The 131,493-nt window shown below is 54.3% G+C and overlaps 38 protein-coding genes across 38 annotated transcripts in view; 19 read left to right on the plus strand and 19 right to left on the minus strand.

The window, feature by feature from the left end:
* Positions 1 to 438: 438 nt before the first annotated feature.
* On the minus strand, positions 439 to 1,721 carry TRIREDRAFT_103801 (uncharacterized protein; the record flags this gene model as incomplete). The annotated part of the gene is made up of 5 exons (XM_006962331.1): positions 439 to 602; positions 648 to 677; positions 1,159 to 1,309; positions 1,342 to 1,531; positions 1,606 to 1,721. 5 exons carry the CDS (start codon positions 1,719 to 1,721, stop codon positions 439 to 441), a joined length of 651 nt encoding a protein of 216 aa, XP_006962393.1.
* Positions 1,722 to 3,389: 1,668 nt separating this feature from the next.
* On the plus strand, positions 3,390 to 4,229 carry TRIREDRAFT_21498 (uncharacterized protein; the record flags this gene model as incomplete). Its single annotated transcript, XM_006961922.1, has 4 exons — positions 3,390 to 3,491; positions 3,605 to 3,635; positions 3,840 to 3,855; positions 3,933 to 4,229. Exons 1-4 carry the CDS (start codon positions 3,464 to 3,466, stop codon positions 4,227 to 4,229), a joined length of 372 nt encoding a protein of 123 aa, XP_006961984.1. The 5' UTR covers positions 3,390 to 3,463.
* A 378-nt stretch (positions 4,230 to 4,607) lies between these two features.
* On the minus strand, positions 4,608 to 5,774 carry TRIREDRAFT_74902 (uncharacterized protein). Its single transcript, XM_006962332.1, has 5 exons — positions 5,605 to 5,774; positions 5,486 to 5,501; positions 5,315 to 5,399; positions 5,075 to 5,221; positions 4,608 to 4,981 (listed from the first exon to the last, which is right to left on the minus strand). The coding sequence occupies exons 1-5, from the start codon at positions 5,615 to 5,617 to the stop codon at positions 4,847 to 4,849; spliced, it is 396 nt and encodes a 131-aa protein (XP_006962394.1). The 5' UTR covers positions 5,618 to 5,774; the 3' UTR covers positions 4,608 to 4,846.
* Positions 5,775 to 10,993: 5,219 nt separating this feature from the next.
* Positions 10,994 to 12,166, plus strand: TRIREDRAFT_103804 (uncharacterized protein; the record flags this gene model as incomplete). Its single annotated transcript, XM_006962109.1, has 1 exon — positions 10,994 to 12,166. The coding sequence occupies one exon, from the start codon at positions 10,994 to 10,996 to the stop codon at positions 12,164 to 12,166; it is 1,173 nt and encodes a 390-aa protein (XP_006962171.1).
* Positions 12,167 to 12,674: 508 nt separating this feature from the next.
* On the minus strand, positions 12,675 to 13,970 carry TRIREDRAFT_120184 (v-snare-like protein). The gene is made up of 5 exons (XM_006962333.1): positions 13,855 to 13,970; positions 13,663 to 13,745; positions 13,458 to 13,540; positions 12,990 to 13,355; positions 12,675 to 12,857 (listed from the first exon to the last, which is right to left on the minus strand). The coding sequence occupies exons 1-5, from the start codon at positions 13,873 to 13,875 to the stop codon at positions 12,817 to 12,819; spliced, it is 594 nt and encodes a 197-aa protein (XP_006962395.1). The 5' UTR covers positions 13,876 to 13,970; the 3' UTR covers positions 12,675 to 12,816.
* A 613-nt stretch (positions 13,971 to 14,583) lies between these two features.
* On the plus strand, positions 14,584 to 20,794 carry TRIREDRAFT_74907 (uncharacterized protein; the record flags this gene model as incomplete). The annotated part of the gene is made up of 3 exons (XM_006962110.1): positions 14,584 to 15,474; positions 15,526 to 18,457; positions 18,511 to 20,794. 3 exons carry the CDS (start codon positions 14,584 to 14,586, stop codon positions 20,649 to 20,651), a joined length of 5,964 nt encoding a protein of 1,987 aa, XP_006962172.1. The 3' UTR covers positions 20,652 to 20,794.
* Positions 20,795 to 21,383: 589 nt separating this feature from the next.
* Positions 21,384 to 22,537, minus strand: TRIREDRAFT_55774 (rab type ras GTPase; the record flags this gene model as incomplete). Its single annotated transcript, XM_006962334.1, has 2 exons — positions 21,384 to 22,114; positions 22,342 to 22,537. 2 exons carry the CDS (start codon positions 22,535 to 22,537, stop codon positions 21,384 to 21,386), a joined length of 927 nt encoding a protein of 308 aa, XP_006962396.1.
* A 1,942-nt stretch (positions 22,538 to 24,479) lies between these two features.
* On the minus strand, positions 24,480 to 26,279 carry TRIREDRAFT_103812 (uncharacterized protein; the record flags this gene model as incomplete). Its single annotated transcript, XM_006962335.1, has 1 exon — positions 24,480 to 26,279. One exon carries the CDS (start codon positions 26,277 to 26,279, stop codon positions 24,480 to 24,482), a length of 1,800 nt encoding a protein of 599 aa, XP_006962397.1.
* Positions 26,280 to 27,585: 1,306 nt separating this feature from the next.
* Positions 27,586 to 30,200, plus strand: TRIREDRAFT_103813 (uncharacterized protein; the record flags this gene model as incomplete). The annotated part of the gene is made up of 4 exons (XM_006962111.1): positions 27,586 to 29,439; positions 29,554 to 29,610; positions 29,709 to 30,005; positions 30,156 to 30,200. The coding sequence occupies 4 exons, from the start codon at positions 27,586 to 27,588 to the stop codon at positions 30,198 to 30,200; spliced, it is 2,253 nt and encodes a 750-aa protein (XP_006962173.1).
* Positions 30,201 to 32,151: 1,951 nt separating this feature from the next.
* TRIREDRAFT_40374 (uncharacterized protein) lies at positions 32,152 to 33,223 on the plus strand (the record flags this gene model as incomplete). Its single annotated transcript, XM_006961954.1, has 3 exons — positions 32,152 to 32,271; positions 32,344 to 32,662; positions 32,742 to 33,223. Coding segments are annotated over 3 exons (921 nt in total), but the record flags the coding sequence as incomplete, so codon positions are not given.
* Positions 33,224 to 34,009: 786 nt separating this feature from the next.
* TRIREDRAFT_55240 (uncharacterized protein) lies at positions 34,010 to 34,957 on the plus strand (the record flags this gene model as incomplete). The annotated part of the gene is made up of 3 exons (XM_006962112.1): positions 34,010 to 34,155; positions 34,398 to 34,752; positions 34,859 to 34,957. The coding sequence occupies 3 exons, from the start codon at positions 34,010 to 34,012 to the stop codon at positions 34,955 to 34,957; spliced, it is 600 nt and encodes a 199-aa protein (XP_006962174.1).
* A 760-nt stretch (positions 34,958 to 35,717) lies between these two features.
* TRIREDRAFT_120189 (uncharacterized protein) lies at positions 35,718 to 36,880 on the minus strand. The gene is made up of 2 exons (XM_006962336.1): positions 36,450 to 36,880; positions 35,718 to 36,341 (listed from the first exon to the last, which is right to left on the minus strand). Exons 1-2 carry the CDS (start codon positions 36,713 to 36,715, stop codon positions 35,882 to 35,884), a joined length of 726 nt encoding a protein of 241 aa, XP_006962398.1. The 5' UTR covers positions 36,716 to 36,880; the 3' UTR covers positions 35,718 to 35,881.
* Positions 36,881 to 39,540: 2,660 nt separating this feature from the next.
* TRIREDRAFT_42418 (uncharacterized protein) lies at positions 39,541 to 40,221 on the plus strand (the record flags this gene model as incomplete). The annotated part of the gene is made up of 3 exons (XM_006961957.1): positions 39,541 to 39,624; positions 39,720 to 39,862; positions 39,942 to 40,221. Coding segments are annotated over 3 exons (507 nt in total), but the record flags the coding sequence as incomplete, so codon positions are not given.
* Positions 40,222 to 42,223: 2,002 nt separating this feature from the next.
* On the plus strand, positions 42,224 to 43,715 carry TRIREDRAFT_55802 (glycoside hydrolase family 76; the record flags this gene model as incomplete). Its single annotated transcript, XM_006962113.1, has 2 exons — positions 42,224 to 42,308; positions 42,370 to 43,715. 2 exons carry the CDS (start codon positions 42,224 to 42,226, stop codon positions 43,713 to 43,715), a joined length of 1,431 nt encoding a protein of 476 aa, XP_006962175.1.
* A 376-nt stretch (positions 43,716 to 44,091) lies between these two features.
* On the minus strand, positions 44,092 to 45,411 carry TRIREDRAFT_74913 (histidinol-phosphate aminotransferase; the record flags this gene model as incomplete). The annotated part of the gene is made up of 2 exons (XM_006962337.1): positions 44,092 to 45,262; positions 45,338 to 45,411. 2 exons carry the CDS (start codon positions 45,409 to 45,411, stop codon positions 44,092 to 44,094), a joined length of 1,245 nt encoding a protein of 414 aa, XP_006962399.1.
* Positions 45,412 to 46,037: 626 nt separating this feature from the next.
* Positions 46,038 to 47,019, minus strand: TRIREDRAFT_120193 (uncharacterized protein; the record flags this gene model as incomplete). The annotated part of the gene is made up of 1 exon (XM_006962338.1): positions 46,038 to 47,019. The coding sequence occupies exon 1, from the start codon at positions 46,866 to 46,868 to the stop codon at positions 46,038 to 46,040; it is 831 nt and encodes a 276-aa protein (XP_006962400.1). The 5' UTR covers positions 46,869 to 47,019.
* Positions 47,020 to 48,242: 1,223 nt separating this feature from the next.
* TRIREDRAFT_103822 (uncharacterized protein) lies at positions 48,243 to 49,227 on the plus strand (the record flags this gene model as incomplete). The annotated part of the gene is made up of 2 exons (XM_006962114.1): positions 48,243 to 48,762; positions 48,848 to 49,227. 2 exons carry the CDS (start codon positions 48,243 to 48,245, stop codon positions 49,225 to 49,227), a joined length of 900 nt encoding a protein of 299 aa, XP_006962176.1.
* A 575-nt stretch (positions 49,228 to 49,802) lies between these two features.
* Positions 49,803 to 50,453, minus strand: TRIREDRAFT_31447 (uncharacterized protein; the record flags this gene model as incomplete). Its single annotated transcript, XM_006961937.1, has 1 exon — positions 49,803 to 50,453. A coding segment is annotated over one exon (651 nt), but the record flags the coding sequence as incomplete, so codon positions are not given.
* A 3,641-nt stretch (positions 50,454 to 54,094) lies between these two features.
* On the plus strand, positions 54,095 to 54,900 carry TRIREDRAFT_33169 (uncharacterized protein; the record flags this gene model as incomplete). Its single annotated transcript, XM_006961941.1, has 3 exons — positions 54,095 to 54,332; positions 54,459 to 54,474; positions 54,621 to 54,900. Coding segments are annotated over 3 exons (534 nt in total), but the record flags the coding sequence as incomplete, so codon positions are not given.
* Positions 54,901 to 55,949: 1,049 nt separating this feature from the next.
* On the plus strand, positions 55,950 to 57,071 carry TRIREDRAFT_103825 (uncharacterized protein; the record flags this gene model as incomplete). Its single annotated transcript, XM_006962115.1, has 2 exons — positions 55,950 to 56,875; positions 56,969 to 57,071. The coding sequence occupies 2 exons, from the start codon at positions 55,950 to 55,952 to the stop codon at positions 57,069 to 57,071; spliced, it is 1,029 nt and encodes a 342-aa protein (XP_006962177.1).
* Positions 57,072 to 58,020: 949 nt separating this feature from the next.
* On the plus strand, positions 58,021 to 59,693 carry TRIREDRAFT_2384 (uncharacterized protein; the record flags this gene model as incomplete). The annotated part of the gene is made up of 3 exons (XM_006961893.1): positions 58,021 to 58,252; positions 58,356 to 59,115; positions 59,192 to 59,693. 3 exons carry the CDS (start codon positions 58,021 to 58,023, stop codon positions 59,691 to 59,693), a joined length of 1,494 nt encoding a protein of 497 aa, XP_006961955.1.
* A 1,809-nt stretch (positions 59,694 to 61,502) lies between these two features.
* Positions 61,503 to 62,078, plus strand: TRIREDRAFT_103827 (uncharacterized protein; the record flags this gene model as incomplete). Its single annotated transcript, XM_006962116.1, has 2 exons — positions 61,503 to 61,958; positions 62,055 to 62,078. 2 exons carry the CDS (start codon positions 61,503 to 61,505, stop codon positions 62,076 to 62,078), a joined length of 480 nt encoding a protein of 159 aa, XP_006962178.1.
* A 2,016-nt stretch (positions 62,079 to 64,094) lies between these two features.
* TRIREDRAFT_55928 (bifunctional carbamoylphosphate synthase/aspartate carbamoyltransferase) lies at positions 64,095 to 70,915 on the plus strand (the record flags this gene model as incomplete). Its single annotated transcript, XM_006962117.1, has 3 exons — positions 64,095 to 64,656; positions 64,755 to 70,798; positions 70,856 to 70,915. The coding sequence occupies 3 exons, from the start codon at positions 64,095 to 64,097 to the stop codon at positions 70,913 to 70,915; spliced, it is 6,666 nt and encodes a 2,221-aa protein (XP_006962179.1).
* A 1,016-nt stretch (positions 70,916 to 71,931) lies between these two features.
* TRIREDRAFT_120195 (uncharacterized protein) lies at positions 71,932 to 73,124 on the plus strand (the record flags this gene model as incomplete). The annotated part of the gene is made up of 2 exons (XM_006962118.1): positions 71,932 to 72,140; positions 72,331 to 73,124. Exons 1-2 carry the CDS (start codon positions 72,011 to 72,013, stop codon positions 73,122 to 73,124), a joined length of 924 nt encoding a protein of 307 aa, XP_006962180.1. The 5' UTR covers positions 71,932 to 72,010.
* An 871-nt stretch (positions 73,125 to 73,995) lies between these two features.
* TRIREDRAFT_32069 (uncharacterized protein) lies at positions 73,996 to 74,911 on the minus strand (the record flags this gene model as incomplete). Its single annotated transcript, XM_006961939.1, has 2 exons — positions 73,996 to 74,546; positions 74,749 to 74,911. Coding segments are annotated over 2 exons (714 nt in total), but the record flags the coding sequence as incomplete, so codon positions are not given.
* A 5,096-nt stretch (positions 74,912 to 80,007) lies between these two features.
* Positions 80,008 to 81,204, minus strand: TRIREDRAFT_55629 (uncharacterized protein; the record flags this gene model as incomplete). The annotated part of the gene is made up of 3 exons (XM_006962339.1): positions 80,008 to 80,419; positions 80,501 to 80,957; positions 81,042 to 81,204. Coding segments are annotated over 3 exons (1,032 nt in total), but the record flags the coding sequence as incomplete, so codon positions are not given.
* Positions 81,205 to 82,804: 1,600 nt separating this feature from the next.
* Positions 82,805 to 85,046, minus strand: tmk3 (mitogen activated protein kinase). The gene is made up of 9 exons (XM_006961979.1): positions 84,766 to 85,046; positions 84,614 to 84,661; positions 84,363 to 84,492; positions 84,173 to 84,216; positions 84,014 to 84,113; positions 83,567 to 83,923; positions 83,432 to 83,510; positions 83,190 to 83,373; positions 82,805 to 83,133 (listed from the first exon to the last, which is right to left on the minus strand). Exons 1-9 carry the CDS (start codon positions 84,819 to 84,821, stop codon positions 83,058 to 83,060), a joined length of 1,074 nt encoding a protein of 357 aa, XP_006962041.1. The 5' UTR covers positions 84,822 to 85,046; the 3' UTR covers positions 82,805 to 83,057.
* A 3,490-nt stretch (positions 85,047 to 88,536) lies between these two features.
* On the minus strand, positions 88,537 to 92,311 carry gph1 (glycosyl transferase). The gene is made up of 8 exons (XM_006962340.1): positions 92,128 to 92,311; positions 91,722 to 91,882; positions 91,139 to 91,459; positions 90,788 to 91,053; positions 90,227 to 90,736; positions 89,254 to 90,170; positions 89,130 to 89,202; positions 88,537 to 89,076 (listed from the first exon to the last, which is right to left on the minus strand). Exons 2-8 carry the CDS (start codon positions 91,879 to 91,881, stop codon positions 88,666 to 88,668), a joined length of 2,658 nt encoding a protein of 885 aa, XP_006962402.1. The 5' UTR covers position 91,882; positions 92,128 to 92,311; the 3' UTR covers positions 88,537 to 88,665.
* Positions 92,312 to 94,645: 2,334 nt separating this feature from the next.
* Positions 94,646 to 96,068, minus strand: gna3 (G protein alpha subunit; the record flags this gene model as incomplete). Its single annotated transcript, XM_006961923.1, has 6 exons — positions 94,646 to 94,745; positions 94,814 to 95,052; positions 95,112 to 95,241; positions 95,343 to 95,471; positions 95,538 to 95,883; positions 95,945 to 96,068. 6 exons carry the CDS (start codon positions 96,066 to 96,068, stop codon positions 94,646 to 94,648), a joined length of 1,068 nt encoding a protein of 355 aa, XP_006961985.1.
* A 9,416-nt stretch (positions 96,069 to 105,484) lies between these two features.
* On the plus strand, positions 105,485 to 107,406 carry TRIREDRAFT_26151 (uncharacterized protein; the record flags this gene model as incomplete). Its single annotated transcript, XM_006961932.1, has 4 exons — positions 105,485 to 105,660; positions 105,705 to 106,134; positions 106,225 to 106,437; positions 106,504 to 107,406. Coding segments are annotated over 4 exons (1,722 nt in total), but the record flags the coding sequence as incomplete, so codon positions are not given.
* A 1,516-nt stretch (positions 107,407 to 108,922) lies between these two features.
* TRIREDRAFT_55706 (uncharacterized protein) lies at positions 108,923 to 111,570 on the minus strand (the record flags this gene model as incomplete). The annotated part of the gene is made up of 5 exons (XM_006962341.1): positions 108,923 to 109,111; positions 109,183 to 111,068; positions 111,191 to 111,192; positions 111,382 to 111,450; positions 111,533 to 111,570. The coding sequence occupies 5 exons, from the start codon at positions 111,568 to 111,570 to the stop codon at positions 108,923 to 108,925; spliced, it is 2,184 nt and encodes a 727-aa protein (XP_006962403.1).
* A 1,144-nt stretch (positions 111,571 to 112,714) lies between these two features.
* TRIREDRAFT_74932 (uncharacterized protein) lies at positions 112,715 to 114,133 on the minus strand (the record flags this gene model as incomplete). The annotated part of the gene is made up of 2 exons (XM_006962342.1): positions 112,715 to 113,894; positions 113,977 to 114,133. 2 exons carry the CDS (start codon positions 114,131 to 114,133, stop codon positions 112,918 to 112,920), a joined length of 1,134 nt encoding a protein of 377 aa, XP_006962404.1. The 3' UTR covers positions 112,715 to 112,917.
* A 2,030-nt stretch (positions 114,134 to 116,163) lies between these two features.
* On the plus strand, positions 116,164 to 117,705 carry TRIREDRAFT_74933 (uncharacterized protein; the record flags this gene model as incomplete). The annotated part of the gene is made up of 1 exon (XM_006962119.1): positions 116,164 to 117,705. One exon carries the CDS (start codon positions 116,164 to 116,166, stop codon positions 117,703 to 117,705), a length of 1,542 nt encoding a protein of 513 aa, XP_006962181.1.
* Positions 117,706 to 118,070: 365 nt separating this feature from the next.
* On the minus strand, positions 118,071 to 119,216 carry TRIREDRAFT_56117 (uncharacterized protein; the record flags this gene model as incomplete). The annotated part of the gene is made up of 2 exons (XM_006962343.1): positions 118,071 to 118,705; positions 118,868 to 119,216. The coding sequence occupies 2 exons, from the start codon at positions 119,214 to 119,216 to the stop codon at positions 118,071 to 118,073; spliced, it is 984 nt and encodes a 327-aa protein (XP_006962405.1).
* An 895-nt stretch (positions 119,217 to 120,111) lies between these two features.
* On the plus strand, positions 120,112 to 123,526 carry TRIREDRAFT_2392 (uncharacterized protein; the record flags this gene model as incomplete). Its single annotated transcript, XM_006961894.1, has 6 exons — positions 120,112 to 120,270; positions 120,370 to 120,796; positions 120,868 to 121,664; positions 121,745 to 122,155; positions 122,500 to 122,627; positions 122,800 to 123,526. 6 exons carry the CDS (start codon positions 120,112 to 120,114, stop codon positions 123,524 to 123,526), a joined length of 2,649 nt encoding a protein of 882 aa, XP_006961956.1.
* A 579-nt stretch (positions 123,527 to 124,105) lies between these two features.
* Positions 124,106 to 126,250, minus strand: TRIREDRAFT_120206 (uncharacterized protein; the record flags this gene model as incomplete). Its single annotated transcript, XM_006962344.1, has 2 exons — positions 125,739 to 126,250; positions 124,106 to 125,687 (listed from the first exon to the last, which is right to left on the minus strand). The coding sequence occupies exons 1-2, from the start codon at positions 126,134 to 126,136 to the stop codon at positions 124,106 to 124,108; spliced, it is 1,980 nt and encodes a 659-aa protein (XP_006962406.1). The 5' UTR covers positions 126,137 to 126,250.
* Positions 126,251 to 127,242: 992 nt separating this feature from the next.
* Positions 127,243 to 128,723, minus strand: TRIREDRAFT_103844 (uncharacterized protein; the record flags this gene model as incomplete). The annotated part of the gene is made up of 2 exons (XM_006962345.1): positions 127,243 to 128,655; positions 128,712 to 128,723. 2 exons carry the CDS (start codon positions 128,721 to 128,723, stop codon positions 127,243 to 127,245), a joined length of 1,425 nt encoding a protein of 474 aa, XP_006962407.1.
* Positions 128,724 to 130,867: 2,144 nt separating this feature from the next.
* The window catches only part of TRIREDRAFT_21509 (blue light inducible protein), a gene marked incomplete at its 3' end in the record, with an annotated part of 796 nt that continues 170 nt past the window's right edge, over positions 130,868 to 131,493 (plus strand). Inside the window, exons 1-2 of the mRNA XM_006961924.1 lie at positions 130,868 to 131,166; positions 131,223 to 131,493. The exon at positions 131,223 to 131,493 is cut by the window's right edge and continues 170 nt beyond it. Coding sequence (XP_006961986.1) covers positions 130,981 to 131,166; positions 131,223 to 131,493 — 457 coding nt within the window. The 5' untranslated portion in view covers positions 130,868 to 130,980. The remainder of the gene's footprint in view (positions 131,167 to 131,222) is intronic.

Here is a 131,493-nt window from a genome sequence, read left to right on the forward strand (position 1 = left end):
TTGGGCTGCTTGCGCAGTTTCGGGACGCTCTTGATAGCGAACGCCAGCTCGGGGCTGGCTGCCACTGTATTTGTTGCTGTTTATATGACGATCAAGGTGTTGCTTTATTCCCTCCGCATGACTGTCCAACTTCAAATGTCAGATCTTGAGCACGCGTTGTCATGACTGCATCCCTCCTTTCATCAATCGCAAAGGCAGGGGTCCAGCCCCCAATCTGGCCAAGTCATGGATAGCGACCTCATCCTGGTGACTGGGAGAGGCGACATAGGCTCGAATATCGACGTTCTTCTGCCGTTGTTATCCGAAAACTTTCAATTTCGAAAATCAAACGTGGTCCTCGGTAAACTGCTGTAAACAGCGTCTTTGTAGGAAGTAGGACGAGAATATGCGCCAGTGTCGGAAACAGTTTTTGCATGGAATCTCGATAGATTGCTCACATCAGGATCGCCGTCCATCCAGAAGAGGCCAGAGGCCATGGTTGTGAGCGCTTCCCTTTGCCTGCCACTCCAGCCGATACCAAGACTCGTTGACGTGGAGTTTTGGCATCAACGCGAGGCGGAGCAAGGAGGTCAAACAGATAGGGAAATCCCTGTTGGCATACACTATCAGTATACTGTCATCTGTTCAGTATCATGAATACCACTTACGGCCGACCGATGGGGCCGATATCTGTCTATCTGTGAATTCTGCAGCATTTGAGTTATAGAACCTGATGATCTTTCTTGAATGCTGTATAGGTTTTTGACCTGGTACCTGGAAGAGATACATCTTGAATTTGTTGGTCTTGTATGTGTCGTCAAGGAGAGCCGGTAAGCACCCGCCACGGAGGCTCTCCCAATGGAGGCTGGGACTCTAGGTGCCTTCGATAACAAGGTAGAGCTCAGGGTAGTCTCCGGATGAATGATGTGACAAGCTTCTGTACATGACCTGCCAAAATGTTCGGTGGTGGATGTTCCCAGCGTGAAACTACTGTGTGGTTGTGGGTGCAAGCAGGCAATAGCTTGGTGTTGAGCCGTGATATCGATATTGGACTGTGATATCGATCTTGAACTGTCATATTGATAATGAACTCCGTGGACTCATATGGTTTCTGTAGTGGGATGCCTTTCCCAGCAGGGGAGTTTGCTCCTCGATGGCAGTGGTATCGCATCCACCTACAGGTGGACTGCCAACAGCGAGTGATGAGAAGGGTTGTGTCGAGTCCATTGGAACTTCTTCTGTGCGGCGTCAAGATGATGGCTGCTTCCTGTAAAGGCGTATCCCCGAGAAGTACACATGGAAAACAGTGCTTGATGATATCAGCGAATGTCTGCCCAACTGTTAGTACAGGGAGATGCTCACCTGAGGCAGTCTTTCCTGGGCCGGATGTTGATCTTGATCAAGTGCCGTAAGGCTGCTCTTCCTCGAGAGATGCCCATCATACAGCCTCCAACGTTGTTCTGTGCCGCGGCAGATCAAGCAAATTCCGGGCGGGACATTCAGGGTCAGGCGGTAATGACAGTTCTCTCCGGGCTCGGATTCAGCGCCAGATCTGCATCAGGGTCCCAAGAATTTCAGAAGTCAGCAGTCAGAAACATGGCGAATTTGACTTGGACTGCAACCTACCTTGAATCAACAATGTGTTCCCCCGATGGTACAATGATCCTTGGGTGTCCTCGTTTATGAGTAAGTGTAGCATCAACCGTCTCCGTGTATTCGCCTCTGTGTCGGGTAGGCAGCATTTTCTAGTGAGGCCGCGTCTGTGGAGGGTTCTGGTGCGTTTGGCTGTAGGTTCCGTTTCCTCTTTCGTGAAACTCCAAACGGCTGCAGTTTCGGTTCGAGCCATTGCATCTGACGCGAAAGTGTCCGGTCAGTATGAATAATGATATTTCTAGATATATAAATAGATGGAGATAGAGAGATGGGATAGAAGGGCTGCGCGAGGGTAAACAGAGTGAATAGGAAGAACCAACTTACTACATGTACTCGGCCTCATCATCATCAGAGTGTATCAGTATCATAGTTCCCTTGCATCATTGGGTCTTCCTCGGTGATGCATATCAGTGCATGGCTGTAAGATGGAAGATGTCAAAGTGCGTATGTCTTTTGGGAACAAATCTGAATAAAAGAACAACAGGGGACTCGGGGGGATGATATAAGTTGTCATAGACAGAGTTTCCGAGCCCAGGGCCAAGTGATTCGACGATACCTCCCTCGTTTGGAGGCCGCCAGTGTCTGGCCAGCTGCGTCTGCGTTGTTGAGACTCATGCGTAGTCCCGGCTCAGTCCACCAGGACACGTATACCTGCGACGTAGTCTTCCACTATCAAACGGCTTCTATCGTTGACATCTGACGGGGAGAGGCATTGAGTCCTCGCCAGTCCGGTTAGTCGTCGGCCCTCTGCAGGTATTTCGTTGAGCATGGCTGCGGTTTTAGCATCTTGAAGCGGCGACTGGCCGATGCTTACACGTAGCACTGTTGCCTACATGCTATTGTCCGCTTCAAGCTCAACATGATTACAGCGATCTTTCACTTCTGGGTTTCCCTGAAACGTTAAGACCACTCCATCCTGGGTGTAGGAGGCGTCATCAGAGGCACAGTTGACGGCATGGTGCACTCTTGGTCCATCAGGCATCATTCGTGACGACGGTACCCGGCAGATGAGGCGTTGCTTGATGTGCCAGGGTGCGGTTGATTGCGTCTGTTGGGCTTGGAGCCGGCCTTTGATTGTGCACAAGCTGTCATTCAAACGGCGACGGAACTTTGTCTTGCCTTTTGGTGTGTAGAGTTCTTGCCTTGGCATGCCCTCATACGAACACAGGGCTGACTTTTCAAAAGACGACTGTGAGAAAGACTAAACTTTCAAGAGAGAAAATTGAGTCTCAGAGAAGCTCCATGGACCCTTTGTTTCGATTGAGCCTTTACCTCGTAGCTCACCAGGATCGTTTCTTGACGTTGACACACCCTGTATAACCCATCTGGGCCGCAAAGCAGTGGAATAAATGAAAGCAGATAAATCGCCGTAATGATAAGTTTAGATGTGCTTCACGATAATACATTCGTCTCACAAATAAATCATCACCACTAGAACAGAATACAACTTCAACTGCCTCGCGACGACAGAGAACCGTCCCTCTTCCTCACAAAAGCTGGGTGACGTCGAAAGTGAGGTACCTCCCCAAGATACTACTAGGTACTACTAGTAGACCCTTGCACTAAGCCTAATCCGCGATAAGGTGAAGCGCCGCTCCCAATCGCGTTCCGCCATGGTGTCCTGAGACAGTGAGAGACAACGAAGCTGCGAATCGCCTAATACTAGGCAGTATCAGCATTATCTCGACATTTTCCTCATCCCTTCACCGAGACCAAACCTCGCGCCACCTCTCCTGCCTCTTCAACGCCCAAAGAGCCTTGTCGCATCATCTCCAGGGATTGTATAACCCGTAACAAATCAAAGAGGAGAGAACACCACAAACCCGCCAAAATGTCAATGTGGCTATCAGATAACCAGAGTATGCAAACACCCCACGAAGACCTCACGCGACCATGCCCGACTCCCACTACCTACTTACCTACCTGAGGTAGTCGATGCGATACAACCAAGGTACTGACTCGTCGCGTGTAGAGATTGGGGTCGTCTTCTGCTCAGGCGGTAGGTACGCGACCCGTCCGCGAGCTTCGAGCTGCGACGAACACAAGCGCCTCGGTCTAACGCACGTCGCTCCGAATCAGGTGGACTCTTCCTCGTTGGGGGAGTGATGCTCTTCTTTGATCGTGCCATGTGAGGTTTCCCATATTGTCCCCAGGCTTGCCTCAAGCAAAGGTGGTTTTACCTGGCTAACACTAGTTGTGCTTCGCAGGCTTGCGATGGGAAACGTACAGTCCTTCCACCCCCTCGATCGCGACACACCATCACCCTCTTCCAACACGGAACTGACCCGACGACTTCTTAGATCCTCTTCCTCATCGGCCTAACCATCATCATCGGCCCGCAAAAGACATTCTTCTTCTTCGCCAGGAAACAAAAAGCAAAAGGCACCGCCGCCTTCTTCGCCGGCCTGACGCTGATACTGATAAAATGGACCTTTATCGGCTTCCTAGTAGAAGCCTACGGCATCGTCGTACTCTTCGGCGACTTCCTAGGTACCATTGCAGGCTTTGCTCGAGGGTTGCCTGTGGTCGGGCCTTATATCGGGATGCTGGCGGATCGAATAGGGCTTGGTCGACGCAATGCCGAGTTGCCCGTCTAGGACCTTGATGCGGATTTTCGTAAATTGGCAGCTTCAGCGGCCCAAGATGTTGGTGTACGCTTGATTCACTGATCTGTCCGAGAAGGACGATCCGCGATGATGAAGAGCTCGGGGGTTGGTACAGAATCTGGGGCAGGTGGGCAGCGAACACCTGTATTTTGGCGTTAACTGAACAGCGGCGTTGAGGGACGGTGTAACGATAAACTGCTGGATTGTAGAATGTATCTAGGTATCAGCCCGAGGCTGGGCGTGACAGTCATGATACAAGCGATGGTAGCTAATAGCAAGCCGTGAAGACACTCATGGAACCACCCTGAGATGGCAAACAGCAGCGATAACGAAAGTTCAGTCACCAGAGTCATGAGTAACAAGGATTTTGAAAATGTTGGCTTTTTTTGTCGTTTTTTTCTTCTTCTTGGAATCTGCCGAGAAAAGATGACTTTGGTCCTCCCAACACATGGCAGTTAAGTTGCAAAGATTTCCCACGCAAACTCCTCCTTGACGTCCTTCCCCTTTATATCATCCAACGCTGTCACGGCACAACTGCTCGACACCTTGAATTTTGCACTCCGTCTTCAGCTTCCCCCCCCATTCCACCAGCGATGTAATTATACTTCTTAGTATCCGGTGTTCTTGAGGTGGTCGGCGAGAGCGCTGACGACCAAGGTGGCGTTTCCGGCCTGCTGGGTCTCGTTGTGGATGCCGATAACGATGGCCTGCTTGGAGGCGGTGATGGCAACACCCTCCCGACCCTAAGAATCTCCTATTAGCACAAAACTTCGAGCTATGACGTGGATAGACGGCGACGAATTTCGGAAGAAGCGGATCGGGGAGGATCAACGTACAGCTCGGGCGTAGATGTTTCCCTCATCGACTCGGGTCACGACGTAGCGCTGTCCGGCAATGTACAGGCCCTCGGCGCGCGCCTTGTCGGAGGCGGCCTCGTTGCCGCTGACGATGTCGGCAATGACCTTCATCTCGGCGGGTTGGATCTGCATTCATTCCCCCCTTTCCATCAGTATAAACCGTTCTGAATCCGCGAAAAAGCTCCCGTGCTGGCAGTTGAGGTGGGGGGAACACAATACCGTCAGAGAAGGAGAGGTGGCCCAGGCGCTGTCGCCAGCAATGCTGATGATGGCGCCCTTGGCGACGTGGCCGGTGGCGACCAAGCTACATTTCCCGCAGTCAGTATTTCGACGTGTTCGGATCGTTCAGGCGCAGCGGCGGGAGAGAGAGGGAGAGATGGAAGTAAGCACCTAGTATCGACGAAAGCTGTGGTTGACGAAATGTTAGTAGCTATATCACTTTCTCCCTTCTGCTCGTCCGTTTCGAGGTCGAGGTGGGGTTATTCTCGGATCAGGGGGGAGCTGCTGACCTTGCCAGGACATGATGACGGCTGTGTGTGAAGCTGTGAGTCGTGGAGACGGGAGAGACTGAAGAGACAAGAGAGAGCAACGAGAAGAAGAAGAAGAAGAAGAAGAAGAAGGAAGGAAGAGAAGAAGCCGGCAGAGATGAAAAGAGGCAAAAGGGTTCTCGCGAGCTGGGAAGCAGGTCCAAAGGGTAAAATGGCGGAGTGGGTTGTTTATCTGGTGAGGTGGATATTCGTCGAAGCAAGCAGACAAGAGACAGACAAAGCCTCTCAGTTGCCCCTCGTTTTCCGTCCCATTAATAACCTCTGACCCAGAAACCTTGCCTTTTTTTTCCTTATGACAAGTAGCGGGTACCTGTCCGCACCGGTGATTTGGCGCTGAGCACCACGTCACTGGGACCAGAATCCGAGCCCAATGTTCCCCGCCGCGGGTCCTTTTTTTTTCCCATTCCCTCTGGAGCGGGAAGAGAGGAGAGAGAGAGGAGCCAAGCTGGCCCAAGGAACCCCACCAAAAGAAAACAGTGAGCAAGCAGCTCAGCACAGCTCAGCTTCTGGCCATCGAACGTCTACTACTAGTAGTACTTAGGTACCTACTGCTAATGTCCTCTACAGGGTGTCTACAGGGTGTTTTACAGGGTGTCTACCGCCACTTTGGTGCCGCTGCGGGTACATGTGCAGTCGAGGTCCCATACGAGTCCCCCGTCCCGTCCCGTTATAGGAGGCTGCGAGAATGGCCGGATTCCAAGGGGGATGAGCTGTGCCTGATGCTAATTCGGGTGCCTGCTTATTGACCTCGAGTGCAGTAGACGCAGCGCTAGCTTGGGTTTTGACGTCAAGTTCCGGAAGATGATGCTGGCTGGTCACGCGTGATCGTTGTGTCGACAAGTATCAACAACCTGTATAAGGGGGAGAGACACGGAGAGAGGTTGTAGTGGCGATATCATCATCAAAAAAACGCACTTGGCAGAAACTGATACTACATACCCTCTAGGCAGCCAGTCTCGGGCTGTTGTAGAACTCGGGTGCCTTGGTTGAAAGTGGCAGCCTGACCGACTGTGCTTGACAGCCTTCGGTCAGGGCCGCGATATCAACAGCTTGACTCTGTTAGCTTCTTCGACCCAGACTATTCCTACCAGGTCCCTTTAAGGGGGTCCCTTTCTCCAGCACAACAGTTGCAGCCTCGGCACTGCTGCAGGCCGGACAGTCCACTCCCCCGCTGGCGGCTCTTTGCCCATCTTCATCTTCATCTTCTTACTCAGAGACTCATCACAAAATGTGATAGATGCCAAGCCTCGTCTCCCGGCTTTGACACCTACGTCATCTCCCGAAAAGCTGGGAGACTCTGAGACACGCCATAGGAGCTCGAGAGCACGGGTATCAACGTTAACCGAGCTTCTCCCAGCAGTCCCATTGCTTTTGCTGTTGTCGGTGAGAAGAAGTGCCATCAATCTACACTGTATTACATCCTGTTGTGCACCCATGCTCTCACCTGCGAATGACATTCTGGCGGATTACCTGGCTCATCTGCTGCAAGGCCATTGAGAGTGACAGGCTGATCCGAGATTGATCACATGGAACGCAACCTGTCGTGAGCGGGGCCCCATTTCCACGTTGTCTGTTGAGACTGGAACAGCGAAGGCATGTGGAGATGACGATATTTGACGGCAATTTCCTCTTTCGTCTAGACAAAGAAGAATTATATTGGCTTCTATTACGAAATGGCCTCCGCTGTCGTGAACAGATCTAAAAGGAGCAATTTTGGAAAGCGTACCTAATGAGGAGATAGGCCACTCGGTAAGACGCAGTAAAGCTGCAACATGTTCTCTCTGCTTGCCGTCTCTAAGTAGGTATATAATGCTGCCTCGCCTTTCTTCTTTCTTCTGCAACACACTAGAGCTGAGATTCAATAACCGGCTGGTAAGCGCCTTCTCTACAACTCACCATAGGACCCAGTAGTTCCGCCTAAATTACGCCGCTTCACGACGAATCAGCCTTTACGAATGACCAAGTCATGACTCTGACGAAACATCCAGCATCACCAGATATCGTGCCGCTGTGGATGAGGCCGATTGTTTAATGCAGCAGCATACAGAGCCGTCGAGGGTCGATACGAGCCGGATGCCATTCCGAGATTCCAATACTAGGCCTGACATGCATTCGGCTTCAATATAGATGGAATCGCGCTACTCCCGAAGCTGCCACTAGCTGCTTGCAATCTTCGCCATCCACGCCCACTCTGCCCTTTATCTGATACAATGACAGCGAAGCAAATGTCGAAATTACCGCTGGAAGCATATGTACAGTTGAGATGCTTGTTGTCGTACATGTGATTCGTCATCAACGGCTCCCTGGTGTTTCCGACGGCAAGCCCAGGTGGAAAGAAGTGAAGCCACTCAATGTCCGGCTGCCTACATGTACCTCAATGACCTTGGCCCTGCTACCAACAACTTCAGCTGTTCCAGGTTACCTTACGATTCCACGTCAGGATATCTCATGTCCTCTGACCGTACAAACACACTGGCGCGACTTCATAGATTACCTGACATGGGGTGCTAGATTTACATTGTGCGAATCTAATCTATAGAGCAATCAGCCTTGGCCAATGACAACGTGAAAGAGCATGAAGCCTTTAGCATCCTCGTTTCAAAAAGATCCGGCAAATACCAGCTGCAGATTACACGGAGGGAAATGGAACACTGAACATTTCCCATGTTCACCTACACGGTATTACAAGGACACTATCCATCAAGTTGAATCCTCGGCTTCGCTTCAGATGGAAAAGCCGACGCCTTTGCCGTTGGTGGCCTGGGTAATACTGGCTGCGATAGACGAGAGCCCCTACTCGCCTACTTGTAAGGCAGTTGTTTGTCCAGTCCCCCTTTTGGGCGTGTTTGCATCTGTATACTTCATTCCTTCAGTGATCGGCCTTATCCTGATACCCATAGAAACACACACAGAGTCCAGCATACAGAATGCATCAGTCAACGAGGAGCGTATTCTGGCGCAGCGCTTAATAGCATGGGAGCTCGCGTCTGTCTTCAGGAGTCGGTCTTAGTGTCGCACCCCGCCACGGTGAAATTATCAGGGGCCGGAGGAGCCACCGCGTCTGAATCTCAGATCGGCCTCTCCAGTACATACAGTAGGTACGTGGGACCGACCGCATCTGGTTCCTCCTGGCTCTTCTTCCTCTGCAACGCGCGTGTGAGCAGAGGCTCCGGCTGCTGGTGTTGCTGTTGGCGCGTGGAATGGGGACGTTTCCCCGCGGCTGGCCGGTGTGTTTTGGATGTCGTGATATCAATAGGTGTCTGTGCTCGGAGCCAGATACTCCAAGGGTCAATCGTACATGCGAAGCCAGGGTTGAAATATCCACGCAAATGTTTGATGCCAGTTGGACAGGCATGGAAAGGCGGTGCCTGAGATTGATTGAGGCTTCAAGTTTCAACGGCAATATTCCCAGCTCGCCAAGGCGGTGACGGGGGGGCCACCTCCGATCGATAAGGTAACGTTTGATTTGATTTGGTCCAGTGCTGCCCTCACCACCAAACTGCGTCTCCCCAGCCACAATACAACATCCCGTCTCCACGAACTGCGTCTACGACTACTAGTATATCCCCAAATTATCCCGAAGCTGCAATATCGTGCAGCACTCATCGTCAAGCCAATTTCTCCAGCTTGCCCAATCAGGCAACCCTTGCTAGTCCCGTCGTTTGGGTCCATCCTGGTGCGGATCAGGCCGCCTAAACATCCGGACATCGCGACCCCTCTCATCAACCTCAAACATGGCTTCGCAGCTAGAAGTGCCGCGCGATATGCGACTGGCCACACGATCCTGTCCCCGGGCACCGCACTTTGCTGGCAAAGGCTTCCGCGTTAGGGGCAGCGAGGCCCTTTGTCCCGCCGCCTTGGTGCTTCCAAACCACACGGCCGCAGAGCATTATGCTGGCTGTTACGGCCGGAGCCAAGGGTCGTCCTAGGGTCCTTGGGGGGTCTTTGGGCTGACGACAAGCGTCGACGCAAACATGGGGTCCCCAACGAGCCAAAGGTGAAGACGCCCTCCCCCAGTACAGGCTGCCCGGTGAGCAGATTGTGTAGCATCTGCTTGTTATGCCCCAGACGAGGAGCGCCGCTAATAATTCCGACGCGGCAAGTCCTTTAAAGGCGGACGAGGGTACAAGTTTGTTGGAGGACCGGCTGTTTGCGTTTCGAAATCCAAAACGCCTCTGCCTTCACGTCGACTCGGCGCTAGGTGCTGGATGTGGTGCTAACAGCTCGCTACACTAATAATAACATCTCAGTCCCTTCTCAAACGTCTCCTGCCCGTCTGACCCTGAGCCCAGAGGGGAAAATCATCGCATGATCGCTTCGGCTCCAGGCGTGTCTCTCACCGGTTTCTCGCTTCCATCGCACGGCGACGCGGCCTTGGCGCTGAACCATGGGCCTCTTCAAGGCGCGGACAGGGGACACCACAACCTTGCCGAAGCCAAATTTCTCTCACCAACAAGAGCCTGTCCACAGCGGCTCGCCGATTCATGCGGCATCTGAAGAGGGCCCGCAAAAATGGCCAGATGAGAATAGGAGCGGCAAGTCGTCTCATAAACCGGCCTCGCCCGCACGGTCACCCAGACCTGCCACGACGGAGAGCGCTCTCAGCCCTCACCAACAACACGGTCCTTACCTTTCTCCAGGCCTGGATGCCACTTCTGCCGCCGGACGGCTTAGACAACTTGATCAGTCGGGATATAGCAGGTCTACCGAACACATCAGCTTAGAACCTAAGTCTGCGACTACGAAGCCTCTCGAAGGGCGAAACTACAAGCAATATCACATACCGATCCCACGCCAAGTACCATCGCCAGCATCGCCTCCCAAGGAAATGCCGACCTCAGTCTCACTCGCACCGCCCTTTTCCGGCGCCAACGACACAACCGCCGTCATCGGCATGGCACTCGGGAGCCCGAACCACCCCCCCGTGTCTGCTAATGCACCATGGCATACTCAGACGCTCACGACTGTAACTTCAGGTGGGGATGCCACGGAACCCGCTGCTAACACCAACGGCCTCTCAAGGTCAATGTCCAAGAGGTGGAATCCGTTTAGCAGGACGAAGTCAAAGCGATCCAAGCCGGCGGACGGCTCGCTTTCAAGAGCGCAGGACACGGATTCAAAGAAGAGTCTTGATCTTGGAAGCCGAGTCCATTTGGTCAAGCATAGTGATGCTTTGGGAAGCCAAAAGGGCAGCTCAGTCAGCCTATTAAAGGAACCAGTCCCAACCGTCCATGTATTGCCAGAACCCCGAGATGCAGTGGTACCGGCACGAGAACCCCCTGCGCCGCCACAGCTTCAGTCACTCATGAGTATCGAGATTCCGACTGTGGAAATGGAGCGATACAGCATCATGTTTGGAAGCATTCTTCAAAAGCAGCAGCCGCAGTTCCCCCAAGTCCTACAACAACCCTCGCTGCCTCGCCCGCCGCAGGAGTCGCAAAAGCCGCAGTTGGCACCCGAGGCGCAGCATCCTGAACCCCCTCAGAGGCCGGCGCCAGTACCGAAGCCGCAGCAGTCAAGGCCCAAGGAATCCGAGAGTCCCCGGGAGCGGAGAGAACCTCAGGGATCACCACAGAAATTGCAGCTTTTCCCGCAGTTACGACAATCACAAGAATCACAGCGGCCAAGCTTGCCAGACCGGCGGCAAGTCAAGGTGGACAAGCTCAACCTGCCCGCAGCCAAGGAGTACCGGGATGGCTCCGTGCCTTACGAGATAGTGGTGCCGCAGAGATCGACGTCCCCTTCTCCGACAGGCTCATCATCGGTTGCCGTCTCTGCCCATGATCAGGCTCCTCCTGCAAACAACAACCTTCCTCCTCGCGTGTCCTCGCGGGCCCGATCCAACACCACCACAGCAGTGGCCAACTTCCCCAATCCCGCCATGAACAAACCGCAATCGCAGATGAGGAAAAGAACATCGTCTGTTTCTACCCCCTCCCGCGCCCCCCAAACCCTGCCCGCAGACGCCGAACCGATGCCGGAGCGACGTGACCGCCTCATCTCCAAGTTCCACCGAAAAGAATCACTATCAGACGACACTGACGACAAAGTCACTCACTCGACCGAATCTCTTGTTTCTGCTCCGACACACGCACCGCCACAACCTCGATCTATCCTCAAGAAGCCAACGGCACCCCCGCCGCCTCCCCCTTCCAACCGCTCAGCCGAGCACATTGCGCCTCCAAAGCAGCACCAGTCCAAACCCTCCGAGGCATCTACTATCCGGAGTGAAACAGACGAGGAGGGGGTTGAAAAGGCTCTGTACGAGGCCGTGGAGATTTCCATCGCGCGCCAGATTAGTGTGTCAAGGCAGCAGCGGAGATTGCTGGTGCCTCTCGACCGCTCCGCTTCAAGGAGGGGTGCGAACTCGCCAGACGCGGCTGCCAAGATCAACCTGGGCAAGAATAAGAGGCTCGTCGAGACGAAGACCGCGGTGCCGGTCCTGATCCATCAGGCTAACAGGACGAACTTTTCGCACGGGGGATCGCGAAAGAGCTCGCGTGTGGTTCTCGAGGGGGCGTGATGGGACAACCTTTGACGTTTTCCAACTGATCATTCTTGTCCTATTTTTCCTTCTTTTGTCCCCTGAAGTTGATCTTTCTGTTCATACTTTACCTTGATCTTCTTCGGGTTCATCAACGGCTTCTTTTTCATGATTCTACCCATCACCTGGCGTGCAATGCTTTCTATATGCCTACTCTTCACTTCCATTTTCTGTGTCATTTTACTTCTACCTGATAACCGGTCCTTTTTTTTCTTTGTTCTGGACACAAAAATCTATTTCTTTCCATGAGCATCTGTGCATAGCCCCGGGGGCCAAGCCTGGACAGCGGATACCTACATATCAAAACAATAGCGAAGCGCGGATTTCGCGAGACCTCCTTCAAACCCATCTATATGAGAACGGCTATTTAGAATATCCTTTGGTTGTTATAGATAGATTGTGATATAAAGAGCCGTCTTGAAGTGTTTCCGTCTTTTCACCCCTTGCATCTCATGCGACATTTCATGTGGGATTGAGAAATACAGGATATATGTATTAGAGATGGGAAAGATAAGGTAAGGTAGGTATGTTTGCGATTCTGTCTTTGATAACCAATCTTTCGATAAAACAAACAGCCCATTCATTGCTGAAGAAAACATGACCGTATGCAACGCCATATAAAAGAACCTCTACATCAATACGCAGCAGGAATTCTGCTTCTTTGCTTGCTCTATATTCGAAACACGTTAGCCACAAGCCTGACCACAATTATCCCAGGCATCAAATCACATCGGGGAAAGGGGGCGCGCGGAAAAAGAGACAAAAGGAAAAAGAAGAAGAAAAAAGGGGGGGTATCTCATACGATAAAACATCTTGCTCTGCGCACTCAGCCCATCACTCTTAGCCACCAAATCGTCAATCTTCTCCCCCCTCTGCAGGACGCTCTCAATCGTCTTGTGCAGCACAATCTTGGTCTCGTCGAGCTCCTTCTGGATCTTCATGATGCTGTCGGCCTGCTGGGGGTCCTGGTACTTGGCGAGGTAGTCCCTGAGCTCGGGGAAGGGCAGGACGGGCTCGCCGGTGGCCCACGAGGAGCGCGGGTGCTTGGCGAGGAACTCGTCGACGACCTTGCTGAGGAGCTGGTGCGCGACGAGGGCGGGGTACTGGTGGTCCGAGATGATGATGCCGCAGATGCCCTCGGTGCGGCCGTAGGCGTGGAAGGTGTAGTCTGTTGATGATTTGGTCAAGATGTGTGAGCTCTCGTTCTCTGGGAGATAGAATCGTCTGATTTTCTTTCGGGGCTTCGATAAAGGGAGGATGGGTGTCCAACCTTGTTCTTCGACGTCTTGTCGTTGGGCGGGACGGGTGCGCTCGGCGACGGTCTTTGCGAAGAGGGTCATGAATTCGCCATAGCTGCAAGATGGAGACGGTGATTTTTTTTCGTTCGTTAGCTGCTTGTTTTTGTTTTGACGAAGGGCATGTTGCCTTGCGAAGCGGAGTGCTTGTTCGCTGTTTGAGTGCCTGGGGAGACCAACTTTTGGCGTGTGAAGCGCGAGTATGCGCTCAGCTCCTTCTCGGCGACGAGTTCGTGTGCGGGCTGCGTATCGTTGCGGAGGATCTATATCTCGAGGGGAACAAAGTCGTGTGTTAGCCGAATAGTGGACGATGACGCTCGAAAGATTCGGTGAAGGAGGCGAGGGAAGCAGGGCGACTCGGAGGGGACGTACGCCAATGTAGTGAAGCTTCATGATGGGCGAGTTTTGATCGGGTTTGACGGTTTGTTCGGTGTGAATGTTCGTCGGGGATTCGAAACGTGCGCTGGCGAGTTGTGCGAGTCGAATCACACCTAGACAAGAAAAAAGGAGACTGGAGTGTTGATGGGAGAGGGTGGGAATTGGGGGAGCAGGTCGACGTTGGGAAGAGGCCTGAGGTGGTTTCACAAGTCGGAGTTTCAGATGCGCTAATGGGGGAGCGAGGCCTTGAGTTCAGGTTCAATCAAGCATTCCAGGCGCCGCAGGGATGAGGCTTCAGTTGGCATGAGGCTGGATGGATCACCCGCCCCACGGACCTTTAGGCGCTCGACTCCACTGAGGATGGACGACGAACCCCGCCAAGTCCACTGGGCAGAGGCTGGATTCAGCGCTGCGGGAGCGCTGTAGCGTCTGGGTCTTTAGGCGGACTTTAGTGTGGGGGGGCGGGCGGTGTGTGACTGATGCGAGCTTCTTAGTGTATGTACCTTAGGTATGGATTGATGCGTCATCCGGGCTGCTGGCCATCTTCACCTTTTGTTGCCGTAAAGATTTAAAAAAAGGTCGAGGTGCTTCATGCAGCTGCACCATCAAACATCACTTCACAGTTCGGACTGCAACTTTTCAAATCTCCATACTGCCGTCACCAACGTCATCATACCAAGGAACAAGGAACAAGCCTGGGCGAAGATGGCTTCATCCGATCTGATGAACGCAGAAGCCGAATGGCGGCAGCAGGTCGCTGCCATGAAGGCGGCCATCGCAGACCTGAAGCTCCCCCAAACCAACGCCAAACCGTCCGATGCTGATGACGACCTAGACGAAGATGACTTTGCCAACCACATCATGCCCAGCGGCCAAGACGTTTGGGAATTTATCTCCGATGACGACGAGTACGAGTACTGCAGCAGCGACTTTGCGGACGACGGCGCCGACGCAGCCACCGGTGGGTTTGGGGCCGAGTGGCTTGCTGCCAAATGTGATTCGATTGCGGCCAAGAACGGCATGTCTGCGGATGTCTTTCAGTCTCAGATTGTTAGTGTTCTGTCGTCTGGGCAGCCGGACGATGAGCTGCAGGCGCATCTCACTGATCTGGTTGGGTTTGATGACCTGGACTTTATCATCGAGCTATTGGGCCACAAGGACGACATCCTTGCGTCCGTCTCGACTCAGCATCATGAGCCGGAAACTCAGACGCGGAAACTCCTGACCAAGGCTCAGAGAGAAGAGGCTCTTCGTATGCGCGACTACCAACACAAGAACGCAGCTCTGGCACCCAGCTTCTCCAAGGAGCCGCAGTATCCTCACGTCTACCGGGCCTATAATGCGGGAAACACGCTGAGCGCCTCTGGCAAGAAGTACGGCTTGCCGGCTGGCAGTGAGCGTCTTCAGTTTGAGAAGTATGAAGAGTATTTTGTACCGGCTGGGAAGAAGGGCGTTCTAGGACCCGGAGAGAAGCTCGTCAAGATCTCAGACTTGGATGGACTTTGCCGCAATACATTCAAGGGCTATAAGACGCTCAATCGAATGCAGAGCCTAGTCTACCCGGTGGGATACAAGACGAGCGAAAACATGTTGATTTGTGCACCAACCGGTGCTGTAAGTTTGAGGAGTTCAAAAGCTGTTACAACATGCTCATCATCATCATAGGGTAAAACTGATGCAGCAATGCTCACAATTCTTCACACCATCGGACAACATTGTCAGCCAAACCCCATCGAAAACCCAGAGGCAACCGAGTTCGCCGTCAACACAGATGAATTCAAGATTGTCTACGTGGCACCGATGAAGGCCCTGGCGGCTGAAGTTACCGAAAAGCTAGGCAAGCGCCTTGCCTGGCTCGGCATCAAGTGTCGAGAGTACACGGGCGATATGCAGCTCACCAAAGCCGAGATTGTCCAGACCCAAATTATCGTGACCACCCCTGAGAAGTGGGATGTCGTTACGAGAAAGGGTACTGGAGATACGGAGCTCGTGCAAAAGGTGAGACTGCTCATCATCGACGAAGTCCACATGCTACATGACGAGCGTGGAGCTGTTCTGGAGTCTCTGGTGGCTCGAACCGAGAGACAAGTCGAAAGCACTCAGTCGCTCATTCGGATCATCGGTTTGAGCGCTACACTGCCCAACTACGTCGACGTTGCCGATTTCCTCAAGGTCAACAAGTATGCCGGCCTGTTCTACTTTGACGCCTCGTTCCGTCCTGTCCCACTGGAGCAGCATTTCATCGGCGTCAAGGGAAAGGCGGGTTCCAAGACGTCCAAGGACAACCTGGACAACGTTGCCTTTGACAAGGTCAAAGAAATGCTACAGCGCGATCACCAGGTCATGGTTTTTGTGCACTCTCGCAGGGACACCATGGTGACGGCAAGGATGCTTCACCAGAAAGCCATTGAGCAGTTTTGCGTCGATCTCTTTGACCCGACCGGACATCCTCACTACGGCCAGGCATCACGGGACATGAACCAGTCCAGGTCCAAGGATATCCGAGATCTGCTTCCTAAGGGTATCGGTGTCCACCACGCTGGTATGGCACGAGCCGACAGGAATCTCATGGAGCGGCTCTTTGCGGATGGTGTACTCAAAGTCCTGTGCTGCACAGCTACACTGGCCTGGGGTGTCAACTTGCCAGCTGCGGCGGTCGTCATCAAGGGTACTCAGGTGTACAGCGCCCAGGACGGCAAATTTGTTGACCTCAGCATTCTTGACGTGCTCCAGATCTTTGGGCGTGCTGGTCGTCCCCAGTTTGAGGACACTGGTATCGGTATGATCTGCACCACTCTCGACAAGCTTCCTCATTACCTGTCAGCCATCACGGAACAGCAACCTATCGAATCCAAGTTCTCGACCAAACTGGTGGACAATCTCAATGCCGAAATCGCCTTGGGCACTGTCACTTCCATCCCGGAAGCCGTTCAGTGGATCGGATACTCGTATCTGTTCGTGCGAATGCAGAGAAGCCCCATGAACTACGGCATTGAGTGGGCGGAAATCCGAGACGATCCAAACTTGGTTCAACGGCGTCGCCAGTTGGCGATTCAGGCAGCGCGGACTTTGCAGCAGTGCCAGATGATTATTTTTAACGAGAACACCGAAGAGCTCCGCAGCAAAGACATTGGCCGCATTGCCAGCCAGTACTACATCCTCCACACGAGCATACAAGTCTTCAACACGATGATGCATCCCCAAGCCACCGAGGCTGACGTCTTGAGGATGATTAGCATGAGTGGAGAGTTTGACAATATCCAGTCCAGGGACAGCGAGGCGAAGGAGCTGCTGCAGTTCAAGGACATTGTCCCGTGTGATGTCGACAAAGGCATCGATACGCCTCAGGTCAAGACTAACATTCTACTGCAGTCATACATCTCCAAGATACAGCCGGATGATTTTGCTCTTTCCAACGATATGAACTACGTTGCTCAGCAATCTGGCCGAATCTGCAGGGCCCTGTTCATGCTTGCTCTGAATCGGAGATGGGGCCATCAGTGCCTGGTGCTTCTGACCCTGTCCAAGTCGATTGAGAAGAGGATCTGGCCATTTCAACACCCTCTCCATCAGTTTGACCTCGCAAAGCCAATCCTGAACCAGCTCGACTCCAAGGAGAACTTGACCATTGACGCCATGAAGGAAATGGAGCCGGCGGAACTCGGAAGCCTGGTGCACAATCAGGGCGCTGGAAAGAACATTGCCAAGATACTCAACAATTTCCCAATGGTTCACGTGGAGGCTGAGATTGCGCCTCTGAATCGAGATGTTTTGCGTATCAAGCTATATGTCATTCCAGACTTTGCGTGGAAGGATCATATTCATGGGACGTCAGAATCCTTCTACATCTGGGTCGAGAACTCGGAGACTTCGGAGATTTACCATCACGAATACTTTATTCTCAACAGGCGAAAGCTTCATGATGAGCACGAACTCAACTTCACCATTCCCCTGTCGGACCCGCTGCCGAAGCAGATCTACGTCCGGGCAATCTCTGACCGATGGCTTGGGTCGGAGACGGTGACACCCGTATCCTTCCAACATCTCATCCGCCCAGATACGGAAAGCGTGTACACGGACTTGCTCAACTTGCAGCCGCTGCCCATCACTGCGCTGAAGAACCCAGGTCTGGAGGAACTGTATGCGAAGCGCTTCAGCTTCTTCAACCCGATGCAGACCCAAATCTTCCACACTCTGTATCACACCTCGGCAAACGTTCTCCTGGGATCCCCAACGGGCAGTGGAAAGACGGTTGCCGCCGAGCTTGCCATGTGGTGGGCGTTCCGGGAACGACCAAAGTCCAAGGTGGTGTACATTGCGCCAATGAAGGCTCTGGTTCGCGAGCGTGTGATTGATTGGGGTAATCGCCTCGCTAAGCCGCTGGGACTCAAGTTGGTCGAGTTGACGGGTGACAACACCCCCGACACGAGAACGATCAAGGACGCGGACATCATCATCACAACTCCCGAGAAATGGGATGGTATCTCCCGTTCTTGGCAGACGAGGGGCTATGTTCGGCAGGTCAGCTTGGTGATTATCGACGAGATTCATCTGCTGGCTGGAGACCGTGGTCCGATTCTGGAGATTATTGTTTCTCGTAAGACGCATGAACTCGTGACCATATAAGTTGCAGCAGCTAACTGATGGCAGGAATGAACTATATCTCGTCGTCAACCAAGAACAAAGTCAGGCTGCTGGGTATGTCGACGGCATGCGCGAATGCTACTGACCTGGCCAACTGGCTTGGCGTGAAGGAAGGGCTGTTCAACTTTAGGCATTCAGTCCGCCCCGTGCCACTGGAACTGTACATTGATGGCTTCCCAGAGCTTCGAGGTTTCTGCCCGCTGATGCAATCTATGAACCGGCCCACGTTTTTGGCAATCAAGAATCACAGCCCTGAGAAGCCCGTCATCGTGTTTGTCGCATCCCGACGACAGACTCGCCTGACGGCCAAGGATCTCATCAATTACTGCGGTATGGAGGACAATCCCCGACGCTTTCTTCGGATGGACGAGGATGATTTGCAGCTCAATCTGTCGCGCGTCAAGGACGAGGCTTTGAAAGAAGCCATCAACTTTGGCATTGGACTTCATCATGCCGGTCTCGTTGAGTCTGATCGACAAATCGCCGAAGAGCTGTTCTTGAACAACAAGATTCAGATCTTGGTCGCAACTAGCACCCTTGCCTGGGGTGTCAACCTGCCAGCTCATCTCGTGGTTGTCAAGGGCACCCAGTTCTACGACGCCAAAACCAGCGGCTACAAGGACATGGATCTCACCGATGTCTTGCAGATGCTGGGACGCGCTGGACGACCTCAGTTTGACAACTCTGGCGTGGCTCGCATCTTTACACAGGACGCAAAGAAGGATTTCTACAAGCACTTCTTGCACACTGGCTTTCCCGTGGAATCATCGCTGCACAAAGTTTTGGACAACCACATCTGTGCCGAAATCTCGGCAGAGACAATCATGAATAAACAGGACGCACTCGACTATCTCACCTGGACATTCTTCTTTAGGAGGCTCCACAAGAATCCGTCATACTATGGACTGCAAATCTCGGCGGAAGAGCACAGCACCATCGCCGCGCAGCAGCTGGCCAACGAGTACATGATCGGCATGGTCGACAAGTCCATCGAGGAGCTCGAAGTGTCCAAGTGTGTCGAAGTCTTTCCCAACGGCGACGTCGATCCGACGCCTCTCGGCAAGATTATGAGTTACTACTATCTCTCCCACTTGACCATCCGCCACCTCGTGCGCAACGCAAAGGCAAACGCGAGCTTCCTCGACGTCCTATCGTGGATGTGTCACGCCACCGAATACGACGAGCTCCCTGTCCGCCACAACGAGGACCTGATCAACGACGTACTCTCGCAGAACCTCCCCTTTTCGGGCAACTCCTTCAACCTCCCCATGTGGGATCCGCACGTCAAGTCCTTCCTCTTACTGCAGGCATTCATGTCGCGCATCGACCTGCCCGTGACGGACTACGTCGGAGACCAGACCAGCGTCCTCGACCAGGCGATCCGTATCATCCAGGCCTCCATCGACGTCCTCACCGAGATGGGCTTCCTCTCGAGCTGCCTCCAGATGATGAAGCTCCTCCAAAGCATCAAATGCGCCCGCTGGCCCACCGATCCGCCCGCCTCGATCCTCCCCGGCGTAGAACCCGACGCCTCTTCCCCATCCAAAGAAAAAGACGAGCCCTCCCTCGCGACAATCAGCACCTACTCGCAAGACCAACTCACCTCGTTCGCAAACAAACTCCGCATCCCGTCCGGCATGCAGTCCCGCTTCAAGCGCGCCGCCTCCATGCTCCCCAACGTCGCCGTCTCCGTCAGCGACATCACCACGCTCTCGCTCACGGTAAACATCAAGCGCCTCAACCCACTCCTCGACCGCGAAGCCCGCATCTGGGCGCCCAAGTTCCACAAGCCCCAGACAGAAGGCTGGTTCGTCATCGTCGCGGACGTTGCCAACGACGAAGTCATTGCCGTCAAGCGTCTCGGCTGGGCCGGCCTCTCGTCGTCGTCGTCGTCTACCAGCGGCATGAAGAAGGCCCCGTTAGGTCAGGGCGGCTCGTGTCCTTCTGCTAGGGCGGTGCTGAGGCTGCCTGAACCAAAGGGTGGAGAGGCGCGGAAGCTGGATGTCCTTGTTGTGAGCGATGGGTATGTCGGGCTGGAGCATAGGGTGCTGGGGGTGGATATCCCGGCTCCGCCTGCGGTGGACGACGACTTGAACAAGTCGAAGCAGGGAAAAGTGACGGCAGGAGCATCATCATCATCGTCGTAAAGCAGCAACATGGAGAGTTACTCTGAGAAGCATCTGGAGGGGGACGTTGGAGGATTGATATGAAAGCTGATATTTGTCATACTTTGCTTGAAGATGGACTATATAGACTGTACAAGTAGAAAGTACAAGCATGCTACCTCGCACTACAACGCAGAATCAAGCATGTTAAAACAAGAAGCCAGCTTGTTTCACAGACGGTAGAGAGAAGCAAGAAAGGAATAGCAAAGATAAAAAGTACAAAAACCACAAGATGACTCAAAACACTGTCCCAAATGTCCCTTGAATTCCCGCCACTCCCAAAAAAAGCCAAAAATCAAGAGAGATGAAAGTTACAAAGCCATGTCTCGTGAGAGCTCTCTTTCCCAAATGTTCTACATATAACAAACAAACAAACAAACAAACAAACAAACAAAGAGAGAAAAAGAAACAAGAAAAATGAGGAAAAGAAAGTACCTACGGCCCCTTTCCGTCAGTCCCGCCTTGACCGGTGCCGCATTCCTTTTCCAGCCCTGTGTTGCGTGCGAAGGTAAAATGCGATACCTAGTATCCTGAACGCCATGTACCAGTTTGTCTAGAAAAGAAAAACGAATCGCATATAAACGAAGAAAAAGGCTCTCTCGTCAAGTCTCGCTTGTACAACAAAGACAACACGAAAGGGTGGGGGCGTTGAGGACTGAACCTTGACTCAACCTTTAAAGCAATCATCAGGCTGTAACGACAAAAGCCCTTCATTTAGCAGCAGCTGCTCTGGCGCTGCTTCTGCCGGCTCTCCACCCGCTGGTCCTGCTCTTGCGTAGACCCGGCCCTGTCAATAGTCACGGCAGGCGAGAAGCCCGGTGGGAACAGCCAGCTCCGCCGGTCCCGTCCGAGGCGGAAGCTCCCGCGGCCGTTGACGCCCTCAAAGTACCCTCCGTCCATACCGGACTCGTACCCGGGGGTGTTGGGCGTGGCAGTGGCCTGGAGCAGGGCCTGCTGCATCTTGCGGTTCTGCTCGACGAGCTTCCGGGCCACGACGCGAAAGACCTCCTCGACGCCCTCGCCACTCTCGGCGCTGATCTCGTGGCAGGCGTCCCAGCCGACCTCCTGGCCCCAGAAGCCGGAGCTCCGCTTAGAGCTGGGGCTCCGGGGCTCGAGGCCGCCGCCAATGGAGAGGAACGAGGGGCCGTTGTTGGGCGTGGCGGTCGGAGGCGGCGTGCTGCCGAGGCCTGGTGAGAGGTTCTCGGCAACGTAGGCGATGCAGCGCTCAAAGGGGACCTGGCGCAGCGAAGGGTCGCGGGCAACGATGTCGGCCTTTGTGCCAACGACGTGCAGGACGACGTCTGACGGCAGGTTGCGGCGCAGCTCCGTCAGCCACTCGCCCATGTCGGTAAAGGATTGGGCATCGGTAATGCTGTAGCAGAGGATGCATGCGTTGGCGCCGCGGTAGTATAAGCGGGAGATGGAACGGAAGCGCTCTTGGCCGGCTGCAAAGCGAGTCAGCAGGGAGCATGTTTGTGTGTTGTGCAGCATGACGCCTCGAGGACAAACGGCGGCGGAAAGGATTCATCATCAGGCATGAAGCCCTGTCAAGGCAGCACCGCGCCGAGGCAAGGCAAGGCAAGGCAAGGCAAGGCAAGACAGGGCAGGGATGCATGAGGCATGACAAATGGGCAAATACGCAACACCAAAAAGGCAACAAGATTGCACATACCCGTGTCCCAGATCTGGAGGCGCACAACAGTGTCGGAGTCATTGTCGACCACGCGCTTTGTCAGGAAGCTGGCGCCAACGGTAGACGTTACCTGAGCCGGGTTGAAGGAGCCCTTGCAGTACCGCATGACAAGGGACGTCTTGCCCACGTTTTGGGCACCCAGGACCACGATCTTGGCCTCGAGAGAGGACGACATGGTCTCTGCAGAGGCCCGCACAGGCGCTGTTCTGTGGCGAGGACACTGTCTAGATCCAGAGAAGGAGCAGCAGATGGAGGAGGAGGAGGAGGAGGATTGGTCGGCAGGCGAGGCTGTGGTGAGACACGAAAGACAGACGACGGGACGGAAACGAGAAAGGCGACGTTGGACGAGGCCAGAAGGAATGATGATGGTGAATCACGGAACTGTTGTTGGACGCGCGGGTGGGTCGAAGAAGGCAGCTTATGGCATTGTCGATCGCGTCAGCGTACTCGGAGACGGTGTCGGCCAAGAGTCGAGGGGACGATGCGATGGCATCGTTGGAAGACAAAGTGGCACGGAGAGAGGAAAGGTTGAGGATGACGGGAGAGGAGGAAGAGGAAAGTCATAATACGGGCGCGTTTACTCTGCCATGCGAGGGAGCTAAACAGCTTAGTGGCGTAGGGGGGGGGAGATCGAGTGTGTAAGCCCCTCCAACAGGCGAGCGAGGGGGGTGTGATTTGGTGCTCTGTGTCTGATTCAGGCGGAGGGATGGGAGAAAGAAAGGGCCTGTTCGGATGAGGCTATTCAGGCGTCTGTCTTGAGGGGTGCAGGGATGATGGACCGTGGAGGAGGAGGCACGAAGATGCAGTATCAGGTAGTAAGTAGTAAGTAGGTAAGCGAAGGCGGTGGTGAGAGGAGAAACCAGATAAGAGATAATGGATTCGGCAGCATAAATGTATGGAGACTGGTATAGGTAAGTACGAGATCAATCCAATGCATGACGATGGGCTGCAGCGGGCCATCGCGGAGGTGCTACAAGCGCCATGGAGGGGGGGCGAGATAGCGGGCATTAGGCGATCACGGACCGGTCTTAGCGGGTGCCACGGCGCTCACATGCCCTGTAGGCCGGTAGACTACATGTACCTAGGTAGGTGGTGATGCCTTCACGTGAAGGGCTCCAGTGCTGCATGTGCCTGACATGGTACCGGTTCAAAAGTGACAGCTACAAGTGAGCCCTGCGTGATCACAAAGAAGCTTTCTTAGTGAGAACCCCTAATTCCGCATCAATCAGCTCCCGGTCGAGTATGACTGATGAAAGGATCATCGCTGTTCTTTGTCCCTGACAGGGCCAGTTCTATACACCTTGCTCAAACACCAGCACTCACAACTTTGAGAGGTCCACTCACCTCAAATGGCAATGTATAGGTACTGATACTCACCTTCACAGCAGCAATTTACCTTTACAGGATATTTTCATTGATCCAACCATGTCATCTCATCCTCAACCCCGCCTCCCGAATTCTCTGCCCACAGAAAGAACAAGCAGTCGTCGATGGCGGCGACAAATGATGCTGAGGAACAAGGGTAACACGCTCACAATGTCATTGAACAAAACGCTCCAAAACGCCCGCTAGATCCGGATATGCCCGCTAAAACAAATCATAACGTCGTCTCATCACGTCCTCACTGGGGTATCATAATCAACACATCTCCTCTCACAATCTGCTCCGTCAAAAGTAACATCAACTGCTGGTATCCCCAAGCATCTGTCCCTGAGCCCCCTAGAGACTCCGCCGCTGCACCCAGCCCTGCCAGGATAACGACCATGTCTCCAGGGCCAGCCACGGTATGATCGAGCCATTCTCGAGCTGCGTCGCTGCCTCCGACCCTGTCAGATTAACGACCATGCTACAAGACGCATTCATCATCCGTAGGCTGTTAGCCGAGCCAACAGGCTGCTCGCTGCCCCCAGCCCTGCCAGGTTAACGAGTATGCCTTATGGCCAGCTAGCACTCAGTCCCAGCCGCCACTCGCCTTGGGTCCTGATGATAGAGACGCTGCCCACTGCCCCCAGCCCTGCCAGGTTGATGGGTATGCCCTCCGTCGACCAGCCCATGACGCTGCGGCTTCTGAAGGAGGCCTGTCGCTTGGTTGTCTTGAGCTGTTGGCCTTATGACAGCTAGATATTCCGCTTGCCGCTTGCCACGCAGGCTGTGGCATCGTCAGCGAGGAAGAATAACGTTTGTCCAGCAGTTCGTCTGGACGACCGCCTCGACTGCAGAAGCTGCTCGACTGGAACCAATGTCTCGCGCTCCTGGTGCTTCTTCTTACGCGGTGTCCTCTGCGACGACGACGATTGAGATTCCTCGCTTGAGTGACTTGAGCGTCTGTTATCGACTCGTTGCCGGTGTAACGCTCGAGACCTCTTCTTTTTCTGTTTCCTAGCATCCGCTGCTTCATTAGTCGTGTCGTTGGCCTCATGCCCTTCTGGCTCTTCCTGTGAAGGAATCTGGGTTCCCGCAAGATGTCTCAAGTCCGCCGGCTCCTCCTCTTCCTCCTCTTCTGCTGCTTCTGGGCAAGTGTGGTATGAAGCCACTGACGAAGCCTGGCTCGACATGGGGCCTTGGGGAAACATGGGCCATTGAGTTACCATGGGATCCAGGGTTGACGTGGGATCCAAGGTTGACGTGGGATCCAAGGTTGACGTGGGATCCAAGGTTGACGTGGGATCCAGGGTTGACAGGGAATCGCCTTTTGACGTGGCATCTTCGCTACTGCCTGCTGAGGGTAAATAAAAGGCTTTCTGCGGATCCATGATGGAGTCGTGCGCGTCTTCGTCCTCGTCTTCGCTGCCGTCTTCTGAGGGTAAATAAAAGGCCTTCTGCGGATCGATGGAGATGTGCGCGTGTCCATTCGCTTTCCTTTTACTGGACGGAGGTCTCTGCGGCCGGCTGCTCTGTTGCTCATTTGGGGAGTCACGGTGGTGCAGGGGCTCGTCCTCATCTTCCATAGAATCCAGTGACTGACTCCTCGATCGCTTGTTTCTGTGCTCATCCGGGTCATCGTCCATTCGGTTGCGTTTCGCGGCTTGTCTCGGCGTCGGCAAGGGCGCTTGGGTCTCCCATACGTCATGTACAGCGGCAAGCCATACGGCATCGTCGTCATCCTCATGGCTTTCGCCCGTCGCGCGTCGCTTCTTCCGCTGAGATTGTCTTGCGTCTTGACCGCTCTTCCTCTTTCGTGACGTCGAGCTCGCGGTCGTTGAAGAACGCGGCGCCGTACCATGTCGCCGCTGGGACGACGAGGATCGTAGCTCGTCGCTAGATGCATCTTCTGGGAATGATGCGTCGCTAGGTGCTTCCAGCTGGCTATGCGCTTCGTCGTTGCCGGTTTGAGGTGCTGTCTTTGTCTTATCAAGCTTAGCAATAGCTGCTGCGTGTCTGGCTGCGGCTTCCTGCCTGAATCTCTCCAAGGCCTTGTCTGCTGAGCGCCGACGGTCTTCTACTTTCTTGCGCCGATCTCGAACAAAGCCGTCGAAGAATCGTATCAGAGTGTCAAAGGACAGCGAGCGGCTGAAGTAGTTAAAGAGTGCCCATTTTTGGGGCATGGAGTCGTTCAATGTGCCTGGCGGTGTCTTGACATCACCGGTTTCTGGGTTATAGCATAACGGGCATGCTAGAACCCAAGGACCCGAAGCAATCAAGCGGCAGATTTCGCTGAACGCCTCGTTCATCTCCTTGACTCGCTGTGCTCTGCGCTCCGCCATCTGGGAGTAAAACTCCTCCAATGTTCCAGAGCGATCAATAGCCTCGCACACATCTCCGTGGAATGCCATGGGATCCTGTAGAGGCAGCTGGTGCATGTTGAAGCGATCGTGAAGGGTAGTGAACAGGTCATCGCGCTTGAGGTGAAACTTGAGAAACGGCCAGTCCCACTCCTGCCGATCGTACCCGTTGATGTGAGGCAGCTTATACTCCATCTTGGACAAGACAAGAAGTGGAAGACCTCAAGGGTCGTGGAGATGTTGCGGAGGAAGAAGAAATCGGAGCACAAGGGCATGTATGTAAGGTAACAGCTGGGCTGGGGAAATGCAGTCGCAACGGTGAGTGAATGGGTGACTAAGCCATCCCAAACTGGGTGCGTCATTCTGTGAGAGAGCTTGAGTGGTAAGGTAAGGTACTAGTAGTAGGTACCTTAGTTAAGTACCTTAGGTATGTACGATTGTGGCTGTCTGCTGGCGCCAAACTACTAGGTAGAGTGCCGAGGTCAGCATCTTGCGGGGACCTTTGTTTCCTTTTCTGGCAATTGCTAAAGGACCCTGTTTCTCGTCATCGCCGGAGTGAAACTGCAATTTAGATAGAAAGTTTGCAGTATGCCATCAATCCTTTGTCAATCAGACCAACTCACTGTCTGCATCAATGGTATCTGTGTCACTCACTCAGAGCAATGATTGCACATTAGTACCAGACAACATTTAACAAACACAAGCGCAAGCGAAATACCGTACAACCTGATTCCCCGATCCCTGTCATTCCTCAGACCATTGGACAGCCAAACTCATCCCCCGGACCAACATCACTGTAACTACCCGTCGCCACGTCACGATTGCTGTACTAATCACGAGCTCTCTGCAGCTTCGCTTACACGTATTTGTCCAACTGCATGGACATTTCGCGACATATCCACTCATTCATCTGCTCCGATTGGCGACTCAGCCCTTATTTGCTTATACGAGTACGTACAGACACATATTACTACTGCAGCTCCCCATGACCACTGCGGTTCCCGTACTCCGTGAACAAGAGAGTGCGGCTCTTTCAGACTGATTCACGGTCGATGGTTGTGATGGACAGTTGAGGTCAGGGTAGCGCCTCACATCCACCATCTTGAAGTTTGGGTACCTACAGCAGTATGAACAGGTACTAGCAGTAATGCTGGTCATGGTATACTCAACTCTTCACTCTTCAAGGATAACAAACAGACAAGTAGTGATATAGCTGGAGGTATAGGTATAGCGCCAGTAGAGAGTAGCATGCAGTATAACTGTGTTGAAGAGCAGTACCTAGTAGTACCTTTAGTTCTGCCAGCAGTGACGAGACCCAGATAAGTCTATTACTACTACCTACCTACCTACCTACCTACGTCCCTATATGACTGGCCTTCTGTCGCTTTTTTCAAGCATCCCAAGAGCACTTACATGCCTATACATTATTTCCAGCTTCCGTCATCTATCTGCTTCAAACTTGTTTAATTCAATGGCGCACGTTCTCGGAGAGTTCCTTACCATGTCAACTACCTACAGCGAGGAATTCCAAACAGCTTCAGAAGGCCTAGACCAAGTAACTCCCAGCCAGTGGAAAGCCATCCTCCGACGCAATGGACTACAAACAGCCGCGTCTACGGAAATCACCGATCCGTTCACGGCCAGCCAGCTCAGAGCGAACCTCGAGCACCATAAGCAAACGTATCCTCAGCCGGACGAGGATGCTTGGCCCAGCTGCTCCGGCTCCACGAACCCCTTCACATCGATACAGCTCCAGATAATACACGGGTCGCATGTATACACCGCTCGATCGATGAAGAAGAAGAAGAAGAAGAAGCTTGGAACCAAGCATCCTGCCTTGCAAGGCCCCGTGCTTGAGCCCGGCCGGCCGAGCAACCGGGACCGCTCTGTACATCGTGGTGATCCCAGGAAACGACGCGGCGCTGTCAACGTGAAGCCAATTGGACTGCGTCGCGCCGCTTCCAGTGACAAGCCAACCCAGCTGGCCAACCACACTGATTACCACAAGACAAAGAAACAGGTCCATATTGCTGCTCAAAGCAAGCCGAAGAAAGGGATCCGCATCCACACCCCTGAGCGCGGCGAGTCCAGCAAGCAGGGCTCGCGTGCTGGTGCTCGACTAAGACAAAGCCAACAGGGAAGAAAGGACTCTCCTACGGCCAACCTCCCAGCCGTAATCTGCCGGCAGAGCATCACCAGGGCCACGCTCAAATTGGGCTCGGAACTCCTCAATATCAGCACGCAGAAGATTGGGCTGTCGGAGGAGCACGTCCTCCACACCACGAAGGAGGTGGCTCTCACCCAGTCGCAGCATGACTTCGGCATCAGATTATGCATTGCCAGGCTGCCCTCGGAGGATACATCATGGAAAGCACTGACCTGGCCGCTTGAACTGGATCTCTTCTTCGATCCCAACAGCGATGCCGTGCTGCTGGTCAACAATACAATCTTGGACACTCGGGAGTTGCTTGTCATCATGCCAATGGCACCAGGGGAAAAGCCAACCAGAATTGGCGCTCTTGAAAAGGCAGCTCTCGAGTCCTCGTCTTCATATGCCTTTTTCGTGTCGAATAGGCACATGTTTGACATTTCTGTCCTCCCACGACGCTATGTGGCCTCGACCTCGGCGCCTCTAAGACTGCTGACACAAGGCGGCAAGAGGACGGTCGATGTGCTGTCGCAGCAAGCCATGCCGTCGGCAGCCAAGAGGACCAAGACAGAGGCGACACATGGCCAGTCGAAACCCTACTGGGATGGCGAAATGAAGCAGACAAAGAATTTTGCAAAAGACAAAGGAAAAGAGGTAATTGACTTGGTGAGGGACAAGAGTAAAGGAAAGGGCAAGGCAACCAATGACACGCCCGATACATCGGAGGCAACTGATGTACTAGAGGCAACCAACGGACATGGATCACCAGACGGGGAAGAGAAAGCAGACAGCCAAGAGGCGACCGATCCATCGAACGCGTCCACTGCCGTTCAGACGCAGTCATCTAACGAGCTCGTTCTCGCAAGCGCTTCTCCGTTTCCCAGCGGTTCGGATATCCGAGCCGGATACATTTCCGCTGCCAGCCATCCGTTGAACGATCTTCCCGTGAATTCTTCCATCAAGATTGCCAATGCCACCAGGGAGAGCGACTACACGCTTGTCCGCAGGGACAACATTGCAAGGCAAGCCAGCACCTTGGTTTTCAAGGCTCACCACTCCAAGATCCCAGGCAAGCTGGTGGCAGTCAAGATATGGCACAGTGTATTCGATCTCGACTTCATTCCCGATGCGGGCGTGAAGGTTATATCCCAAGTCAGCGAGTATTTCCTGCGCGAAGTGAAGAATCACATGAAAGTGAGCAATCATGTAAGTGGCAGTCATGAGACCCCGATGCAAGCACAGATTTGATGACAGAAACTATGTAGCCCGTTGTTGCCAGCCTCTATAGCGTTGATGTGAGGTTCTTGGCTCTATATATAGAGCACATCGATGCGTGTGACTTGGCCAATTGTCGCCAACCCGGAAGAAATCCCTACTGTACGTTGGATGACGGCGACGCGGAGCGGGTATTGCACGACATGGCCGGTGCCCTCGAGTTCATACACAGTAGAGACGTCGTCCACAACGACATCAAGCCGTCGAATATCCTCTACAGCAAGGAGAGGGGCCCGGTGCTCATCGACTTCGGATGGTCGACTGACTCGGAGACTGTTCACGTCGCCGGAAGCCCTTGGTATGTCCCGCCCGAATACCCAAAGGAGGGCACGCGCGGCCCGGCGGGCGACATCTTTGCCTTTGGGGTTGTCATGCTTTTCCTGATGCGCAAGATTCCGCTTCCAGAGCTTCTCTCGCCACCACTGAGGTGGCGCATTGGCAATCTTCGATCAAAGGGCCCCGAAGCCCTCGAGGCCTTGGAAACGATGACCAAGTGGGTGCGAATGGTCGAGGGCGTCCTCAATAGGCTTCAGAGCGTCCATGATGGGGGAGGTGGCGGGCTGCTCGAACTCATAGTTCCAAGGATAGCAGACGTCGATTACAGACTAACGGGGCATGAGATAGTTTGTATGATACGTGAAAAGCAGAGTAGATGTGAGGAGATAGCAAGACTGGAGGCATGTGGCTACTAGAAGCATGGAGTAAGAATAGCAGATTCAGAAGTCTGTAGTAAGGTGAGGAGATAGGTTGCGAAGATATCCACATCATTCCTACTAAAGTGTATATTCGTTTCATCTCTCTAATATCTGGCGGGTGGTCTCATAGCCAATTGCTCCATATGGAAATCTGCATGATGAGATTACATGTACGCTGTGAAATGTGAACCTGGCTGGCGCTTAGGATACATGTAGCCGGCAAGTCTAACGCCAGGATATAGACTAGGGGATCGATAGGACGCCGCATCAGCTCACTTTTATCCAGCTGGTTCCGATCTTCCCCAGAATGATCTGAGCCGATACTATCTAGATGCGTTGAGCAATTCTGTAGCGTCGTCCCTTTTTCACATTACTAGCCTACCCTGTCGCAGCTCAATCTGGAGTAGCGATGTTGAGCTCGTTGAAATTGAATGTATGTATTTCAGCCGCATTGGCACCACGCACGATTGTTGCCCTCTGATGAACAGGTTCAGCACATGATACAACAGGGAAATACCTTTTGTCGTAAAGCAACACACGTAGCTAACGAATCAGAAGGCGAATGACAGAATTGCATGTTTTCCAAGCAAACATTGACGCTGCGATGGGTGGTATTGTTCGTTCAAAGTCAATGCTCAGAATAGGTGCGCGCGCAAGCCCTCCTACTTGAGTACATACTACATATTGATGAAGGCGGCCTCTCCAGTTCAATCATAACTTAGACTCAGGATCGCCCATCAGGAAGAAACCAGTCAAATGTACAGTTGCCGTGATCCAGCGAAGCATCTCACAGCCTCATGCTGTCCTACAAATCTCAAGATGTGAGCCCGTCCCGTGTCTCAAACGACAGCCGCTCGCTCGTTTCAGCAGCCGCCAGCGCCAAACGTCGGTGCCAGCGTCTCATCGACTGGCTCTCCGCGCGCCCCGGATTGCCCGTTTTCCAGCCTTGTGAAGTCCGCTCCCCTGTAAAAAGACGGCTGTGTGTGGAACGGAACGCGGCAGTCGTTTGCGAGGCCCACAGCGGCAGCCGGGGTGGATTGATGATGAGATCGATTAACGATGTCTCCAATTGTTAGTGAATGATGCTTCAGGAGTCCCATCTTTGATATCACACAAAAATCGAACAAAGTCTGCCCAGAAACACGATATAATATTCATCTCACTATGAAGGTCATTTCATTGTTGACATTTCTGTTTGACTCATACTCGTAGAAACACATAAAGGCGGCACATATCACCGCCACTTCACTTACCACCATCAAGAGCAGACCCCTGTCCGTTGTTCACGACAATCGCCAGCCAATTGGTTCCATCCCGCGCCACCCTCATGATGCAAAAGCGCCCATCCCCTCCACCAGCCCAAGCGGCGAAGATCATTCATGCCCGCCAACCCCGTTTCAAACCGATTTGCGCCCTTCTGGCCTTGTTTTACTTCTTCTTCTTCCTTCTTGTCTTGCTTGTCGCAACACCCTTTGTCGCTTGATTGTCGCGCGGCTAGCCAATCCAAGCCACCGGCCTGTGGCAATCTGCAGCAGCAGCAGCAGCAGCAGCATGAATTGAGCAAGCTTGGCCAGTTGCCCCTTTGGCTGCCTCTTTGACCCCCAGCATGAACGTTTTGATACGCGTAACCTGTTTTTCTGACCCAAATGTCTTTGATGGGGGGGCTCAAGGAGTGGAAAGATGTGAGGTTGAAGTGAGCAGCCGTGCGTGTGTGTGCGCGCTGTATCAATAGCAGCCGAAGCCTCATTCACACACACAATCATGGCTGTCAGTAGCTCAGCCAAAGGGCTGGAGTACATATATAGAGGCGTTGTGGTCTGCCACATGCGCCCGAAACTAATTCCCTTCTTATGATTCATTTTCTCTGTTTTTGCCTCATAGAATTGCATCCTGGCGATACAATCCTTTATACCTCCTCACTAACAACCCTCAAGTCACCATGTCTGCTCTGCTAAGATTCGCCGTCCTCATCCCCCTGATATTCTCCCTCGTCGCCTTTGTCCTGACGAACTTGGCGTTGTTTGCCGGGCATCAAAAGGGCTTCATGGAGGAATATGCCGTCATAAGGGTATGTAAAAACTCAGTCTCTATACTAGGTATACAAAAACACTCAATCGACGAGTTGCTAACCTCGACACAGCTCAACACATCCATGCTCGGCCAAGACATATTCCAAAGCGACGACAGCTCAGATAGCAGCAGCAGCTCCAGCGATGATGACGACGGCGACAGCCTCTGGGACAAGATCACCGACAAGGTGGACGACATCAAGGACGATGTCAAGGGCAAGATCAGCGACATCGTGGGCGACATTGCCGACGACCTGGCCGACGAGCTGGGCATCAGCGACTGGTACTCGCTCCACATCATGAACGCCTGCATGGGCAGCTTCGGGCCCAACGCGACGACGTCGCACTACAAGCTCAACACCACCAACTGCACCTCGTCGTCTCCAGCCAGTAAGCCTCTTTCTATCTCATCTTAGGTATCTCTGAACAAGAGCCCTCCCCCACCTGCTAACCCACACCGATCGATAAGACCGCTTCAACCTGACCGAAATCCTCGACCACCAGCTCTCCATCGGCCCGCTGGACCTCAACCTCGCCGACATCCACTGGCCCGGCTCGATCCAGAGCAGCATCGACACGCTCAACGGCGCCCTGCTGGCCCTCTTCGTCTTCTACGTCCTGGGCGTCGGCTTCAGCGGCCTCTCCATGCTGGCCTGCGTCCCCGCATTCCTGCTGCAGCAGCAGCAGCCGGGCAAGAGGCTCGTCCTCATGGTCAACGCCGCCCTGGCGTCGCTGGCCGCCGCCACAATTACCCTCGGCAGCATCATCGCCACGGCCGCCTCCGCCGTCGCCGTGAGCGCCATCAACGACAAGGGCGAGCCCGTCACCCTCGTGGCCACTCAGGGGAGCAAGTTCTACGGCCTGACCTGGGCTGCGGCGGCGCTGATGATTGTGTCGGCGCTGTTTTGGGTGGGCAAGTTTGCGTGGTTGTGGAAGAAGGAGAAGAGGGAGCGGGAGAGGTACTCCAAGGAGAGGTTCTAGAGGTGAGCTCGATCTTATTCGGGCGGAGTTCTACCTGGTGCTGGCGCTGGGAAAGAGTAATTTCACCATATAATACTGCAATGCTTTGTTTTCCTTTTCTTTTGTTTTGCTCGTTTATTCTGAGCAGGGGACAAAATAGGGATGGGATGGCTGGATAAAGGGCTTGGAATGGGGACTTATATGCGGCTGAAGAAGAAGCCAAAGGCAAAACGCCACGAGGACAAAAACCTCGCTAATTCGCTCACAGAAGCGATGAGATCTTTAAAAATACCTTTAATAAGCATAACGCTCACATATGCACATCTGATACCTACCTTACCTCCTCTTACACCGCATGAAATGTGAAGACATCGTCAACGCAATCACCGCAGCACATCTCCTGACCGACCCTGTCGTTTTTCTCCTCGCTTACTACCTAGGTATCTGCATCTATTCCACAACCCCACGCAGGACAGCGCATCAAAGCCGCAGCGCCATCTGCGTCATGGCCTGCCCAAACAGGAAATGAGCGAGAAGCTCGTGGACAGCTGCCGATCTTTGGGCATGAATGAATCCCCTCTCTCCCGATTTCGAGTCCAATGGCCCTTGTCTCTCTTTTACCCACCTCGTGAATACACATATATAAATAGTAGAGAAAAAAAAAAACACTCCAGCTGCGATGGATGCATCGTCAACTCACTCCAAAGCATCCCGCACCTTCTCCGGTAAAGCGCAACAACAAAGGCCAGAATGAGCTCCTCCTCCAAACGCCCGGCGATGCCCTCTCGCGATGTCGAGTACGGGGGTACCAGCGAGACGCACTCGCTGCTGGACAAGGGCCGGACAAAGGTGACGCGCTTCTTTCACGGTTTTGTCGATTTTGCGTTTCAGGGCAACATTCTGCAGCTTGCCTTTGGTTTGATGTGAGTTGTATCTGTATCTTTTTCTAGGTACCTTGGTACTCTTCCAATCTCGCACGACAGCAAAGCTGCAAAAACCGCATGTGTGTTGCGAGAAAGCCAAAGCATAACAACAGCTCATACAAACATTCAAACCACCACCACCACCACCATCATCACCATCTCAAACAATAAAAAACATCAAACAGATCATAAAAAACCTCGTTTGAAATTCCACTCGCTCACTCAAAACCAAAAAAACACAGCCTCGCCGCCGCCTTCACCGACCTCGTCAAGTCCTTCGTCAGCGCAATCCTCATGCCCCCCATCTCCGTCATCCTCCCCATCAACAAGAACATTGAGGAGAAGTTTGCCGTCCTGCGCCCCGGCCCGCACTACAACGCGTCCGAGCGCAACGGCGGCTACAACACGCTGCACCAGGCGCAGGCCGACGGCGCCGTCGTCATGGCCTACGGCTCCTTCATCTACCAGATGGTGTCGTTTGTCATGGTCGGCTTCTCGCTGTACGGCCTGGCGCACGTGTATGAGCTCGTGGGCACGGATCCGATCATCAAGTATTCCAAAAAGTGCCCGTATTGTTTGAAGAGGATCAATGAAAAGGTGATTGCATTATTTTTTTCTTCTTTACTTATTCTAGTTTGTTTCTTCATGAGATTGCGCCTGAAAGGACGGGAAAGCTGACAATTGAGATGCTGAATGTGTGCAGTCTCGTCGGTGCGTCAACTGCAGCAGCTGGCTTGACGGCAGAGAAGACGTCGACGCCATAAACCCAACCTCTACATCCTTTTCCAGCCAACGCTCGTAAAATGACCACCAACCAACGCCAATTTACCATCCCTCTATAATACGCATCAAAACAAATCGAACCAAAACCAAGCCCAACCCGAACCGATCCCCCCCCTAAGAAAGACAAAGCGAGCATCAGACATGATCCGAATACAAGCCCAAGCCAACTCCCGAAGAATATCCCATGCTCCCAACCCTCCTCTCGTCGAGATACCTCTCCCTCAGGTACGCATCGCCAACGTCCCACCGGACTGTCTTGTTCTTGTTCTTGTTCCTGTTGGTGCTCGCTTTGCCACGCGCAGATGCCACCAGCCGTGCGGTCGCGCAGATGAGCAGCACCATGCACACGACGATGAGGAGGGCCATGACTGTGGAGGCGGCGGCGGCGGCGTCCAGGGGCGAGGTGCGGGAGAAGCTGTGGTAGCGGCTTTGCGAGGGGAAGTTCATGTTGGCGTGAATATGTGGTGACTTTGATTTGAAAAAGGTTGTATAGAGTACCTGATGTGAGGTTGTTGTAGGTTTCAGAGACTGAGGATTTTGGTAGAGAATGGAAGTCATGATGGACGGTTGACTCGTCCTCGACGAGCTGCAAGGGGGGGATATAAATGCTTGGAATGCATCTAGAAACAAGGCAGAAGGCGGAGTGCTGGCGGCAGAACGGTTCAAGATTCAATGCTGTGTTTCAAGCTGTTCATTAACAAAGGCCGCAGGGCATATAGACATTGCGCCCTTTCAGCCCGTGTCCAAACAAGGCAAAAGTGACCAGAAACGCCGTTCATCATTGTGCTACATCTTGCCTCGGGGTATACATACATTGCAGCGATTCATGTACATCTGATGGCTTTGTTCAAGGCCTATTCAAAATTGATCCACAACGCGTTTGCTCAAAGAAATCTCAACGCTGTTCCTAACCCATCATAGTACATGTCTTTATCCGTTCCATTTACAGCATCATGGCGCTGCCGATAATGGCAGCAACACCGACCAACAGTCCGTTGCGAGCGTTCAGGACTCCGGCAGCGTTGGTCGTCGTGGGCCCGGCAGTCGACGAGGTGGTCTGAGTGCCCGTGTGAGTGCCGGTCTGGGTGCCGGTGGTGGTTGTCTGCCTGGCGAGCGTCGTGGGCGCAGCTCCGGAAGCAGCAGTCGTCTGAGAAGCTGCGGAGGAGCCGGTGCCGGTGCCGGTGCCGGTGGGAGCCGAAGAATCGGTGGCCGTGGCGCCGGGAGCGGCCTGGAGCTTGTCGAGGCCGGCGGTGACGGTGACGGGCAGCTGCAGGTCCAGGAAGGTGACGGTGCCGACGCTGGCGGTGGCCATGGTGTTGCCGTTGCCGTCGTCCTGGGAGACGGAGGCGCTGCAAGAGGCGACGTCGACTGCGCTGGAGAGCTTGCAATGGGCAATCTCGGTGCTGTTTACATTGTAAGCTTGGGTTCATTGGATGGGTCTTGGGGAGTCTCAAGTATAAAGTCGGTTCTTCAAAGACAATGAAGTCAATGACAAGCAGCATATGACTTACTAAGATCCTTCATCTCCAGAGTAAGCCATCGTGAAGGCATAGGTAGATGGGCCCTGAGTGATGGTTTGGCTCTCCGCGAAGCCACACTCATCGGAATCGGTGCCTGGCGGGCATCCTACGGCATAGGTCGTGGCCGAGCTGTCCGCGGCGACGACGGAGGCAACGAGAGGCTGGGGATCGGCAAAGGGCAGCAGAAGCTTGACGGTGGTGGTTTGAGCAGCCAGGACGGCGCTGGAAAAGGCGAGAAGAGCGAGCGAGCGAGCCATGGTTGAGTCGAGAAGCGAACGAGTTATGCTGGCGACTGGTGTTCCGGTTGATAGTTGGGGCAGTTGTATAACTGTGTGTATAGAGTTGGACTTGTATTGGTATGTACTCGGACTTGTAAACGAGTGAACGAGCGACTGTGCTTGGCTGATCGGCGACAGAATGAGTGGATTCGCGATGGCCAGAAGAGAAGAAAAGGAACCACACGACTCGAGTCGCACAGCCTGGAGACGTCAGCTTTTAAAGCTTCTTTCGATCCTGTCAACCCGCGACACTATTGCTCCCCTTTCCCCTTCAAGGTAGCGTTGCCCATATGCTAGTCTCGGCGATTGACTTTATGAGTTAGATCGCGGAACTGGAAATTGCCTTAGTCAGGACTTGGAACCTCACGATCTTTAGCCGAGGAGGCTTTGAGTTGCCTCTGCAGCTGTTCGTACTGCATATGTAAGTAGTAGCCAGGTAAGTAAGTCTGCCGGCAACCGAGGGCTTGTCACTGCTCGATTCCTCTTGAAGCGACACGGAGAACCGACATCGTGGGCGACTCTCTGTTTCTGAGCCGTCGACGTGGTTCACATTGAGTGCGTTGAGCTGCTGGGATCAGCGTCGCCTTGCCGCTGCTGCTGCTGCTGCCGATCGATCTTTGAGTGATAAGGTTCGTTCGAAGCATGATCCGAAATTAGCAAGCTCTTGCATGGATGGCCAATTTTGCCCCTGCCTACCTAAGGTTGGGTCTGGCGGGAGGCGGCATTAGCATGACAGTGATCCAGTTTTCCACGTTTCCATGTTGAGTTTTTTGGTGCCTTTCGCATTGACTGGGCGCAGTTTCGGCGGCGGAGTGAAGCAGTTCTCAGCGCAGCTCCGTGTAGCAGAGTATAAGCATAAAGCAAATGCAACCTCAATGCGCAACTGACTTTGTCGTTTGACTCCTGCCTGTTGAGCGGTTTGATATTACTATTTCCGCCGACTGAGCAAGCATACGCGAGTGTACGAAGTCAAGTCTTGTCCGGATCCCCAGCCAATGTTTGCTGCCTCCGCAAATGGCTGCGGTTGTGGCTCAAACGGGCGATCTGTGCTGCTTGGGCTTGCCGCTACTGCAGCTGCACAGCCGTGTATCGCGGTGCTTCGCTCACTGGACCGGGAGCAAGATGGTCATGTGTGACACTGTTAGAAGGGAGGCCGATGAGGTGGTGATACAACGTGCAGATTGACTTTATGGTTCTCTTGAAAAAGATTCTCTCATGATGTTGCGGACAGCTTGCCAGGGCAGACATTTTGAGATGTCATTGGATGCTCAGTCATCATCGAAACCATAGCCAGCATAGAGAATTTCAAACTTCAACTGTCAATTGCCTGCTGACACGGCATTCAACTCTGCTCGTTTCGCAATTCCGCGCACTTGCCGAGGATGCTCTGCAGCCCCCACCGAGATAACGGCAGATATGCGGTAAGCGGAAATGCCCGCTGCGCAATATGCACCTATCCGTCATCCCTGGCGCATTCTTGGCAGCCACGAGCCGGCATCCAACCTTCTCAGACCTTGTCTTGGCACGGCCTTGGCGTCCCGGCGGTTTGACTCGCAAAGCCCGCAAGGGCGGCGTCAACCCAGGAATGAGGGCAAGAACGAGAGGAAGGATGATGATTGCGTGGCAGACTTTTCCTTTGCCTTTGGGGCAAGAACTAATACCTAGTATGCCAAGACGGCTTCGAATTTCCTTTCCGTGTCTGTTGAGGTGGTGCTGCCCTGCGACTGCCTTTTTGGCTTTGCGGCCTGGGTCTGCCGTAGAGTGGAAGGACTGTTGTGTTCTACCTGCCTGGAGTTTTGGGTGCGGTTGGGAGGTTGCTGGTGACGGCCTTGGCATTCAGAGGGACCTGCTTGGACTTGGCGCTCGGAAGAGTCCATTCTTCCGGCTCTCCTGTCTTCGCTCCTCCCGTAGCCTCTTCACCGTAAGGCACCTAAGCGAAAAATAGGTAGTACGAGTAGTTGGTATCATAAGGTAGGTAGTGTCATATTCTAGAACTAGAATCCGTGAATGGCCTCTTCTTCATCTCATATTCTTAAATCTTTAATAATCAGTTGCCTTTTCATAGGTCAAGAATTGCCATCTAATCCACTCCAGGAAAGAGCAACGAGCAGAAAAAGGAGCCCAGCACATGCCAAGACATGACGGAGAAAACCCCCTTCATAGCGGCACTCGCCCTAACCCCAATTGGCCGCCAGGAGAGCAGAGGTCCAACTCTTGGCATCGTGGAACCAAAATCGCTAGCATTTCACCCTTGATGCTTCCCATGCCATGGACCGCGTCGGCCGTCTGCTGGTCCCCGGCTGTGAAATTCTGCCGTTCTGTCTTTTCTCATCTTCATCGCCGCCTCTCTCTTCCATGCATTCACGGGTCCGTCTTGCGAGCCCAGGCATGTGGTGACGGCGACGACTCCGTCTCGAGCCTTGTCTGTCTGTGCCCGCCTCCCTTATCGCTGCTGTCTGCCGGGCTTTGCGTCGAGAGCCAATCGATCGCGTGGGTGCGCACATTTGAGACTCGATTCTCGACGAACTGTCCTCCCTCGATACCTCATCATCGGCGCTCCAAGTCGTGAATCGCCCGTATCCGACTGCCCAGGCCGCATTCTCTTGGTTTTGTGGCGATCTCCTCTGGCGGTGTTCATTGCGCTACGAAGCTGCACCAGCCCGTAAAGGCGCCACCTCACCATGGCCGGGTTTGCTCCGAACGTCTGGCCGGCAGCGCTGCAGGTTCTGCTCGCCGTGATCGCTCTATGCCCTGCCAACGCGATGGCCCACGACGACGATGATCGCCGAACGACGGCACCGACACCAACTGTGACCGAGGCCCCCATCTATCTGCCGTACTATGACGAGCGCTCGTGGTCGCTGGTTCGAGGGAGCATCATTTCGACAGTATGCGCACCCAATCACTGCAACTTGCTGCGGCGCAAACTTTCCGTCGCCTGCGATTGAGATGCGCGGTCCAGTCGGGTTAACACGGCCTCTAGGATCCCTCTGCGAGCAGAACAACGTTCACCATCTTCTGCCCGACGCAAACACCCCCAGCATGCGACCTGGCCCTCGAGTTCCCCTTTGTCATTGTGGAAGGGCCCGGCACGCTCGAGTTCCACGGAACGGTGACCTCGACATAGTGAGTTGATCTGCCGTGGTGACCTGGTGAAATCCGTGTAGCGGTAGGAAAGGGTTCGTGGGCTAACTTTACGTCAAAGCATTGCTGACGTAGAGTGCGACTTGAACGGCACGACGGCCGCAACGTGCTCGGGTTACTCGAGCTACAAAGCCGGTTACACGAACGGACACCTCACTGGGCCTACGCAGCTTTCGTGGACATCCACCTTTACTGGATCCGAGGTGCAATGGGGAACCCTCACGATGGCTGATGCCCCAGGGGCAACTGACGATTCCTTTGACCCCAACGGAACCATGACGGCGCCCACAGCGCCCTCCGGGATGATGTACGAACCTTCGCCTACGTCGATGGGATCGAGCTTGCGCGTCTCCGGACTGCGATCGCTGTGTGGGATCATGGCTGGCATTATCGCCGTGTGCCTGGTGTCATAACTGCCCATGCACTCGCCCTCGAATCTTGGAGATGAATAGGGTTGGGGATGGTCATGGCTGGTTCGAGGGAACTGTCCGACAGACTCCGGGCCGTGCTCTTCCGGGGCCTCTTCCTCGCTTTGTCCACAATTTTTTTTTTTTTTTCCTGAAAAGCGTTATGAGTGCGTTGTGCCCTCACTGGGCTTTGTCGTTCCAGCAGCATATAAAGGCGTTTGTAATTATGGCTCAAAAGCGCGGAGTTTGGGATCTGGTCAACATGTCTTCTTGTTTTTCTTTTCTTCTCTGCCCATGGAGTATCTGGTACGAAAGGGGGTAGAATCTTCAGTGGATGCCGGGGGTACTTATGCATGGAGGGCTGCGTGTCTTCGGGTTGAGTCGCCGTTATACATGGGGTGTGATGTGGCTCAGTGATAGAGCCGTGCCGGCTTGCTCAGATAAGTATGGCAATGGATGCATGACCTGAATCTTGGAGTTCTTCTCAGCTTCTACAGATCATTCTATCTGATGTGTAGTAATATGGCTCCCGCCACACTGGATGAACCGCGATGGCCAACAGGTTCACACCCTTGTCAGCCCGGTGGATCTGACAGTTTCAGGTCCCTGTCGCGAAGTCGGCTTGAAGCGCTGTCATCCAGTCTTACGCTCTTGAGAGACTCAATGGTTGGCTGAGCACAGCCGTTTCTTTACCGCAGCCAATCCGGCCGACTGTCCTGCAGGCATCTTTTCCATTGAACGATGGCCGATTTATGAGACTATTTGCTGTCTTAGCCGCGCGGACACGCTAAACGATGACCCGAAAGAAGTGGCATTATGCTTGTCATTTACTGCTACACAAGGGACATACGAGATTGAGATACTACGAGCATAAAGAGGCTCTTCTCAGTCGCCCCAGACTGCAAAAAGATCCGCCGAGGCCCCCTCCCTTGCAGCATCGCGCCTAAATTCCGATGCTACCACGATTCGAGGCTACAGCAGCCCAAAGACATGGTTGAGCGTTTCGCCGCGGCCAAATCTGTCAAAAATGATTCGGACCTATGTATAAACCGGACAATTGGACTGGATGGACCCCGGATTGCCCCAAGCAGGTCCCAGGTAGGCGCTTGAACCGACGGCTGAGTGACTTTTCATTGGACTGAGAGGCACGCTGGTGAGCCGAGACAAGGAAAAAGAGGCTCGGGGCCGAGATCTTGGCTTCCTTGTTTGGCCAAGAGGATGCATTGGGCGAAACAAGATGCTCGGGGAAAAAAAAGGCTGAGTGCGACCTGTTGCGACGGTGGGATTGCTCTTGACTATTCCTTGTAACCTGTTCCAGGCTCGTTGGCTGGTGCCCGCTGATTTATTCATCCAGAGCTGCCTCTTCTTTTTTATTCTGCGACCTCCCCGGTGTCCGCGTTCTCCTCTTCCTCTCGTCAAGCCTTTGCTCACTACTCCTCCCTCCTTTTGCCCTTTTCTCTGTGTTTTTTGCCCTTTTTTTGCTTTGGATTTCCTTTCTCAACAACTGTCGCCTTGAGTCTCTCCACTCGCTTGCTCGGCCTAGTCCTTGTTGGTCCGTGTTCCTGGATTCTCTATTGTGAGGTGGCGATCCGGTTCCGGTTGAATATTGATCGCCCTCCTATTGTTGAGCGTCTTACGTTACAACCTGCATTCATCCGACCCTCTTTCGACACTATTGTTTGCCGCACGCTTTGGCCGTGATTTCTTTCCTTCTCTTCTCTTCTCCTCTTTGCTTTATTACTTTCGTCTTCTCCTTTTGCACTGTTTTGTTCAATCTTCCAGGTTGAAGATTGAAGATTGATTCTTCGCTTCTTAATCCTACCTGCATCAGTACATACACTCGGCCCCAGCTTTGAAACGAACGACTACTAGTGCTGGACACAAGATCAATCATTTCATCTAAACTCTTTTGCCGTGCATAAAGAACAGGAGCAGCATGAGATTCGTCAAGAGCCTGAACATCGCTACGGCGGGGAGCTCCGTCATGACGGCTCCCGCCTCCCTAGACGTCAAGAGCCTGTGTGAGTATAGCCTCCCCTCCCGTGTAAGATGGCAAGTCGACTAACACCAGACTCACAACAGCGTCTGTCCGAGATGTCGCAGCTACTCTTGCATTCGACACAATGTCCTACTACAAGGGTAACCTCTCCTCGGCGGACTCCATCAACATGGGCGACCTCCAGGATCCGTACTACTGGTGGACGGCTGGCGCGCTCTGGGGAGCGATGCTGGACTACTATCACCTCACCGGGGACCCGTCGTACAACGACGTGGTGATCCAGGCTCTGCTGGCGCCGACGAACCTGGGAACGGAAAACGCCTACATGCCGGCGGAGCACGCCTTTGAGGAGGGCAACGACGACCTCTTCTTCTGGGGCTCGGCCGCCATCGCCGCGGCGGAGCGCAACTTTCCGCAGCCAGACAGGTCGCTGCCGTCGTGGCTGGAGCTGGGAGCTAACGTCTTCGACCAGCTCATGAGCCGCTGGAACACGCAGCACTGCGGCGGCGGCCTGCTGTGGCAGATATACGAGTCCAACCCCAATGGCCTGACGTACAAGAACAGCGTTAGCAACGGCGGCTTCTTCCAGATTGCGGCGCGCATGGCGCGGGCCACGGGCAACGACACGTACCTCGAGTGGGCGGAGAAGGTCTGGGACTGGTCCATGGACGTGGGCTTCATCGACGCGGACCTGTACCACGTCTACGACGGCTCGGGCATCGACACCAACTGCACCAAGACGAACCCGGCCTCGTTCACGTACACGAGCGGCATCTACCTGCACGGCGCGGCGGTCATGGCCAACTACACGGGCAAGCCCGAGTGGAAGGAGCGCGCCGAGAAGCTGCTGGACGGCGCCGTCTGGTTCTTCCACCCGCCCAACGTGACGGCCACGATCATGTACGAGGGGGCGTGCGAGACGGTCGAGAGGTGCAATGCGGACCAGACGACGTTCAAGGGCTACCTGGCGCGCTACATGTGGCAGGCGACGCAGATGGTGCCCTCTCTGCGCAGCAAGGTCGAGAGCCTGCTCGTGGGCAGCGCCGAGGCCGCCGCGGGCACCTGCACCGGAGGCTCGACCGGCCGCGCCTGTGGCCAGAAGTGGTACGTGGGCCAGTTTGACGGCATCCCCGGCTTCGGACAGCAGATGTGTGCGCTCGAGGCGATTCAGGGGCTGCTGATTAGCGAGGCGGCTCCCCCGCTCGAGGCCAAGGACATCAAGGTCGTGCGGGACGCGAACTGGAGCGCTGCTGGTGCCGGCAAGGATTTGCCTACGAGGGCGGTGCAGACGTCGTCGACGACGAAGAGGGGGAATGCGGGCGAGGCGCAGCCGACGGGGAATGCGGCGGCTGGGAGGGTGATGGATGTGGGATTGGGATCTTTGATGGTGATGGGATTGGGATTGGTGGTGGTGGTGGTGGCTGTTTGAGGGGGACAAGTTTACCTTTTGTGTTACGCCTTTTGAATCGCCTTCATCATCCCTTTGTTTTCCCTCATTGCATCTAGATTTCCCCTTGGCCTCGTTCTCATTCTTTTGTATATTGTGTAGATACAGGTAATAAGTGGCCGTAGCTGGCGATGGTAGATATTGCTGCCGCTCTGGGATAGAATAGATGAGGCTGCTGTTTGTGTGGATAGATGTGTATGCTTTTCTATTCAAGTCTACTTTTTTTTCTTGTTCTTCTTCTATATGTTCCAATATGACTTTTATACCGAACTCGTCGTCAACCACGGTATCCAGATGGACAAGTTTCTGCACATTGCCTTCCATCTCATCTCTCAAACTCGTCTCTCAGTCTCCTCATTTAAGCGCTCCCCCTGACTTCGGCCAGCGTCTTCTTCAACGCCTCCAAAAACCGGGTGACCTCGTCCTCGGTGCCCACCGTGATCCTCAAGCACCCCTCGCACCCGTGCTCCTTGCCTCTGAAGCGCACAACGACGCCCTTTGTCTCCGCGAGCCTCTCGTACACGGCCAGCGCCACGGCGTTATCCGGCCTGCCGTCCTTGTCCAGCATCTCATACAGCAAGAAGTTGCTCTCCGTGCCGCCGCGCAGCCTTCCGACGCCATCAATGGCCGGCAGCTCGCGGATCAAACGATCGCGCTGCGCAAGCAGCTTGTCCCTGTTTGCGCGCATGACGGCGAGGCCCGCGGGGCTCAGGGCGGCGGAGGCGAGGGCGCTGGTGGGGCTGGAGATGTTGTAGGGGGCCTTGAGGCTGTTGAGCAGGGCGGCGATCGGGGCCGGGGCGAAGGCGGCGCCGAGGCGGATGCCGGCCATGCCAAAGGCCTTGGAGAGGGTCTGCATGACGACGAGGTTGGGGTACTCGGTGACGAGCTCGGCGAGGGAGGCATCGTCGTCCGGGGCGAAGTCGATGTAGGCCTCGTCGAGGACGATGACGCCGTTCCAGGACGAGTGGTTGAGCAGGGCGACGACGTCGGACTTGGACAGCAGCGAGCCGGTGGGGTTGCCGGGGGAGCAGAGGTAGACGAGCTTGATGGAGGGGTCGGCGTCGAGGGCGGCGGAGATGGCGGGCACGTCGAGGGCGAAGGTGGGCGCGGGGAGCAGCGGGACCTTGACAATGGCCACGTCGTTGACCTGGGCGGAGACGGCGTACATGCCGTAGGTCGGGGGGCAGGTCAGGATGCGGTCCTTGCCGGGGGCGCAGAAGCAGCGCAGGAGGGCGTCGATGGCCTCGTCGCTGCCGACGCCGACGAAGAGGTTGGCGGGCGTTAGCGTCTTGGGGGTGTGGGCGTGGGTGTTGCGGAGGGAGCAGAGGAGCTGCTTGAGGTCGTGCTGGTGGGGGTCTGGGTATCTGTGCAGGCCGAGGGGGTCGATTCTGAGGGCATCGTCGTCATTGTTGGTGTTCGTGGAGGAGGAGGAGGACTTGATGGCGGCGATGGCGGAGGGGGAGAGGGAGGGGCCGTAGGCGTTTTCGTTTGCGTCGAGGAGGATGTTTGTGCCGTCGTCTTTGTAGTCGCTGTTTTTTTGGAGATTGTCAGTTTGATTTCGAAAAAGGTTAGAGAGAAGGGGAGGATATGGAGAGGAAACCGACTCTCGGGCGCAACGGTAGGGTTGCAGGGCGAGGATGTTGGGGCGAGCGCAGGTTTCGAGGTTGAAGGGAGACATTGTGCGTCTCTGTGGAGGGAAAATGTTCCCCAATTAGACGATTGGTGAGAGTGTGTGGTGTTTTGCGAAGATAAAAGGAGGAGGAGGAGAAGAAGAAGAAGAAGAAGGAAGATAAAGAAGAGAAGACGTAAGGGGGGAAAGGAGAGACGGCGCCGAAAGACTGAATGCGTCCGAGATGGAAAAAAGAGTCAACGGTATGAATCAATCCCGCAGCGATAACGACGATAAGCCCCGAGGCCGGAGGCGGGCTTTTGTGGGGCGTTTAGAAGGGGGGAGCCGGATCGAGGGCCGGAGAGGCGGGAAGATGATACATATATTGAAGGATGATGATGATGATGATGAGAGGTGAGTCATTACGTGAAGGAGTCTATTTTATTCTATATGAAATTGATGATGAAGAAGAAGCAACGAGAGAGAAAGAAGTGAACAAATCAATTGGTATTGCTTTCAAAAACCCATCCATTATATAGATAGAAGAGGCATATCCCGTACAAGTCATCCATACATAACCAAACCACACAATCCCGTATAAGTCAATTTTGAGCAAAACAGAAACAGAACAAGACAAACTGCAACCTGTGAAACCCAATCATAATATACGCCATCCAGAAGTCGACCAATTATCCCTACAAGTGATAACCAAACAGAAACCAGCACCGCGGCCTCAGAAACAGCCGGTGCGCCACAACCCTCCACAGCGTCAGTCCACACGCCAGCCCTCCCGCCAGCAGCGGAATCAGCTGCCCAACGGTCCCAATCTCGTCAATGCCCACCTCCTGAACGTCGTTGACCGAGATGAGATGCTCGACCAGATAAATCGACATGCCAATCAGCGCCATCGACAGCGCCAGCAGCGCCAGCTCCACCCGCGGCCGCACCTTTTCCTTCTTCTTGAAGCCCTCGCGAAAGCCGCGGCTGAACCTCGTCCCCGTCGCCCACACGCTGAAGGCGAGCGAGGCAACGCACAGCACGACGCCAACCGCTGACATGACCTTGCCCAGCGTGCGGAACCAGCCGTGCAGGCTGACGCGCCCGAAAAACGCAATGTCCGGACACGCGGCGGCGGCGACGTGCATGGCGTCGATGCCGCGGAACCAGAACCAGCAGCCGTACGAGGAGACGGCCGTGTAGAAGACGACGCGGAAGATGCCGGAGAAGTGGCTAAAGTGGCTGATGCCGTCGCCCGTGAGGCTGGACAACGACCCGAAGAGCAGGTACTGCGTGATGACGGCGCCGATGAGCGAGTCGCCGGGGCGGGACTGGGTGCAGAGGCCGAGGAAGATGGACCACTGGATGATGAGGTTGGCGATGCGGTAGGTGCTTTCTGTGCGCGGCTCGAAGAGCGTCGCCAGCAGGGTGGCCGTCCACTGGGCGTAGAGGCCGACGCGGACGCCGATGCCGTAGAGGTCCGAGTTGCCGGGGGGGCATTGAGGCGTGGCGATGACGGTTGAGTTCATGTCGATGGGGAGGGTGATGAGGAGTTGTTGTGTCGTGTTGGGTTGGTATCAAGGGGATGAACAGCAGTAAGGAAGAGTGAGAGAGACAGAAAGAGTCGGCGACTGATACTGACGCTCTCACGCTCTCTCTGTCTTTCAGGGGATAATGGACAAAGGCGAAGAGAGACCAAGCATCGTCAAAGTCACGTACGTGATCTGTGGGCAGAGAAAATCGGCCTCGATTAAAGTTGCGGGCCCCTGCCGCTACATATGTAAGTGAGCGATCCCACGACCCCCCCTCCCAGCAGAACGACCATCGGACATCGTCTCCTCGGTATGATGGGTACATGTAGGGTGGTGGCAGTGCTCATGCACCTCCAGCCAAGGCAAGACACGGCAAGCCTCGCCTTGGCAACTGATTCCGCCTCACAAGAGAACCACCACGATATACCGACTAGCTTGTACAGCACTATATGCAAGCTGTAGGTAGCCATCATAAGGTGGTCACAAGGTATGTAGATCGGTGGGCTCATGTTCCCATCTCTCAGCCCCAGCAACTAACGAGCAACTATTCGACAGCCATCGCCTCATCGTATCGCAGTGGTCTTGCTACTGCGTTCTGTGAGACATCGGGCACAGACAGGACCAAGAGAGAGAGACGGACCAACGCCGCAGAAAGTCGGGTTCTGCAAGGCAGGGTCCGAACCGCCCTGGGCCACAAGAGAAGTACTGCTAGTCCTGCAATCACAGCCAATCATGGCGTCGTGCGAGGCAGACCCAGGACGGGATGCTTGTCGACAGGGGTAGCGGAGAGGCGATCCAGAGGGCGCTAATCAGTCGGTTCCCAGAGCTGCTTCTGGGCTTTGTCTGCAACACATTTATACTATGGCACATTCTCAAGCATCTGCTCTGGTCTGGCCTAGTCGTGTCTCGCATGTGATGCCTGCTACTAGTCCCAGCAGCTGAAAGGCAGACAGATGTGGAAGAGGGTGGGGAGGGGGAAGACGACAGGGGGGGGGGGGGGGGGAGGGCGATGAGGGCTGAGAAGGATTGAGGCTGAGAATTTGGGAAAAAAAGAGAGGCAGCCTCTGGGGTTGCCTTGAGGGTTTTGCACTGCAGATCCCATGTCCCATAGGACCTGAAGCTGCGCGCAACCCATCCCATCCCGGTCGAAGGCTGTGTGGCCCGTGGTTGCTGTTGGCCATGTGCTGTATAAGTGTGTTAGAGATTCTCGTCTTATATCCTTGCACGCACAGCTTTGCTTCATGCTTCCTCGCCTGAATTCTCCTCGACTCAAACCTAATATTTCCTCCAACCTCATCTCGTCCCATTTCTACAATCCAATACGGGGACAAGCTCCCCCCCCCCCCCCCTGCCAACCCTCCCCAAGCAACCATGAACTCAACAACCCTCACCTGCCCCGTCACGGGCAACCCCGACCTCTACGGCCTGGGCATCCGCCTCGGCATCTACTTCCAGATGATCTCCGTCCAGATCTCGGGCCTCGCCTCCATCGTAATGCAGTCCGAGGACAGCCTCAGCCAGGGCGTAATCATCTTCGTCCTCGCCACCGGCATCGTCCTCGCCCGCCTGCTGCGCGCCGCCGCCGACATCCAGGCCGTCGAGGTCTTCCCCATCCTCACCCTGCTGCTCGCCCAGGTCGGCGTCTGCCGCGTGGCCGGCCGCAACGGCCAGACCACGGCCCACATCTACGTCTTCGAGGTCGCGGCGCTCATTGCCCTCTTTGCCTGGTTCTGGTGGCATGGCATGGACACGCTGCCGAGGAAGTGCCATGACGACAAGGCCTTCTTCTTTGCAAAGGTGAGCATCTGGCATTGGTTCCGGACTCTGAACAAGGTCGGCTCCGTGTTTGCCATCATCGGCGGCGTCTTCCTCGTTCTCTTTTACCTCGGAGGTGAGTGTTTCCCTCCCTCCCCTCCCTCATACCACACAGCTTCATATAAGGCGCAGTGACTTACTTACTCAATCGAACTTTGTAGCCACCATCTTCTTCAACGTTGTCCGCGTCGCCAACTTCCTCAGCTGGTCCCGCGGCGAATCGGGCGGCCGCGGCTCCAGGGGAGATGGCGACTACATGGGCCTTGGCTCGCTCGACTTCCTCGTCAACGTTGGCGCCATTGTCTACGTCGAGATGGCGCTCAAGTGGAACGACATCTCGGACGTGCACAGCCTCGCCGCGCCGGGGCAGTTTATGCCGTTCTTCATATCGATTGCGCAGCTGCTGAGCGTGTTTTACGGGATTGGCAAGGGAGTGCTCGAGATGGCTGAGGCCGAGGATAGTGATTCCGATACCGAGTCTGGTTGGTTTGCCCCCCTTTTTTTTTTTAATTCCTTTTCTTCTTCCTTTGTTCCAATGTGACAGAGAGGACGTCTTTTTTGCTAACGAAGATTGTTGTAGATGATGGGATGAACTTGCCGTGTCCGCATGAGAAAAAGGGGTGGTCGTATAGGAGCCAGCAGGAGTCGCTTCCCCTTGTTGTTGTTCAAGCAAACGTCAAATGAATGCTGCGACGAGGTCCTACATTATGCTTGCTTTTATGCCTGTTTTTGTTCTTCCTTCACGTCTGTATGAGCTCGCCGGCTTTGTCTTGTCCGCGATTTCTTTGGGTTAGATTCTATAGGTCATGCTGGGTATGTTCTGTTCATGGGTCGATGAGATGTCATGTTGATGGCAGTATAGCGCATCTGAGTCGTAACAATATATACAATTCTATACTCAAACCTGACTTATCTGGACTATAAGGAGACGGCCACGACGACGCAGAAGAATCCGTAGGTGCAAAACTCCTCTCAATCACCACATCACGCTTCCTTCATGTCTCACAAGTCGTCAACCAGCACTCATATCTCCAGACTCCTTTTTTCCCCCAAAAAGCAATTTCACCTCAATCAAGGAACGAGGTATCAAGCCCGGACAGGACGAGTCCGCCTGCTCGAAGCACCGCACTTGCCAACAGGGGCAGCAGTGCGATCAGAATCAAAGTCGGTATCAGGACCAGGACTAGGAAAGAGAACATCGGCGCCCTCGAGAGTAGCGCAGCCATTGTTGACGTTGGCAACAAACTGCGCAGGGCGGTTGTAAATCGAATCAGCAGGGCTGCGAGCAGCACGCCCCGAGGGCCGGATGGTGACGGCTCCGCAGTTCATGTACATCTCCCGGTTGCCGATCCTGTTGAACCAGGTCCAGGCAAAGAGGGCCTCGCCGGGGGGAGTGTCGTTGGGCAGGGTAAAGTCCCAGGTGGGCGTCAGGGGGCATCCGCCGATCCAGGAGTGGACGACGACCCAGGTCCGGCCCCGGTCGTAGGACAGCGAGGCCTGGCAGCTGCCGCCGCTGTGGGTGGCCGAGCCGGCGACGGTGAGGTTGTACGTGCCGCCGGCGCGCCAGGTGACGCCGGGGGCGCCCTCGGGCCTGCCGACGTCGACCTGGTAGCCCTTGCAGGGGTAGTTGGAGCCGTCGGCGTTGAGGGGCGACGTCATGTCGTAGTTGATGAGGTTGCCGGGCACTCGGGGGTTGTACTTTGAGCGGAAGACGGGGGGCCATGAGACTTCCATGTGGGCTTGGGCCGTGGCGACGAGGCTGAGGAGGGAGGCGATGCTTAGGAGCTTCATTTTTTTTTTTTCTTCTTTACTTTTGTAGTAATGACTGGTTTGCGAGTATCGTGATAGGTGAGTTGATGAGGAGCGTCGATAGGGATGGAAGCTGGTAAGGAGTTTTCAATGAGAGCTGGAGTGAGAGGTTGTAAGGGAGTGTCGTGGTGCTGTTATGATGGGAGAAAAGAGGGCGTTGAGCGAGACACTCTTTCCTTAAATACCTTGTCCATTGTCCTTTACCTACCAGACATTCTCCTTTGTAAAGACACCACTGTTCTCCGGTATAAAAGGGGCGCAGGCATGTTGTCGATGTTCTTTCAGACGGTATGATTCCACGAATAGCCAGAGACAACCTTCCATGTTTGGCATGGCACTTCTCATAGTACTCAGAAGGGTTGCGTCGAAATATCACCACACCGTTCTCTCTTGGCGTTTGATGCCACGTTTGATACATGTAGACAATTAACAGCTACAGACTGATTGAGATTTGACTGTGTCGAGAATGTCACCAGAAACATCTCATACTCAACTCTGGAGAAACACGCTTCGAATGTGCAATTACCCGCAGACGGCATCAGCTCCGTGGAGCAACGAGGCGATGCCATGCTGGCTGCAGGCCGGGAACTTGACGCAGATCAATCAGCCATTCATGAACCTGGTCTTGCTGAGACTGTCTGAGCCCAGCCACATAAACAAACGCTGCATCGGTACCTACTAGTACCATCTCGATGAGAGACAATCTCGCGAGTTCCAGTACAGGGGGGAGAAGCCACGTGTGTCTGAGCCAAGAGACGCTCTCCCTTGTTTCCACTCCTGGTCTGGCCTTTGTGCGAACCGGCGACGTGCCGATGCCAAGACACCCAATTCAAATTGCAACAAATAGACGTATAAATATATTAAAAATGGTGAAGAGATTCATGCTAGCACATAGAAGTCCCTTTCGAGTGGGACGTTACAGCTGACTCCTTCGAGGGTCCAGCTGCTGTATCAATGCCCGTTTCTGTACGCATCTTGATACTCTCTAGATGGTATTGCGCCAGCCACGCAATTCAGGCACTCTCGCCAGAGCATCTTCTTCGGACAATGGAATGGTTGATTACTATGTACTACATGTAGTCTTGCCCGGGAGAGACATTACCAAGACGACTCAAGTCAGTGTCTCAGAGCCAGCCTTTCACCAGCCTTCACACAACAGGAACCTTGAAGCATACTACCTAGTACTACTCTCTCTACCAGGAATGCCAGCCTTCGGACCGACGGCCGTTGGGTCTCATCAACCGACACTCCTGGCCTGCCTGCATTACTGACAGCTGCCACCACCTGCCAGCCCAGCCCAGCACAGCACAGCACAGCACAGCACAGCACAGCACAGCATGGCCCAGCACAGGCCAATACATCCCTAAAGTATATATATCAAAGGCCTGGCACTGTCAATTGGAAGGCGGGCAGCAGCTGGGTAGGTTGAGCGGTATATCGCAATCTTGATACCCGAGGCTGGTGGCCAGTGAAGGCGTCGATTCGATAACCGTTCGCTGCCCGTCTTTTTTGTTTTTTTGTTCCATTTTTTGCCCTATTAACTCTTACGCAGAACAATGCGAGTATCTGTTAAACTGAAAGGTGTGCAAAAGGACTCGACTAGCTGTATTCGGGAAACTGAGACAAAGATGCAATGGGAAAAATGAAGCCATCACCACTTTGGCATTATGCATGGACGCGTACTTTTGACGTCTTACCAAGATTTCACTACTACTTTGCATGCACCCGACGTCTAAATGCAGCGTGCCAACCAAGCAGAGAAAAATGATAGCATCTGCTCAACATTCAGGCTAAAGGAAATAAAGACCTCTGGTTGCAAACCCCTGATATACTCATCTGCGATACAACGCTCTATGTACTTACATGCTGCTACGCCATGTTCCGGAGCTGTAAACCCCAATGCATCTGTCCTACGTATCTGATAGCAGGCCTTGTTAGGAGATTGCCCCGAGTTATCAAGTCCCCAAATGCGAAGATCTTTTGTTTCTTTCGTATAGCCTTGATTGGATTGCTCGCTTCTTCCGCCAACAGAGCTCTATTTCGATTCACTCCGAACATCTGCGTAAATTCGCACCGAACTTCACTCACTCATTTCATATCAAACAAGAGCACAGAGCTCTCTATCTTTTCTTCAAGTTGGGGACTTTATTATCCTCAACAACCTTCCTGATTTGCCAGTGATGAAGTAAAGTACCTTATCTATCGTGTGTCGCCTCTCGTGGCCTTCCTATTCTGGACAACGACGCAGCTTGATTCGATGCATCCCAAGTCTTAAAGCTTACATCCTACAATCATGCCAAGAAGCTTAGAGCCCTCCCTCAAAGCCTTTATAATTTTATATTACACCTTAATGATCCAACAACCCTTTATCTGCCATCATCAGAGTAGTGCGGTAACGTTAACTCTGAGATCACTGCTCTACACCATCCTCAGCACATGTAACCGACCATAACCTCATATAGGCGGCACATCGCAAGCAGTTCTTCCCTGATTGGAATCTAACGAGCTCGTCTGTCCAAGGATCTTCTGGAAGAAGCTCAGTTCCTCATGCTACGGGTTGCAGCTTGGCAATAATATAGGTCCATTGGTATATAAGTTATTTGACAATCCGGTTGCATCTCGGTGTCCGGATGTTACACCCATGAGAGCGCTTTCTACTCCTAATGATAGAGAGAAGACCTGATTATCAGATCATGTTTCTGAAGCCACTCTGCAATCTATCAAATGCATATTTGAACAAACGTTACCTGCAGATCGATGGGTAGGTAATAAGAAGACATGGATCGTTACGCTTCTAATTAAGCTTAATTCTGACACGAGCGAACAGCTTGCCTCAAAGAGCCTACTCGCCACAACCGAGTATTAAATCAACTGCATTTGCTGTCGCTTGATCAAGGCACAAACAATTAGCGACCCTAATGAAGACGAAATTGCGAGAGATGTATCCAGTTGAGTATCGCCCGAGTGTCGCTTCAAGAATGCCACTTCTATAATAAGCGTGTTTGTGATTTTCCCACGAAGTCGTCCAAAATGGAACCACTGTCACTCTGGCGGAGGGTCGATATCAACTTAAGGAATCAGACTACCATTTCGCCGACGGTTCTTTATTGGACGCCTTTGTTCATGTACCTACCTATGAGCAAGTTCCACCGGCATTCAACATACGGATTGCGTAGATTTGCCCCCCTTAGATGCGCCCGAGATGCAGGGTAGGTGCTTGTTTGCAGACCAGCGCTGTGTTGGTTCTCGTGCAGTCTGTAAGCTGACTGCCAAGTTCAAGTTGTTACTACTACTAGTGGATATTTGTGCACTTACACACTGTACACACTCATCAACCCATCAAGTAAACGCCCATGTCTAATCATGACCTTGGCTTTGAAGATGCGCCATGAGGATAAACAACTAAAGTCGGTGCAGTCAGTGCCCTTGTGCTCTTCACGTAGACGGACATTGCTCGCCTTAACTCCGTGCGAGCGCCTCCCCCCTCTTCCCGCTTCAGCTTCCCACAAACCATCTGGTTCAGTTCCATCTCCTTCTCTCGCCTCAACGTCATTCACGGAAAGGAAAGCAAGTGAACAATCAAATAATCAGCGAAAAAAATGTCATGCCCAGACTGTTTCCGCGGCTCCGTCCACGAAGGGGACCCGCGCGGCAAAGTCACCCACGCCTACGGTCTAGAAACATACGTCGTCGAGCCGTCCAACGGCCAACCCCCGAAAGGAATCGTCGTCCTGCTACCGGACGGCTTTGGCTGGGAGTTTGTCAATCTGAGGCTGCTTGCTGACCAGTATGCCGATATGGGCGGGTTCAAGGTGTATGCGCCCGAATTCATGAACGGTAAGCGGAGATTATATATGACAATTCGATCTGAAGAGGAGGGGGGAGAGCCATTTATGCGTGTCTCATTCTGTCTCGGTGTATCAGTAATGCTTGCTGTGGGAAATGAAAGGCTGATGAATGCAGGGCGAGCCATGCCATTGTCTACGATGGAGAGTATGAAGATTGTATCATCACCTGTCGGGATCCTTACCAAAATGCAAGTATCACCAACCCCCTGGTATATCGCTGTCCAAACTGAGAACACGGGGTTTAGCTAACACATCAATGGCTGGCATCACATTACAGCCGCCACTTGTTCCGCGTTATATGTGCCATGGTTCCCTTCATCACCTACAACTGGCCCAGCAGGGCATGGCCCCGCGTCAAGGGCTTCTTCGAACAGCTCCGCAAGGAAGAGGGCTCCTCCCTACCAGTCGGCGCCGCGGGCTTCTGTTGGGGCGGCAAGCAAGTCATTCTCCTGGCCCACGGCGACACGATCGACGGAAGACCACTGATTGACGCCGGATTCACGGGTCATCCGAGCCTTTTGAGTATTCCGGGCGATATCGAGAAGCTGAAGGTGCCCGTTTCGTTTGCCATGGGCGACCACGACGCCTACCTTTCGGTGGAACAGGCGGAAAACATCAAGAAGATTGTCGAGGCCAAGGAGGAGTCCGCCCGTGGGGAGGTGGTCGTTTATCCTCAGGCTGGGCACGGATTCTGTGTGCGGGCGGATCACAAGTTTGCAGAGTCGACGAGGCAGGCGGATGAGGCTGCTGAGCAGTGCGTCAAGTGGTTCAACGCTCACTTTGGCAGTGCTTCATGATGTTTGGAGGTAGGCGTGTGATGGGCATTGCTTGCGATTGGTTGATGAGACTTTTGGTTCAAGAACAAAGGAGTGCTTCTCCGTCCAATTCTGTGTTTTTCTGGTTGCAAGCTTGTAGTAGCAAAAGTACATAGTATCTGGGCAGATCTTGAGGCGAGGTTGATCAAGGATGACATCAATCACAGAACACAGCATCAATTCCCCCTTTGCCAGAGATTGCCTTTCATGCATGTGCTTGTCAGCTAGATACCCTTGACTGCATAGGAACTTTTTAACGACGACTTACATACATGTAAGTATGAAATAGCGCACGTCTTAATTCCATAGACAACCAATGAAGTATTTTCGGCATATCATTCGGGCTTCGTAAGGCTGGGCAAGGTCAAGAACCTCCATCAACCCCATCGTCCAAAGAGGCAAGAAGCGAGAAAATCCGGGGTAAACAACCTGACAACAATAGCCGACGGCAATTAACTGGTCCTCTATATGGACATGTGATGCTCGTTCTGCTTGCAGATGTCTCCATCACAATGGCGATAATGTGGGGAAGACCCCCGGAACAGATCTGGAGATGTCGGCATATAGAAACCGGGGGGATGACCAGTTCCCCGCGATCGATGGACCGTATACATATAGTGGCTCATCAATGCCGTCGGGTTCATGGCAACGATTGGTCCCGAGTAATTGTGCTGGTCATTCACGGATCCAGATGGAACAGGCAATGATAAATACCACAGCTTCCGCTGCTATGGGAGTATCTCCGTTGACAATGTGAATCTTGGAGGAGCAGTCAGCTTTTATAAGTCATGATGCTTCTTCTTCTCATATACGCCACCGCCGCGGCTTCCGCAGCCACAGCCAGCACCCCGGGCCTCCGCAAGCTGAGCAACCTCGTCACCTTTGGCGACAGCTACACAGACGAAGGCCGGCTCAACTACATCTTCAGCCACAACGCCCTGCCTCCCCCCGGCGAGCTGCTGCCGGTCAACAACGCAACCTCGGTAGGCGGCTACGCCTGGCCGCGGCTCGTGGCGCAGAAGACGGGGGCCAAGCTCTACGACTACGCCGTGGCCGGCGGCATGTGCTCCGACAGCGTCACGCAGCACTTCCTCAGCAACATCAACGGGCCGTTCCCGTCCATCCTCGACTACGAGGTGCCGGCGTTCAGGACGGACCTCGGGTACAGGGGCCTGTATCCGGACCGGCGGCCGGACAACACGGCGTATGCGCTGTGGATCGGGACCAACGACCTGGGCATCGACGGGTTCCTGGGCGACAAGCAGGTCCGCGGCGCCACGATCCCGGACTTTGTCGAGTGCGTCTGGAAGGCCCTGGACGGCGTGTACAGGCTCGGCGGGAGGCACTTTGTCCTGCTCAACGTGCTCCCGCTGCAGCTCTCGCCCATGTACGCCTCGGTCGACAACGGCGGGACGGGCAACAACGAGTACTGGGGCAACAAGGCGACGTACAACACGACGGAGACGCAGGACCGGATGGAGCAGTACCTGAGCAGCGCCAACAGCATGTTCGCCACGGGGGCGCCGTATAACCTGCTGGTCAAGAGGCGCTGGCCGGGGGCGACGGTGAGTCTGCTGGACGTGCACTCGCTGCTGCTGGATCTGAGGGCAGACCCGACGAGGTATTACACGGAGCCGGTCAACATCACGGGGTCGTGGAGGGGATGCGGCGATGCGGGCTGTTGGCAGTCGACGAATCCGCAGTCGAGCTTTGTGTGGTGAGTTTCTGATTGAATTTCAAGTTGAACTTTGTGATGATTGCGAGGTCTGTTTGACTGACTCTATATTGTCTGTTGTTGTTTTCTTTGTAGGTACGACGAGGTGCATCCGTCGGAGAGGACGTGCGAGCACGTAGCTGATGAGTTTATCAAGCTGCTGGATGGACGGTCGAGATACGGGGTCACGTACCGTTAAGTAGGTACTTACCTTGCATGAACTTGAACTCTCAGTACACAATGACAGCTCGGGGCTTCCTCAGAGTTGCAATCTAAGCCTGTGAGGCTGAAAACAGTACCTAGATGTAACATGGTGATGACGATTACGTTGGTTGGGGTTCGATATGGGGTAAGCCTGACTGTTGACTGAGTGTCTTGCAACTCATGATGCTTCCAGCAGAGTCTGCTATTGTATACTTTTGGGCTTGACAATTGACAAAGAAGATGGGGAATTCAAATTGATCAAGTCAACATAAGAGTTTATAATTGACCTACTCGTCTTGAACGCATGAGAAGGGGTCGAGTCCCTCTGGATGTAGGTTAGGGAGTCGATACATACATGTATACACTGATACCATATAAGTAGGGAGAACCGTCCCTTGACTCCTCCTCCACCTCTCCATGACACACAACCATATAAACAATTCTCAAACAAAAACAAACACGGTCGCACAGGTATTAAACGTAAAAGACCCCGTCATCTTCTCCCCCCTTCTTCTCTCTTCAGTGCCTGTGCCTGGCGCAACCGTCCAACATCTCACGTCATTCCGCAAGCTGGTGAGAGGCGACTAGGCCCCCTTTGGCGCTGCCTCGACCCGCTAAACAGTCACCCCAAAAGCGCTGCCAAACCACAAAGAGTCTCAGCCAGCAGTCGGGTCTTTCTCTCCCATCTCCAAACTTTCCTTTCTTTTCTCAGCCTCCCGTCCACAATCACCACCAAAAAAGCCCGTGTCTCGCCACGTCTGCATTCCTCACTCGCGATCGCAATCGTGCAGCACCGGCCCCCGATCTGAAAGCGACTCAGGTTCTATATACCACACGACAGCAGAGATACAAGACAGCTCGAGAAAGGAAAAAAAAGGCGCCTCCGACAACCCGCAGCATCGCTTCCCTCCCTCCCTCCCTCCCTCCCTCCAGCCTCGCCAGCCATGTACTCTGCCAACTACGGCTTTGGCAATGCCGCGCCCAACTTTGCCAACCCGGCCGGCGCGCCGCAGCCTGGAATGCAGCCGGGGCAGCAGTTCATGGTCAATCGCCAGCAGCAGTTCGCCGGCATGGCTCCCCACGGCGCCTTTCCCGGCGCGAACCCGCACATGATGGCCGATGCCAGCGCCATGATGCAGGCCCAGGGCATGCCCGGCATGGCGCCAAACAACCAGAGTGCGTCTTTGTCCCCTATCCTCGCCCTCGCCCTCCCTTGATCGCCGTGTCGCGACAGAGTCAGAAACGCTCGAGATTGTTTGCTGACATGCACGAACCCCAGTGGCCTACCAGCAGCAGTTCCCCGGCGCGTCATACGGCCAGGTCCTCCCCGGCGGCGTCGGCCCCCAAGGCTTCGTCCCGAACAACTACATGATGAATCCCGCCATGCAAGGCTTCCCCATGGGCCAGCCCGGCATGCCCCAGCAGGCCCAGCAGGCCCAGATGATTCAGCGCATGCAGCAACAACAGCAACAGCAACAGCAACAGCAACAACAACAGCAGCCCCCCCAACCACAGCAGCAGATGCCTCCGCAGCAGCCTCCGCAGCAGCAACAGCAGCAACAACAACAGCAACAACAACAACAGCAGCAGCAGCAGCAGCCGAACCCAATGATGGGCCAGGTGTCGACCCCTCAGAGACCCCCGAGCACAGCGCAAGGAACGCCGACAAATATCATGCCTCCGCAACAGCCTCAGTTCTCGACGCCTCAGCACTTGGCCCAGGGACAGACGCCCACGAACCAGCACCAGCAGCCACCGATGGGCGTGGTCACGCCTCAGACCCCGACGTTTTCCTCCAACATCAGTGGCGGCATGGCTGCCCCGTCGACGGCCGCCGCGCCCATGAGCCCGACAACAGAAGCCCTGGAAAAAGAGAGGTTCGCGCTGCTGCTGGACATCAACCACGAGTTATTATACGAGTCCATCCAGATCCAGACAACGCAGCAGGAGCTGAAAAAGGAACACGCTGCCATGAATGGGAATGTTGCAGATAGGAAACCTACGGAGGAGGAGAATCTGTTCCAACAAGACTATCTCCAGTATGTCCACCCCTGCCGTTCTTGGGCCGCAGAAGAAAGGCATGAAACCCCAGAGTGATGACTAACGTGCCTTTAGTTGCATGCGACGATTACAAGCCAATCTGTCGTACATGGCCGCTCTGGCGGACAGAAAGCCCGACGTCAAGGGACCGCCGTGTCCAGCATATCTCAGCGCACCGCCCCTCAACCTCTCCCTCAGGCTGAGAGCGACACCCATTGGCGCCGAGAACATGACGACACCAATCGATACCGTAGCAGACAGAGAAGAGCGGTACAAGTCGATCCAGGACCTGTACCGACGACTGCAAGCCGTCTTCCCCGGGTTCGACCCCAAGAAGGAACCCGCCTTCCGCATGCCGAGCCAGAAGCCGCCCATGGGCCCCATGGTACCGAGCCAACAAGCCAGCCCGGCTGCCCAGAGGACGCCTCAGCTACCGAATATGCCTGGCCCGCCGATGAATATGCAAAACATGCAAAACATGCAGAATATGCAAAACATGCAAAACATGCAGAATATGCAGAACATGCAGAACATGCAGAACATGCAGAATATACAGCCCGGCATGACCATGCAGTAGGAAACCGAGGTCTCGGGATGCTCAGAGGAGGAGGAATCACATGAGGAGTTGGGTCAGGTAATGAGAGAATTTGCATAGCAGGGTGAGCGTGACCGAGAACGGAAGCTGGCATTGGTGGGTTGGTGAGCGTGAGTGAAAAAGGAAGAGCGGGCGTGCGATTCCTCGTTTCCTTATCGGCGTTTTGTGAGTTGTTTATTCATTAGAGGCGCGGTTTGATGGCTTGGCTATATGATATCACTCGGTATTCTCGTGCCCTCACCTTGGCTTTTTGTTTTGGTTTTTTTTTTTTGCTTGTTCATCAGGGGCAACGGACCTGGGACGGTACTTGGAAACGCACGACACTTATGAGGTATAAGATAAACGAAGAACTTGTAGATTAGCCGCTCCTATATACCTAATAACATCGTGTACCATTGTGGACGTTTTGGGGTAATTTCGATGATGCTTGAACAAGGGGCTGCTAATCAGGACCTGGCTTCAACGGGGGTACTCTGCGTAGCGCTTCCGCAGCTCGTCCGCCTTCTTGCTGGCCAGTTGCTCGCTTTCGTGTCCCGGGTATTCATTCACTCATTCTATGGCTACATTGAAGGAAAGGGTCATTCCAACTAGCCACAAGAGATCTAAGTGAAGCAATCGGATGGATTTCGGGGAAGTGAGCTCCTCCATGAATGACTGTGCCACGCAAGCCGAACCGTTTGCTTTGCAGATGTGCTTCAAAGGACGCAGCCGAAGCGGCAATGTGCGTCCGTCTTTGCCGCTTTGACAGGAGAGCGAAAACTTCCAATGACCGTTTCTCACCATTCAAACATTTGTCCTCCGTTTCTTTGATCGGGGTTTATTCTTTCTTCTTCTTTTGCTACCCTTTCAAGGGTCCAGTTGGGGGTTTCGTTGTCTTTTGTCATGGTTGTAGTAGAACATCATGCTGGGCGAATCACATGCAGAGTGACATTGCAGCAAGCCAAGCCTCTTTTTTTAAAAGTTCCGAAGAGACATTTGTTAGCGTCGCGCTAAGGCGTAGTTTATCTCGATGGCGGGTTCATGTTGCCTGGGGGGGTTGTTTCGGTTGATGGATGAGGCTTGTATGTACATGTATCTGGATGCGAGCAGCATTGGATGGCTTGATGCATGGCGGCCTCGCTCTTTTGTCCGGTTCTGTGCCTGGATATGGCTGTATAATGTTTGGCAACTTGGTTTGGTTATTTCTTGGAGTGTAACGATGAGCTGAGTTGATGTCATGGTGAACTGAGAGTGACTGAGCAATTAAACCGAGTCTTGGGCCACAGACGCAGTGGGCGGCCTCGAGATGGGGAGGATCTGCCCGTCAGTCTGTCCGTCTTGATGCAGGCGGCTTTACAAGTCCAGCGCCGAGCGATAAGCCAGCCTTCAGCAGAGCAGAGGTCAAAAGCCATCGGCAACATGCGTCGCCTTCCTGTCATGAATACACCAGAGAAACCCCGAAGCCACTCCCAGATCAAGAGACATTGCCTTTTGCTGGCCAAACAGGAAGAACAACGAGGCTGAGCTACCTATGACGGAGTATGGGAAGCAGTGGGCTGATGCTGCTGTCTGAAGTCATGCCGCCTCCTCCCGGAAGCAATGCTCTTCTTTGCTTTGACCTTCTCTCAAACATAAACCGGTTACTTGTACCTACTGCTCAACACTTGCGTTGAAAAGTCTCAAGCACCTGCTCACTTTCGCAACTCGACATCATCAACAAAACACGCGACAACCGCCATACAAAAGCAAGACCAACCCACAATCTTAACCAAGTGACATCTTCTTTTGTTCAAGGACTACTCCTCGCCACAAATGTCTCTCGTCAACCGCAGACCATCCGCCACCAAAGACGTCGAAGCCGCCATGCCCGACCACGAGGCTCGAGACCCCGTCTACGACGACGTCTTCCTCGACGTCGGCTCCCGCGGCTACTACCTCCAGTCCCAGATCCTGGGCATCCCCGACCACCTCGGCCTGTTCCAGCGCGGCGCTCCTAGGCGGAACGGCTTCCTGGGCATGCTCATCGTGTCCTTCTTCGGTGCCTTTATGTGGAGCTTCGTCCTCTTCATGTTCTACGTCGTCTGGCTCATGATTGTCTCGGAGCCGATGAAGCCCTCGGATGCCATGGTGTACGGCTTCATGCTTGGCTTCTTGTTTACGCTTTCGCTTGCCGTGACGGGCTTGGATAATCTGGATCGACGGTGGCGCCAGCGACGCGTGCTGCAGAGGGTTGAGAGGGAGATGAGAGAGCGGAATGGGAGCGGGGAGGTGTGATGCCCTGTTTAACATGTATGGTATGTGTGAAGTCCTGCTGTGTCTTGGTGATGTTGTTTCTAACACTCTGGCAGTGATCGACTTTGATAGTTCCTGCTCTTGTCTGGTGGTTGATTGCCTTGAAGTGGTCTTTCTTGTCTGCTGAGATGTCGAAAGAGGATCTCAGGGCTTGAAGGTCATCCATGTTGTACGAGATTCATGGAAAACCTGTTCAAAGGAGACCACAAGCTCATCGAAAGCGGATATATCGGCCAAAAAACTTCAGCATGGAGCGTCTAATCGGGTTTGCTACGTCGAAGGCATCAGTGGGACTCGTGTTCGGGGAAGTGTCTCTCCTTTGCGATATATATTGCTTGATTATGGATTGAAGGGAATTGTTATAACGTTAAATCGATAGATGGAATTGATTGGGAGTCCGGAGAAGAGCGTGTCTTGGTACTGCTACGGTTTGAGGGACTTGGAAAAACGAGCATGTGACAGTCGGCGCAAGTGGTACCTGTTGTCTTCCATTGTTAGTACCAATACCAGCTCTTATACTTTAATTTGGACATGAGAGATTTTGAATGGATCCATTGTATTTCAGAGACCGTCTTTGTCGTATCCGTTGAAGATTACATGTCTGTTAAGTACTAGGTAAATGCATGGTTGTAAGAGGCCGAAGTGGTGAGACAAGGTGAATGTGGGTGGAGTTTGGAGATACTATAGGAAAGGGTCCAGCAGTAGGTAGATCTGATGCTCAACTCCATCCGTACCTGAGCACGTGTGGATTCAGCGTCTCCCCCAAGATGTACTCCGTACTGTAGGAAAACTGTTACAGGCCGAAACTCGTCATGACTTGCCAACGGGCCCCAGAATGACGATAACCTGTACAGCAGACAATGACACATCGCAACGGCTCACCCGCGGGAAATCGTAGATTTGCTCGTCCCCCAACCTGCCTCTCTCCTCCATCCGGCTTGCCGTTGGTCCACATGGTGCGGAAAAAATTATTAGAAAGTTATAAGAAACAAGAAAGATTGGAGAAGGAGAAGAAGAAAAACCAGAGATCTGCGGAGGCGTTTGGATTGTGCTCCACAGGCTGGAGAGAGAGAGGTCCCATGGATGTCTCGTGCACGCGTCTCGCTTGTTTGCAACGGCTTTCTCTGGTGCCAATGAAGGACATGAAGGGGGCCATATATGGCACGAAGACTCTGTGATTACTTGTTATAATACAATTCATACCTAATTTGGCGTGGGACAGACGCAGAGCACCAGCAGAATAGGCCCTACTATTAGACTCGGTATCATCTATAACAGAAGCCATGGGAGAACCTTGGAACACTCAGCTTGGAGGGGTCCATCCATCCCATCTGAAGTTTTTTCTGCTAGTGTCCCCAGGGCCGCTGCGGGGTCCGGTTCAGCGGGTGCCTGCGCTGGAGGAATCCCACGCAAATGCCCTGTAAATGCCTGCGAGTGCCCTGCAAAGCCTCTGCAGCCATCCATCATAGGCAATATAGAGCCCCTACGCCGGTGACGTGATTGGCCCATCTTGTTGGTGGCGGTGGAACGGGCGTTGTGATCTCACTCGCATTGGCCAATCACAAGCCACCCTGCTCCAGACTAAACCGCGATAGTCGTGGCCCCTCGATGATATTGATTGGATTGGCAAGAAGGCAAGAAAAAAAAAAAAAAAAGAGAAAAAGAGAAAGTTGGTGTTTAAAGTCCCTGTGCCGAGATTTTTTCTCTTCCTTCTCTTTCTTTTCTTTCCTCCTCCTCCTCAGCTACGGCGAGGGCAACCTTTCAAATTCCTCTCTTTTTTATTCCCCCTTTCGAACCCCCTGAAGGACGCCTGCTGTTGTTTGTTGAGGCAGCGAAAGGACCGCGAGGTAGCTCTTGACTTGCCCGAGAGAAGCTCTGAGAACGAGTTTTTGTCGTCAGTCGCCAGCAAAACCTTCGCCCCTCATTCTGTGCCATCACCGTCTTTTTGCCCCGCCTTCGATTGCTTTTGTCTGCAAAGTCGAGCAACAAGACAGCTGCAAGGCTACAAGGCTATATACCGACGACATCTCGGAGTCGGTCTTGTGTCTGTTCCTACACTGAACCTCGATTAGAACAGAAGAGGAGATAGAAAAAGACGACACCCAAGACACAATGGCTGTTCAGGTTCTCCAACCCGCCTCGGCCAGCTACGGCACCGACGAGCGTCTCGTCAGCCTCGAGCTCGAGGATGGCTCGATCTACCGGGGCTACAGCTTCGGTGCGGAGAAGAGCATTGCCGGAGAGCTGGTCTTCCAGACCGGCATGGTGGGATACCCCGAGTCCGTCACGGACCCCTCCTACCGCGGCCAGATCCTCGTCATCACCTTTCCCCTGGTTGGAAACTACGGTGTCCCTTCGCGGGAGACGCTGGACGAGCTGCTCGGCGACCTGCCTGCCCACTTTGAGTCTTCCCAGATTCACATTGCCGGTCTGGTGGTCGCCTCCTACTGCGGCGAGGACTACTCCCACTTCCTGGCCACCTCTTCTCTGGGCACATGGCTCAAGGAGCAGGGCGTCCCCGCCATGTACGGCGTCGACACCCGAGCCCTGACCAAGAGGATCCGCGAGAAGGGAAGCATGCTGGGCAAGATGAGACTTGCCAGCCTCTCCTCAGCCGATACCTTTGAGGAAATCGACTGGGTGAACCCCAACACACAGAACTTGGTGGCACAGGGTGAGTTTCCCCCATCTGCCTCCCTTTTTGCTAGATATAAAAGAAGAAAAGAAAGAAACAAAAATCAAGACAGTATGCTCATTCGTGTCTTGGCGTAGTATCCATCAAGGAGCCCAAGCTGTATAAGCCACCCGCGTCTGTTGCTCGCAAGCATCCTTCCGGCCGGACGATCCGTGTTTTGTGTGTCGATGTCGGTATGAAGTACAACCAGCTGCGATGCTTCCTCAAGCGAGGCGTCGAAGTCGTAGTCTGCCCCTGGGACTATGACCTGGCCAAGGCCGCAGGCGAGGAGTACGACGGTCTCTTCGTCTCCAACGGTCCCGGTGACCCGGCCATGCTGGACATCACCTCCAAGAACATTGCTGCCGTCATGGAGACCAACAAGATCCCCATCTTTGGTATCTGCTTGGGACACCAGCTCATGGCCCGCGCTTCCGGCGCAAAGACGACCAAGATGAAGTTTGGTAACCGCGGCCACAACATTCCCTGCACCAGCATGGTCACCGGAAAGTGCCACATCACTTCTCAGAACCACGGTTTCGCCGTGGATGCCGAGAGCCTGCCCGCCGGCTGGAAAGAGCTCTTTGTCAACGCCAACGATGGCAGCAACGAGGGTATCATGCACGTCGAGAAGCCCTACTTCAGCGTCCAGTTCCACCCCGAGAGCACGCCGGGTCCCCGCGACACCGAGTACCTCTTTGACGTCTTCATTGACACCATGGCCAACTGTGCAGAGAACCCTGCTGCGCTGCAGGCTCCCGTCCACTTCCCCGGCGGAACCATTGAGGAGAATGAGAGGCTTCACCCTCGCGTCTCTGTCAAGAAGGTCCTTGTTCTCGGCAGTGGTGGTCTCAGCATCGGTCAGGCTGGCGAGTTCGACTACTCGGGCTCCCAGGCCATCAAGGCGCTGAAGGAGGAGGGCATCTACACCGTCCTCATCAACCCCAACATCGCCACCATCCAGACCTCAAAGGGCTTGGCCGACAAGGTCTACTTCCTCCCCGTCAACGCCGAGTTTGTGCGCAAGGTCATCCAGTATGAGAGGCCCGATGCCATCTACGTTACCTTCGGAGGTCAGACAGCCCTGCAGGTCGGTATCCAGCTCAAGGACGAGTTCGAGAGCCTCGGCGTCAAGGTCCTGGGCACCCCCATCGACACCATCATCACCACCGAGGACCGAGAGCTCTTTGCGCGCAGCATGGACTCCATTGGCGAAAAGTGCGCCAAGTCCGCCTCGGCCAGCAGCGTGGACGAGGCTATGCACGTCGTCAAGGACATTGGCTTCCCCGTCATTGTCCGTGCCGCCTACGCCCTGGGTGGTCTGGGAAGTGGTTTCGCCAACAACGAGCAGGAGCTGCTCGATCTCTGCCACAAGGCTTTCGCTGCCAGCCCCCAGGTCCTGATTGAGCGAAGTATGAAGGGCTGGAAGGAGATTGAGTACGAGGTCGTCCGAGATGCCCAGGACAACTGTATCACAGTCTGCAACATGGAGAACTTTGACCCTCTCGGCATCCACACGGGCGACTCCATCGTCGTTGCCCCCTCTCAGACTCTCTCCGACGAGGACTACAACATGCTGCGAACAACGGCCGTCAACGTCATCCGACACCTCGGCGTTGTCGGTGAGTGCAACATTCAGTATGCCCTGAACCCCTTTTCAAAGGAGTACTGCATCATCGAAGTCAACGCTCGACTGTCCCGATCTTCTGCTCTGGCTTCCAAGGCCACCGGTTACCCCCTGGCCTTTATTGCCGCCAAGCTGGGTCTCGGCATCCCTCTCAAGGAGATCAAGAACTCGGTGACCAAGGTTACCTGCGCGTGCTTCGAGCCCTCGCTCGACTACGTCGTCGTCAAGATGCCCCGATGGGACCTGAAGAAGTTCACCCGCGTTTCCACCCAGCTCGGCTCCTCCATGAAGAGTGTTGGCGAGGTCATGAGCATTGGTCGCTCGTTCGAGGAAGCCATCCAAAAGGCCATCCGCGCCATTGACTTCCACAACCTCGGCTTCGGCGAGACCAAGGCGCTCATGAGCATCGACGACGAGCTGCAGACGCCCTCTGACCAGCGTCTCTTTGCCATTGCCAACGCCATGGCCCAGGGCTACTCGGTCGACAAGATCTGGGAAATGACCCGGATCGACAAGTGGTTCCTCCGCAAGCTCAAGGGGCTCAGCGACTTCTCCAAGCAGATGACCCAGTTCACCACCGCCGACATTGCCCAGAAGCCCAACCTGCTCCTCCAGGCCAAGCGTCTCGGCTTCTGCGACCGCCAGCTGGCCAAGTTCTGGAGCTCCAACGAAATCGCCGTCCGCCGCCTCCGACTCGATGCTGGCATCCAGCCCTTTGTCAAGCAGATCGACACGGTCGCTGCCGAGTTCCCTGCCTTTACCAACTACCTGTACCTCACCTACAACGCCTCCGAGCACGACGTGGACTTTAGCGACCACGGCGTCATGGTCCTCGGCTCCGGTGTGTACCGTATCGGTTCGTCCGTCGAGTTCGACTGGTGCTCCGTCCGGGCCATTCGCACCCTCCGAGCCACCGGCCACAAGACTATCATGGTGAACTACAATCCGGAGACGGTTTCGACCGATTACGACGAGGCCGACAAACTGTACTTTGAGAACATTACGCTGGAGACGGTGCTGGATATCTACCAGCTGGAGAGCGCGAGCGGTGTTTTGGGTGCCATGGGAGGCCAGACGCCCAACAACATTGCCCTTCCCCTGCACCGCGCCGGTGTCAAGGTCCTGGGTACTTCGCCTGAGATGATTGACACCGCCGAGAACCGATACAAGTTCTCTCGCATGCTGGACCGCATTGGCGTTGACCAGCCTACCTGGAAGGAGCTTACCAGCTTTGAGGAGGCCAGGACATTCTGCCAAAACGTGTCTTACCCGGTGCTGGTCCGCCCTTCGTACGTGCTCTCTGGCGCTGCCATGAACACTGTGTACTCTGAGAAGGATCTGGAGAGCTACCTGGCCCAGGCTGCGGAGGTGTCGCGCGAGCACCCCGTTGTGATTACCAAGTACATTGAGAACGCCAAGGAGATTGAGATGGACGCAGTCGCAAAGGATGGTGTTGTTGTCGGCCACTTCATTTCCGAGCACGTCGAGAACGCCGGTGTGCACTCTGGTGATGCCACGCTCATCCTGCCCCCTCAGGATCTCGAGCGCACCACCATTGAGCGCATTGAGGAGGCCACTCGCAAGATTGGTGCCGCCCTGAACGTGACTGGTCCCTTCAACATCCAGTTCATTGCCAAGGACAACGACATCAAGGTCATTGAGTGCAACGTGCGCGCTTCCCGCTCGTTCCCCTTTGTGTCCAAGACCATGGGCGTGGACCTGATCGAGATGGCCACCAAGGCTATCATGGGCCAGCCCTTCCAGGAGTACCCGCCTACGGATATTCCTCCCGACTGCGTTGGTGTCAAGGTGCCCCAGTTCAGTTTCTCTCGCCTGTCGGGCGCCGACCCTGTTCTCGGTGTTGAGATGGCTTCAACTGGTGAAGTTGCTTGCTTTGGTGTCGACAAGAACGAGGCCTACCTCAAGGCTCTGCTGTCCACCGGCTTCAAGATCCCCAAGAAGAACATTCTGCTGTCCATTGGTTCGTACAAAGACAAGAAAGAGATGCTGCCCGCGGTGCAGAAGCTGCAGAAGATTGGCTACAAGCTGTTTGCTACGGCCGGTACCGCCGACTTTTTGCAGGAGCACGGCGTCCCTGTCCAGTACCTTGAGGTTCTCGGCAAGGAGGAGGACAAGGACTCCGAGTTCTCCCTCTCGCAGCACCTGTCCAAGAACACGATTGACCTATACATCAACCTGCCCTCCAACAACAAGTACCGCCGTCCTGCCAACTACATGAGCAAGGGCTACCTGACTCGTCGTATGGCCGTTGATTACCAAATCCCCTTGGTGACCAATGTCAAGAACGCCAAGATTCTCATCGAGGCCATCGCAAGGAGCTTCGATCTTAGCGTTTCCAAGCGCGATTACCAGACCAGCCACAAGACGGTTGTCCTGCCCGGCCTGGTCAACGTCGCGGCCTTTGTTCCCGGCCTGGTCACGCCCGAGAGCAACGATATGGAGACGGTCACCAAAGCCTCGCTCTCTGCCGGCTTCAGCATGATCCGCGTGATGCCCCTCGGACTCGAGGGCGCCATCACCGACGGCATCACGCTGCGGGCCGCCCAGCAGAACAGCAAGCGCGGCGACTTCTGCGACTACAACCTGTCCGTGTCGGCCACGTCTGACAACGACAGCCAGATCAGCGCGCTTGCCGGCGAGGTGGGCTCGCTCTTCATCCCCTTCAACCACCTGTCTGGAAACATCAGCAAGGTGGCTGCCGTCACCGCCCACTTTGATGCCTGGCCGACGCACAAGGTCATTGTCACCGACGCCAAGCTGACCGACCTGGCCTCGATCCTGCTGCTGGCCTCTCTGCACAACCGCCGCATCCACGTCACTTCCGTCACCAACAAGGACGACATCCGGCTGATTGCGCTGAGCAAGGCCAAGGGCCTGCGTGTGTCTTGCGACGTCTCCATCTACTCTCTGTACCTGTCGACCAAGGACTACCCCGAGCTGGACCGACTGCTGCCCACGCCCGAGGACCAGGCCGCTCTGTGGGAGAACATGGCTCACATTGACGTCTTCTCCGTCGGAAGCCTGCCCTACCAGCTCGCCCAGTCCCTGGGACACAAGGCGGACTCGTCTAGCGGCATTGCGGACGCCCTTCCTCTCCTGCTCACTTCGGTTAGCGAGGGCAAGCTGACGGTGGATGACCTCAAGGAGAAGCTGTACCAGAAGCCCATGGAGATTTTTGAGCTCCACGACCAGGTCGGCACCAGCATCGAGGTTGAGATTGACCGCGCCTACCAGGTGCAGCCTAGCAGCGTGTGGTCGCCGTTTGAGGGCCGCGTCATGCGCGGATCCGTCCGCAGGGTCACCTTCCAGGACACCACCGTCTGCCTGGATGGCGAGCTCCTGCCGGTGCCTCCCAAGGGCAAGGACATGTCGTCGCACAGCATCTCCCGCGAGATGCCCGTCTCGCCGGCTCTGAAGCCCAGCATGGGACTCATCTCGCAAGTGACCGAGAGCCCCAAGCCCCGACAGCCGGCGGCGTTCCAGAGCCCCAAGATTGCGGCCCGGTTCCGCAACGTCGATGGCTTGGCCTCCCCTGCCAGGCTCGGTGGCGCCGTGGATGAGCTGGGTCTGTCCCTGCTGCCCCAGCCGACGACTAGCTCCCCTCTGCAGCAGCTGCTGTCGCAGCCCAACTCGTTCAAGAACTCGCACGTGCTGTCCGTCAAGCAGTACACCCGAGCCGACCTGCACCTGCTGTTCACTGTTGCTCAGGAGATGCGCCTGGGCGTTCAGCGCGAGGGCGTCCTGAACGTGCTCCGCGGCCGCGTCCTCTGCACGCTCTTCTACGAGCCGTCGACTCGCACGTCGGCCTCGTTTGACGCCGCCATGCAGAGGCTGGGCGGACGCACCATTGCCATCTCGACGTCGCACTCGTCTGTGCAAAAGGGCGAGACGCTGCAGGATACCCTGCGCACGCTGGCCTGCTACGGAGACGCCGTCGTCCTGCGCCACCCCGACGAGACCTCGGTGGATATTGCGAATAAGTACAGCCCTGTCCCTGTGGTGAACGGCGGAAACGGCAGCAAGGAGCACCCGACGCAGGCATTCCTGGATCTCTTCACCATCCGTGAGGAGCTGGGCACCGTGCAGGGCCTGACCATTACCTTCTTGGGCGACCTGCTGTATGGCCGACCGGTCCACTCGCTGGTGTACCTGCTCCAGCACTACCAGGTCAAGGTCCAGCTGGTGTCTCCCAAGGGGCTGTCTCTCCCCGCCAAGGTGCGGGAGCAGTTGGTGGCTTCCGGACAGCTGCTGGCCGAGTCCGAGACTCTGACGCCTGAGATTCTGGCTCGCAGCGACGTCCTTTACTGCACGCGCGTGCAGAAGGAGCGCTTCGAGAGCGTGGAGGCGTACGAGAAGGTCAAGGACTCATACCGCGTGGACAACGCCACGTTGAAGAACGCCAAGAGCTCCATGGTGGTGCTGCACCCTCTGCCGAGGAACGAGGAGGTTGCCGAGGAGGTGGACTTTGACCAGAGGGCGGCGTACTTTAGACAGGTAAGCAGGTTCCCCCCCAAGCGGAACCGTTGATCACTTTGCTAACATTGGATGCAGATGCGGTATGGTCTTTACTGCAGGATGGCGCTTCTGGCACTGGTTATGGCTAGCTCGTAGAGAAGGCTACATTGTCATGCGCATTTCCAACGGCTGTACAGACTAGATTTTTTTTTTGATTTTTATTCTCGTTTTGGGTCGGAAAAGGATCTATTTTTTTCCAAGGCATACAAAAAGGGGTATGATGTAGAGGGCTATTTCTTTTGGTTGTTCGGACGTTGTTTTCTAGAGTGCGTCCTAGGTATAAAACCCGTATTTCAGCATGGGCATTGTTTGCCTTACTTTGGGGGTTTGGCGTTATTGGTGTCTTTTTGGAGGGCGTTGGGTCTGGCGATGAAGCCGTCCAGCGTGCCTTTTATGATACCCCCGCATGATTATGATACCCAATATAGTTTCTGTATGTTTTGCGTGTATGCGTATATGCGTATGCGTATACGTTTTGCGTATATGCGTACGTATGTGCGTTTCGTGCGTTTCGTGTGTATGTGTGTGTCGTGTGTGTTTTGTCTGGTTTGGTGTGTGGTTTGGTGTCTTGTTTGGCATCCTCTTGAGCAGAGGCATCCAAGCGTCCAGTGTGCTGAGAAGACGACGATGCTGAGTAAAGCAACTCCTTTGGACCTCGAGACTCACCGAGACAACAGTGACAATGTATTAACAGTACCTCTTCCTAAAAAATCAATCCAGCATCGTCTCTACCTAGTTTGTCCAAATTGCCTCATCACTCAGTCTCTCGACTTGAGTCGAGGTACAAGTCAAAGTCCCATTCATTTTGATTTGCAGAGTCACCACGGCTAAAAGCGGGCTTTGTCCTCATCCGATCCTTCTCCCAAAAGTCGAGTGTGTGAGCGTCATGCAATTCTCAACCCCACTTTAATTTTCCCCAACTTGTGGTTTCCTTTTCATTACTCATCATATCGAACGACTTTCATTCTCGAATTCCCTCTCCTTGCGTTGTACGATGATAACATAGCTTCACCCCCTCAAGTCTCAGTCCACACTTGAAACAGATCCTGACTTGTTTGTTTTTGCTGGAATCGAACGGATACTGAATAGAGGGAGGGAAAAAAAAAGATTTAGAGACTTCTCCTTGTTGTGGTTTGATTGTGGAAAGTTTTTTGAGTTGGAAGGGGGGTTTTATCATCATTGAGGGTTTTGATGCGGTTGCGGAGCGGCGTGCGACATTTCAGCTCCTGGACGACGACGACGACGGCAACGACGACAAAGGCTAGGATGGCACTGTATCGACGGCCTTCGACGGTGACTGCTGAGGAGGAGAAGCTCATCTGTATGTCCTCCACCTCTCCCCACTCTCAGTCTTCACTTACTACACTCATTCTCATGAGTCACCTCATCCAATACACCTCACCAACTCAACACCACAACACCAACCCTCCCACCATCACCAACCCTCACAAAAAAACAAACAAACAAACAAACAACCATGACACAGCTAACACACCCTCCCCCCGCCCCAGTCGCCCCAGCAGGCCACCAACCCCACGGCCAAGCCCCCCAATTCACCCTCTCCCGCCTCCGCAGGCGAGACCTCAACCCGGACTCCCCGATCCCGCAGTTCCACGCATGGTTCTCCCTCGCCCAGCGCACGCCCTCCATCTCCCAGCCCGAAGCCTGCACCCTATCCACGGCGGAGCTGCCCTCGGGCCGCGTCTCCTCCCGCGTCGTCTACCTCAAGGAGCTCGACGCCCACGGCTTCGTCATGTACACCAACCTCGGCACCTCGCGCAAGGCCCGCGACCTCGCCACCAACCCGCACGCCAGCCTCGTCTTCTACTGGCCCCCCTTGCAGCGCCAGGTCCGCGTCGAGGGCATCACCGAGACGAATTCCCGCGAGGAGAGCCAGACGTACTTTGATACCCGTGTCAGGGGCAGCAGGATCGGGGCTTGGGCCAGTCGCCAGTCTACCGTCCTGACGCCAAAAAAGCCCAAGAAGTCTGCGCAGCAACTAGCAAACGGCGTCGACAACAAGCCGTCTTCTTCTGACCCTGACCAAGCTGTAGAGGATGATGAAGAAGAAGAAGACGACGGAAGGGCCCAGCTGGAGGAATGGGTCAAGGAGGTCGAGGAGCGCTTCAAGGGCCAGGACAAGATCCCCGTGCCCGACTTCTGGGGCGGCCTCCGCCTCGTACCGCAGCGCGTCGAGTTCTGGCAGGGCAGGGAGAGCAGGCTGCACGATCGCTTCGTGTACGAGTGGGAGGAGGGCCAGGACGGCAAGGAGGGCAAGTGGAGGCTCGAGAGGCTGAGTCCCTGATCTACCGTATGTCCTTGGGGGATCAAGTGTTGAGGCTTGCTTTCGTATCTTGCATGGTAGTCATGTACATGTATAATTAGACGAATGCAACACGTTTAGTGTAGATCGCAAAAAGTACTGGACTTGAAGACATACGAGGGCTGAGTGTAGAAACACAGTCTCAAAACCAGATGCTGCAGGATCAACGACTTCACGGCTGGATACATGTGTACATATCAACACTCCAGGACCAACATGTACCTAGGTAAGGTAGGCATCAAGGAAACTTCTGGTATTGGTCATCAGACGCTGTCTTAGCAGCAAGTGATTACTAGTACTACTACTCGAATATAAACCGAAAAAGGTAGATAAAAGTGGTATAATAGATGGCCATCCCATCCAGAGAAAAAGACAATGGTATGATACCCCAACCCAGGAAATCCCTCTTCCTGAGCGACAAGATCCGATTTGCAACAAGTCCATCACCATGAAGTGCTGATGGTGCCGGTGTCCCAAACAAAAGCAAGATGCACTCAACCCAGAGATTGCTCCACGCTTGCAATTCTCCCAAAAAAACGCCCTTGTAAAAATGCTCATGTGCTGAAACATGCTAGGCAAATTTTCCAATAAGATGAAGAGAAAACAAAAAGAGGCCGGATATTAGAAACAGACAGATAAGACCAAAGATGCCATCGCTATGTCAATGAGTCGTCAAGTTGGACACCCTCCACTTCCAGCTTGAGGGATTTAGTCGTCATGCTGCTTTTGTTCATCATCGAGGCGCAAAGCCAACCGTCGTCTTGGACCGGCTATGGCTCGGCACGAACTCGCAATCGCTGCCAGCCGCACTATCCGGCGGCGTGGGCTGGCGGGCCACGTTCCACCGCGGCCCAGTCTCCAGCTCGGCGGCAAGCTGCATGTCCACCATGGCGTCGGTAAGGCAGTCGTCTTCGCACAGCGGCAGAATGCGGTAGTCCAGGCTCTCCATGATGCACCGCTCCGTGACGTTGAGCTGCTCGTTGGACCACAGGCCGCGACCCCATGCCAGGCGGTAGAATTGCGGCGGCTGCTGCGGGTCCTGGGTGAACTTGGCTGCGATGACGAGGGCCGCCAGGATGATGATTTCGGGACGGACAGAGTCAATGTGAAGCTGCCGCTGGGGAACGTCGCGCGGCCTCGGCGGAAGAGAGTGGCGCTTGCTAAGGGATGGTGATGCCGCAGCCGGGGAGTCAATGTCGTCCGTGCTCAAGGGGCATGACAGCGGGCACGACAGCCGCCATGTGCGCGCAAACTTGGTGTCGAGGCTGTCGAGGATGCAGACGGCCAGGGCCACCATCTCCATGGACAGCTCGGCCCTCGACAGCATGGCCTGGACAAAGGACACGGATGCAGTCGCAAGCGATGCCGATGCGGGAATCAGATTGACGAGGTGGATGGCGGGACCTGCAGAGAACCAAAGACAGTTAGCAAGCTTAGTCCTCTGAAAGCCATGCAAGATACGACCCTAGATTGCAGTCGCATTGTTCCGAATTCCGTGTCCCTGCAGGAGCCGAGACGCAAGAGGCGAAACGACACGAACCGAAAGCAGCGTTTGAAAGGGAAAAAAGAAGACACAAAAAATAAAGATATAATCAACCAAACTGACCTCGGTATCGCGGATTCAGCGTTTCATCGTCCTCGAGCGATTGGTCCACCACCAGCGGCTTGCTCAGCGTGGGAGGCGGTGTGGGCAGCCGAGACAGCGGCCGGTAGGTGAAGCTGGTGCGCTCGTACTCGTAGTCATCGTCATCGTCGGCAAAGCGGACGTCGCGGTTACCTCGTCGCTGCATCGTTGCTGTATGGAGGTGCTACTCTTCGGATATGGTGTGGTTCAGGTCTGGTAGGGCCGCTTCCCATGGTTCGCTGGCCAGCCGAGAAAGCGCTTCTCTTGCTGAGAACCGAGGCAATCTGATAATCTCCTTGCTCTTTCTAATCTTGCTTTCCTCTATTTCCGTCTTGATGTGCTTCTTGTTGGTCGCTTTTGTTGTTTCGTTTCTTAGTTGGCGCTCGTCGGTGGTAATTGAGTTGCCGTGGTCGTGGTGGGGAGGAGACCTGAATAAGTAGGTACAGGATGCAGCCGGGGAGATCGATGGTCGGGAGCGGTAGCTGATCACGCGAGCAAGGGGCCAAGATTCATCAGCGTCCAAACGAACAATGCCAAACAGATGGGCGAGCGGAGAGAGCAGTGAATCGAGAAGCAGGATGGAAGATCGGTGAGCTAGATATAAGAATCAGCGACAGGGGAGGGTCCTCGTATGCGTACTGTATGTATTAATACAGCACTCGCCTGCTAGCGGAAGCAGAGCCAGGAGAGCCCCAATCCGTTCGACTCCTCGGGATAAGGCTGAGTCGCTGCTGACCCTGGCGGAGGGCGATGCCAAGGCCAGGGAGCCCAGCCATGGTGCGGTGGCGCACCCGCTAGAGCCGCTAGAGTGCCAGCAGCGACCGCCTAAAGCATCCACGCTAGGGGACCTTTTCAGGGGGGGTTGGGGGGGCTCCAGCTGTCCAGCGAATGGGCGGCAGCGCTCTCCGCTGCATTGAGCACAGACCGAGCTGTTCCCAGAATCAAGGGATGGATGCTCCAACCTGCGACGAACCTGGGATACATCCATACTCCATACGAGCATGTACTTCGTGAAGTAATCATATCATCAGGAGAAACTCGTGTTGTGTTAGTGGCAGGCGTTTTTTTGATGGCATCGGTTGCTTGGTATAACTGTGTAGTCCAGTTAGCATTCACCACACGCGCCTCATCTCATCATCCCGTTTGGCAGCCGCAAGGCATTTCGTTCCTCAGCCCAAGACCCTTTCTTTTCTCAGCTGCATGTGAGATGTGAGCATGTGGTTTCGTTTCTGATCAATGAGGAGCCGGAACCCCCCAAAGCTTATTTGCTCACCAATCTCCTCCTCCAACAGGTCATCCCCCTCTATTATTAGTCTCGCATGCTTCGAGCAACAGTCTTCGTCGCACAACGTGTCACCCAAAATCGTCACGGGTAGAGACCAAGACGCGGAGAAAAAGGCAACTTCAAGCACGCAGCAAAGTCGTCATGTCGGGGCCAAGCTGTGTTCGGGAGCAGCTGCATGTCTCGATGCCGAAATCCCTGGAGAAAATAGGTAGTCACAAACAGCCTCGTGCCACTCCGTGCAACGCACTCGACGAATAAACACGGATTTGCAACAGAAGTCTGTCTTGTTGACGCCATCAGATCGACCCTTGGTCTGGTTCGAGTTTGTCAAGCATAATGCTCCAGCACGGAGTACGCCGCGCTGTGTCCAGGTACCGAAGAAAGGCTGCAACCGAAGCGTCTGCAGTCTGCAGGTACACAATTGGTGAACCACGGCGGCATGGCATCCCTTGCCTGCCATCACTTGTGATACTATTTCCCCCCGTCTTCTGTATTGTAGCGTCGCAGCGGCAGCAGGCGGTGAATGCCATCCTTTTGTCGTGCTTCCATGGGTCCATTCTCGCTTACAACCCAACCCAGTATTATTGCTTCTCCGTACTCCGTGCATCCTCGAGATCGCAAGACCAGACGTTCGTTCGCTTTCCAACGTGCAGCTTTGCATCTCCTGCCGCCGCTGTCCACTGGAGCTTCCCCGATTCGGCCCGGTGTATCTGGCGGGCCCCCTTTCTGGCGCGGAGTGCTTAAACGTCATGATCCCTGGCGGGTCAACGGTGAATACGAGGCCGTGGGTTTTGCTGCTTCGGCTCGTACGAGAAGCACCGTTATGCCGTCGTGGTTTGGAAACAGTGCGTTCCAGAGCGGCATTTTACCGGCGTGGGCCATATGTAAGCTCAACGGCTGGACCACCACCGTTCACACGCGACTTTTCTCCCACGGTGGAGACGCGGCAAACAAACATCATCGACCCCTTTAATTGTCGTTATCGTCGCATGCCGGAGTTGTGACGATGCCGGAGGCTGTCGAATCGACTCGGAGCATTTCTGCGGTGTCACTTGGTAATACGTCGTGCTTGCATCTTTGCAGCTTGGCCGTGCCGAGTTCATATTTTTGGAATCGATCCTTTCTTAGCTCCTCACCCTGTCTTGGTCCAGCTAGATGGGAAAGCGAGATTGCTTCACTAGCCACTCACGAAGCTCGCAAGCCGGATTACTCTCCTCTCTTGGCAGTTTCAGCGACCCTCGCAGGATGACGAGAGCTGCGATATTTTCATCTGCCAGCAGTGTTAGTGGGACAATTCCCACGTCCAGTAATCGCTGAACAAAGATCGAAGCCCGGTCCACTAGCATCGTGCGACCGACACGGAGCATCTGATGACGGTCTCACAAGGAAACCTTATTACCAACACTTCCGCAGGAACGTACGAAGAAGAAACGCCTGCGTTGTACAGAGGCGTGCAGCACGTTCTAGTTTGTAACGTGCCTGACAAGTGGAAATTCGAAAAGAATGATACGGAGTCCTGGGGGCATCTTCCATGACTGTCAGTACATTAGTGTCCAACGCACGAGCAGTGTTAATGCAGGCCATGGGAGCAGCACGAACCGAAATCGTTGATCAGGAACACACGCAAGCTGATCCAGAAAAAAACCGGTGGAGTATTCCAGCTAGTAGTAGTAGTAGCTCAGGATTGTCGCGATTTCAATCCCGTTTGCCGATGCTGCCGCGGATCATTGGGGCGGGCTGGGGCATCCATATTGGCTGCATACAGATTTCGGCGAGAAAAGAGGGCATAAAAAAAGAAATTGGCTGGAGCAAGCACGAGGAGGAGTGGTTTGGTGGCTCCGGCCCGTCGATTGAGGCTGAGCTGGAATGGCGGGGCCGGCGAAGCGACTGATTTTCGGTTCCTGGATGTCGTTTTGCTTGCGTGCTTTAACGTATGTGGCAATGCTCGGCATCTGCAGTTCCTGGGATGGAGACGCCAAGATCTTCTGGAGATAGGTTCTGCGGATTGATATTCAGGGGATGCGGAATGATGATGGTCGAGGTGACGCGGGGGATGGAAAAGGAAGAGGTTGAGGTAAATTTGGGTCTGAAATATGGATATCTGGATGGGGAGCACCTTGGTTGCTTGGGAAGGTGCCCTCGCTGGTCCTGCCGTTGCATCGCTAACCAGATGCTGCTACTCTCTGGAAGGAGCAGTGCATTGAAATGGAAAGTCTAGGTATATCCTGCCATTCATCTTATGTCATCAATGATCGAGAGGCTCTGCTATATCACCTACCAAGCGCTTTGCAGCAGTATAGAGTGCAAGATAATATAGACACACGTTGGGCTAATACGAGCATCGTTTAGGTAAGAGTACTTGGTGGTGAACGCCGCATTTGTGTGCGTATGGTTGGTTTTTCTATGAGCGCATGTTTGTTTCTCTGTACATTACAAGTCTTTTGCCTTCCAGACTTAGAATGCTCTCGCCAGAACCAACAACAGCTGCGACTAGACATGAAAACAGGTTCAAACAGCCTAAGGTAAAATTCATGAGATGGCACACGATACAATGGGAAAAAATACAGTTGAATATTTTCCACCAGTGTCGCAGCTTCTACCTGTCGTTGACCTCTGGCCATGCCGCTGAACAACAGAGCACAGCAAACCCTCAGATGTTGACCTGACGGACCTCAATCAAGAACCTGCTGTCTCTTCTTTCGATTAATTTCAGTATCCTCACGAAGCAGACGAAAGTGACCGCTAGCTGACAGGTCACTTTACTCTCGGCGTGACAATGGCTGTGACCACATGGAAGCACATTCATTACATGTACATGACCAGTCCAACTCCACCATCTCAGCTACATGTATCTACTTCAACATAATACTGCACCTAGCATCGAAACACCCTTCTGCTCCATCCCCTCCAACAAAGTCACAAATTCCCATCAACGTGGCTTGCCAGTTGCCCGCCTCAAATTCCATAAGGCGGCCATGATTCCCTAGCGTAGACATATTTTCCGCCTTCAGCTCATCGCACTAAGAAGAACAAAGCATCGCCAGCCGGGCTTGTCAGATGCCGGTGGGCAAATAAAACAAGCCGCCTCGAAAATAGCACATGCGTCCGTCAGCCGCAAGAAGACCCCATTCGCATGGCTTGCTGCTTGGACCCCCTTGTTCCTCGCACCAATCGAATGGCGACCCTGATTCTGATGGATGCTCTATGCGGATGACATCCGTTAGGGGGACCGCTTATATGGATACGGCGCTGATGTGTGTAAGGGACTTGCTGTCAGTGTGGCTATTTCAAGCTTACCTGGCGATGTCTGGGTGAGTTGCCGAGGTGGGAGCTATCATTCGGACATGCTTATTTGAACATAAGCTTATTCTTCACAGAGAACTTGAATTCGTCAAGCTATGGTCTCGGTGACACCGGTGCTTGGAGAAAGTACCTAGGTAGGTAATGTCGCTTCATCTGAGCTCACTTGATCTTATGGCAGATGTGTACGTCCTACCGTGCCCGTTTGCAGTGATTACGGAGACTTGTAGACGCCTTCATGTTGGTGAGAGAGGAATGTGATTTCCTCAAGCTGAAGGAATCAATATTGATGCTCTCTATAGAGTATAAAGTAAAGATACTATACATACACACACGTCAATGGGTAAAAGATGAGGCTTGACGAGCACTGACCATAACACTTCAACAACATGCATTAGCCAAAGACGACTCCCATCATCAAAATCCCGTCAAGTTCCCAAGTCGCGAGTCATATCTCGTTTCTCATAGCATGATCCTTCTAGATTCCAACCACCAAATGCACTCATCATGACCGGAACATGTATAACATCCCATCAAAGCCAAGAAAACGCCAACAAAAAGAACATCTCCCACCCAAAAACGTCCTCCACCTCCTCCTCAACACCACAAATCGCAACATCACCAATTCCCCCCCCCCCCCTTTCAATTTCAACTGTTCACTCAACCCACCTCCTCCACCCCGGCCAAACCCGATCCAAGCACCACGTCCCCCAAAACCACGAAACAACCGTCAACGCAGTCAACGGCACCGTAACCGCCCAGTATATCCAAAACTGGCCCGAAAGCCGCCACACCCCCGTCGGGGCATCAAAGTTGAAAAACGACGTGCTGAAAATCGCCGCCACAAACGCCGCCGGCAAGAACACCAGCCCTACCAGCGAAATCGCCCGCATCGCCGACGAGTCCACCCGCGCGGCGTCGTTGTACGTGAGCGCCATTTCGTTTGTGATGCGCGCGCTGTTGGACTCTGCCCGGTGCCGGAGGTTGGTCAGCATGCTGTGGAAGGCGTCCAGCCTGCGCTGGATATTGAGAAACACGAGGTTGGGCAGCGCCGCCGGTCTTCCCGCGCTCTGTATGCCGTCTCCGTCGTCGTCGTCGTCGTCGTCCTTATTTTTCGACACATCCTTGCTGCTGTGATCGAGAATAGACTTGGTGTTGAGAAAGTGATTGTGGCTCTTCTCAATGCTATCAAGCACCGACTCGGTCACATACACCGTCTCGTTGACATGCGTCAGGTGCCGCGGGATCTCATGCAGATAACTGTGCTGGAACCGATAAAACGCCCTCCTCTTCTCGAAATCCCGAATCAGGTTGCGCGACTCCCAGATGGTAACGTCATGCAGCTGCACCATCTCGTCCACCATGCTGGGGAACACCCAGAACGGGTCGCCCAGCTCCCGGGGGTTCACGTCCCGCAGCAGCGAGGCGCCCACGAGCCGCGCAAACTGCGGGTGGTCAAAAAGGACGACTTCGGTCCGGTTGCTGCGAGAAGACGCGTGCCACCGCGTGAAGGCGTTGAGCTTGACCCAGTGGTACTGGATCTCGTCGTGGCCGTGCCTGTCGAGGACTTTGCTTATGCGCTTGACCATGAAGCGCGTCCAGGTGACTGTAAGGGGGCAGTTTTCCATGTCAGGCCGAGCTCAGACATAGGAGGGTGGATTTTAGATGCTCGGGAGATTACGATACTCACTTGTCCCTGTTCTCTGCCCGCTATCGTCAACAACATCCTGATACCCAAAGTACCCGTTCGACCTCCTCGCCAACGTCGTCCACCAGCTCCGCGGCACGAGGAACTTGGTGCTAAACGCAGCCCTGCAACGGGGGCATCTCCGCAGCTTGTCTCCTTCAGCATATCTATCTCTCACCAATCAGACAAGAACATCCAAAAGAGTCATAACTACCACCTCTCCCATAACCGAAGAGAAGCAGAGGGGAGCGGGCCAGACTTACATGACAACAACATCAGCCTCCGCAAACGCCCCCTTCTCTCCCCTCGATATCTCCTCCACAGAGAGATACTCCGTCTTCGTCTGTTGTCTGCCTGATCCTATAAGATATCACACACACACACACACAAAGAGTCAGCGTCTCTCGTCCAACAACCCAGATGTCCAACCCCGAAAGAACTCTATCAAAAACAATCACTACACCTCCAACACCAGCAGTCCCTCTCCCAAACGAAAAACAACAAAAGCGAAAAGCTGCGCTAGGCAAGTGTTTTGAAGAGCAGGGAAGGGGAAAAAAAAATACATACCCAAATCTCGCCAACAAACCGTCTCCAGCTTCGGACAATAGCACGCAGCCCCCGTCGTCGTCTTCTCCTTCTTGACAGCCATCGCAGCTCAGTCAGGCTCGTTCGTAATCCAAGCTTCAAAATCCAACAAGATATCCCAAAACAGCAATCTTCTACTTTGTTTTTCTTTTTTCACACTCTCTAGAAGTCTCAATACGACACAACACAATACACCCCAAAACTCAATCGCAATGATTAGAAGGGGGGGGAATGAGAAGAAAAAAAAGTGGCATTTGCCCCCAAGATATCATCACAAGAAAAGAGAAAATCAGGCGGCCATCTAGCCGGCCAGAAAAAAAAAAAGCACCGCCTTCTCTTCCCCTGTCAACATCCACTCCCAGCTGTCCAGCCCAGCCCACTCGTCTCGTCTCGATCCCCCGAGACCTGCATGCAGTATCACCAGACTCCATTGCAACACGCAAGGTACTTAGGCACTCTCCTCGACTCGACTCGACTCGAATCATCAATCGTTCACACACGCAAATAAGGTAGGTATCGCCCCATCACAACCCCCAAACCCATACACACGCTCCCCCATCTCGCCTCTCTATGGCTCGCCGGGAATAATAATGACAATAAAACCCATATGCCCATAACCTACTACTATTATCTCTATACTGCAAGCAACATGGGGACCGCTGAGAGGGTGTTATCAAACATCAGAAAGGTATCCTGCATCAGCGTGTGTGTGTGTGCGTGTGTTCCCCTAGGATTGGTCCTGTGTTTTCCCCTCACTTCCCGTCTCCTGCTTATGGAAAAGATGCAGTCAAGTGTTCCGCGTCGAAGACCCCCTGTCTTGCTACTCCGCCCTTTGTGTAATAAAAGGTGAGGCTCCCAGTACGACTTACAAGCCAACTCCACCTCGCAGGATCACCGATCACAAGCAACCTCCAGACCTCTATACACGCTTCATCATTGGCCACATGACATGCACTTCGCCATGGAGTCAACCTCACCACCTCACCTCGGTGGCCAAGTCGACAAACCCCCTTGCCATCTCATCCAAAAACAGGCCGAGGCAGTGCTTTGCAACATCAGTCCGTCTCTCAGCTCTGCGCCTCACATGTCGGATCAACTCGAGCCAACAGAGTTTGTAACAATAACAAAGGGAAAAAGCCCGTTTCTTCGTATATTTTATCGTCGCTGCACACACAATCACAAGTCTTTACAACGTATTTAAACCCTTCCTGTTGCCTCTCCCCTTTCCCCCTCCGTTGCCAGTCTTGCCCTCCGAAACGCCGGAAACTGCAAACACATAGGTCGCGGAAACAAGGTGCGCTGGCCATTGCGAGTCGTGTAACGGTCTCGTCTGTCTACTGCCGCGCGTTCCTGTATCCGTCTTCTTCTGTGCAGTGGTTCAAATCCCTGTATGCCACCCTGTAATCCGAGTATGTGGTCCTCCATGTTGTCAATCTACTGCGGCGGGAACTGCTCGTCCATGTTTGGGACACCACCCTCTATGTTGTGGTAGTCCAGAATTTCCGAGTACCTGTGTTCAAGTCAGACCAAAGAGACACGATGGAGCATTGGTGGACGTTGACGTACATCATAATCTTCCAGGTGTCAACAGGAAGGTCGGCGTCGTTGAAGCTCCAGTCAAACTTTTCCTCGGCAACCGGCTCGTCAGTAGGGTCGTGGTATGGCGCGAGGTACTCGTGGGCCAGGGCTTCGGTGGCCGTGATTCGCTTCTTGGGGTCGAAGACGAGCATGCGCTCCAAGAGATCGACAGCTGCCTTGGGTCAGCATCTACACGGCGTATAGGAGTCATGACCCTTGTTGTTTCTTACCCGAATCGTCTGCATTCTTGAACTTGTTTCGCAGAGGCTGCCTCTCACGCTTGGGCAGCGACTTGACGAACCGCAACGTCTACCGACAAAATCAGTTCCCCGCCGGCGCCCCAATCATGTCCCTGGGAAACTCACATTCTCGCTAGCAATAGTGTTGATGACATCGTCCGGTGGCGTGCCCAGCAGCTCGGTGATGATGGAGAACTGGTTCACGTGGTCCTTGCCCGGGAACAGGGGCTTACCCTCGAGCATCTCGGCGAAGATGCACCCGGCGCTCCAGATGTCGACCTCGACGTCGTACTTTTGCCACGTGAGCATGATCTCGGGGGCGCGGTAGTATCGTGTTGAAACATAGCCCGTCATCTGCGGGTCCTGGATTCGGGCAAGACCAAAGTCGCAAATCTTGAGATCGCAGTTTTCGTTGACGAGGATGTTGCTGGGCTTGAGATCGCGGTGGACGACGCCGGCCGAGTGGACATATTTCAGGCCTCGCTATGAGACACGCATCTGTTAGCTGCAGGGCTTTATTTTGGAATCATGCTGGTTGCCGCTGGCCAAGGGGGGGGTTGTGCCATCGCATACCATGATCTGGTAGAGGAAGTATTGGATGAATTGTTTCTCGAGGGGTCGGGAGGTTAATAATCGGTGCAAGTCGGTGCCAAGAAGCTCTGTGACGAAGTAGCTGAAACAATGTTAGAACGGCACAACATCAACCAAGACTATGCATGCAATTATACGTACATGTCCTCGAGGGGAGAGATGAAGATGTCGCTGAGAGAAATGACCTATGCAGCATCGCAGTGTCAGCACCACGCAAGTAGTAGCTTATGGGCAGGCCCAGATCCAGCGGACGTCAATCGTCAGCCGAACCCAGCGATGCAATAAATCGCCCATCAAAAAAAGAAAAAAAAAATCGAGGCACAGCGCATACATTTTCGTGTCGGAGGTGCTTGAGCAGCTTCAGCTCACGGTACGTCCGCTTAGCGAGTACGGGCGTGCTGAAGGGCTTCATGATCTTCTTGACGGCGACATTTTGGTTGGTGAGCTGGTCTCGCGCAGAGCTGTTTGGCGGGGGAGGGGAAGCGCCGCGAATTAGCATGGGTTCGATTCGCCCGGCCGCAGAAAAGGCCATCTTGACAATTGGACGGAGGAGGGGGGGAGAGGGGGGAGGCGAAAACTCACCAGACGAGGCCAAAGGCTCCCATGCCCACGGGCTGGAGGTCCGAGTACCTAGACGAATTGTCAAGTCAGCTTCAAATTGCGTCTCGTCAACGCCGCCTGCGTGATCCGGTCGGGCGCGGACTCCCTGGCTGCTGGCTGCTGGCTGGCCTTACCGTGAGGTGATCTCGAAGGTGGTGCCAAAGATCTGCGCTCGCACAAACTCGGCCATTGTGACGGATGGATTTGGCTCGTGATGGCGGGGAAATGCGGCTTCAGAGGACGATGATGCGAGTGGTGAATGAGGAGGCGTGGGCTCGACGCAGGCGTAATGGCGGGACGGGAGGGCGAGGCTGGCGGAGATGGAAAGTCGAGCGTTGAGGAGAAGAGTAGATAGAGTAGAGTAGAGCTGAGCTGAGCTGAGCTGGACTGAAACCCCTCCCTGGTAAGATGGATGATGTTGCTGCTGATGCTTTTTGTCGGCTCGGTTGCAAGAACAAGAACCAGGCAGGCGGTGGTAACTTGCAAGGCGCAGGATTATAGCAGTTCCACTCGCTGGCTAGCAGGGCGGGGGCTCCTTAAACAGCGGGCTGGGCCTGTTCTGGTTGTGACTGGTTGCAGCTGCAATCTCGATCTCTCGGCGCTTCAAGTTGGTTGAGGGTGGGAGATGCAATGATGGTAGACCTATGCGATGCCAGCAAGCAAGTCGATTGAGATGTTTTGTTCTCCTGTTTCGTCGTTTATTCGGATGATCAAGTTCGCCTTCTTGATTTTTTCTTGTTTTTTTTTTTGTCTCTTGTCGTCGTAATTCTGGTCGAGTCGGTCCTTCGTCGCTCTCTCTGCGATCGGGAAAAGCCGTCGATTCTCCCTGGTCCGTCTCGCACAGCGGATCTTGCAGCCCAGCACCAAAAGGCGGGGCCTAACAATTGAGGCCTGTCTAGGTAGTGTAATAAAACCGCCGACAAAAAAGTCAAGCAGCGCACAGAAAATCAGGGCGAGAGAGAGAGAGAGAGATAGAGAGCTTCTGCGCAGGCGAATAGCGGGCGTCTAATAAGTCCAAAGGCCAAACAAATGATGCGGATATTCGAGAGAGAAGACGGAGAAGACGGAGGATATCAGGCGAGAGAAACCACAGCCCGGACTGACAGAACATAAACACACACCCACCCAATCTGTTAGTGGGCAGCTCCTCTGTAGCTTCGGCAGTTGTGGTGCTTTTTTTCAGCGGGCATGGAAGGGATAAACTTGGAAGAGAGCGCAACTGCGCGGGGTAACAACAGCAGCAGCAGCAGCAGGTGACAAGAGGCGAGCAGGGACTGGGATCAATGGAACTTGGTTTGCAGACCAGGCCAGACCAGCATTGATCTCATGTCTCGGCCCCAACAAGCGCTTGCTTCTCTCCCGTCCTTCTTATATACGTCTTTCCCCTCCGTTTCTTGTGCTCGTTTCGTCCAGGTTCCCAACTTACGTGTTATTCGTACTCTGGAAATACCTTGAGTACCCAAAGAATCTCAGCAAACGCAGAGGCCACTGAATGTCACCCGTGTCCTTTCTTTCGGTCGATGGAAATCTCGCCTCAGTGGGGGACGCGGCGAGATCAAATCCAGATTTCTCGAAAACGAAAAAGTTGAGCAGCAAGTCTAAGCTTCAGGGAGCAAGGAAGAAGAAGAAGAAGGGAAGAGAGAGAACCCAGGAATTCCTCTTCCAAGGCAGACGGCCCCCCCAGTATTTGAATCCGCAAAACCAAGAATGGGCGTGAGAGAGAGCAGCTGCTCAGGCGGGAAAGGCTCGTTCCCCCCCTGGTTTTAGGTACCTTTTCTTATATGCGGCCGTCTCAGGCGATCGATCGGGATTTTGGTCGCGAATCCAGGAAATTTCCTCGTGGTTCAATGCCAGCCAATGCCGTGTCCTCGTCGCTGGCAGGTCCTGGGTGAAGCCACTTCTTGGGGTATCTTTTCGTGTTCGTGCTGCCGTACGTATATGCTCAGTCAGTCAAACAAAAAAGACAAACCAGACCAAACGAACCGCCAGAGCCTCTCCAGAGCCACAACCCCCGTCTTATATCTTGCTCCCTTCGTCACAGTCAGGGTTCAGCATCCCCATCATCATCATCATCATCATCATCACCCCTCCCTCATCCAACCACCGAGACTGCAATCCCACGATGACAACAACCAGCTACCTAGGTATACTGTACCTACTGTACAGCACCAAGCTGCGCCTAAACTTCCCTCAATGACCACCTAGGCAAGGGCCCTTTTCCCGAACCAAGACCATCGTCATAGTAGCCCAAAAAAAAAAATCCCCGTCAGTCGCAGCCCCGCAGGACAACCAGCTTTTTCAGGGACGGACAAGCTCCCGGTGACGCCATCGTGCGCCTCTTGCTGGTCCTTTCCCCCCCCAATCTCGTGGGTATTCAATCTTTCCCCCCTTCCGCTCCAAGTTGCCTAAAGTCATGATTATTGCCCAGACAGACCCTTGTCCCTGGGACTCCAGCTAGGCAAGACCTCTTTGCGTGTACGAATTCTTATGTTGTTACTCGCTATTCCTCTCCCTAACGTCCCATCCTGGTTTTACCTTGATCATATCATTCGGTTAGTGGGCAGACTCACAAGACCTAGCAAACGCCTGTAAAGCCAAGGTCAAGCGTCCAACGTCCGTGCGGGTTCGGCATGTCATCCTCATCCCACCAACCCAGGCCACGCCATGCCATGCCATGCCATTGCCCAAACCCTTTCCCACCAAAAAAAAGGCACATCGCCATCATCATCAATATCTCCAAGCAAGCAGTAGCCTTTCCCACAGTGGCAAACAAGACGATCTGATTTACCTGGTCCACGTCCCCTATCCAGATCAAAAACCAAAAATATCCATCTATGAACAAACCACATCCAGAAATTCAAAATGCCCATCTCAGATCGACGTTTTTCTGAAATCCTCATCTTCTAGTCTATAATTTTTACAAAATACTCGTAGATAACCCCATCCAAGCAGAAGCAGGCCCCAAGCCCAACCCAGCCCAAATCCTCTCCCCTCCCTCTCGCCCTCACCTTGTCCACATAGGAGTTGCATACATACATACATACACACACTTCGCACTCAAGACCATCCCACCCACATATCCCCCGTTCCCCCCTCAAACCCCCATTCACACTCTCCAGGTACTTCACACACCCATGCTACCTACCTACCTACCTACCTACCTACGGGTACCTACCTATCCCTTTCCCTTTCCCTCCCATGGCATCAACCAAGGTCCCAGCAATCAGCAACACTAAACATCCTCAGTCCATCTCCAACTCCATATCCAATGCCAATCCCCCAGTCCCAAGACCAAGCCAAAGAGATCAAAGAGAAACAAGTGATGCCCCAATGACGTCACCCTCAAAACCATCATCTTCCCAGTAAGAAGAAAAAAAAGGACCCCACTCTCCCACGTTCCCACCCTCTCTCTCTTCTCTCAAGTCACTCCCAAACTCGCTCCGACTCCACGCACGCACGCACGCGGCGCCTTCATCAAACCAAGCCAGGCCAACCAACCCCCCAAACCTTCTGACGATTCCGCCTACAGGTACTACCTTAAATCCCCCTCTGATTCAGGAACGGGCCCTCCTCCCGCCCATCGAAAAACCCGCGGCGCATCGGCCCAGGCTAACCCCGGGAGAAATCGCTCCGGCTTTCCCTGCTTGTTTCTTCCCACTCGCAATCGGGGTTTTGAGCCATTCATCGTGACACCGCTCCTCCTCAAATTGTAACTTTCAAGGCAATGGCCCTGCCTGTCAATGCTCTAGCCTGCTGACCTCGACTGCGCAACCGGCACAGCATCCCAAAACTGATGGGCTATCCCAGCCACAGTTCTAAGCGTGAATAGCCGCAACGGATGCAGTCGTATTTGGCCAACATCATGTTACGTACACGCAAGCATAGTCCCATAGCAGTCAAAAGATGTAGGATCACGCAGTTCATCATTGGATTCATTCATCATATAGGAATAGTATCTGTTTGTGCCTCCCTGTCGTTTTTTTTTGGTCCCGACTCTTCAGGTATTTGCCAATCCATTCCCAAAACTACCCCCCTCAGGTGTCGGAGACGTCCAAGGGCTCAATGTTCCAGATCTCTTCGGCATACTCGTTGATGCAGCGGTCGCTGGTGAAGAAGCCCATGCGGGCCACCGACATGATGCACTTGGTCACCCACTCGTCCTGGTTGCGGTACGCCTCGTCGACCAGGGCGTGCGTCTCAATGTAGCTGTGGAAGTCGTCCGACACCAGGTAGTAGTCACCGTGGTCCCGGACGGCAGCAATCAAGGCGCTAAAGTCGTTGGGCATGCCAAATGTGCCCTTTTCGATCTCGACAAAGACCTTCTCCAGGTCGGGGTCAATGGTGTGAGAGCCAAAGTTGTGGGCGTGGCGCAGGTCTTCTACATCCTCGGCGAGGGTTCCGAACAAGAAGATGTTGCTGTCGCCAATCTCGCGAGTGATCTCAATCTATAACAAGAGTCAGCATTCTAAAAGTCCGCATGCGAAGAATTGGGCCTTACGTTGGCACCATCGCAGGTTCCGATGATGAGACCTCCGTTGAGAACAAACTTCATGTTGCTTGTACCAGACGCCCTGTTTCGACTGTCAGCTCAGTTCAGGTCACGTCCCAACTACTCGACTTACTCAGTTCCGGCGGTGGAAATGTGCTCGCTAATGTCAGAGGCGGGGATAATCATCTCGGCCTTGCTGACATTGTAGTCTTCCAGGAAGATGACCTTGAGGAGGTCGCCAATCTCGTCATCCTTATTGACAACCTCGCCGACGGCATTGATCAAGTGAATGATTTGCTTGGCCATCCAGTAGCCAGGGGCAGCCTTGCCGCCAAAGATGGTGACGCGCGGCAGCTGCTTCTTCCTCTCCTCGGGGCTCATGGCCTTGAGTGTCAGGTACCGGTGGATGACGCCAAAGATGTTGAGCTGCTGGCGCTTGTACTCGTGAATTCGCTTGACCTGCACGTCGAACAGGGCCGCTGGGTTGACCGACAGGCCCAGAGTGCTCTGGATGTACTTGGCCAAGCGCACCTTGTTGGCGTACTTGATCTCCGCCCACTCCTTGCGGAAGGCCTTGTCCTTGGCATGAGCTTCGAGCTTGTTGAGAACCGTCAGGTCCTTGAGGAAGGTTTGGCCGCCACACTTGGAGGCGATCAGCTCGGACAGGCGGGGGTTGGCCTGGTGCAGCCAGCGTCTGGGAGTGATGCCGTTGGTCACATTGGTGAACTTGTCCGGGCCGTAAATCTCAACAAAGTCTTTGAAGATGGTCGTCTTGATCAGGTCCGAGTGCAGCTCGGCCACGCCGTTGACCTTGTGAGAACCAACAATGGCCAGGAAGGCCATTCGCACCATCTTGGGCTGGCTCTCCTCGATGATGGAGACTCTGCGCAGCAAATCTCTGTCATTGGGGAATGCCTTTTCGACCTTTTGCAGGAAGAACAGATTGATATCATAGATAATCTGCAGATGTCTGGGGAGCAGATGCTGGACCAGTCCAACGGGCCACTTCTCCAGAGCCTCGGGGAGCACGGTGTGGTTGGTGTAGCCAAACTGATAGACGATTAGCATCCTTACTCTTCGCATAGTTATAGCGTGTATCAACATACCGTAGCAGTGACAATCGCCCATGCCTCGTCCCAGTCCAGGCCTTCAATGTCAATCAGGATGCGCTGCAGTTCGACAATGGCAAGAGTGGGGTGGGTGTCGTTGAGCTGGATGGCAACCTGGTCGGAGAATTCCTTCCAGGGGCGCTTGGTCTTCTTGAAGCGGCGCACAATATCATAGAGCGAGGCTGCCACCCAGAAGTACTGTTGCTTCAGTCGCAGCTCTTTGCCCTGCTCTAGGTTGTCATTGGGGTACAGCACGGCACTGATGGTTTCGGCGCGCTGCTGGTCGGCGACTGCGCCTTCGTAGTCACCATTGTTGAACTTGGGGAAGTCGAACTCGCCTCCAGACGCCTTGCTAGACCACAGTCGCAGGTTGTTTGTGGTGGGGGTATCGTAACCAGGGATGGGGACATCATAGGCAACGGCCTCGACAATATCGCCGCCCTCCCAGAGGAAAGCGGTCTTGCCGTCTTCTCTGCTCACCTTGCGGACTTTGCCGTAGAATTGGATCTAAGCCAGGGTAAGCTTCGCTCGATATTCCAAGGTTCAAGGAATTCTTACGTTAACCGTGATATCGTGACGGGGGAACTCCCAGGGGTTAAAGTCCAACCAGTAGTCGGGAACCTCAACTTGGTAACCGTCAATGATTTCCTGCTTGAAGATTCCATATCTGTAGCGAAGACCGTAGCCCCAGGCGGGATAGTTGAGCGAAGCCAAACTGTCGAGGAAGCAGGCAGCAAGTCGGCCCAAGCCGCCATTGCCCAGACCAGCGTCATGCTCCTGGCTGATGATGTCCTCGATTCTGAAGCCAAGTTCAGAAAGACCGTCTATATCGAAACGTGGTTAGCCAAGCCATCTTCGTGTCATTGCATACTTCATGGGACGGCAACACGAGCGCAGGAAAAATTTCACCTTTGGCAACATGCTTCAGTCCCACGTTGAGCATGGCATTGTCCAGGGTACGGCCCATGAGGAACTCCAGACTGAGGTAGTAGACACGCTTGGTATCGCGGAATGTCTGGCGCTGCTGTGTCTTGTTCCACTCGATGATGAGGCGATCACGGAAGGCCAGACTGGTGGCGGAGTAGGCAGCAGTCTCGTCGCAGTTGAACATGCTGCGAGCCAGGGTAGTCTCAACATGGCGGACGACCTCACGCTCGAAGTCGTCCTTGTCGTGAATGGGCTGGACCTGGTTCCGCCTCCATGCTTCACGTTGGGGCTCAGGGATCGAGGCTGTATAGGGTATTCATCAGCGTTTGAACCAAGACTTGGGGAATACATCTGTCAAGCAGCAGCACCGATCAAGGAAGGGAAAACGTTGGCAAGTGATGGTATAAGGCCACCACCGCAGCTTGCATCACGATGCCCCGCCAAAGCAACACCAAGCTTCCCCTCCCCCGCAGTATTATGGTACGATCGCCCGGCAAGACAGCAATCGACCCACGCATCAAATGAAACACCACAGGAAGAAGCAAGAAGGAAAGGAGTCACCAACCCTCAACAGTCTTGATCTCGCCAGCACCGAAACCCGTAAAGGTTCTCCTGTGCTTGGGCCGCGAAACGCCCGCAGGCCCGACAGCTCCCTGGATGTCGACAAGGGGAGCTCCGGTGGAGGGGCGGCGCTCGCGGGTGGGCAGCGCCTGCTTGGTCGCCATGCTGCAGGGCGGGTAATCAGCGAAGGGAGCAGAAAAAAAAGTCTAGGTGAGGGAGATACAGATGCTGTAAAAGAAGAAGAAGAAGAAGAGAACAGAAGAGGGATATGGAGAAACGATGGGAGAATGAAGATGACAAGTCGGGGCAGACGAGATACGAGGAAACGGCGAGGGGGAAGGCCGGATGGGCTGGTTCATGCCCATGCCCATGGTACCGATAGCATCGAGCCACGCATGGAAGCGACTTACATCAGCTCAGCTTGCAGAAGCTATGGTGGGGCAGCAGCGCAACAGCGGGGTAGTTTATCGATCAGAAGCTCTCTGGAGATGCAGACGAAAGAGAGCGATGATATGGAAACAATCAATTGAGAAACATGGAGAGTCTTCAATTGAGAATGAAGACGTGAAGCACGAAAAGACTTAGAAGAGAGAAAGGACGAAAGGAGATGTGATAGAAAGAAGAGAGAGGGGAGGGAGAGGAAGAAACAGAAGAAGAAGGAAGACGAGCAAGAAAAAAGAGGGGAAAGCTGGAACCACCCGCTTGCTTTAGGTATCAACAAGAGCAGGAAAGAACGTTTGACGACCATCCAACAAAGGAGGGGAAGCAGCAGCAGCACGGCAGGCAGGCGGAGACCATGCCCAATGGATGCTTCATCACGAGATGCTACCCTATTACTACCAGTTCCGTCATATAAGGTACCTTATATATGGGGTAGTATGTCTGCAGTGTCTCTTGCAGCGTCTCTCGGTCAAATCAAGTTTTGATCCCTTCCTCATCGTTGTCGCATTCGTGCTGCATAAGGCATCTGTAGCGCCATCCTGGTGTCATATCGTTGTACCTTAACTCAGTGGCCAGGAGACTGCGTTCTTTTACTTTAACCAGGTACCTACTCATGATATCACACGCAGCATGCATTTCACAATTTCATCGTTGATGATACTCTGTAGATGATGAAGGCAACGTATCAACTGTTCGAGTACGAATCCAGTCCTTGTATCTATATCATTCCGTCCCTCATCCGAACCCCCCTTCCAGACCAAGAACATGTGACAGCCCCGACGAACCTCCGCGATGCTGCCAGGCGGGCACATGCAGAGAGACAAAAAGAACGCGTTATAACAATGCGGCCTTGCCTTCCCCTTCCTCGCCGTTGGGCAACAATAACAATCTAAACATCATCTGCACCCCAGCCTAAACAAGGACCTCAATGCGAGCACATACATGCATACACACATGCCTTCTGACCTACCTACCTAATAGTACAGCCGAAGGAGATGCGGACAAAGACAAAACAGACTTTTATACCGCCTACCTCATTGCAACATACATACAGAGTGACTGCTCCGTCCATGACGGCCGCAGCCATCACACCACTTTCTTCTTTGTGGGGCCCTTTGGGGGAGAAGCATCTCCGTAGCTGTCGGTTGGCTTCCTCTGAGAGGGGGGGGGGGTGACGGCGGGAGCATCGGGTCGATGGAGCCTGACAAGTTTGGGTTGACTTGAAGATATTACTCCTTCGTGAACATAATCTTCCGTCTCTGGCAGCAAGGAAGGAAGAGGCTGATGAAGTAGGGAAACCCCAGACTAAGAGACCTTCGTGAGGCTTAATGATCCCATATTCGGTACATGCAGCCCGAGTACACCTCGGAGGCGGAACTCCATCAATAAATACCTAGTAGGCAACACTCCTGCAACTTTCCCACAACTTTCCACAACCTCCCGACATCAGGCTTCAACCAACTCAAAGACCCGACTCTAGCGAATGAGGCCAGCATGACAAAACAGGCCGCAGCATTAATACCTATTCTGGCGCATTGTACTGTAATAGTAGTAGTAGTAGTAGTAGTAAATAGAAGAGCTTCCTACCCAATAACTCCCCAATCCCACGCGTCCTGCATACCTTACGCGTAACGGCCCAAAGCGATAAATCCCAACTCGCAACGCACAAATGATATAGCTCCACGGCCAATTCTTTGACACAAACAATATAGAAAAAAACAAAACCACGCATCTCATCTTTTGTCCCTTCGGTATCTCCGTAATCAAAGGGCCTCTCATCTTTTCCGGGTCGTCAAGGCATTCCCGCCTGCTGGCTCGCTGAACGCCCGGAAACGGGAACCTCGACGAACCCACATGGCACGGTGCCATGCCTCCGAGAAAGTGCTGATTATTATATGTATGCGCCTCCGGTGCGCCGTACCTCCCTGTAATATCCAATTGCCCGTCGTTCGGCTGTAAATTAAGCCGCTGCTGCTCATCGGAGCGCATTATTCGTGGATACCGTTGCATCATTCAATTCCTACATCCAGACACCACCCAGAGGCGGTTGCTCATGTCGACTTTTGCTGTAGTCGCCGCGCGGAATCTGTACCGTGATCGCCAACCAAACAATCCGGGGTGGCGGAAACAAAGACGAGCAAGGAAATGAAGATATCGTCTGAGCGAATGAGTGACCGCGCCTTGCTGAAACAATAGTAGAAAGAAAAAGTAACAGATCGAGGCGTTGAGTGTTGCAGGTGCCTTGGTCCATGATCGTCGCCCAAAAGGGGGCTCCGTCGCATCGCCGATGGGAAAGAACGTGATGGTTTGAGAGAATGCCAGGAAGGCCCATGCACCGTCGGACCGGGAATCTCGACGGCGTTGGCTAAATCATTATCGGCCAACGGATAGCTGTAGTGGAATCCGCGCGATATCCCTGCGCCCTCTTTGGCGAAGAGGATAGATCGATGGTTGATCTGGACAGTAGAGAAGTCAAACAGAATAGACTTAGAGGATGCCCGAATCCTTGAGCGCGTTGTTGAGGATAGTCTCCTTGACTGCCGCAAAGACGAGCCGGATATTCGATGTGTCGGTGGCTTGTGTGAGGCTATGACGGACAGTCAGGTTAGTCAAGTGCTCAAGGGCAGCTTTGAATGCGTTCATATCGTCACTCACTGTGGGTATAGGTTGAGATGTGCTCGGTTGACCTGGTTGAACCGCCATAGCAGATATTTGGCAGCCTTGTTGACATCGGTGCCGCCGGTGTAGTCGGGAAAGTAGTTGGATAACGGTGAACGACCGAGCTTCTGCTTGAATATGTCCACCTTGTTGAGGAACAGGATGATGCTTGTCCGCATAAACCAGCGTGAGTTGACCACGGAGTCAAAGAGCAATAAGCTCTCCATCATGCGATTCTGCGTTGGTCGAGTCAGCATACAGCGCCGCAAACGCGCGGGACTCGGCCCAGGCTTACCTGACTGCTCTCCTCCAGGAGAACCTGGTCGTACTCGCTGAGGGCAACACAGAAGATGATGGATGTGACGTTTTCAAAGCAGTGTATCCACTTCTTCCGCTCACTCCGTTGCCCGCCGACGTCGAACATGCTAGAGGGGGACAGGTCAGCAGCCGTTGGTCAAAACGTTTCGAAACGGAGGCCGGGGATAAGCTTCAGGGAACTAAAATCCACAGGTGCTCGTGAACGTACTGGATGCTCAGCTGGCCCATCTGGAAACGCGTTTCGTAGATGCCGGTGGTTTTTGTTCGGGCACGCAGCACGTCCATCTCATTGGGCAAGTAGTTGGGCGCGACGATGCGCATTGCTTCCTGGAAAAAGCTACAGAGGCGGGTATGGTCAGAGCTGGAGCATCAACCGGGGGGGCAATGCGTCGTGGCGACTTACTACTCGGCAGAATCCATGAGGTAGAACTCCGTCTGGTGCTCCATCAGCTGGTCCTTGGCCGGGTCGCTCCATATGGCCTGCACGGCAAGGCCCACCTTGGGGTCGATGCGAGCTTGCGGCCCGGATTCCGGCTGGTAGTCTATCAAGAAGTCGGCGTATGCTCTGTTCTCCTCCTTCTCGAGCTCGATGTCAAACTGCTGCATGGCGGTGATGACGGCTTTGGCACACTCGACCAGGTTCTTGAAGACAGTCGGCCGGTAGTTGTACAGCTCCTCTTCTGAGTATCCCTTTAGGTGGATAATCTTCATCTGCTTGACAATCGTCGACTTGCCGCTCTCTCCGGAGCCTAGAAGAAGCAGGACGGTGAGCAATTGGAGTGCATTCACGGGGGAGGGGGGGAAGCGTACCTAGCAATAGAATCTTGCATTCTTTCCGTAGTCGTTTCGAGTCCTCGTCGAGCTCCTTGTCGATGGCCTGACTCCTCTTTTTCTGCTCTACCTCGTCATTGTTGGAGCTCATGCAGCCGCCCATGGTGGGCGAGTCTTCAGCACGCTTCGATTCCTGACGAGAGTGACGACGTTCCTTGAGGACTTGACGAATCGGTAGACGAAGCGATTTGGATCCAAAAGGTGGGTTTGCCATGCAGCCAATTACACACGCATACGCCGCGCACTCGAGGACGATGATGTACGGCGACGCGGGCGGCGATGCTTTAGCGGCTCTTGTCGTCTGTTGTCCGTTTGGGATCTGAGGCTTGCTGCTGGTCGAAAGGGGACGACGAAAAGTCGGGATGGGTATTGATCGAGTCGCCTGAGCTGGGGGTTGCAGCTTAGCGGAGAGTTCGGCAGAAAATGGCGGCGGCGGAGGCGGCAAATGTCGTGGGAAGGGTCAAGTAATAAGAGGTAGGTAAGCGCAGGAACGGGTAGCAGTAGGTCGCAACACGCAGTAGAAGCTGCAGCAAGCAGTCGCAGAACCAGCTGCAGCAGGTCGGCGGGGGGGTTTTTCGAGAGGTGAGCTTAGATGGGGGGGAGGAGAAAGATGAAGAGTAGTATTAGGTGGGAGGACGGGAGAGAATGGAGAGAGAAGAGATGGAGAAGGCAAAAAGAAGGATGGAGACGAAAGATGACGCCGGCGAAAAGGCACAAGTCCGGCGGGCTGGCAATGATGAAAGGCGTCAGATCTCCGGGCCGGGGCGACAGGAAAAGGACGGTGACGGTGACGGTCCCAAGACTCGGCGCGCGGAAGCAGCCTCGCCTGTCGAGGAGGTTTGGACTCGTTGCTGTGCTGTGCTGTGCTGTGCTGTGCTGTGGAGGTGCCGGGGAGGAGCTGTGAGGCTTTGGCCGTGCGCACCAGGCTGGACGAAGTGTCGAGGCGTGCCAAAGTGAGCGCTGCCCCGTGCCGCGAGGCTTTTCTTGTTGCAGGACAGGTACCAACAAGTGCGGCGTGCGCCTGTGCGAGGTGCCTGGAAGCCAGTTGCAGCTGGATGATTACTTGTAGAATCGTAATACTATTACAAGGAGCAGCAGCAGCAGCAGCAAGCAGAGCGAGGGATCCTGGGATCGCTTCAATCCGGGCCAAACCAATCCGTGCTCGGTGGACCCGGGGCTCTAGGGCGTGGCTGTAGAGCCAGACCAGGCCAGGCCAAATGATGACAGGTCGGGCGGAACCAGTGGCTCCAGCTTGGCGTCGAGAGCGGCGGTGATGATGCCGGGGTGGGAGCGCGAGGCGAGCGAGGAGAGTTGAGTGACAGAAAGAGAGAGAGAGAGAGAAGGCTGGAATCCCAGCCCGCTTCGCTTGTGGTCCTTTGGGGGGGACGTCAGCGGGCAACAACTGAAGGCGCCTGTACGGATGTCCCTTATTATTGCTGGTGCCTGCCTGTGATTGATGCTACCTCCTCCACCTGCTGGTGACGGGCAGATGGCACAAGGGTGATTCACGAGGCTTCAAAGGTCGCACGAGCAAGCTCGGCCTTAACAGGGCGGCCACGCAGGATGGCTGTTTATTTTTTTTTCTTCTCCTCTTCTTTCTGCAGTGGCAGGGAGGGGGGGAGGCAGTCGGTCGGTTGATGGCTTTTTTTTTTGTGGTGTTTGCCTAATGAGGATTCGACGCAGGAGCCGGGCCGTTCTGCTAAGGTCTACCGCTGCGAGTCCAAAGGACAGTACGAATCGGATTCGACGTGGATTCGTCGAGGCACGAGGTGATGCTGCTGCGTGCGGCCAGCTCCGAGCTGTCTCTGGATCCGACCGGCCGACCGACTGTGACCAGGATCGCTACAAGGGGCGGCTGGGTTTGCGCCAGCAGAGGAATTGCATACGAGGTATTACGGAGGCAATACCAGTAGTAGTATCATCCCAGCTGAAGATGCAGTAGCAGTAGCAGCAGCAACAGCAGCAATTATCCTGGCCAGAGGATGTGTGATTCTAGGCACCCCAATCAGGTCAAACAAGGGTTTTCCTTCAATCACATTCACCACCAAGCTGGGAGCTCTGCTGCGGCGCCGAGGCTGCTGGTTGGCCCAAGAGCCGTTGGTTGTTCACATCCATCAGACGCTTCCCTTTTTCCAGGGCCATTGATCGTCCCATCTTTCACGGTCCCAGTTGCAGAGCCATCGCTACCATTCATCTGGAGTACCGCTCCGTCACTGTCGCCGCCTGTGCAAAACGTTGGACCCTCATCGGTGCCAATCTTTGAGGGTGCAACTCTCTTGGTCCCTCATGATCCATTGATATCCATCTCCACCCGCCTGCACATGCGCCCTGCCGGCTGTCGCGTCTCGACCGCCCCAAGCTTGAAGCTCAGCACCCACTTCTACCTGTGCTTTAACGTGAGCAGGTAGATATACGTACAGTGGCGAGAGTTGCCTCCATTCCAAGCCTGTTATACGCAGTATGTACATTCAATCCAGCCTCTGATCTTATATCCATTCATTCATTCATTCATCCATCCATCCATCCATCGCTCACCTCTAATGTCCAACTGCAAATCATCGGCCGCGGCTTGCAATACCTACATACCTAGGTACTACTACTACTATCTCCAAGCGACCAACGCTATCTCGACGCTTGCCATGCGACGGCCGAACGCTGCGCGGCTGCGTGCCTGATGCGGTTTCAGCCAGCAACCTCGCAGCTGCATATGCCGCCTCCAGCTGTCTTGTCTGCTCGATAAGATACTTTCGATTTCATCGCATGCCATGTCCATGAGTGGTATACGTTGTGCTGGAACCACCGCCTACAAGTACAGCCTCTGTACCTCAGCAGTACCAGCTCGATCCCCGATTGTCGCCTCAAATGTCTCATCCAGCCGTCTGCAGCATCGCGGCGCTGGGCGTCGAATCGCGCCCACGGCACAGGCCCGCAGCCCACAAGGGGGTGTGTATGTACTTTGTCTCGTAGTCTTGTGCTTGTCTGTCCGGTGGCTGCTGCGTGTGAATGATGGAGGGTGAGTGTGATCAGATGCGAACCGTGGATTAATTCCGCTCAAGCTCATCCTTCCACATCTCGATTATGCCGCCGAGGGCTCTTTCGGTATCAGACACCTGATCTCCTTCTCTCTTGCTCTCTCTCTTGCCTCGTGCCATCCATCCAACCAGCATTAATACCATCACCACCATCAACTTCGCTTCATATCTCTCTCTCCTCTCCTCTCCTCTCCTCCAATCTTTCTCACCCCCCTTCTGCCCACCCAGAGATCCCCACAGCGCCTTGCCCTTGCCGGCTACTCGCCGCTGTCCCGGCCTTGACCCTCAGCGCGCAACGCCTCACCAAGCGATTAAACCTCTCCACAGCAGAAACAAGCCACCACCTCACCTTGTGCACAAACCCCGACTTGGCGACCCTCTCTAGGAATAGCAAAGCATTTTCTCCCCCATATTAAGTTGCCCGTCGAGGCCTGTGCGAAAATTGAATGAAGAGAAAGAAAAGAAAAAAATCCAAGCAAGAAAATCATGCAGGGGGTGGCTCTTTTGCGACTCCAAACACCCCACATGCCGACCCGGTACCCCGGCAGATTCCTTCAAGGCGGGCGACCAACCAGCGTTGAGCTGCGTCCTCTCGATGCAGGAGGAGCAATTGGCCATTGGAGTCTAGAGGGTGTAGCGGTGTTGTGTTGACGATTGCTGCGAGTCCAGGGGAGATGAGTTTTGCTGAGAGCTATCGAAGACCTAGTCCGTATAAAGGTCGTATGATCTTGGTACCTACTTTGAAGCCATATCGGCTCGACGGTTACGTATGTATAAGACACGCATCGAAGCCTTGACTTGCCGGCTGCTCTCCCTGAGACTCTCGAAATAGAAACTGCCACGTGCGATTGAACCTCGGGGGGGCACCATCCAAATCACACCCAACACCAGAAACTCACATGGCAATCTCCAACCCAACCCCAAAAGCCTCAAAAAACACCAGACAACTTGCACACTCACAGTATTCCCAACACGCAGCTTTTGGCTCTTTGACTTTGACGACGCCTGTTTCAGCACACGCGTGCATATATACTACTTTGATATTAACATAACCCGTCCTCTTACAAGAACCACGATACCTCTCTTCATGGTCCCGCTTAGTATTTACAGCTCGTAGCAAATCTTCACCGCATAACCCACTATCTATATATTAGTACCTAGGTACCTACATATGAGAACCAAAAAGTGTGATTAAGCAGCATCTCGGGTCTTCGCTTGATACTCTCTCCGCCAATGGCTGCTCAATATGTCGATATGCATATCCTTGCTTTATTTTCCCCCTCTCAAAATACATCCCAGCCCGCCACCATCAGGGCGCCGCAATCTCTCCATCTTATGTACTTCTTGCTTTTTTTTTTCTTCTTTTTTTCTTTCCTTGCCGGAGTACCGAAGTTTGTTTGCTTGCTTTTCCAAGATTCCATTGTACCACGGCCTTTCCGGTAATCGAAATTACGTACCTGCGCACAGGGCTGAAGGATCCATCCGCACGGACTCGTCGATCTAATACGAGTGCCATCTCTCGATCAAGCTGATTGATCCCATAATAGTACTTGTTATTGCTACTTCATGCAAAAGACTCAAGCGCAGGCCATCATCCGTAGCTGCTGATGATTGATTGATTGATTGATGATGATGATGCTGGCAGTGACCGACGGACCCTGGTTCAGCCTCATCATTTCCGAGCCGTCCCCTGGACCCTTTGGACGTGAGTGAGACTGATGGGTGCTGGCTGCTTTCTCGGCCACATTTCGAGCTTACAATGGATCTCGTGCAGTTTCGCACCGGCTTACTTTAAACTTTCAGGCACGGAGAACATGACACCGTCGAGCCCCCCGATCATTCTGATCCGCAAAGTCCGTCTACATGGCGATCGCCAGGCCGATGCCTCGCACCAGCTGCTTGGTACTCAGCGATTGGACATGCCTCCCCGCTTGCCTCTCCCTGGGCGCGCGCCCGCCTCGAAGCCCTTCATCAGCGTGAGCTTACGACAATGATGTGCTTGTGAGACAAGTTGAAGGTTGTGGAGAATGTCTGAGCAGGAGTCTAGAAGAGCGATCTGGTTATCCGGCCCAGGAGCACGGCAAGTACTGTAGGTACCTTACTGCATAGTACTACCAGATCCCCATGTGCCCTTGTCCTGGAGTACCTAATTGCCATCATCCATCACGGATCGGACTAGCACAGCGCTTCCTGAAGCCAAGCTCGGTGGCTTGTTTGGGAGTGAAGCCCCTGGATCCAGCACCGCCAAACCGAAAGAACGCAGGTGTGGTGAGCGATGGTCTCTCCCCATGTCCATGGATGGTCGTGTTTTTACGCAGTTTTTTGCTCTTTTGATCACCACCCCTAAGCAGCCACAACTGCCATTTTCGTCCAACCAGATCCGATCATCTCATTTCGTCAATGTGATGGCGCTTCTCTGTTTTCGATAGCTTTTTTTTTTTTTTATGTAGTTGCCCTTTTGCCCTTTCTCTCTTTGTAATACCGAGTAGATAGCGAGGGGGGGTGGTGTGTATTTATCCGCGTCCAGCTTTGCACCAATGGCGTTTGAAGGATTCAGGCTGCTCTCTTTTGTTTGATTGCTCATGATTTCATCTCAGCCTTGCGATGGACGTCGTACCTACATTAGGATGTCCCTGACTTCAATACCGGTAGAACTCGACCAGTAATGAATACCGCCTGCCTCTTTGGACAAGATAATCGACCAGGACAAGAGGCGCTGTTATAAATTCACGGCCGATCTGGTCGATGATTTCTACGTGGACCGCGAGTTTCACGAGCTTTGTGGAGACCACTTACACTTACCGCGCTGGCTTTGAAAGCATGACGCCTCTTTTTTTTTCTTTCCTCTGGCCAGAACTAGATCTTGCTCGGCAGCTTGAAAGCGTTCCTGATGACGCGAACGAGGTAGAACTGCAATAGGGGCGTGCTGTGTTTGAGAGCGTGGAAGCATTCCAGAAGTTGCCGCTTACATGGAGTTGTTCATTGAGGCGTTTCCCAAGCTTAGACTAAGGTACCTGCATTACACATTGCAAACCGAGGGCAAGATGGTGACTGGCAACTTGCAAACATGCATCCCATGGTAACCAGCACGGAAGTCTCGACGTCAGGACTATTATAACCATGATATGGAGGCTATCAACGTATAAACAAGTCAACTCTACACAGACCCGCACCGCCGAGAGTTTAAACAGCGTTAGCCGTCGCCCTTCGATCCAGTACCTCTCCGTACCCCGTATATCTACGACCTTGTTTCTGCTTGCGGTCGTTTTTCCCTAGCAGGAAGCGGCTGAAGATGTTTGCTTCTCGAACCCTGGACATGTAAATCTTTTTCAGCTGGTGTCGGGCATGTTCTTTTCGATCTGCGTGCACGGGTCACCTTGCATGATATGACGGCAGCTCACTCATTCATTAAGAGCAAGGAGTTCTGAAAGCTTCCTGACAACTGACTATACCTACCCCCCAATACAATTGTTAGAATGCACCCAATTGTGCAATTATTCGTACTTTTAGAATCGTGACTTTGCCACACCCGGTACCTTGCAGTATGACACTGACACATATCAGATATACTACCTAAGTACGTAGTCACGCATACATGTAACCAGTTCTCACAGGTTTTATGGAATACGTGAGTGTTATCTGTGACTTGCAACCTTAGGTACTCTCTTAACTCTTGGCATGCTCTCTCAGGAGGGAAACTAACAATTCATCAATCCCATGGTAGCTCTTCTTCATGTGGCCCTGGCTCATGGTTACACGCAGGTTTTCATCAGCAATTGGAAGCCAGCTGTGTTTGCTACCATGCCCCATGTGTTTGTGTGGTGGTGCTACCACTCTGTTTCAACTTTGTGCGGGCCGCCGTATTTATAGTTCTTTGTGTGTTGATGTGATATCAATCTCCTGTTGGCAACCCATGACGGGGTGTCCTCATGTAGGATTGTACCTACCTAGGATAAAGCATGTATTGGCTGGTACTGGGCATTACTAGTAGTTTGCTTTATTGGGGGCCATGTTGCTTTTACTCTTGAACAAGAGGGTGACGATAGAGACAGTGGGGGTTCCTGCAAGTTGTCACACTCGCCCATTGTTGCTGATACCAAGTGTGCATTGCTCTCCAAGCTTTGAGTTATATCTTGGAAGTGCCTAGTACTATCATTTGATGCCCTGAGACGGTGACTACATAGTAGTCCTAGGTGCATGACGACGCATCCGTGCGCCTCTTACTATCTGGGTATGAGTGGCGAATCCGTTGATCATGGTCTGTGCCTCGGAATGCGCACATGAGACGAAAAGAGGTGCTCACACATGCAGCATGTTACACTCCCAACTCCCTCGCCATGCTGCGGCCTTTGCCTCTGGTTTGGAGCGTTGTACAGCGAGAAGCTACTCGGCGGATCATCTCCGTTGAGATCGGACATGGGAGAGCACGACGTGGCCTGGGTCAAAGTCACCATGCTTCAGACTTCTTGTTGGGAGAATTACCTGCTCGTGTTACACGGGCGCTGGGCTGTGACGCAGCTCTTGAACTGCGTGATGGCTTCCCGTCGATGGGCATCGAGCCTATGTAGCAGCCTTGCCTTGAACGCAGAACTGCCATTAGATGTCTAATACATTGTATTGATACCTGCGTTGCTCCAGTAATTCGCCGATTGAATCAGCGATCGTGATGGACGACTGGGTCTCATAGGGCTGGAGCTTCATGTGAAAGTATCTATGCATTGTGATTGTGCCATTTCGCCTTTAGTAGAGGTAATCCTCGTATGTATGGACTTGTGACATCTCGACTCATTGGGTGGTCTGGAGATGTCACTGGGGCATATGGATCTGCATCACGATACTGTCGCTCACCACAACATATACTGTAGTAGGTATTTTGGCTGTCCAAGGTAATAACGGCGATTGCAGACGTTATCATGCGGTCCATCTTGTGATATCTGCCATTGTACCAATGTAGCAGACTTTGGCACCAAGAAAGATCAATAATACACCCTGGCAAACTGAGAGAGCTCAGTTCAAGAAAGGAAAAACGAGGGAACGGCAGAGAACGGTGTGGAAGCGAAGAAGAAATGCAAGAGAAAAAGGGCGGGTATGGCTGCAAATGCAATGCAAGACACGCTGGCAGACCAGCCTCCAGGCCCGCCATTCGCCAGCACACCCCTGCAGAGGCTGCAGCCAAGAGGACGGTGCAGGCAGAGGAAGGCTCTGGATGGGGGGGCAGCGAAGCAGGGAGGCTGTTTGTTGACGTGGAATCATGTCGGCCTGTAGGACCAAGGACTGGGTTTTGGGGGAATATCCGCTGTCGTGGTTCTTTGAGGTCGATCTGGTTGGAAGATGGTGATGGGCTCGGAGATGCATCGGTGAGTGTGTCTCTTTGATCTCTCTGGTCTCTTGTGAAAACTGAAGCTCGTGGTGCTTGTCACAAGACCGTGGAAGAAAGCAGCTCAGATGCAGGCCTCAAATCAAAGAGAGTTCAAGTCCGTCAGCTTCTTTTTCTTCTTCTTCTTCTTCGAGCTCTTCAAGTTGGTGTGACGTAGACTCTGTAGCATCTCAGGAATCATGCCTGCACGTCTGCGCTTACCCTAGGGCTACATCCACTCGCTGCAGATTTACCAGGCTCGCAATGTACCTCTGCTGCCCAATCAGCGCCTCATCCTCCAACCCGCACCGCTCAAAGAAAGCTCCGGCTGGCCTTTGTCAACAACAACAACAACAACAACAACAACAACAATTTCCAGCATACGAGGCCGTTGTCCTCCTGCTCGCCTTTCTTTGTCTCTCCATAGGCGCTTCTTACACAAACACATCAAGACTCTCACTCACTCTGACATCCCCTCTCATCGCTGCGTCGAGCGCAATTGATCGCGGCATCAGCCAAACATCATCGCCATCGTCACCCTTGTCAGGTCAGGGATCCCCCGCCATTGCCAATTCACCTTGCAGCAGCCTCGGACGCGCGACCAGTTCGAAGACCGCCGGGGGCTCTGTCGAGGACGAATTGATACCGCCTCTTTTGCACCAGGTTTCCATCGCCGTCACGAAGCAACAGCACCGACGCAGGTCGAATCCGCGAGCGACTTGTCGGCACAGATCCTGCGGCCGGTGTCAATCTTGGGATTTCCCGCCCTTTTCTCGCCACACCGACTCGACTCGTGCTTTGCCCAGTGCTTTGCCCACTGCTGCCCGCCGGCTGCTTCCACCCAACGACGACAACGCTTGGAAACCCGGCCGAACCTCCGGAGTCGAGCAGAAGCTCCCCGCGAGCCCGAGAGTCGGAGGCTGAGCTGTTCCCGGAAGCGCATGGCATCGCTGTAGCGGCGCGCAGCTGCAAGCATCTTGTTCACCCTCGGCCGGGCCTTGCGTTGCATCAGACAGACATCGGCAGTCCCGAACCATGTCCACCGAAAGAATCAAGGTCCCGCCCAATGGGCTCGAGATCAAGAGTGTCTTGTCGCCAATCACCCCGACGATACCCACCACCCCGTTCACCTCTGGCTTCACGCCGCTGGTGACCGTCGTTGGCTTCCACCATGCGCGAGGCCCCGAGGTCGAGAGCTGGTTTGGCGTCGAGGAGGGCGTCGACCCGGCCGCCAAATATGGATGGAACTTGCTGCCGTTCATGGCCCTGAGCGATGGAGCGCATGCGTATGTCCACGGCTCTTTGTCGTCTTTGAGCTGGAAGAGCCGTTTGCTGACTTGCCCTTGCTGAGCAGCTCCGAGGAGGACTTTTCCTACTTTACCCTGTTGCGCCCCGAGACCGACGACGGACCGGCGACATCCCTCTTTGGCATATCATGTACTCGCCAGCTCGACTCGTCCCAGCTCATCAACCGGCCTGCCGACGTGACTCGCTCAACCGTGCAGAAAGCGGTTGTCGTCATCGCAGACAGCCCCCAGTTCTTTGGCATGCTGAGACAGCGCCTCAGCATAGTCACCCAAGCATGGTTTGCCCAGCGCGAGTTTACAGACGTCGACATCCTGCGCGGATTCCAGGAAAGCCTTGCGGATGAAAAGGCGCGAGGAATCTTGCAGGAGGAAGCGCAGAGAGACCAGTACCTCGGCATGAGTCTGCGCGAGCTGATTCACGAGTTCAAGTGGCAGGCTCTGGTGCTCCTCAAATGCTGTCTTCTTCAGCCCAAGGTTGGTATTGTCACTTTCTGGAGAGAGAGAGAGAGAGACATACGTTCTGGTGTATTCGTGCCAGAGGAAACCAGCTAATGATCCATCCAGATGCTCTTTTTCGGATCGCGGTGCGATCGGCTATGCATGGTCCAATTTTCCCTCATTTCCTTGATACCCGGACTCATTCGTAACCTCCAAGACTGCGCCGATCCCGAGTTGAACAGTTACGAGAAGAAGCTCGCACAGCCAACGAGTCTGCAGAGTAGTAACCGCAACTCGCTTCTGACCTTTATGGGGCTTCCCCTGCAGATATTTGGCAAGGTACGTGCCCGTCAGCTCTCAAACAAAGGAACGGCATTGCTCACAAGGGAAAAACAAACAAAACAGGGAAGCATCTTTGGCCCGTATACGCCCCTACAGCAACTCGATCTGCTGGCCGATGTCGGCACCAAATCCTACATCGTCGGCAGCACCAATTCCCTACTTCTCCAGCAAAAGGACCGCTACAGCGACATAATCATTAATCTCGATGACGACACCATCAGCATTACATCGCCTTCACTGAGGACGGCACTGTCTTTGACTGCGGCGGACAGGCGATGGATCGACTACTTGACTCAGGAGGTCAACAATACGTGGGACGAATCCAACCCCGGCACGCCAAAGACGATGCAGTACGCGGGAAGCGAAGAATACATCCGGGCGCAGTTCGAATCCTACATCATCGGCCTCATCTCGTCCGTCAAATTCCACAACTATCTCGTCAAAAACGCCGCGACCGGCCGCAATACGGCGGAGAGCGACCCGGCCGTCGACTTTGGCCTCGACTGGGTAGAGGCATGGCAGCGCACGGAAAACTACCGCATGTGGGACGCGCACACCGATACGAACCTGTTCGCCGTCTCCGAGCCACGGCACCCATGCGCCGGCGGCCTTTCCATCGAGGACGTGCAGAGACGCATTGCAGAGCAGGTCAAGGAGCTTCACCTCGACGAGCGCCTCGCTCAGGGCCGCGATATCCTGGGGCGCAACTTTGCCGCCGGGAAGGAGAAGGCGTCGACGATGCTCAACCGGCTGTACAACGACATGGAGCAGATGCGCGAGGCGCAGCGCCGCCGCGCCGAAGAAAACGCCAAGCTCAACGAAGCAAACGGCGGCGGCAGCAAGCGGAACAGCATGGCTAGCGGTACCAGCGTGGACGCGGCATCAAAGCCCCAGCAGGAGACTGTGAGCAGCCGGGCGAGCGCGTACATGGCCAGCTGGGCGTCGTGGGCGGGCGAGAAGCGGCGCAACGGCGGCTGGGGCGGAGGCTGGGGCAAGAAGAAGACGGCATCGTCGACGACGTCCGGGGGGGCGGCGGCGGCAGCAGACGGGACGGCGTCGATGCCAACGAGCCCCATTGAGAAGGACTACCAGTTCGTCAGCATGCTGGCGTCGGCCGCGGGTCGCGGGACGAACTCGACCGAGGCGTACCGGCCCATGACGCAGGGCAGCTTCAGCGAGAGCATACTCTCTGGTGCAGACAGCAGCCGGCCCGGGACGGGGTCGTCTGCCGCGGAGGCCCCGCTGACGCAGTATCCGAGGGAGTTTGATCGCGATGATGATGATGATGATGATCGTCATGAAGATGATGGGTTCCGGGAGGAAACGCTTGTTGGCAATGGCGGGACCAAAAAGGCCGATTGAGCCCCCCCCCCCCCCCCTTTTTTTTTTGGGCTTTGTTCATTGTTGACGAGCATGACTTGAAGCGAGAAAGAGAGAGAAGTAGATCAGGGATTGATGTTTGGACTTGTATGAGCTTCTGTTATTTTTTTATGGCCTTTTTTGATTTCCCCCGTTTTGGTTCAACATGGTATATATGCAATCAACGCACGCGGCGGGATGGAAACGACGGGATGAATTGACCAAGGGAAAACTGGGATTGGGAACGGGATGAATATTTAAGACGCACACACACACACACACACACACTCAAGACCTGCACTTTGATATATACATATATACATGAGCTCAAGCAATGTTTAAGCAATGTTTAAGCAACGGCGTATTTCAAGAAAATGAAGAAAAGAGTTGTGTTTATCCGGTTCACGTCTCCTGAATAGGGTAATTGCAAAACACCCAGGGTTCATTCATCAATTCTCTATAAAATCAAGTCTACCTAGTCAATCAGCTGAAAAAAAAAAAAAAAAGAATTCAATCAAAGACACATATCGACCATCATTAGACCAGGTCCATACCTCCTACAAGTAAGCTACAAATGATACACACATGGCCAAATGTATATTGAGCGGGGGGGGGCAATCCAATCACGCACATACATAATCGTTCAATGATGGTCACATTAGGGGCAACAAAAATAATAAATGACACAGAGGACAGATTCTTCTCAAGTCCACTCAACTCAGACCACCTCAAGCATCGACTACACATATACATCGCATTCTGGATCTCATCGATCGTGAATAACATACACGTATTCTCTGTTAATGTAACCTTGAGCTGCCTGGCATGACCGCCCCTATGGAATCCCTCCCAGCAAGCATTCATAACCCTCGTCAGACAAACAAAAACAACCATGAGGAAATTCCATGCCCTTTCCAGCTCATCCTGTTCCCAGATGGCCTGAATCTACGCATAAAGCAACCGGTATGGGCGAAAACAAACAGATAACAGAAAAGAGGTATGGTGGGATAAACCTGCCCGCGTCCAAGAGGCGAAGGGGCCGAGGATGATGATGCATGGCTGTGGACATATTCCGTGAATTCTACCAAATGTGCTTTTAATGAGAGCGCGAGAGAGAGTAGGCTTATGCCAAGTAGCCCAACTCATCATCGTCCAGACGCTCGAGGTATTCCTTGTCAAGAAGAATCTCTATGCACTTCTTGATGTCGGCAACCTTGGGGACGAAGCGGGAGCGGATCTGGTTGATGGTCTCGCTCACGAGCAGCCCGTGCTTCATCTTCTTTCGTGCCTTCATGATACGAACAATGGCGGACTAATGAATACTTGTGTTAGCCATGACAGAAAAGGTGTTGAGAGAGAGGATAACAAGGGGGTCAAACGTACCTGCAATACCAACTTGCGGTCCTCCTCAATAGTCTTGTTCGTCTCAACCTCCTCCTGCTTCGCCTCCTTGATGCCACCAAGGTTGAGGTTTACCCTGATCTTCTTGCTCTTGAAATCGTAGTTGAGGTTGAACACCTTGCCGGGGCCGGGCTTGTCGCCGCCATCCATCAACAGCACCTTGGCCTTGAGGATCACGGCCAGCGCTTGGTCGAGCACCTCGGTGCTCAGCTGGGTGGCGGTGCAGATGTCTTCGTACACGTAGCTGTCCTTTTCGTTGAACAAGAGGAGAATGGCCATTTGGTAGATTGACACCTGGAAGGTGTAAGGGGTCTTGCTATTCTTGCAGTAGCCGGCCTTGATCTCGCCCTTGCACAGGTGCCACAGCCAGGTGAGCTTGCGGCCGTCGTGCTTGTGCTTGTAGAATCGAACGAAGCGCTCAATCTCCGAGGCGATCTCGGGCGGCGGGTCGAAATGAGTGCTCGGCGGCGTCAGGGGCCAGAAGCCCGTGCCGAGAATGGAAAAGGTAGAGTCAACAGACCTAGCGTTGCCGACAGTCTCGAGGTGCTCGCGGAACTCCTTGTTCAGATCCTTTGATATCTGCATATCCTGGAACATGCGCTGGAGCTTGTTAGTATATTCGAACCCGCAGGCCTCCTTGAGCTTGCTGATCATGCTCGTCTCGGCATCGTCCGACGACGAGTTGCTGTGCACCAGTCGCCTGGCCAGCATGCGGGAGTAGAACTTTTGAAACACGTCCTTATCCTCAATGTACTTGAAGACGGTCATGATTTGAGACAGGGTCCTCTCGAGATCGGCCTCTTCGATGCTCGTGGTGCTCTTCCTCAGGAGCACATCTGTATACTTGGCCAACAGCTCGGGCGACTTGTTCGACCCCGATTTGCAGACCTCATTTCTGTTGACGAACTCGCGGCAGGCGTTGTCCAGGGACCGCGTGAACTCGGGCTCGTCGTTGAAGGCTCTCTTGACGAGGCCCTGGTACTGTGTGTGGATTTCAAGCAGAGCGTCCACGTAGACTTTGGGTTCTAGCTTGTCGCCCTCGGACGACTGCACCTTCTGCACGGCGGCCAAGCCCGCCTTCCGGACATGGGTCTCAAACCTGGTGCGCAGCGGATCCAGGCCATCGGGGATGCGGGAGAGCAAGCTGTACATCCGAGCCATGTCCTCCTCTCGATCATTGTCTAGCAGCACCTGAAACTCCTCTCTAAGGGGCAAGGAATGATCGGCAATGAGGGCTTGGTTGCACGTTCTCTTGAGGGGAATGGCAATGTCCTGATGGAGGTACATATTGACGCGTTCCTCCTCCTCCGCCAGTCGGGCCTCTGCCTTTTTCATGTACTCGACAACGGTGTTCTCGGCGATGAACTGCTTCGATTCGGCTTGGTAGAACTCCTTGGTCGCCGCCAAAAAGGGGCGCTCAAAGTGGAATCTGTACACGTCGAGCGTGGACTTGGAAGGATCCGCCTCGTCGAGGCCGAGCGAGACAAAGGAGTCGACGACCTGCTTGATTTGGCCATACTCAATGGTCTCGCCGTTCCTCTGCTTCTCCACGAGCTTCAGCACGGCGTCCATAACCTTATCCGACACCTGCTCGAAGAGCACTTTGCGCCATTGCACAAGATGAAGAGTGTAGACGTCATAGATGTTCTTCTTGCCCTCATCAATCTCGCGCTTGACCCAGTGCCGATTCAGATACTGGAAAAGGTGATGGATGTATTTCGCAGCGATGGTATACCGATTCCATTCTTTGATATAGAAGGTCAGTAGGGCCTCGTCTGTGTGCGACTTCGACGACTGGACCAGATCGGCCAGGTGACGTTGGAGGTATTTGATCAGGTGGTTGTAGAGGTCTTCGCCCAGCAGATGCGCTATTCAGTCGACGAGGAGAAGTCAGCATATGTGTAGTCTCCGGGAGGAAGAGGAAGAGGCTGGGGGAGAAGCAGAGAGGATGACAACAAACCTCCACGGTGGCTAGTTGCCATAGTAGGACCACTGAGACCGACGGCTTTCTGCGACGTGCAAAAGTTATGAACAGCGCTGTGACAAATGGTAAGCAATCAGGCCTGCATGTGCGAGAATTCGAGAGCCGCCGAGGGACGGGCAAGCGGGAACGAAAAAAGAAAAAAGAAAAAGAAAAAAAAAGCAGGCAAGGAGGTGACATACGTATAGACTCCCATATACATCTGCATATCCATGCCCTGTTCGAGGTCGGTCATGATGCGGGTAATGCCATCCTCCAGGTACTTCCATCTGCAGCGGGCGTTAGTGGTCTCTCTTGTCTGCTTGCGGGAGCTGCCATGGACGGCTTGGAACCCGATGGGCGTCGACTCACGTTGCTTTGATGTCCTCACGGTTTGGCACCGGGGGCATTCCCGCCGTTCTGGCCACCATCTTGGAAGAGCGCGTGGGAAGACGGCGAGGCTGAGCTCCAAGCAGCAGGCCTTGCTCGTTCGAGAGAGGCGGGGGTGGAGGGACGAGGTTCGACGCCTCTTACGGACTCGCGTGGGCGGGAGTGGCTGACGATGCAACGCAGCAAGCGGGAGCGACTCCTTTCGCGTCGGGATCGACCGGCAGCGGAAGAGGCGGAGAGAAAGAAGCGTCGGAGACGAAGGGCACAAGTCGGCGTAGGTGCTGTTCTGTTGCGAGGCTCTGCGGGAGGAACGAGACGGAGAATGAGGCCGCAGGCAAACGCAAAGGTCAGCGGTGATGCTCACGCACCAGCCGGACAAGGCAGTGGGTCACTCGATTAGAGGCAAGTTCACAGGCCAACCAGCTGGAGAGCGGCTCAACGCGAGCTGAAGTGCAGACGAGGGGACACGGCCTGGGACGAAGCAGATGCTCGTCGGGTGTGTGCCCTCGGCTGTGTCCACTGCGAGTGCACAAGAGGGGTTGCGAGAGGAAGAAGAAGAGGAAGAAGAAGAAGAAACAAGAAAGGGAAGAAACAACACAAAGAAGAAAGGCGAAGATGCTGTTAGGGGGGATCAGGAAGAAGGGAGGCTGCGAGCAGAGAAGACGCAATGATGAGAGGGAATCAGGCAGTCAAGCCCAAAGCTCGAGTAACTACCGGTGCTAACCTGGGCGCCTGAACGGGCTTAGCGCCGCTTTCTGCCCCGGACAACCGCCTTTCCGGCCGGTCTGCCACTGCAGTTTGGGCAGAGCAAGAGGATCAAGTGGTTGATCATTTGCGAGGGATTCGGCAGCTGGATGCTATTCCTCGGAATAAAAGATAATAAATATAAGGATATCGGCTCATCAACATGCATTTGCAATTCGTTGCGGTTGAGAAAGGCTGCCTCAACTTCACGCAACTGCTGTTAAGCAAACAGGCATCCTGCCTATATCGGCCCTGTGTTTGTACTGTACCTACCTACCTAAGGTACCTAGTACTAGGTTAATAGGCATCTCCAGTTGCACACGACTGATGGTCAAGACTTGACCAAAAGACAATCAAACAGCCTCATGCCGGCTTGAGGAATTAGGCAACCGACCCTTATAGACATATATAGGTAGTACAGTAGACACTAGCCGAGGGTATATACAGTATCCCGGCTTGGACAAACAGACAGCTGGGCCATTCGTAGCTTCGTTCAGTTCGTAATGCGCCGTGCTCCGTCGCTGAACGCCATGTAGAATCCTGATGACATGCAAAAACGCTTCGAAGATAAACAATACAAGATCAAAACACGCTGCTTGCGGCTCTCCCGCGGATGAACCCCCTCACCTGCGGTCGTCCTCGGCACCCCCTAACCGCGCTATCACTCGGAAGATGTTGACGGTGAGATTCGCCGTCCACGCGAGGAGGCCAAGGAGCATGAACGACGCAAGGGCCTTGGCCAGCGCCCTTACCTCGTGGTCGCCAAAGGTGTGATAGACGACATGCTCAAAGGCGAGGGCTGTGCCCGCCGCTTTGAATATGATAAAGACCAAGTCGAGCAGGATGAGGGATGTCTTCGACTGGGCCGAGCGCAGACCAAGTGGTTTCCCCGTGTACTCGTCCCATATCATGTACCCGTTGTATGGGACAGCCACGCAGTCCACCGCAATGGCAAAGATGGACTGCGTCCGCTCGGCGCCCTCGCCCAACGCTCGGTCTTCGAGGGCAAACATTTTTGCGGCGATTCCCAGGGCGATGAGGGACATGATGATAACGGTCATTCGGAAGAGCAACGGGGAGAGGGAGCTGCGCATGGCTCGCTTCCACACGCGCTTGGAGAATGGGCGGCGTTTCTCATGTTTGGTCTCTGGCGCGTCCAGTGGCAATCGGATTGGCGCATTGAGGTTGGGCGGCAGCTGATTCAGGGCTTCGACGTCGACAATCTCGCTCTCTTGACCGCGCGGGCGCCCCCAAGCCGATGACCGTATGAATTCGGCCCAAGAGAGGGCGGGCTGTCTCCACGCCGCGGCATGGGAGGAGACAATGACGGGCTCGGCCGACCGAAGGTGATCCCATTTCCTCCCCCGTGCTGAAGCTCGTCCGTACTTGAAGAGATGTGGAATACGGCCACGCTCGGATTGTGGAGGGCCCAATTTGGGGTCTTCATCCCAGGTAACGAATCCATCCTGCGAAACTCGCCGCCTGGGCTCCTGAGGCGTGGCATTGTGCTGCGGCGCCGTGGCAGGCCGAGGAGGGTTCAGCAGCCGCAGCTGCTCTTCGACATTGGGGTCGTGAACCTCGTGATGGAGAGCAATCCAGGCTATGTGGCAGAGGTGAGATTAGCATTCATGCCTTCCAGGCCGGATCTGCCGACGCGATAGGGACTGCTTGCATGTCCTTACGAGGGATTGTTCTCACTGGGCGTTGGCGCGCCTGCGTTCCGGCAAGTCTGGACGAGGCTGAGAACGAGGTCTCGGCCAGATCAGAGGTGGGTGAGCTGTCTGTCAATCCCGACGCGGCGTCTGTCCTACCGTCCGGCTGCTGCGTGGGTGACGACATCGAATGACGGCAGCGCGAGTCGCAAACAGGTGAGATGAGGTGCGGTGAGGCGAGGCGAGGCGAGGTCAGGTAGGATTATGCAGCAGAATCCCAGCGGCCGATCTTCAATCTCTGCAGGCCGGGCGCTGAGGAGGGTCAAATCTTTGGACGAGAGGACGAGCCGGGCAGGCCCCGGATCCGAGGGTTTGGGCGACTGATTGGTTTTGTACAAAACAGGGCGAGTCAGAAAACCGGCGGGACTGTCGTCACAGGGACGCCGGTTTGGCCTGGAGGTGGGATCTAAGGCGATCTAAAATGAGTGACGATGATACACATACAAGTAACCGCAGCTAGGGATGAAAGGGTGTGAAGCTGGGAAGAAGGCTGGAAGCACGCGGTGGGTCGATAGGCTGGAGAGATGCTGAGCTCATGGTCACACGCTTGGAAGGCGGGAAGCTGGGCAAAGAGACATTGCACGAGGTCCACGATTGCGGGAGGCTTGAATTGGGACCTTGGCCTGGGCTTGAACCTTGTACCTGAACCTTGATCCTTGAACAACGAACCGGGGCCTCGATTGTACCTGAAGGAGACGCTTCTTTCTACCGTCTGCCTGGACAGGGGCGGCAGATGGCTGGGGGGTGGTGCTTCTTACCTGATGGAACCGATCGAGAGGCTGGAGAAGGACACACGCCTAAACATGGAGCAGCTGAGGCCTGAAGAACCAGCATTTGCCTGCGGCCGAGCCGTGAGTTGCTGCGCGATGCTGCCCCGTAACAATGGGACGATCAGGTGAATTGAAGCAGGGAGAGCAGGATTTCGGGATACTAAAAGAGGCGCTGCTGCTAACAGGACCGGGGAGCATTAGCGGCGGAGCGGCTGGGCAGGTTCCGGGTACCGAATAATACTTATAAAATGAGCTGAGCTGAACTGAACTGAACTGCGACTTGATCAGAAGAACTTGCCCGAAGATATCATGTTCGGACAGACGTTGTGTTGCTACTACAAGCTCTGAAAAAACACATGCTTGACACGTACTTTGGAAGCAACCTTGAAATCACCTGCTCGCAACCCGTTGTCAAACAGCCAATGGTCCAGAATGGTTCAGCCAAGCATCGACTGAGCCTCGGCATCGCTCGTAATATGTGCTCAGCCTCTGATTCGGGCGCGCACTGATCGCGACCTTCGTCTTCGCTCGGTCCATCAATGACGTTGCTCCCTGGTCGTGGCTGGTAGCGGGTACTTTCTACGTCACCTGATTGCGCGCGCCTGTTCTGTGGCTGCCAGACGACGCGCGCTGCTCCAGTTGCTTCGTTGTCACTGTCGCTTGTCGCTTTGTCGCTGTTACTCTTACTGTTGCTGTTCCTGGTCAGTACTGTTTCGACCGTGGCGGCACGGTCTCTAGGTAATAGATAGGCGCCGCAGTTTTGAAGCAGCGCTTGTGATCGAGACTTCATGGACTATTATCTGCGTCGGGCTGAAATACATAGCAGTAGATGCAAAGATCTTACCTAGTTTCTTATCTGGCGACCTGTACATAGAACTGCATTTTTTTCTTCTACCTCTTTGTCCTCTCTCCCTTCTTTGATGCATGTGTGTGTCTTCCCCCCCCTCCCTTCCTTCCTTCCTCCTTCTCTTCCCCTCGGAGCATTTGTGATGTCAGGATAATCTATCTTGATTGTTCCTTCTTGCTTTTTTTTTCGGGCGCTTGCCCTGCCACCGACACCGCGGGACCCTTCCTTCCTTCCCAAACCGCCAGCTGGGCACCGACGACTCCTCTTCTTTGCGCTTCTTCCTCACGCAGCTTTTGTCTTCTTCTTCTCTTCTTCTTCATATTTTCTTCATTATCCTCCAAGAACTCCCCCGGCGCGAAACTCTTCATCGCCATCACGACGAGCGACTGCAACACCTGCAGTGTGTCGGCAACAAGGAAGCTGAACTTCATAGCATAACCACGCGCAACCTTGCACTCTGCATTGGGCATGCGGGGGACCAGAGCAGAAAACCCAAGCAAGATGCCAGCCTCATTGAAGGAGCGATCGAGTCGGCTGCAGATGTTTGCACGCCTCAAGTCCGAAGCCGACGTCAAACCAAAAGAAAACAACAGCACAGCCGCCAATGGTATCCCCAACGGCAATGCGGTAGCACAGTCAGTCCGCGAGCCAGAGCGCTATCAGAGCTCTGCTCCGGTGCTCACGTCCGTCGCAGAACGGAGGGAATTGGCAGACAGCGCTCGAGTGCCCGTGCCTGGGCTGAACGGAAACGCTCGCCAGCCTGCCGGTCATCAGCGCAGATTCAGCCAGCCGCCGCCCGAGTCGGTGCAGCGATCACACTCGCAGTCCCCCGCCAGCCAACATCGCCACATGGACATCTTTACGGGCTCCCAACTAGGCGACAGCTTTATGAATTCTGGCCTAACCACGCCGCTGTACGAGCCATCCGAAGCCGATCACGAACCGATACCCGACAGGAAGAATGCCGCAGTTGCTGCTCCTGCGCCCGCTCCTGCCCTCACCACAGGCCCTGCCACCACCAGACCGGCCCCTCGCTACAATTTTGACAAGAGATTTCTCACGAGCGACAATGCCACCTTTCAGATTGGGGATGATCTCCTCATGCGGGTAGTCCCGGGTACCAGGAACCACAACCCTACGTATATGAATGATGGCTTTAACAGAACCATCGTCAACGGTTATAACAAGCCGGCGGGACACTATCGAACGAGCTACACGCGACCAGAACCGTTGCCGGAGAGGCAGCCCAGTTTGCCTGTGCGCGAGGTCAAGATTCGTCACATGCAAAAACCTAGGCAGTTGGAATACGACAATGGGCAGAAGAGGAGCGCGTCGCCTGCCTTTGCGAGCAGAGGGCGGCCAATGAGAGGCAGAGAGGACGACATGCGGCCCCTCAGCAGGTTCCGTGAACTCGAAGAGGTAGACGAGGAGGACGGGAGGCAAGGGGCATTTGACGTGGAGGAGAACGGGGATATGGACGATGGTACATCTACCGTGGGCGGCCACCAAGATGGCCATTCGACACCAAGAATTAGAAGGCATCCCATGTCGCCTCAGCGAGTTTTGGAGAGCGCCATAGCCACGACCATGCAACCGTTTCGGCCCTCCGCGCCAAAAGGCAATAAACGCAGGCGGGAGAGCCTCGACTACGACGACATGGCTCTGAGCACCATGAGCTATACCGAGCTACAGAATGAGCCCTTTGACTTTGATCCATCCAAGGCGCCAACGCACGTTGGCTCGGGCGGCGCTGCGGGCTCTGCGGACACCCTCACCGCAAAGCTGGAGCAGTACCAACACCAGAGCGAAAAGGAGCAGCGCGCCCTGTTTCGAAGCATGAACGTGGACGACTGGGAAGAGGCGGGAGACTGGTTTGCCGACCAGTTCCACGAGATTATGCACAAGTTGCGCGAGGCCAGGCGTAACAAGCGCCGGATGATTCAGGAGTTTGAGAACGAGGCGGCCGATCGCGAGGCGGCAGTGCGGCTGCGAACGGAGGCAATCGAGCGGAAGCTGGCCAAAATGAAGCAAGACGGCCAGCGGGTGGTGACTCCGAACGAGGCGGCTAGCAGTGGGCGTTGATGGCCCGGTCATTTGAGCAGGCAAGCTGCAGCTTGTCGGCATTGTCATCGAAGCAGGAGTTTGGAGTTGATATGTCATGATTTCTTGTTTCCTCATTTGTCTCTTCCTGCAGGCTTGATGGATGGAGAATGGGCAGCGCTGGCCGTGGCCTGGTGCACTCGAGCCTGACGACGGGACGACGGCGCTGGCGGATAATGACCTAATGAGATAGAGACTGACTGCATGACGGGATATACTAGTGGAATGGCTTAGCCGAGATGGGCTCATCTTGTGCCATATGAATTCTACCTGTTGCCGAATGAAGTACCTGGTGCCTACCTCTGTTGTTCACCCTGTTGGCTCATTGTACTTGTAGGAGCCCGGATCTATATCTCTATAACCCGCTTCACCTTTCTATCCCGTCCTACCACCATCCTCAGCTGCGCCCCAGGCCTATCTTTGAACAGCCCCTCCCGCAAGCCATCGCAATACAGCTCGTAAGCAGGGTAATACGCGTCAACAAACTTGATGACCTGCTCCTTTGTCATGCCGGCGTTGGGATCGCCCCTCGCCAGACGAAGATGCTCTTCCTGCTCGAGCCGCCACTCATACACGTGCTCTGTATCCTCGGCATCAATATGAATAAAGGCACCAAACAAGGTGTTGATGACCTCGTCATACTCGCGCAGTTTCTCATTGATGGCGAGGAGATGCTCCAGGCGGTGGTTCTGCAGCGTTCGGCTGGGTGAGGAGTATCTCTGGGATAGGAGTGAAGGGGGGAGGGGGCGGAAGCCGATGCACCAGCCTTCGAGGATGATGACTTGGAGGGGTTGGCTGTTCGTGGAGGAACTTGAGGAGTTAGGGGAGGAGGAGAGATTGGTGTTGATGGGTTTCCAGAGATGGGGAGGGAGGCGGTCGCCTTGGCCGGAGAAGAGGGCCTTGTCGTATTGCGGGATGGAGGTTGGTTTGTGGGAGAGGAGGGAGGTGAGGACGGATTTAAGGAGGGGGATGTCGTGAGTTCCTGGGGGGGTAATGTTAGTCTTGGAGTAGACGAGGAGTATCTTTCACAATGATGTAAACCTGGTGATGAACATATGACCATGATTATGGGTGGGGGGTTATGTATTGAGCATAGTCTACAGGTTGTGTAAGTGTTCAAGTGAGAGTCGAGATTGAGACATACCTGGTTCGCCGCGGACCTGCCACAGCGCATTATCCGGATTCTCCCTCGCCAGCTGGACCTGCTCCTCGTGCGTGAGGTAGAAGTCGTCGATGCTGCATACGAGCGTGGGGATGCCCTGGTTTGCGAGGGTTTCGGCGAGGGGGCCGACGAGGGTGGATTTTCCGATGCCTTGGAGGCCGTTGAGGCCGATGATGAGAGGAGGGGGCGGGTTATTCTCGTTGTTCGAGAGGGTTTGTTGTTGTTGTTGCTGGTGGTGGTGGTGGTGGTGTTTTTGGTGGTGTAATTTGAGGCGGTTGAGGATGAAGGGGATGCATATTGGGGATTTATCGTCGATGAATTGAGGGGGCATGGTTGTCAGGTATTTTTGGGAGGTTTGTGTAAGAAGTCCTTGTTTATAAGAGGGTTGTGTAAGGCCGGTAACCTAGGTATATTGGGGGTTTGAAGTTGAGGTGGGAAGGTGTGTAAGAGGTACGACGGAGGTACATGTCCGTTGCAGCAAAGAGAGGTGCTTCGGCATGGGAAAAGCGGGTTTCTGGGGGTTGGTGAGTTGGTGCGATTGATTGGCTTTTGTCTGTGGGGGAGCCGATAGGATGAAGAGCTGTCAAGTGTGTATGCCGCATGGTGGTGAAGTACCTATCCAGTACCTGCTGCTACAAACAAGATGTCGGCACGAATAAGGCAGTAGCAGTAATGTTTATTGTCCCAGCCATGGCTGACCGAAACACGTGAATGTATCCCGCAAATGCTCCATCCCGCCATCGTCCAACCCCAACTCCAAGTCTGACGCTGGAAGAAAAAGCATGTGAACAAGCCGCCCTCTTCTGATGCCTCCCTCTCTCCCCCAGGTATCCCGCTTCCAGCTTAGCGCCTCCCCCAGCTCTAGAACTCGGCTCGGTACAAGGCGCGGCTACGGTGTACAAGCAGCCAAGTACCTTAGTATTGCATGTACCCTCTCCACGCTCGTGTACCCGCACCGAGAAGCTCAAGCCGAGGCATCGACAGCCGATCCGTCCGCATTTCTTAAGACACGGGCGACGTCTCTTGCTTTCTCTCTCTCAGTCTTTCTTCTCGTTCCTGCAACCTCCTCCTCCTCCTCTCTCCCTCTCCATCTCCCCGTGTTTGTTTGATCAACTTAGATACCCGTTCCCTTCTTCTTCTTCCTCCTCTTCTCTCCTGACTCTCCTCTCTTGCCGTCCTCAACACCACCACCACCACCAAATCACCACACAGCAATTGCCGACGTCATGGCTGACCAGCTGCGATACGACGGCCAGGTGGTGGTCATCACCGGCGCCGGCGGCGGTCTGGGCAAGGCCTATGCCACCTTCTTCGGCTCGCGGGGCGCCAGCGTCGTCGTCAACGACCTGGGCGGCTCCTTCAAGGGCGAGGGCAACTCTACAAAGGTGCGGTGACCCCCCAGAAGAAACTCTGCAGGCCATTCATTCCTCAGTGTCCGTCCATGGCAGAACAACAAGCTAATGCATTTGGTGAATTCAAAAAAGGCCGCCGATGTCGTCGTCGAGGAAATCAAAAAGGCCGGCGGCAAGGCCGTCGCCAACTACGACAGCGTCGAGAACGGCGAGCGCATCATCGAGACGGCCATCAAGGCCTTTGGCCGCATCGACGTGCTCATCAACAACGCCGGCATCCTGCGCGACGTCGCCTTCAAGAACATCAAGGACGAGGACTGGGACCTCGTCATTAAGGTCCACGTCACGGGCGCCTACAAGTGCACCCGCGCCGCCTGGCCGCACTTCCGCAAGCAAAAGTACGGCCGCGTCATCAACACTGCGTCCGCGGCCGGTCTGTTTGGCAGCTTTGGGCAGACGAACTACTCGGCTGCCAAGCTGGCCATGGTTGGCTTCACCGAGACGCTGGCCAAGGAGGGCGCCAAGTACAACATTCTGTCAAACGTCATTGCCCCCATCGGTATGAGCAGAATCCTCCTCCTCACCCTTGTTCGAGATCGAAAACTCGTGCTAACGCGGAACACCCAACAGCCGCCAGCCGCATGACTGAGACCGTCATGCCCCCCGACGTCCTCAAGGCCCTCGGCCCCGAGTGGATCGTGCCCCTCGTCGCCGTCCTGGTCCACTCCAACAACACCACCGAGAACGGCAGCATCTTCGAGGCCGGCGCTGGCCACATGGCCAAGCTGCGCTGGGAGCGGTCCAGCGGCCTGCTGCTCAAGGCCGACGACTCGTACACGCCCGGCGCCATCCTGAAGCAGTGGAACAAGGTCGTCGACTTCTCCAACCCCCAGTACCCCTCGGGCCCCAACGACTTCATGACCCTGCTGGAGGAGTCGATGAAGATGGGCCCCAGCGAGCAGGGCGAGAAGCTCGACTTTACCGGCCGCGTCGCCCTCATCACCGGCGCCGGTGCGGGCATTGGCCATGCGTACGCTCTGGCCTTTGCAAAGTACGGCGCCTCGGTCGTCGTCAACGACCTGGTCAATCCGGACACCACCGTCGAGGAGATCAAGAAGCTCGGCGGCAAGGCCGTGGGCGTCAAGGCGTCCGCCGAGGATGGCGATACCGTCGTCAAGGCCGCCATTGATGCCTTTGGCCGCGTCGACATTGTCGTCAACAACGCCGGCATTCTGCGTGACAAGGCCTTTACTAACATGGACGACAACCTGTGGCACCCTGTCATGAACGTGCACCTTCGCGGCACCTACAAGGTCACCAAGGCTGCTTGGCCCTACTTCCTCAAGCAAAAGTACGGCCGCGTGATTAACACGACGTCCACGTCTGGCATCTATGGCAACTTTGGCCAAGCCAACTATGCCGCTGCTGTAAGTCTTTTTCTCTTCTCCTCATGATGTGTATATATATATGTATAAATATATAAATATGACGATCTAACACATGACAGAAATGCGGCATCCTCGGCTTCTCCCGCGCCCTGGCCCTCGAGGGCTTCAAATATGGCATCTACGTCAACACCATCGCCCCCAACGCCGGCACCGCCATGACGGCCACCATCATGCCCAAGGAGATGGTGGACGCCTTCAAGCCCGACTACATTGCGCCGCTGGTGCTGGCCCTCAGCAGCGACAAGTGCCCGAACCCGACGGGCGGGCTGTACGAGGTGGGCAGCGGCTGGTGCGGCAAGACGCGCTGGCAGCGGACCGGCGGCCACGGCTTCCCCGTCAACAAGCCGCTGGTGCCGGAGGAGGTGGTGAAGCACTGGGACGAGATCATCAACTTTGACGACGGCCGGGCGGATCATCCCGAGAAGGCGCAGGACGGCCTGGAGAAGATTATGAAGAATATCGAGAACAAGGTATGAGAGGACCCAAATGGCTCCTTTTTTTTCTCTCACCTTTTTTTGCTTCTTCTTCTCCTTGCTTTGCTATGCGCCTCAATCCGTCATGATTTAGCATGTGGGAGCACACTTGTATCATCACCACCACCATCTATCATGTCCCCTTGTATATATATACTGGATAGTTCCCAAAGATGAAAGAAATGCCCTTGAAGGAAGATGTCCAACAAACAGACACTGGTTGCCTCGTTCTCAAGTAGAAGTCTGTGCTAATATGTGTTTGTCATTTTTTTTCTGTGTCATAGGCTCAGGGTGATTCTTCTTCTTCAGCTGCTGTTGCTGCTGCTCCCGCAGGCAACGAGTATCTCGCCGCCATTGACGAGGCTCTCAAGAAGGAGGGCGATCCGACCGAGTACAGCTTCACGGAGCGAGACGTCATTCTATACAACATTGGTGTGGGTGCCAAGCGAAAGGAACTCAAATACGTCTTGTAAGTCCATCCTCTTTATCCTCTCTATCAAAGCTCTGCCCCTTTATCACACATGAAAGATCCAATACCCCCCCTCTCGTCCTTGACAGACACCATACATCCATCACTCAAAAGGAAGAATTACAAAAGACTCGCCTAACAAACATCTCTCCTCGTTTTCCCACGCAAACAGCGAAGGCGCAGAAGACTTCCAGCCCCTCCCAACCTTTGGCGTCATCCCCCCCTTCTCCGCCGAAACGCCCTTTGACTTTGACGCCCTCGTGCCCAACTTCTCGCCGATGATGCTCCTCCACGGGGAGCAGTACCTCGAGATCCGCAAGTTCCCCCTCCCCACATCCGGCCGTCTCGTCTCCCGCGCAAAGCTCCTCGAGGTCGTGGACAAGGGCTCCGCGGCAATCGTCAAGACGGGCGTCACGACGATCAATGCCGAAACCAACGAGCCCGTCTTCTACAATGAAATGACCGTCTTTTTGCGCGGCTCCGGCGGCTTCGGCGGCTTGAAGAGGGGTCAAGACAGGGGCCCTGCCACGGCGGCCAACGAGCCTCCCAAGCGCGCGCCGGATGTCGTCGTCGAGACGGCCACGGGTGAGGACCAGGCGGCGATTTATCGGCTCAGCGGAGATTATAACCCGCTGCATATTGATCCCGGGTTTGCCAAGATGGGGGGGTTCAAGGCGCCGATTCTGCATGGGCTGTGCACGTTTGGGATTGCGGGCAAGGCCGTGTATGATCGGTTCGGTGCCTTTAGGAATATAAAGGTGAGGTTTGCGGGGCCGGTGATTCCCGGGGAGACGGTGGTGACGGAGATGTGGAGGGAGGGGAAGAGGGTTGTGTTTCAGTGTAGGGTGAGGGAGACGGGGAAGATGTGCATTGGGGGCGCTGCGGCGGAGCTTCTTTGATGGGGGAAAATGTTGATGATGCTTGATGTATAAAGGGGGGGGGGGTTTAAGAAGATGAGGGGGAGAGAGAGTCATATACTGGTTTCGAATCTTGAGAGTAAAGTCCAGCTAGATTGCCAGCTTAAATGATGGATCACACAAACGTAGAGTTCATGGTATCTGTGTAGGAATTCAAAGAATTCAATCTATCCATTTCATCTCGACATTCTGTATACTGACAAACGCTCAGTCCAAAACAAAGAATGCTATTCCCAGGTTCCAGCCCGCCTAATTAAGGAAAAGAAAACAAGGGACGAAAGAAACACACAACTAAAGGAGCAGATGGAGCAGAAACATCAAGAAATCGACGAGAAGAAAATGCTCATATCTTGCATTGTAAGCAGCAATTTGCACAAGAAGATCAGACAAGATTCGAGGCATAGATGAACAAAGGAGAGAGAGAGAGAGAGAAAGAGACAACAGATGGAAGAAGAGAAAAAACGCCAACGATAAGCCAGAAATAAAAGTCATAGCATCCAGAATTTCATAGTAAATCAATGCTTCTCATCACACCCAAATCCTCCTTCCCCTCAAAAAAGCTCAAACGAGAACCATCTCGACGACAATATCCAAAACTTCCCCCAGCGAAGGCATCCTCCCCGCCGCGAGAATCTGCTCCACGCTGCCCATGCCCGTCGCCCGCGCCGCGATGCCCGTCTCCAGAAACGCCTTCTCCGGCGCAGACAGGTCCCTCTTCTCCGTGTCCTTCCACTTGCGCTCCGCCTCCTCGCGGGCTTCCTGCAGCACCTGGTCGACGTTTTCCGACTCCCACAGGTTGCACCGCTCGCACTCGAGGCACGGCCGGGGGTCGCCGTCGGGCCGGAAGTGGTCGCAAAAGTGCCGGTACCCTTCCTCGGTCAAGTCCGCGCGGCACACGTAGCACATCTTGTAGCCGCAGGGGCAGGTGAGCTTGTTGCAGCCCGCGTTCTTGACAAACGACGTGTTGCACCGCGGGCACACCCGCTTGATGGCCATGCTCATGGCCTGCTCGACCTGCGTCCGCAGCGCCACCAGCGACGACTCGTTGCAGACGTGGATGTCCGTCCAGACCTTGCTGCACGACAGGCAGGATACGCGGCCGCACTCGGGATTCTGGCACGAGAATTGCAGCCCGCGCCGGCGCCGGCAATGTCGGCCAAGGGCGTGCCTCCACTCCGTCGACAGCTGCGTCCACAAAGTTCGCCAGGACGTAAATGTCAACGCAACGCCAAACGAGACGACGGCCAGGGGAAAGACGAGGACGACGCAGAGGAAGCAGAGGAAGAGAAATAGTAGGTGGATGACGCCAGCAACCCTGATCCGCAACTTTGTCTTTTCAAAGGGCATGTAAATGTCGTCAATCTCGGCGTAATTGCAAAACGGACAGTGTACCAGTGGTAGCTTCGCGGCAAGCAGGGCATGCTCCGCAAGCCGCTGGTCGAGCTGGTGCAAGATCTCGGCCCCCTTCTTCTCTTCTAGCATGGCCCTGCGCATGTGTTCGGACGAGATATATCCGGGACATTCTTCGCGGCCAACAGCCATGCACCTCAGAGTCCCCATCTCGGGGATGATGCTGCTCTGCCAGCCCTGGCCGAAGACGGCCTCCTTGATGGAGTGCTGCACGCAGCGGAAGCAAATCATGTGTGCGTCCCTGTTGCAGTGTGTGAATTCCTCAAAGGCGCCAGTCGTGAAGCAGCACATGCACTCGTGGACGGCGCCCGCCTCCTCGGCCTCTTTATTGTTCAGCAGCACAGCAGCCGCGCGGTCTTTTGCCTCCCGCTCTTGTCTGTCCTTTTCCTTCAAGGGCCGGATCAGCGCATCGTATAGCTCCCGGTCGAGCTCGGCGTTCCCCGTAGACCGTATCGTAGGTATGTTAGAGCCCTGGCCGGTTTTGTGCCAGCGGACCAGAGGGTGGTGTTCCGCCTCGCCCGTCGCGACGGGCTTCCGCCTCATGAAGATGGACGAGATGGTGAAGCGCCACGACTTAGATGACAGCGTCACAAGGATCCTCCGAGCGTCCAGATACGAGTAGTTGGACTCGGCAAGCACCGCATTGATGGTCGACTTGGACAGGCCTTTGAACTCCTGCCACGCAAGCGCCTGAACCGCCTTCTTGTACTCGTTGCTTCGAAAGATCTCGGCTCTCGGCACCAGTCGATTGCCCGGCTGATCCGCATTCGCTTCCGCCTCTGACTTGACCTTGTCCCGCTGCTCGTTGTCGCCGTTGCCCGGCCGAAGTCTGTTGTGGCTCTCCGGACCGGCAACCCTCCACCGTCCCTTGACCCAAACGGCCCCATTCTTCAGCAGCGCATCCGCCACCAGGGCCAGCCTCGACTCGCCGTCAAAGTTGCCCAGCAGCTCCCGAAAGACTTCAATCTGGACGTCGGGGAAGACGGCCGCCAGGGCCTCGAGCCCGCAGTTGAGCTCGCGCAGGTCCGGTCGCTCGGGCGGGATGCATGGCAGCTGGGCCTCGTCGTGGATGAACTCGGGCGGGATGTCGCCGTCGACGGCGGGCACCGCGCGCGCCTTGCTCGAGGACGAGCCGAGGGGGGACGACCTATCGCTGGAGGAGAGCAGCGCTGGCAGGGGCATGGCGGATGCTCATGCTGGAGCGGCGCCCTGTGGCATGGGCCGGGATTGCGGGTTGGGGGGGGATGACGAGGGGTTTCTATCGAGCCTCGGCCGTCTCTGCCTTCTGGTCAGGTGCTGCGTTGTGGTACGAGCTGGAAGCGTCGACCGCTGCCGGGCGGGTGATAATGAGGAGCAACGGGGAGAAACTCCAGAGAATCGTGTTGAAGATGTAGATGGCGATAAAGGCAGCAGGTTGGTGGAGTCGGGCTGTTGGATTGAGTTGAGCCGGACCCGTACCTGCGCGCCTGGGACGTGGGTTTTAGTGTGCGCTGCTCCCTGGCCGTCTCTGAGTGACCGCTATTACCTCACTGCTTCAGTCCCTGGAAGTTGTCTGGGCTGTCGATGAATGAATGCTGTCTTTGGTGATACTACCGCCGTACTCCATACCTGCCAGTGAGACTGGAATGCTGCTGTACCTGGCGGTATTCTCTACCTTTACTTCAAACCAGAACAATCTGAACTCGACATGTCAACAAACTTGTCGAGGTACTCGAGTGGTCTCCTCGAGTGGTCTCCAGTTGAGGTACATGTACGAGTACGCAACCAGGTGTTGGGCGCTCGTCCGCCTCCTAACATGCCATGAAATTACCCTACATCTGCTGATGTCGAACGCCTTGACCCGACAGATGACAACTACTAATTGCCTGCAACATCCCACACAAGCATTGAGTAGCTACGTAGCTGCTGTGAATTGAGAGCTCATGGCATGTTAGAGCACAAGTGACAACATCCATGGCCATGGTCAGCTCGTGCAGCCTTGAAATACACAGGAATCAAGGATGCTCGCCAAGTGAGGCACCACATCGTCAGTCACGTCTTATACCATCGACAACAGCATCGCTATATCAGACAGCTGATAAATGAATTGCATGCGTCGCAAATCTCATACTAGTATCTGTTTAACCCACTGTATTTTCTTCCTTCAAGTAACAAACCTCCCTTTTTGGCCACCAACCGCGGGGGTATCTAAGCACACAATACCAGGCAACCTCTGTCTGCCGCCGTAAATACCTTCATTATCTCAAATCACACGTGGGTACTGCACAAAACATAACAGGTCGAGCCGCTCACTCGTAGTCGCTCATGAGTCCGAAGATGGACGAGCCAGGGTGCGAATCACCGCAGCATGGACAGATGCGATCGTCGTCACTATCCCAAACCGATTCCTCAACCTCATAGCCGTTGAGACGGGAGAATTGGATCCAGATGCGCTTGTCCGACTCGCGGGCGACGGGAACCTTCTTCCAGATGACTCTCTTCTCCTCGCGAGTTGAGGGAGGATGGCCTTCCTCAGAGGGAGCAGCGGGCAGCGTGCCCACCTTGTGGTAGCCCTCAAACGAATGCAGGTGAAACTGCTCGTCGTCGTCTTCATCACCGCCGAATCCGAGGCCTTCTTCTTCCATTTCGTCCTTGAGATCCTTGTATGCTCTAATCACTCGAGCGCACCAATTGTCTCCCGAGAGGCTCTGCAGACCCTTGGGAAGGGCGATGAAGGCAGCAGATGCATCTAGATAGAGGCCTTCATCTTTCACCAGGCCACTGAGCTCGGCAGAAGCTTTCATGCCGACGTCATCGAATGGCATCCCTGTCACCTGAAGCTCGTTTAATGTGCACCCCAGCTCGTGGGAGGCTACTTCGTGGAGCTCAGATCCAGAAAATGGCAAGAGGGAGTCTGAAAAGTTGACCAGGTCGAGCCGCAACGACGACAGTGAAGGAAGGAGCCTTGGTCTCGGATTCTTCTTGTCCTTGTAGTTCGGATCGTAGGGCGCGCGCAGGGCCAGGAGGAAATCAATGACCTGATTCCAGGTGTAGCAGCGGAAGCCGCCACGCACGAGAGGCGATTCCTTGGGGCGCATCTGAATCTTGAGAGGTTGATCTCTCTTCAGATCCGGGTGATAGTAGCGTTCGAGCTTGTGCCTGCGGCGCTGGTCATCGTAATAGCGGGCAATGATGCGGAGGTTGATGTGCAGAATCTTGTGCCGATAGTGGAAGCTGAGCTCGCTGAAGTTGCGCAGAGCCTGAGGGGTGGTGAAGATGAAGTGGTTCGACTCCCAGAGGATCCGTGTGCCTTCGGCTTGCATTGCTTTGCATGTTGCCAAAAAGTGGATGGCGATTTGGTTGCCTCTCTTCTTCTCTTCGTCCGTGAGATTTTCGGCCGTGACGGGACTGAGCGGGTCAATGATGGGATATTTGCTTTTCATGGCAAACTTGAGAATCCGCAAGAGGACCTCGGTGGGTAGAAAAGGCGAAACCGCGTCTCCAAGGCCGGCGGCGGTGGATGACCGGGTCTTGCGTCTCGTAGGGTCATTCTGGTTCAGATGATTCTGCGCCAAGGGTGACCAAGCGATGCCATTTTCGCGAAGGATCCGTTTGAGTCTCATGTTCTCCTCGACGAGCAGCTGGTTGGTCCGGCGAAGAGGATTACTGTAGGCAGCGAATGCCTGGTCTTCCTTGTCGCGGCATTCCCACGGAAACACAAGCTGCAGGGGCATTAACAATTGATCTGGCGAGTCGAAATAGCAGAACGTCTCCTTACCTGTCGTGCCATCTTGCTGCGATGTCCGACGCGGCAATGGAAGTGTTTGAAAAAAAAAAGGGGGTATATGAGATACCTTCCAATGGAAGATACAAAGAGCGGCGACAAGCCCCGATGACCGATTCGTATCAAATCTCAACAACAGAAAGCACCCGACAAGATGACCTGCAATACGAAGCTGCTGATACGCCGAATGAGACGAACCGGTTGAAAATTGACGACCGAACACGATGCGCACGATAACAAGATGAGAATCAAGGAAAAGGGAAGAAAAATTCAAGAGGTGTGAAGTCAAGTAGGAGTCGGAGAGAAAGACGGAGAAGGATACGGCACACAAGCAGCCAGCCTTGTGCGACTCAATGCCAGCTTAATTCTTCTCCTCCTCGGCCTTCTGCCGACACTGTGAATGAAAAGGGATGCCGGCTCCCGTTGCTGCTGGACAAAGTGGCGGGCAGAGAGACCGGCCACGATTGACTGTGAATCACAGATGGAAGAGACGGTTAGGCAAGCTGGCGACAAACAGGGCGGCACCTTGAGTACCAGCTGGCCGACGCCGGTTGGGTGGGCAATGGCCAGATCGAGGATGATCCGGGAACTGTGCCGGGAGATGAAGATGAGGGACGATGGAGAGAATTGACGGAGAAACGAAGAAGGAGGTGGAGGAGGAGGAGGAAAATGAGACTTGACTCGCTGTCTGGTGAGAGACGCGAGCCGCACAACCCGGAGGAGGAGGATGAATGACCGAGTGAGAGTGAGAGAGAGAGAGGGAAGAAGAAGAAGGAAAAAAAAAAAAAGACGGTATGGTGATGTGGCCGGCAAAAGGTTTGGGGCACTGGGTCGCAAACCACCAGAAAGAGCGAGAGAGAGAGAGGGATGGGGATTGCTCCTGCCCGGCGACCGAGCTGATAAGCCGCCACCTCCTTCCCTGTGCGAACGGCAGCAGACGGTTGAGGAGGGAATTTATCCGCCCGCTGGGAGGCAGTAGCGACCTAGCACCTTCCACCTAACCAACCTTACCTATGTAGTAGTATTGTAGCATGTAGCAGCAGTACGAATCGCACGATCGCGCCTGCCACAGTTCGTTTGGTGGAAATAAACGGCCGGTAGGGTAGACGGACGCGGGGGATGGGAAGGAGCGGCCTTGGGATTGCGGCATCCGCGGTGTGGGTTGGCTACTACTACCTACTACCACTATTTTGGGCAGTGGCAGGTGCGAGCTCGAGCTCGGTGGTGCTTTGTTCTTGCCGAACAACGCGCTATCAGGTGACGAGCTGGGCTGTCAGCGGCGGGAATTACTGGAGCCACGACCTGCTGGAGACTGCAGTGAGTACTTGCGAGGTATTGGTGAACAAGGCGCTGCTGCGGGTATCGCTGCTTGATGCGAAGGCGGTCCGATTCCGGGTCCTGCGAGCAGGCCAAGGTCGTACTAAGTCATCAAGCATTGGAGGAAGCAGGTTGGCCATTGATTGATTGATTGATTGATTGATTGATTGATTGATTAAGCTTGGCTACGGAGAAGCTAGCCGAGTGCAGCTGATGCTACCTCTCAGGTAATAGGCACCTACTAGGTAGGTATTTACCTGTATGTTAGTAATTGAACATACAGAAAGCTCTGCCTCCAACAAATAGCAGCAGACATTGAAGCTGTTGTTTGGTACATCGGCGTCTATCGCAGCTCCAATCGTATCTGCTCAAGCCTCGGCACTCGAATCCGTTGGCTATCAGATTGTGCACCTGAATCACTCACAGACAAACGAACAGCGATACGGTACTCTAGTGGCAGCGGCTTTAGGCTCCTGGTACTAACAGGATGCAGCAAGAACCTCGTCGAGGGAGAGGATCGGATGACGAGATGATAGGCTCTAAATTTGGCTTCAGCCGATCTCCAGCTAAGCTCTGCCCTTGAGGAAATCGAACAGCTCGATCCAAGTCCAGCCAGTCACACCGTCTCGGTACGTGCAGCTGTGGCCAAAAGAACAGCCTTCCTGACGTCATGTCCGTGCCCTCATGTAGCAGCTCTTCGCCTGATGACACTCGACAGAACTCCAAGTTACGTCTATATGATGAATGTGGTAAACCATACCAAGGCCTGGGACTGTGACGACTGTGATTTGCGAAAGTCGTTGTCATCTACCTGGTATATAATCAGAGCTCTCCGCATCGAATTCATCTAAGTTCCATCAAAGACCACATCCACTCAATTGATAGCATATTGCCAAGATACCAATCACTCCGATATTGAATCCAAATCGCTACTAAATCCATCACAATGTCTTCTGAGAACAAGCCCGCCGACCCGTACACCGCCGTCAATAAAGATGAGGCCGATCTGCAGACCAAGGTCACTGACCTCGTCAACTTCATCACCAAATGCAAGTTTGGCATGATGACCACCATCGAGGCTGGTTCTTCCCAGAACAACCTGGTTTCCCGCTGCATGGCTCTGGCCGCAACGGTACGTGAAGATGAGTCCTATGCTCTGTCGTCTTACCACTTGACTTACATGAACAGGAATCCGGAGGCATCGACCTTCTCTTCCACACAAACAACGAGTCCGGCAAGACCCACGACCTGTCCGACGACCCGCACGTCAACGTCTCCTTCATCAACAGCTCCGGCGAGTGGGCGTCCATCTCTGGTCAAGCTGGCCTCGTCAAGGATCGCGAGCTGGTCAAGAAGACGTACAGCAGCAGCCTCAAGGCGTGGCTCGGCGACCTCGGCGACGGCGTTCACGACGGCTCGGAGAACGACCCCCGACTTGGCGTGATTCGTGTCAAGACCA

This window comes from Trichoderma reesei, assembly GCF_000167675.1.
Source record: "Trichoderma reesei QM6a unplaced genomic scaffold TRIREscaffold_2, whole genome shotgun sequence".
In the NCBI taxonomy this organism is placed as follows: Eukaryota; Fungi; Ascomycota; class Sordariomycetes; order Hypocreales; family Hypocreaceae; genus Trichoderma; species Trichoderma reesei.

What these genes read in the sequence shown, in the direction of transcription:
- TRIREDRAFT_74902 (XM_006962332.1), bottom strand. An exon ending in CCACCTCTCCTTCTCTGACG is followed by an intron (nt 5,222 to 5,314) that starts GTATTGTGTTCC and finishes GAATGAATGCAG; the next exon opens with ATCCAACCCGCCGAGATGAA. An exon ending in GAAACATCTACGCCCGAGCT is followed by an intron (nt 4,982 to 5,074) that starts GTACGTTGATCC and finishes GGAGATTCTTAG; the next exon opens with GGTCGGGAGGGTGTTGCCAT.
- TRIREDRAFT_120184 (XM_006962333.1), bottom strand. Translation starts at nt 13,875, where the DNA reads ATGAAGCTTCACTACATTGGC. An exon ending in TGAAGCTTCACTACATTGGC is followed by an intron (nt 13,746 to 13,854) that starts GTACGTCCCCTC and finishes CTCGAGATATAG; the next exon opens with ATCCTCCGCAACGATACGCA. An exon ending in ACAAGACGTCGAAGAACAAG is followed by an intron (nt 13,356 to 13,457) that starts GTTGGACACCCA and finishes AATCATCAACAG; the next exon opens with ACTACACCTTCCACGCCTAC.
- TRIREDRAFT_120189 (XM_006962336.1), bottom strand. Translation starts at nt 36,715, where the DNA reads ATGGCTCGCTCGCTCGCTCTTCTCGCCTTTTCCAGCGCCGTCCTGGCT. An exon ending in TCTGGAGATGAAGGATCTTA is followed by an intron (nt 36,342 to 36,449) that starts GTAAGTCATATG and finishes CAATGTAAACAG; the next exon opens with CACCGAGATTGCCCATTGCA.
- tmk3 (XM_006961979.1), bottom strand. Translation starts at nt 84,821, where the DNA reads ATGGCCGAGTTTGTGCGAGCGCAGATCTTTGGCACCACCTTCGAGATC. An exon ending in CAAGAATGCAGACGATTCGG is followed by an intron (nt 83,374 to 83,431) that starts GTAAGAAACAAC and finishes GACCCAAGGCAG; the next exon opens with CTGTCGATCTCTTGGAGCGC. An exon ending in GACACCTGGAAGATTATGAT is followed by an intron (nt 83,134 to 83,189) that starts GTACGTCAACGT and finishes ACTTGAACACAG; the next exon opens with GTACTCGGAAATTCTGGACT.
- gph1 (XM_006962340.1), bottom strand. Translation starts at nt 91,881, where the DNA reads ATGGCGACCAAGCAGGCGCTGCCCACCCGCGAGCGCCGCCCCTCCACC. An exon ending in CGAGATCAAGACTGTTGAGG is followed by an intron (nt 91,460 to 91,721) that starts GTTGGTGACTCC and finishes TACCCTATACAG; the next exon opens with CCTCGATCCCTGAGCCCCAA. An exon ending in GAACCTGCGATGGTGCCAAC is followed by an intron (nt 89,077 to 89,129) that starts GTAAGGCCCAAT and finishes CTCTTGTTATAG; the next exon opens with ATTGAGATCACTCGCGAGAT.